Genomic DNA, 124,083 nt, shown 5'->3' on the forward strand with positions numbered 1-124,083 from the left:
ATGATCCTTTGCACCTTTTCTTCTTTAACACCGAACAAGATTTTAGTTATGCTACCGTTCAAAAGTTTGGGGTCACCCATGAAAACTCCCACTTTTATTCATGTGCTAACATAACTGCACAAGGGTTTTCTAATCATCAATGAGCCTTTCAACACCATTAGCTAACACAATGTAGCATTAGAACACAGGAGTGATGGTTGCTGGAAATGGGCCTTTAACATTTTTTTTTCAGGAGACAGACATGCATCGGATTCAGGAATTGGTGTCAACAAAACTGGGTCAACTCATTCCTGATCAGAAGTCATTAGAGCAGAGAGAAAGTGAGCCACTCCCTTCTGTATATTCAAATGTTTTGAAGAGTCTGATATTTTTCATTTGCAAACATCCCTGCGGCAAAAACCAAAGTGATGCGAACACATCTGTTAGTTAATGAAGCAGTTGTCTTACAAGACTAAAGTACATTTTGTAATTTACTGACCACAGCAGAATGACAGTAATGACTCCCTGCTCTGAACTGGAGCCAAACACTTATGGTGTTTGTATCACATGTTGTGCAACAGTAACATCCTTCCAGAGAACATCAGGATCATAAACAGCACAAACACCTCCGGGAGAGTTTCACTTGCATTGTCCCAGACTCCTGCAGTAAACGTTCTGCTGAGGACATATATTAAAGCCGTGTTGCAACACGTTGCTTGAGATTTGAATAAATGAGTAAACATGCATGGTGGCGGTTTATCAGGAGTTGTTATGAAACTACAAAGTAAAGAAGTGACTCAGCTGTCGAGCGCTTAAATATCCTGTGATTAATGTCTGAGAGAGAAAGAGGAAATGTTGGTTTACTGGCAGAGATGTTTCTCTGACACTCACGAGGCGTTTGTTCCTGATCGTGTTTCCACAATTCTTCAAAAAATCTGCAATGATTGATTTTAAAAAGCGACGTACAAAAACGGGCTCAAGCTGAGAAAACGAGGGCAAACGCAGCGATTGAAATCCGATCAAAAGAAGAAGAGATATTGTGCGTTTTTGAGAGGAAACCTTGTGTTGGCGACTGCAGTGACTCAGTGCTCATCAAAGCTATTAAGACTGAGGTGAGGAGGTGGAACACAGACTGAAAGGATGAGGGAGGCGAAAAATCTGCAGACAAAAGATTACAGACACAAAAAAGTACATGTTTCTCTTTTCAAATCGCACTCTGGTTGCAGTACTGCTGTGAGAAAAGCAAAGAAACACAAACAACAGGAACAAAATGCATTTTTACTAGCTGTCACGAGGACCAATGCACCCTGTCTATTACCTGTAGTCTCATTAATCAGTGCCAACATCGAGCTTCATGAGGACAGATATCTTCAGGGGTCTGCATCTCAATGAGCTCAATTTGATTGGAGACAACATTTTAAATCACAGCTCCAAGTTAAACTAATCATGATTGTTTTCTTTTTAATTGAATTAGTCAAAACAGGTTCTTGCTTCCATAATGGAGACAAAGAAGAAAATGATAAAACAATGAACACAGTTAAAAGACGTTGTGCAGAAGAAATGCAGAGATGGAAAATTAAACCTTATGTGTGATAAAAGTGAACCACATGGGGAAAAAAGAGAGGATCTAAATAAATACACAGCAAATAATAATTGGAAAAACTGACATGAGAGAGGAAAGTGTTGATGAAGACTATTGCAGCTCTGCTAATGAGTAAAGTCACGCCTTGGATATGGGATTAGTGTGGTGCTGAAGAGTGTGTGTGTGTGTGTGTGTGTGTGTGTGTGTGCGTGTGTGTGTGTGTGTGTGTGTGTGTGTGTGTGTGTGTGTGTGTGTGATACAGATCAGTCAAACCTTCTCCAGCTGCTACACCAAACATGACCGGTCAGCCATTACAGCTCAGTCGTGTTGTTTTTACAATCACTGTTATGATTGTCAAAGATCCGCCTGAGAGATTTAAAAATGCTTGTTTTACATTTAGTCGAATAAAAATATATAATGTTGGATTGTATATATGACATGGTGAAAGGTTCCAGGAGGTTATGGTTTGCAGTTTTTCTTGACTGTTGATTTTAGTTTATTATTACTCCACCAAGGAATTCAGCGGAGTTATGTGACGATCGGCGTTGGTTTGTCTGTCTGTCTGTCTCTGTTAGCAACATTATTCAAAAACGAACAAACGAATTTGGATGAAATTTTCAGGGAAGGTCAGAAATGACACAAGGACTTTCTCTCCTCTCCTTCAGAGGTGTAAATTAGACTTTGACGGATGGTCTGGTCTCCCACTATCCCTAGTAGGTCGTGCTAGCTTCGTTAAAATAGTAGTTTTACCAAAGTTTCTCTATCTGTTTTCACATATCCCCATCCTTCTTAAAAAGAATTTTTTTAGATCGCTCGGTCAACTCATTGGTTCCTTCCAATGGGGTAATAAAAATCCACGCATCTAAAGATCAGTGTTAGAGCTCCCTAAGGCTCTTGGTGGCTTAGCACTGCCCAATTTCTTACACTATTACTGGTCCTGTAATATTCATAAACCTTTGTACTGGATTACCAACACATCAGATGAAGAGCGCCCTGCATGGGTGGATGTAGAACTGGCATGAAAACATACTGGAAAAAAATGATATCCTGGAAGCCCTCTCTGTCATACTGTATCATATGTCATGTTGATGTCAGTGAAATTGCTTCCAATAAAGACAGTCAATAAAAAAAATAAAGAAATGACACAAGGAGCAACTGGTTAGATTTTGGCAGTGATGTGGCTTATAGTCTGGATCCCTGGATTTTTTAAAGATTTCTGTATCATAGCGAGATAGCAGCATGGCGTCACTGTAACTATGACAACAAGTGAACACTACACTGCGACCTATTGTCTTGTTTTATTGTATGTTTCACTGTTATGTTTTCTTTGTGTGCTTTTTGCAATGTGCTTCTATTGTGACTTATTGTCCTATACATCAGTGTCATGTCTTTTTTCTTTTTACCTAGGGGCTGCGGATGTAAATTAGCGTTGTTGCTGTATAAATAGGCATTCATTAATCTGCACTGTCCCGACCAAATAAAGAAATGAATAAAACAAATAAACATCAGCTGCCTGCTGATGATCACATACTGGTGATCCTACTACAAATCGACCGCTGCAGACTTATCAGGGTTTATCCATCGGAAATGATACAACGACTGAGCAGCCTTGGCGGAGTACTGTGCCATTAAATCACATTAAATTGGATTGCTACTGCGATTAAGAGGCAGTGTTCTGAAGTGATGGGCTACGCCTTGAAAAAACTGGAGGTCTATCTAGATGAACAGGTTCTACTCCTAATCAGTGGTAGAGGAGCAAAATCAGCACAAGTAGAAGCATATTCCCACTTAGTGTAAAGGTTCAAATTTCCCGAGGGAGAAATTTGTCTGATACAAAGGCAAAACCCAAGCTGCACTGCAACACATAAAACACAACACATTCTACTAAAAACACACAAAATACGTGACATACGTTACAAATAATGAAAAGAAAAAACTAAAATGCTCACATACCCCCATACATAGGTACATACATCTCCACAATATTTGCCCAATATTTGGCTCCCTTCTCTTGGTAGCTGCACCTAACTGCTCATTAATGAGTTTGATTGAAAGCGGGATAAAAGAGTGTTTAAAACGGTTGAGTCTGCACAGCAGGACTCTGTATCTTCTGCCTGAATTCAACTGTTCATACTCTGGAAACAGGACATGTGATGAGTCAGACAGAATACTGTTTGCCTGCCTGATGGTTGCCTGTATAAACAAGTCTTGTGGCCTGAGTGGTGCAGGGGGATATCAACAAGCATTAATTTAGAGTCTGTTCAGGAAAAACTCTAAGTTAATGACCTAGTAGTGGTACAATAAGGAATTAACAAGTGTTTTATGGGTAATAAGAGCTAAAATGCTACTTATATATGGGTAACTGAATATAAAATGTTGCCTCTTCTTCTTATTTAAAGCTACTACTCCAGCCATGTGTTTGAGCTGTTGTGTTTATTCTCCTGGAGGCTGGTGTAGTGTGTCATGTGCTTCTGAAGATGAAACCCCTAATTAATAATACAATAATACAGGTTCAATTATTTAAATGTTAGATGATATGTTATTGAAATGGTACTATTCAGCGGCGTTGCTGTTGGTCTAAAACAGGGGTGTCACACTCATTCATCCCAATTTGATCTCAAGTGGACCAGAACAGTAAAATCATAAAATAACAACCTAAAAATAACCACAACTCCAATTTTTTTCCTTTGTTTCAGTGAAAAATGTACATTCTGAAAATATTCACATCTAAGGAATTATCTTTTTACAGAACACTACGAACAAAATTAAATTTCTTAAGAAAAATAAGTGCAATTTTAATAATGTTATGCCTCATTTTATCATTTACACATTACAACCTACAGATCACAATGTGTCCACAAAGGCACAAAACATTTAGTCACAGGTATCTCAACAATATAGTATCTAGTATCTAGAAATCATTTTGAATTTACATTCATTTCCACATCTGTGTAGTAATCGTGATGCTACAATACGAAAACAAAAGTAGGAACTATTAAGGAAAAGGTTCAGTTATCCTCCTGCCTTGTAAATGTAGAAAATGTATATATAAAAATGCATAAAAGTTGTGGCAACACATCAACAACAGGGTTCCACTAAACCAGAGTCTGTTGTACTGAAGCTGCTGCCTCACATTATATTGTAAAAGGTTCAAATAAATTCAATATTTTCACAGTAAAGATTCATTTTTAAACTTTGCAAAGTCGTCCCCCGGACCGGATTGGACCCTCTGGTGGGCCGGTTTTGGCCCGCAGGCCTTATGTTTGACAACCCTGGTCTAAAGGCTACAATGTCTGACCTGAAACCTTGAAAAAAGATGACATGCCAGGTTGTGTCACTCAATAATCATCAATAACACAACAGGTTGCATCAATGCAGTAAAGTCATTCCAGCTGTTACAATAAGATGCTTTAAATACCAGATAAATCACAAAGATAATCAAAATAACTTCACCTGCGATTACAAGTCCATCTGTCCCTCCATCAGTTTCCATTCACCCTCAGAATCCTGTTTCTCTTCAGCATCTCCTCCCTGCACACCAGCAGCCTGAACAAAGCATCTCTCAGCCTCCACTGCACTGTTTGCTCATTACTACCAGCTCTGGGTTCATCTCCCCCTCCTCTCTTTTCCAATTCACATTCTTCACACATTTATTTTTCTATTTCAGCTCCCTGTGTCACCCTCAGCTGTTAGAGTTCACACCATCTTCCATTTCATTTTCCAACCATTAAACCGTGCTGCTTTAAAAGCAGAATCTGCCTGTTTGAGTAAGGGGACATGAAATTAGCCGAGACACACTTTTTTTTTCTCCAAACCAAAAGCACACACGCACCAGCAAACCCACCTGCATAGGGGTTCCTCCTTTGCTTCCGGGGCCAAATCCTGATCGCTTTAACAGGCATGATGTTATCTGAGGGCTACACCGCTGCAAACATGGCCCAAAGTTTGGCACCTATGAAGCACTATTTCACTCCCTGCATCAATTCAAGGACTTCACACGCCGACACTCCCACACATGTATCACCGTCGGCAACCTCTGTGCCGCCTCACTGCACGCGTGAAGAGCCCACACGCACGCCGGCCAATCAAAAACCTGTCATGAAGAAAAAGGGGGAGTGGCGCATTCAAGGGAACCCCAAAATGGTGACCCACGAACCCCGAGGTTGCTACGGTGACGCGGTCGCTATCTGCCGGAGGGCTGCTGTTGCCGGGGCGATGCATTTCGGCCCGTACACTCTTGTAACGGGTCCTCGGGCCCCTTTGAGTTATCAAGTTGGGGGTCATCGGCGCAGACGCAGGCAAGCACACACTTCAGAAACAGGCTCTTTGTGGGGTTAAGCTGCTGAGCAATCGAGCCTGAAGGAAGGTTTCATTTGATGGTTTGGTGAAGGAGGGTCCTGGCTCTTGTTTCAACACTGGAAGTGGAAGAGCAAGCAGACAAATGAAACTTTGCATTACAACTAGAGAGAGACCGATTATCACCCAGGTCGACTATAGAGGCCGATATTTGGTATGTTTATTGACATATATACCGATCAGCTACAACATTATGACCATTGGCAGGTGAAGTGAATAACATTGATCATATTGGTACTATATGGTGTTCTGCTGGAAAACCTTAGATTTTGGCATCCGTGTTGATGAGACTTAGACAATGAGACGTCCCAGAACAAACACACTTCCTCATGCAAATGGAAATCCCAAATGTCACTGCAGGAAAACACATCTCACCACATCATAAAAACATCAATGTTGAGGAACATGACTATTGCCCAAGATGTTCATTTGACCTCCAAACTTCCTAGACCTCATTCTGATCAAACATCAACAGGATGCAGTGGAACAACTTTGATTCCCAGATGCCCCACTGCACAACCCAGAGCACCCAAAGATCCACTGCCAACGTCCTGGTTCCAGACCCCATAGGACACCCTGAGAGGTCCTCTGGTCCAGACCCAATGGTTCAGAGCATTTTTGACCACATATACTACTGCTCAAAAGTTTTTGGTCACTTAGAAATGTCCTTATTCTTGAAATAAAAACATTTTTTCAATGAAAATGGCATTAAATGAATCATAAATCCAGTCTAGACATTGTTAATGTGGTAAATGACTATTCTAGCTGGAAACAGCTGATGTTTTGCCTGATTGGTTTGCATTATTATTGATAGATGAAATGCGCTACTTCAGGTCTGATGCAGCCACACCTCTTCATCTGTGGTCTCAGAAATCATTCTCAAGCAGAGACTGCAAAAACTGACGAAACACAAGAAGATAGCTACTCTCACATTGGCAAAGGCTATGCTAACAGCTAGCAGCCAAGTTATTCAATTCAAATAATAAGGGAGAAGAACCCAACAATCCAAACAAATGAACAACAGGAGACAAACTGATCAATTTAAGTCGATTCCACATTAACAGAGAAGACAGTTTAGTCTTTCCTATTTCTATTTTACATATTCTGTTACAGTCACCCTTATGAAGAAGCCTAGTTATGAATGACAGGTTCTCTGCTGTCACATGCTGCTAAAACTTCAAATTTAATGTATATCGGCTCCAGATATCGATGATCAGCATTTCTTGATTACCAATAATCTGCATCAGTATCGGCCCTGGAAAACCCTTATCAGTCGATCCCTAATTGCCTCTAAGACTGATGAGTTTTGTGCCGACTCGCTCTGTCTCAGCCCATAAACTCCACCTAAACACCTTAAACGCAGCTTTCTTCACTATTTCACCCTTCCCTTCTCTACTCACTGACCTTCCTTCCCATGAAGCAAAAGTCCGGCTTCATCAGACAGAAGAACTAACATGTGGTTGACTCTTGCAGCTACATCTGTCTATCTCTTCCGTATCATTTTAGGTCGTTATCCCTATAAAAGCAACCCCGTCCTGTGTTTAAAGGCAATTATGTGTGTGAACAAATTTCAGCAGCGGTGTTTACATTGTTTGCCTTAATCATAACCTGCGAGGCATGCGGAAACATTTCGGCTAACCCTTTCCGCAGACAAATTCATCACTGCTGCTCTACTTTTCCAATCCGGCAGGAAACAACGGTGAGAGACGTGTCACATCCTGCGGCTGGACGAAGGAACAATCGCACAGAACTGGTCTGACGGAGGCGGTTGGATGAGGCAGCTGTCCGATTAAGAGTCTTTTTTGGGGTTTTTTTTCCTCTGAGGTCTGAGTGTGCTGTCAAGGGTCTGAGGTGAAGGGAGGACGGCGACGGGGGCAGGAAATGGAACAGGATGGAGCTGACAGCACCATCTCCCACAGGATGCTGGGAAATGTATGGCTGACAAAGAGGTCGGTTCGCGGTAAATGGTCTGAAGCGTGGACAGGGACAGGAGGTTGACTTAAATACTAGGAACAGATAGAAGTAAGAGCTGAAGGGAAGTGAGGTGAACTTGGTGGCATTAACCCTTTGAACCCCAAAACACACTGGTGGGATTGAGAGGCGAGTTACACTACCATTCAAAAGTTTGGAATCACTTAAAAAGGGCCTCATTTTTGAAAGAAAAGCAGTTTTTTTCAATGAATAAGATTAACTTGGTCATAAATACAGTCTAGACATTTTTAATGGGATAAATGACTATTCTAGCTTCAAAACTCTTGTGCAATTATGTTAGCACATGAATAAAAGTGGGAGCTTTCATGGAAAACATGAAACTTTCTGGGTGACCCACAACTTTTGAACAGTAGTGTAGGTCAACTTTAACTCATTTAGAGCAACATTAACTAATGCAGAGCAACTTTAATTCAAGTACACTGCTGTTCAAAAGTTTGGGGTCACTTAGAAACGTCCTTATTTTTCAAAGAAAAGCAGTTTTTTCAATGAAGATAACATTAAATGAATCATAAATCCAGTGTAGACATTATTAATGTGGTAAATGACTATTGTAGCTGGAAACAGCTGATGTTTAATGGAATATCTCCATAGAGGTACAGAGGAACATTTCCAGCAACCATCACTCCTGTGTTCTAATGCTACATTGTGTTAGCTAATGGTGTTGAAAGGCTCATTGATGATTAGAAAACCCTTGTGCAGTTATGTTAGCACATGGATAAAAGTGTGAGTTTTCATGGAAAACATGGAATTATCTGGGTGACACCAAACTTTTGATATTTAAAAAAAACAAACACCAAAATTATTCTATTAATAAGAGCAACCAGCTATAAAAACAGATAGATTTTTAACTTTCTGATGGTGCATCAACTACTTATCCATGACATGAGGTTCAGTTGTAAAACTTTACCAAAGTAAACCTAAGCTTAAAATCATGATTTCATCTGAATCACTCTATTCTGCATGCCTCATTTAAAAATTCCCCAAAAATAAAGCATTTGTGCTAACAAGATTCTGTAAAAAAACAAAAAATTCTCAACTATTCAGGGAAACCGTGAAGCTGTTAGTGGTTCGGCTGCGACCAACAGCCACATGATAAAAATTCAGGGATTTTTTTGACTGAACTGGATTGAACTGCAGGTTATGTTCACAGAGAGCAGGTAGAAGAAAAGTGAAAAATGTAAATAGTAAAATATCTATTGTATGCAGAGTTATCATACTATTTTCCAATATCTGTAACACATGAGACATTTGGAAAAATGTTGAACATATTGATTCCAGGTTTTTTCATTTTTTGTAAAATAAACAATCAAAGAAACTCAACTTTTTTCATTTTCTTATGATTTATGATGTTAAAACTTTGTTTTACAGCCCAAAAAAACATTTTTTGAGTTTTCTCTATATCTAGCCATGATTGCGTTGTTTCCAGAGAGCTGCAGGACTTTATATTCCAGTGAAAAAAGTCAGCAAAAAATAAAAACTACCAGAAACTGATTGGCTGTGCAAGGCTTAAAAAGAAGAGAATGCATGTACAGTAACTAACAAGAAACACACTTTATCTGCAGACTCACACCAACAATCTCTTGTTCTTTCTCTTTAAATGTATCACTGTCGTCCTGTTCACACAAATCATCACCACTTTTTTCTGTCTTGCAGGGCTTACATGTAAACAGTCTAGTACGTGCGAAACGCTAGAGCTGTTGCCACAACTGCGAGCGTTCACAAAAAACACCAACACATGCACGCAATCCCACAAAGAAACATTTTCATTCTTCATGCATTCCTTCTTCTCTTTTTCTCGTTACTTCCCACGTGTCTTCACTTCCCCATACCTAAAAAATCCCAAGTTGGAAGAAGAAATACATACATGCCAGAAGAAAAACGTGACAATGAACACTTAGCAGGAAAAGACCCACCAGCAAAATCAAAAAAGAATAAACAACACAAAAGCCTCAAGACCTCCAGATATGCTGAACAGACCGAGTAAAGCTGAGGATGTTTTCAGACGTACAGAGGGTCTGAGCTGCTGGTGGATTGAAAATGCTGCCACATGGGCTGCTTTGCATCTTAACTGTCTTCACAACAGACCTTCTTCAGCGTAGGATGCCAGATTCACACTCCACACAGCTAATCTACAAGCAGTTACTTATGACGAATCGGCTGCAGGTTGCATCTTCACAATGTCGACACCAGAGGCAAACAAGATGCCGCAAAATAATTAAATGGGCAGCAATAATAATGACTCTGTTTATTAATGTCGACCGCGATTTACAGCTCGTCGCTATCTTTTATCATTATCAGGGTCCACTTAGATAAGAATTTAAATCAAAGAAGAGACGGGACCTTCAGAAACAGCAACCAGTTTCACCAGAGTGACACCAGATACAGTCATACACCTGAAGGAAAAGAGGCACAGAAACTAAAAGTGATCTTCTTCTTAATGTACACTGCTGTTAAGAAGTTTGGGGTCACTTAGAAATGTCCTTATTTTTCAAAGAAAAGCAGTTTTTTTCAATGAAGATTTAATTAATATAGAGCAACTTTAACTAATATAGAGCAACTTTAACTCATTTAGAGAAACTTTAACTAATAGGGAGCAATTTTAATATGGACCAACTTTAATTTAAAATATCAATTTTAGCTACTATATCGCAACTTTAACCAATGTAGAGCAATTTTAACTCATTCAAACTTTTGAACAGTAGTGTCTACACCAGAAAATATGATGGCAACTCGTTTTTTTGGTCCTTTTTTTACACTTAACTTCCAACTCAGTCAGTCCAGTATTTAGCACATCTCCCCTCTTCATCCTCCCCCTCCTCCTCTTCTAAAAAAAAAGTGTATTTTGGACCGATCTGAATGCCGTTCAAGCTGACAAGTCAGACAAGGCGACACACAACAAAGAGGAAAAACAGAGGCTAATTCCTTCTGGCACACCGGCACAGTTGCACACTTTAAATCACACACAGGCAGCGTTGGCCAGCCTTCAGCCTTCTCAGCATGCTGACCATTCAGCAACAGTCCGAGCTCAGTGGCTCAACAGACAGGAGGGAGCCACGACAGGCAGCGAGCGGAAATGAGAGGATATAAGGTGGAGGAGGATAAAATGTAAGAGTACAAGTGTGAGAGACTTGCTGATAAAAGACGAGAAATGAGCCAAAGTGAAGGATTTGAGGCTCTGAATGGGGTGGAGCTCAACGTTCTGTGCACTCATGACAAATGAATGACACTAGTGGTGTTTTTCACTGCAATATTAAACATGGAAACACCACAATATGTAGTATGTAGTGGATTACATGAAGCCTCGACACAGAGAATTGTAGTTATCGAATTACTCGAGTAACTCGAGGAATCATTTAAGCCCTTGTATATTGGTTACAAATTTTGGCCATTACCAATAATCAATATCAACATCGAGCCTGAAAGAACCATTTTGGTTGATCCCTAAAAAAAAACAACTACAGCACTACCATTCAAAAAGTTTGGGGACACCCAGACAATTCCATGTTTCCCATGAAAACTCCCACTTTTATCCATGTGCTAACATAACTGCACAAGGGTTTTCTAATCATCAATGAGCCTTTCAACACCATTAGCTAACACAATGTAGCATTAGAACACAGGAGTGATGGTTGCTGGAAATGTTCCTCTGTACCTCTATGGAGATATTCCATTAAAAATCAGCTGTTTCCAGCTACAATAGTCATTTACCACATTAACAATGTCTACACTGGATTTATCATTCATTTAATGTTATCTTCATTGAAAAAAAATGCTTTTATTTCACGAATAAGGACATTTCTAAGTGACCCTAAACTTTTGAACAATAGTGTAAATATAGGTTAAAAATCAGCACAGTGTAATTGGTATTAAAAGTAACCTATTTAATGCAGAATATGACATTTCAGATGAGTTCATGGATGAAAAAGAGGATAAGAAAAGATGCAGATGAGTAACAGTGCAGAGGTCAGAGAGAGAAAGGGCATCATGAAGGGAGCGTTTATGGTAAACAGAAGCTAATAACATCCTAATTGGTCAGGGATGAGTGTGCTGGAGAGAGCCAGGCTCTTCAGGAAAACAGCTGTCTTTGTGGCTTCTTAAGGCTGGAGGCGGCAGGTCTGAGGAGCCCCTTAACCCGCTGTAAACACACACGCACACACACACACACACACACACACACACACACACACACACACACACACACACACACACACACACACACACACACACACACACACACACACACACACACACACACACACACACACACCCGTCTCTTCACCATATGGAACCCAACCCAGCAGCTTTCATGTGGTTGTGGACTTGGTATGGGAGGGGAGCAGGGAGGTGACAGCAGCAGCTCTCCTCCTCCACTCCTCCTCCTCCAGTCCTCCTCCTCCAGTCCTCCTCCTCCACTCCTTCTCCTCCACTCCTCCTCCTCCACTCCTCCTCCTCCACTCCTCCTCCTCGTCTCATCCCTTTGTTTCAGCTCAGGACTTGCACAAGTCGGGGTTCACATTTTTCTTTCAGGGGTTTGAAGCAACAGAGCGGTTTGCGGTTTTGGACTCGACCCCGATAGTTTCCCGTTTTTGCTGCCAGAGTTTGGGCGGAGCGCTCTGGGTGTAGTTGACTAAGTTTTGCCACATGTGCGGTTAAGCAATTAAAGGTCGCACCCCGATACTTTGTGAAAGGCTTTTCTGCCCTCTTCACTCAAAACACTGATGTAATGCATGTGGACTGGCATTGTCTAGTTCTGGAACTAATCATGTAGCTTACAACTACTTCTTAAATACGTCCATAAAGGGAAAAACGGCCTGAAAAAAGCAGCTTTTGCATTAAATAAAATGATTTTTGTTTTACACTGACAGACTGACCTACTGCGTGTTGAATTAAGCTGAACTACACTGTAAAATATCCTGTCTTTTTTTAAACTTTAAAAAAAAAAAACTTTTCAAAAATTCAGGCCAAAATAATCAATAATGTCCACATCAAAAATCTGCATTTTTATAAATGCTTATTGGAACCCTTACAGCATTTCACTGTAAAACTACACTATTTTTTACTGTATTTAAATCAGTGGGAAAAAAAAGTTGTGTTTGTTTTATTTCACAGATATTTCCCATTTACTTGTTGATTGAAAAATGATACATTTTGAATTTTTTTACCAGTTGTTTGCTAGTTATTACCTGTTTTGTGAAACGGGTAATAACTAGCAAAATAACTAAAAAGTTCTTAACCCTAAAAACAGACCAAAATTGTCTATAATGTCCACATTAAAAGGAGTATTTTTCTAAAAATAATTTGCTCTTTCACGATAGATCATCAAATTACACTTTTTTATTTTATTTTATTTTTTTACTGTTCTTAAATTTAAAATAAGTTATTTTACAGGTGTTTGTTATTTAAAAGAAACATTACGTATATTAAATATATATATATATATATTAAATGTAATTTATGTTATTTTATAGATTTTCCCTATTAGTAACTGGTAAAATCACAGTAAAAAAAAATCTGAATTTCCATGCTGATTGTATTAAAACAACATTTAAAAACAGGCCAAAACTGTATGTAATGTTCATATCAAATATCTGTTTTTTTTGTTTTTTTTGTTTTTTTTTTACAAATAGGAGTTCTTCTTTATTTTAATCCCCTAAAAATATAAATATTCTACAGATATTATATTATATACAGAATGTTTCAATAGATTTTTCTGGAGCCTTTGCTGCCAGATTTGTAGACTCTTTTTTACAGAATCTTTTTTACAATGTTTTGTACACTGTACTCTTTTCTGCAGTGTAAAAAGTCCAATTTCACATGTGGCGCTGCCCATTTCAGCCTCTGTCCCTTCTCTTTTAATCCCTTCTCCCCATCACTCGCTCTCACACAGAAGCCCATTGTATGAGCTCACATCTACCAGCAACTCATGAAACATCGCAGCACCATAAGTCACATGTTCACCCACATCCACTCACATACCTCTCTGCTCGCAGGGTTTTCCTTGTGGGTCACTGGGACGCACTGAATTAAATCACGTCACGTTTCCATAAACCAACACAGAATGTGGATTTTAGTGTAACTGTAGCGGATGCAGTGTCGGGTTTCCAAAGCTTGAATACACGACCGTTCAAAATTTGGGGTCTCCCAGACAATTTCATGATCTCCATGAAAACTCACACTTTTATTCATGTGCTAACATAACTGTACAAGGGTTTTCTAATCATCAATGAGCCTTTCAACACCATTAGCTAACACAATGTAGCATTAGAACACAGGAGTGATGGTTGCTGGAAATGTTCCTCTGTACCTCTATGGAGATATTCCATTAAAAATCAGCTGTTTCCAGCTAGAATAGTCATTTACTACATTAATAATGTCTAGTCTGGATTTATGATTCATTCAATGTTATCTTCAATGAAAAAAATGCTTTTCTTTCAAAAATAAGGACTTTTCTAAGTGACCCCAAACTTTTGAACAGTTGTGTACATGAATTAAAGTTGCTCTATATTAGCTAAAGTTGATATTATTATGTAAAATTGCTCTAAATGAGTAAAAGATGCTTAATATTAGTTAAGGTTGCTCATAAATGAGTTAAAATTGCTCTATATTCATTAAAAAGTTGCTCCATATTAGTTAAAGTTGCTCTAAATGAGTACAAGGTAACCTACACTACTGTTCAAAAGTTTGGGGTCACCCAGATAATTTCATGTTTTCCATGAAAACTCACACTTTTATTTATGTGCTAATATAACTGCACAAGGGTTTTCTAATCATCAATTAGCCACATTTAAATCCTCATTTACCACATAAACAATGTCTAGACTGTATTTCTGATTAATTTAATGTTATCTTCATTGAAAAAAATTACTTTCTTTCAAGAATAAGGACATGTCTAAGTGACCTCAAACTGTTGAACAGGAGTGTATGTTTGTAGCATGTTTGCGTAGGCACACCCTCGATTACAGTATATATACAAACATGGTTGTGTTTAGGGAGTATCATCAAGACTAAACAGGTCTCGATGATGTGTTTTGTAATTTCTACCTTATTTATACAAGAAGCATTTGAGGAGAAACTGAAAAATAAAGACAGTAGGAGTTAGAAGACGAGATGTCATAACAGACAAAACGACAAAATGGGATATAAAACGGCTGGCTGCAGAACAAAGCAGACTTATTCATAAATGATTGATAAAAGAGAAAGATTGATGGATTTCTCTTTTCCCTCGCTCAGCCCTGGGGGATCTGACATTTCCATCCAGACCACTCATCACAGCCTCTGTCTTCCCACAACAAAGACCCTCAGTGCCATCTCCAGACTTCCAGGGGGAAGCTCAGGGGCTCGGAGGACCGGTTCCCCCCAAGGCCGAGAGTCCTGACCGGGCTTATTAACCCGCCTCACAACCCCGACTTCATTCAGGACCTTTGAGTCTCCAAGTTTTTCCAAACAGTCCCAGGAGGTTGGGGGTGGGGTGGAGGTGGGGCCCTGACAGTCGGAGGCGCAGCTGATCGGGGGAATTCAGCTCAGTTCTTAGAGACAGTAGGGGAACGCCGTTGGGGTTGAGGGTGCTTAACTGAAAAGAGAAGGGGTGGGGGCTCTTTCTTTTATGTGGTGCAGCCTTGTTAGTGCCGCTGTGGGCCTCACGAACGCCAACGGATCAAACGAAGGAGGGATTTTGTGTGAGTGTGTGTCCCGTTTGTCCAAAAAAACCTATAAAGTTAAGGATCCTAGGTGGCAGATGGTGTTTTAAAAAGTGAAAGGGATTGGATAGAGATGAGTTGAGGAGGTTAGAAGCAGAATCTGAATTGAGTTTTATGTAATTTCTGTAATATTTTATAGTCTAGATTTAAGTGGCAAAGTGGTCTGACCCACAGCCCAAATACAGCGTTACAATGGAATGTTAGACTATTCTTGAAAACACAAAACTTTAAACTCATTTTTCTAAAAACTACAGAAAGTGGGTCAGACCACTCTGCTTCCACACTCTTATTGTCCAAGATGCTTCAAAAAGTTATCCAAAATTATACATATTTTGTACAAAATGACTTGAAAATGATGCAGAATTACAGAAAAATTTCCACAAATGATCTGAAATGGCAAACATTTGTTTAGAATGACATGAAAATATTCTAAAATGACTGGAAAATTATCCAAAATTAGTCAGAAATCAGTCAGAATTCCTCTCAGATGATTAAAAATGATCCAGAATGACTGAAAATTTGCAGAATGACACTAAATTTGTCCAAAATGCTTTAAAAATCATCCAAAATGACACAGAAAGGGGGTTAGACTTATTGTTCTTAGGAAGAGCTAAGTGAAGGATGCAGCACAATGTTGTTTTGGACGCACAGAAGAAGGTTCTGTCATTAAAATGGCTCATTTGGCAAAAAATTCTCTGCCAACCAACAAAATCCACCTTTGTTTATTTGAATCCAACAAAAAAAAAAGCTACAACCTGCCTGGAACCATAGCTCCGATCAAGTGAAGCAGAACAAACGAGGAGTCGGACTAAGATTACACCCCAAACACCACAACTCAATACAATGGAAAAATACTCTGCAATATGAAACACACGTATCCAGAAAACAGGCAAAATCGCTTTGAGGTAGGAACCAGATCCTTCACAGTCAGCAGTGAATCCAACACGAGTGAAACTGCCCTCCAATGACATCAGCACAGGTGACAGGTGCACAAGAATAGTTACCTGATACCTTAATATCACAACGCTGTTTCATGTCCTACAGCTGGAACCTCAGATCCATTCAGTGTAACATCCCTAACCTTAGATATCTCTGCTGGAAAATAAGCCTAAAACCCTAAATGCATTGTGGAATATGTTGCTCCAGTTTCATTTTCTTACATGTTATACAAGGTTGGATGATCAATGCATATGATATGCATTTTGGAATAATCATATAGTTGCCCCAACTAAATAGATTAAATAGATAATTAAGTGAAGTTCAAACTTTCCTAAACTGTACCTGAAATGAGCAAGATCAATTACAATGGTGCTCACTGCATGCAGCAAAATACTGAAAGAGCTGATGTTGTAAATTCTTCTTATCAGAGAAATTGTATGAGTCATTTTACAATTGGAGGACATTCGAGCTTCAAAATTTTTGAAAAATAACCTTCTCTTTTACAATTTTTTGCTACATATTAATAATAGGTAATAAACTATCAAAGGCTTGATTGGCTCAGCTTGCACATCAATGGTAGCATTTTTATTCTTTTATTCCTTTTATTTTAGGAACTACCACTACTGGGCCTGGGTGATGAAACAATGTGCTGTTATTGACACCTCAAAATACAAGAGTTTCATTTAAATTTATAAATGTAAAGTGCCATGGAAGCGCATGAGGAAAATGCCAAGTTTAACTGCATTAACATACACTAATTGGTACTTTCTCGTTCAGGCAAAAGCTCCAGGAGACGGCAGACTAGCGCTCCTTGGAAGCCCTGAAGTGAAACCAACGTGAAGAGCGATGGAGGGCAAAGAGGTGTTTTTATCAAAGTACAGGCTGTTAATGAGTCAGAGAGGAGCATGCTGTGGGCTTGTTTATATAACCGCACCTTGTGTTTTCATTATGTGCTTTATGGTGGTTTGCATCTCATGTATTTAAGTGAAACCATGAAACATTCTGTCAAGCTATTTTTTTAGTGCTATTGTACATACATATTGCTGTTGTTTTATGGCTCAGCTCTAATTCATATACTGATCAGCCACAACATTAAAACCACTGACAGGTGAAGTGAATAACATTGATCATATTGGTAGTATGTGGGGTTCTGCTGCAAAAAACTTTGGATTTTGCTGTGTTGATGAGACTTAGGCACCCAAATAAACATAGTCCCAGAACAAACACACACCTTCATGTAAATGGCAATCCTAAATGTCACTGGCCTACCCCCCGCAGGAAAATACACCCCAACATATCGCAAAAACATCAATCACAAACATCCTGACGAACATGAGAATCGCCCAAGACGTTGATTTGACCTCCAAACTTCCTAGACTCCATTCTGATCAATCATCAACAGAATGCAGTGGAACAAGTTTGATTTCCAGAGGCTCCACTGCACAACCCAGAGAACCCAAAGATCCACTGCCAGCGTCCTGGTCCAGACCCCATAGGACACCCTGAGAGGTCCTCTGGTCCAGACCCAACAATTGATAGCATGTTTGACCACATAAGGGGGACCAACACAATACTAGGGAGGTGGTCATAGAGTTACGCCTGATCGGTGTATATTCCTTTCACACAAATCAAAAATTTCCCTGAAGAGGCTTCACAATCTGTACAGCTTCTAAATTATTCGCTGGAATCATACATGTCATTATTGTGGTAACTCCCATTTCATCAAACCAACCTCCAAAGAGTCTGGACAGACCTAGATGTAAGCTTTGACTCCAATCATGAGGCAGCAATTCTAGTTCTTCTTTATTTTTGTTGCATAATCTTTTGCTATTACGTGATTTGACATACACGTCAAACATTGCCACGGACTCTTGGCAAACAAGAAAGTTACTGAGATTAGGTGTCACACCCACAAACAGATCTGGGCAACTGTTGAACCAACTATCGGTACAATAAAGTAACAGGGATTAAACTTCCCACTAATTGCTGAGAAAATACCAGCGTGTGTGAGCAGCATGTACACTTTGGAAGCTTTGTTGTACCTGCATCACTGGGCATCTGGCAACTTTTGTAAAGAAGAAAATAACCTGGGGCTGAGGGAACACACCTAATCAAACAGCTATAATGGCAACTCAGTCTCTCTCCGCACACAGGAGAAGGTCAAAGCCACAGCTGAGTCAATACGCCGACACATCAGATGGCAGTGGCCTTAAAAGCACACAGGCGGGCTCAAGACCAAAAGGTTGGACCGTTCAAATCGAAACCCTTTACTTCAACATTTGCAGTAATACCTCTGAGCAAGGCACTTTTTACAACAAGAGGAGTAAAAGTAGTGTTGGGAATGTATTTAGCCAGCAAAAAAAGCAGGTTTATATTTATAATCTGATCCCGTATGAATCTGCTGACCAGCACAAACCTCAATGTGTGACACAGAAACACTCCAAGCCAACAATAGCAGCAGCTAAATGCCAATGTGGTCATAATACGAGAGCACAACTCACTCACAGGAACTTTGATTAAGATGACTAGTTTTATATTACATAACAAGCTCAAATGTCACGTTTAAGACTCTCTAAAGAGACATGTCATTACCGATATCCACAATTAAACATCTCCACACCCAACTTACTTATAAACCAACGGGTGAGACGCAGGTACAGACACACACAAACAGGCTGCTTCCTGTCATATATTGTCTTATTCCAGCTTCTCCTGCAGCCTCCATCGCTGGGCAACAACAGGAACAGGCGTGCAGACTCCAGCAGGGCTTAAGGAGATTAACCATTCTGTAGCCGTATGAAATAATATTCCTCATAATCCCCATCACCGACTCCCAAAATCCCTTCTCACTGTGTGGCATGGGAGAGCCTCTGTGATCGTGCTCTCTTGTTCTTTTGAATGCACACACACATGTACAAACCATAAAAACGCACACATCTGGACAAAACAGCTGGATCGTTAAAAGAAGACTCCCACATACAGATGTGTGGGATTACATTGTTTTGCGTGTATAACATTTGCACTCGTCGGTGGTTGGCATGCACGAAAAAAGGCCGTCACAAATACAGTGCCATGAAAAAGTATTTGCCCCCTTCTCATATTCTTTTTTTAATATTTCCCCAATTTAAATGTTTAAGACCATCAAACTCATATAAACATTAGACAAAGTTAACCAAAGTATACACAAAATGTAAGTTTTTAAATGGTGATTTAATGTTTGAAGGGAAAAAAAGCTATCCAAACCTACCTGGCCCTGTGTGAAAAAGTAATTGCCCCCTTGTTAAATCATGAATTACCTGTGGCTAATCATATTTTTTGGAAAGCGAGTTCAATTTCCCTGACTGCACCGAAACCTGATTACCTCCAGACCTGCTCAATCAAGAAATCACTTAAATAGAACCTATCTGACCAAAGTGAGTCGGTCAAAAGATTTCAAAAAGTTGCAACAAAATGCCACGATCCGAAGAAATTCAGAAACAGATGAGAAATAAAGCACAAGGGGTCCTCGGTTTACGACGTCCTCGACCTACAGCGTTTCATCATTACGTGGAACTAGTTGGCGAACGGAGCAGACAAATACGTCGTCACATGGTGCTATAAAATGGCTTTGTTTACATTCGCTGGTTGTACGGCACCTTGGATTGTGCTACATCCGCTAACTTTTTGCCCTTCATTATGGCTCCCAAGTGTAAGTCAGATTCTTCCGATGGAGTTCGACTTATGACGAAAATAAGTTAAAAAAGTAAATTCTCATGCGTTCTCTTGCAACGTGTTATTAATATGACAGTGTTGCGACATGTTCAGCTGGAGAGTCAGACACACTGTCTCTCTGTTTCCTCAGCCTTTTGTACAAAACAGCTGTTCTGATTTGGGAAAGTTCAGCCCTTTGCAAGTGTAAAGCTCTGTGGCTTTTGGAAGACTGAATACGTGCACATGATGCATCCAATTAGATCTGTGATCAGCTGTTGTCGGGCAGGCAGCCAGAATTACTGGTTTTTAGCTACCGCATTAATCAGCATTAATGTTAATTAAGCTAATCTAATTAATTTCCACAAGCTGTAGCTGCAACTAAAATGAGATGAGCAGCAGGAGACGTGAAACGCTGCTTCATCCTGATTGTTTCACATCAGCAGTATCGTACAAGTTTTACCCAAAGGAATGAGGAAGAATGTTATTCAGAACTACGAGGCTAGCAAGCTCAATACAGGCAAGTTCCCCTACATTTAGCTAAACTACAATGACATGGCTCACAGGGAGATGTCATGAAGTATTGTGTTTTTTTTTTGCTTACAAACTTTTGCAGAGAACAGCCTGGAGAGAACATTAACCAAAAAAATAAATAAAAAATCTATCAGCACCATCATTGAAAGAAGACCTTGTTAACATGACCTGCATTGTGAAAATAAATAAAATCTCCCTTTAAAAAAAGTGTGAAAATCTGGAGAAAAAAGGAATATAAAAAATGTTGGAATACTATAATGTTTAAAAATTGTAAAAATAAATGAATAAAACTGAAAATAATGGCAAATATCCGTAAAATAAAGATTTTTTTTAGCAGATCAATACATGAAGTGTCATTTTATGGCACATATTGTAAAATTAAAAAAAAAAAAAAAAACTAAAATAAAAATAAATAAAAAATGAAAATATAATGAACTGCCTGATGTTTTTACAGTCATCATATAAATTAACACCTTTTGAATGTAATTTTCTTAGTTATTCTCTGTAAATTAATACAACAGGGAAAAACTGTAAAATAACAGTAAATAGTTTGTGAAATGACAGGTCAAACGGTTTAAAAAATAATTTTTATAGGGTATGTGTTGTCAACTTTGACCTTTGTTTGTAAAAAATAACAAGGAGGGATTCAGTAGGGTCTGAATTTAACAAATCAGGACAATGTATAACCATTTATTTATACAGAATGCAAAATCTGAATGTACAGGTTATACAATATTCCCTACTTTGCTCCAGTTCACTACAACCACAGACTGCTACTGTGTATGTTTACCAATACTTTCCTTTTTTATGAGACTGTAATAAATAGTGTAATTATGATCCCACAGTGCTGCTTCTAGACTATTAACTTGCTGTTTATGCATGTTTATCTGAGTTATTGGTCTGTTCGAGTGTCATCAGATGCACATGCTGCAACCTGTCCCTGAAATTCATCTTTTCCCCTCGAGCAACTTTCACATTTAACAGACCCCATCACAGCCATAAATGCACTGCTGTTACCTTTGCAGCAGTGTGTGTGTGTGTGTGTGTGTGTGTGTGTGTGTGTGTGTGTGTGTGTGTGTGTGTGTGTGTGTGTGTGTGTGTGTGTGTGTGTGTGTGTGTGTGTGTGTGTGTGTGTGTGTGTGTGCATGTACACTACCAGTCAAAAGTTTGGACACACCTTCTCATTTAATGGTTTTTTTCTTTATTTTCATGACTATTTGTAGATTCTCACTGAAGGCATCAAAACTATGAATGAACACGTATGGAATTATGTAGTAAACAACAAAGTGTGAAATATCTCTAAATATGTTTTATATTTTAGATTCTTCAAAGTAGCCACCTTTTGCTTTGATTACTGCTTTGCTCACTCTTGGCATTCTCTGGATGAGCTTCATGAAGTAGAACCTGAAATGGTTTCCACTTCACAGGTGTTCCAACTAATGGTCCCATCCCCATTAAGAAGGCAAGAAATTCCACAAATTATCCTTGACAAGGAACACCTGTGAAGTGGAAACCATTTCAGGTTCTACCTCATGAAGCTCATTCAGAGAATGCCAAGAGTGTGCAAAGCAGTAATCAAAGCAAAAAATGGCTATTTTGAAGAATCTAAAATATAAAACATATTTAGAGATATTTCACACTTTGCTGTTTACTACATAATTCCATGTGTGTTCATTCATAGTTTTGATGCCTTCAGTGAGAATCTACAATGTAAATAGTCATGAAAATAAAGAAAAAACATTAAATGAGAAGGTACGATGCAGAAGAGTTGGAAGATTTCTGTGCTGCTTTCTGCACTCGTCCACAAAGACGAGCAGAGAATGAAGGGTAGAGATGGAGGTGGAGGTTAGACACATGGGAAACAGGTTAATAAAAGCTAAGAAGGAGGAGGAGGACACAGAAGCAGAATATGTTGTTGCTGTGAGAGTGCACACCTGCTTCTCACAACTCCTCAGGGTTCATGTGGGCTGAACAACGTGGCAGAGATCTCTGGATAAACGTGTGCAGACAACACAACGCTGGAAGAGGCCAAGGGCTGCAGCAGTGTATCACAGGAGACACTGATGGATGGATGGATGGATGGATGGATGGATGGATGGATGGATGGATGGATGGATGGAAGCTTCGAGAGGCACAAGTGAGTTAAAGTGAGCATATGCACACACAAATACACACAAAAAACACGCACAATGAGGTCTCTGTGGACGAGACGGACGGCTGAAGCTCCTACAGAGGAAGATTCAGTAGTCGACGGGGGATTCCTGCGAGGAGTACGTCATATTTCATCATGACAGACACTTTCTAAGAAACAACACATGCTCACACCATGCAGTGTTCTGGAGAGTCAGAATAAGACGGATGATGAGCCAGAAATCAGCTTCAGGCGACAGAAGGACAGACAAAAGGTTTACATTGTGGCCTGTTTGTTTTGAGTAATTAACAGAGAAATTAGCATAGTCAGTAAATTGACTCAAACTTGCTTAGAAAAAAAGACATTTTTTTTCAATGAGGATAACATTAAATGAATGATAAATGCAGTCTAGACATTGTTAATGTGGTAAATGACTATTGTAGCTGGTAACAGCTGATTTTTAATGGAATATCTCCATAGAGGTACAGAGGAACATTTCCAGCAACCATCACTCCTGTGTTCTAATGCTACATTGTGTTAGCTAATGGTGTTGAAAGGCTCATTGATGATTAGAAAACCCTTGTGCAGTTATGTTAGCACATGGATAAAAGTGGGAGTTTTCATGGAAAACATGGAATTGTCTGGATGACCCCAAAATTTTGAACGGTTGTGTAGGTCAACTTTAACTCATTTAGAGCAACTTCAGCTAAAATTGAGGAACTTTAACTACTAAAGAGCAACTCTAGCTCATTTAGAGCAACTTTAACTAATATAGAATAACTTTAATAAATATAGAGCAGCTTTAACTAATGTAGAGCAGCTTTAATATCAAGTAACTTTAATAACATCGACTTTAACTAACAGAGCAGCTTTAACTAATATAGAGCAGCTTTAACTTATAATATCAACTTTAGCTAAACGAAGGCAACTTTAACTCATTTTTGAGCAACTTTAACATAAAGTAACTTTAATACAGAGCAACTTTAATTCATGTACACTACCGTTCAAAAGTTTAGGGTCACTTAGAAATGTCCTTATTTTTGAAAGAAAAGCAGGTTTTTTCAATGAAGAGAACATTAAATTAATGAATGAAATTGTCTGGGTGACCCAAACCTTTGAACAGTAGTGTACATGCTAATATAATTATTATACTGTTTGTGTGCTAACTTAAAAAATGTCTCCTGAACTAAACTGAATCGAGAGAGGAGGAGGAAACACTCGACTGAAGCAACACAGACAACACAGGCTGAGAGGACAATCAGTCTTTTATATTAAATCACATTTGTCTTCGTGACTCAACGCAGTAGTCAGAAAGTCAGACAGAAGAGAGATGAACAGGTCTGATAAATCTGTGCGTTGTTGAAACCGAGCCAGTAAAAGCTGTCGGGAAGAACTGGGATATTTACGTTGTACCTCACGAAAGGTAAAAACCAGACAAAGTCGGGATTTTCAGGACAGATCAATCAGACTGCAGCTTTAATAACATTCTACAGTCGTATTTTACACACAAAAAATAGAAATATGTCAATGATTTACACCAGAAAGTTGGAGCAGATGTGTACTGGTATCCACAAGGTCACCCTGCACATTTATGTTTCATTGTTTTATTCATTTATTGAAAATTCTCTCAGCCGAAGGCCAAAGGTATCACAGATGTGCAGTAAGTAGTAAAATGCAGTCTCCAGGTCCAGATGTGCAAAAAGTTTAATATGATTCAGAATTGTCAAAACCAAATGTTTGGCTTTCCAGGATGAAGTAATCAATCTTACTTTAATTCTGGTTTTTAAAAGCAACATTGGACTGGATCTCCCTGATGAAGATACAAACTCTTCAATAATACAAAATCCAAATCAAGAGTGTTCTCAGCTGACTATCACAAAGTGGGCTAACAACTACAACACCTATAGAAAGTACTCAAGCTAAAAAATAGAGTGATCATACAAGAAAGAGACTAGTGAGGGAGGCCACCAAGACACCTATGACTCCTCTGAAGGAGGAGAAGTCTGGGTCCTTCCAAAGATGCCGCCTCTGAATCGGCCACAGCTGACCATGAAGCATGGTGGTGAATACTAGCTTCTATATGTGATAACTCCTTTAGAGAAATCATAGGTGTCTTGGTGGCCTCCCTCACTAGTCATTGTCTCGCATGGTCACTCGCTCTAGGCAGATTAGCACATGTACCATATTTCTTCCATTTCTAATTGATGGATTTACCTGTAGAACAGCCAGCTTGGTCACTTTAACTGTTTTGATTTGCACAGACAGAAAACAGCACAAATTAAATAATGTGAAGCGTCTCCTTTGACTTTCGGTTGCTTTTAAACAGTCAAACCCCTCGTGTCAATCATAACAAATACATTTCAACAGACAAACATGTATTATTCATAAATACATTTTGGATGTTTTAAAACACTTTATTAAATCATAAAAAAGGCCAAATGCAGAATAGTCAACAAAATAAAGAAGATTCAAGAAAACAAACTGCTTTTAGGAGTAATTAATATATAACCATGAAAGACAGTTAAAATTAAACATATAGTTTTGTTTGACTGACAGCTGTTTGAGGGATTATTTTATGGGTGAAAAATCTATTTTTATTTTAATTTTACTGGACTGAATGGCTCAGGAGCAGCCTGATGTCGACTTTATCTGTTTTATCAGTGTAGCGACTAAACAAACCAAGTGTGTGTGCATATAAAAAAAATGCATTTATTCACTACAAGACACATCTGTTCTATTATTTGACAATATTTTAAGTTTTATCACATTTTTCTCCTGCAGTGATCAGGACAATCCAGACTTTTCTGCATCACAGGTAACTCAATCCCACTAAAAAGTTTTAAACGTGCTGAACACTGATCCAGATCAAAACAAAGTCCAAAATATGTCATGTGATCCAGTGTCACAATTCAATTTTTTTTCCCTCTTTCAGACAACACATATTGATTTGATGTGTTCAGATAGTTGAAACCTGATCAGATTACATGTGACCAGCTGGGCCTGTTGAGACTGTTTTCACATATTTACTACTCTACATAACCTAAAGCATTAATTCCAGTTCACCAGACCAGTTTCCCCATTTTTGGAATAATCATTATATTCTTCTGCTAAAAACAAACTATTTGGAAACAATCACAACTCCAAAAACAGCTTTTTATTCAGAAATAAACACTAAAGTGGTTCTGACCCGTGCTCATGTTTATAACTGACAGACAAACATACAACAACCAAAGCTGCATATTGTAGCTGCTAATGGAAGTCATACAGTAGGGGGTGGGGTGTGTATATATAATAACCTGGGTCAACATGACGACAATGGACCCTTTGACCGTTGCCAGGAATCGAGGACAACAGATTGTGTTGCTTTTCTTCGACACAAAGACGGGAAATAAATCTTTTCATGTCCAACTGCCTGGAGAAACTGCATTTATATCTATCATTAAAAAACAGGTCTGCACAGTGGCTTGGTGGTTAGCAGTTTCACCCTGCAGCTAGAAGAAGTCTTCCTGGGATCTTTCTGCATGGAGTTCTCATGTTCTCCCTGTGCATGTGTGGGTTTTATCCAGATACTCCAGCTTCCTCCCACAGTCCAAAAACATGCTGAGGCTAATTGGTAACTCTAAATTGTCCATAGGTGTGAATGTGAATGTGATTCTTCGTCTCCATATGTGGTCATGTGATAGACTGGTGACCTGTCCAGGGTGTCTCCTGCCTTCACTCTAAAGGTATGTGTCCACTGGATCCAGTATTTTATGATACACACAATATGCTTTACTGACTCAAATCTGGGACTTTTCCATCACAGAACCAGGGGAAACCTATCCACCTAATCCAAACTAAATGAAACTACTTTTTTCATGTTGCTGCACATTCATTTGACTATCTGGTGTTGGACTGCAAGAAGCAAGGAGATCTACTGTCACAACGCACACATAAACATCACAAACATTCTGTCTGCTAGTCGAAGAGAAAACCTTAATCGCCGTCTTCCTACTAAGATTGTTTATTCAGCTGAGAAAATTCAAGTTTGCCTAATGTCACCAGCGTTTATGGGACTAAAGTTCTGCCTGAACAGAGGCAGGCAGCAGCTGCTTCTAAGGAATTATCTGCCAACCCAAATATAGCAGACGCTCCACCCCAACTTCCCCTGACTAGTTTTAAAATGCAAATCTTCAGCTTCATTTGTTGCATTCGATCTGTGTGCAGATTCAAGCGAAGGCCTGGCTTGCTGTTGGGTTATTTTCTGGATTTTTTAAGCGTTACTCGCCGCCCATTGGCCCGTTTCATTTCTGTCGATCGGTGACGACGTCTCTGAGTGCACGGCTGTGTGTGTTCATTAAGTGGCACGAGTGACAGATGTGGTAGAAAATCCTTGTTTATTTTCCCTGAGGCGATCACAGAGTCAGTGTGTGTTTCCAGGCCTTAAGTGCAGTTCAGTGTCGATGCAGGATAACAACAGCCTTTATGTTGCTGTTAGATGAGGCTCCACCTGCTGCACTGTGTCATTATGGACTGTATGGACGTCTGTCTGTCTGTCTGCCAGCCGGTCTATCTCTCCATCTACACGCATCACTGATAGACTATAATCTTACACCGGATACGCTGCATCCTTTGCTCGGCTACCATTAAAAGTGGTTGCTGTGAAGTTTTACGTGGTTCTTGTTGTTATTCTGCCGCCTTATTAAAAATGCTGCACAAAAGGTTCACTGCTGGACAGTTACACAAGCAAGATCAGCATCACAAAACAGCATCGGATGCAATGTTCTATATTAAACTATAGTAGCTGCAAACGTTGTTTTTTCTCATCCACACAAACAGGAGCATTTAACCATCATTTGACTTATTTACTGCACAAAATGAACTGATGGTGTTCAGCTGCTTCAGTCAACAGGTTGTTTTAATGGAGAACAATGAGGAACATAAACATTTATGACGGTAAAAAGCTGCGACTGGAAATGATGTAAGACAGGAATGCTGGTAGAAAACTGTTAAACGTGTGTTAATGTATTTATTTTACCGATCAATGCAGCTGATTATTGATAACAGACAGCTGCACAATAACACTATCAAACTTCATGTATTCAACCATGATATTGTATTGAAGTGCATGTAGGTCTGACACTGTCTCATAATGAAGGAAATCACTCTAATTTGTGGCCAAATCAAAATGAAACTAATGTTACTGATTGAATATTCTCTGTAATAAATACTAATAAACTGATCAGTTTTCTTATTTGTGTTCTATCAGCTGCAGTAGCAGCAGTTTAAACAGACCAAACATAAAAACATGTTTATGTGATTTCTGCATCACCAACTAAATGCATGTAAGGTTCACATGACTTTGAGTTTTAGTAGAATACTCCTGTACTATACTATATATGTACAATACCCCTGTACTATACTATATATGTATAATACCCCTGTACTATATATGTATAATACCCCTGTACTATATATGTACAATACCTCTGTACTATACTATATATGTACAATACCCCTGTACTATACTATATATGTACAATACCCCTGTACTATACTATATATATGTACAATACCCCTGTACTATACTATATATGTACAATACCCCTGTACCATACTACATATATGTATAATACCCCTGTACTATACTATATATGTACAATACCCCTGTACCATACTACATATATGTATAATACCCCTGTACTATACTATATATGTACAATACCCCTGTACTATACTATATATGTACAATACCCCTGTACTATACTATATATATGTACAATACCCCTGTACTATACTATATATGTACTATACACCGCAGATGTCCGCCCGTGTTCCACCAGGACGGTCATTTCTGGTGCGCAGTGATGCTCAGCTCACTTCCTCTTTTGATGCTGTAACGTACATGCCAAGCGCTAATCTGATTACTCGATTAAGCGCCAGAATAATCAATAGAACACTCGCTTACTATAGTAATCGACAGCTGCAGCCCTACTCTGTTACATGTGCTGCATGAAGCGCTGAGAGTGTTGTAAAGAGAACAGTTGGAGCCACTTTGCTCGACAAACCGTAAGATTACACCAATTCTAAATTATCCTAAGCGTCTTTGTCTCAGTTATGTTCTACAATAAAAACAGATCTTATATTGGCACATATTGGGCAACATCCATGCCATCAGTCAGGCTATAGTAGTTCCGATATACTGATTTAGTGAACATGCAAGGAAAAGAAATGTTAAAGGATAATCCTAGACCTGCAACAGAGAGACCTCTATGAAAGTTAAACCTGACAAGTACTACAATCAAACCCATTTAAAAGAGACATGTAATTAGAATATACATAGATAGAGTAAGATAAAAAGAAAAAAATCTAAAGAAAGAGACGCATGGAGCGAGACAAAAACTGATTATAAAAGAGACGGAGCTAGAGAAAGATGAAGCAGGGGCCTTGTCTTTGTTGTGGTCAGCAGCACTATGAGGGTTGACATCAAAGTGCAGACGATGGACAGAGATGAGAGAGGAAAGGTCTGCAGACCATATGAAACAACAGGAAGAGAGAAAGGGAGAGAGATATAGGAGAAGGAAAGAAGAGAGAGGAAGAGACTTTACAAGAGAGGAAGGAGGGAGGCAAAGCTGAGGCCATAAAAAAAAGAAAAAGGAGAGTGACTGACAATGGAATCTGCTGAAACATCATGTCACATCTGTGCACATACGCCAGGAAACACTCAGAAACAAGCTGTAAAAATGTTCTGTCACGTTAGAATGGACCATCTAAACACACATTTGTTTAGTTCTAATTAGCCTGGAAGTGAAGGTTCATCTGTCCTCAGGAGTTTTCACCTGAGATCTGCTGTCAGACTCTTCTTTGTCCCCCCAGAGGAAATACACTTGGAGCTGAAGATATTTTCCTTTAAAACAATAGTTGAGTAAAATCTGGGCCACGACCTCAACTTGAACTCTTCAGTTGCACTCCAAATGTATAGTACTGGAATAAAGGCCTCTGGATATTACACAGTACATTCAACGTTTCTACAACATGTCAAAAGGCAGGAAATGTCTAAATAATTTCACATTATCTAAGCTTTTGTTGCATTTAAAAGCTGAAAAAAAGCTGCAAACATGCAAACTGAGCTTATATTGACTATGTATTTCAGCAATTTTGAAACATGTGGTCACTGAATGCATTTTGTCATAAACAGGGATTTCCCATTCAAATCTTTTGCCCCCAACCCAATCTGAGACCTTAAACATTTAGTCTGTGCTAATACCAGACTGCAACAATAAGAGGAGAGGGTCACTTGGACTACGAGTAGTCCTGTGTTGGCAAGGAGCAACGGAGGTTTAGCTAGCAATGGGCACCATGACAGAGGCCACCAAGACACCTATGACTCACAAGGAGTCACAAGAAAGAAACTAGTGATGGAGATCACCAAGACACCTATGACTCCTCTGAAGGAGTTACAAGAAACAGACCATTGAGTGAGGCCACCAAGACCCCTATGACTCCTCTGAAATAGTTACAACAAAGAGACTGGTGAGTGAGGCCATCAAGACACCTATGACTACAACAGAGGTTTTTGTGATGCTTAAGGACAACCAACCAGATGTGGTATTGAGACTAGCTGGGATTGCTATATATATCACAGTTGTCTTTACAATTCACATCGTATGTCCATTAGCCAAAATAAACATAAGAAACATCAGACAAATGTCCATTGTGCTAAATAACATCATCAATTAATAATTTTTTGACTTTAAATGTGGCAGATTATTACAAAAATTATTCAAAATTTGCATCACTAACATCGTGTCCTGGACATCAGGTGGCACCAAAACAATAGTAAATAGTACCGCCTGGATGTAACTGCAGTTCTACGAGTACTTATGGAGCGTTTGTGTTAGCCTGTATGGTGACTGTTATGTTGAAAGTAGCAATGTTAGAGAAGATTCTAATCAGTCAGGCATATGGGTTCTGTAAAGCGTCTCGAGACAATTTGATTGTAATTGGCGCTATATAAATAAAATTGAATTGAATTGAACTGAATTAATCAACCAAGATGACTTGAAGGCAGAGAACTGGCACTTGTTGTCCTCTCTGAGTTTAACCAGTCAGAGGCGAGTCCTGCACTGCAGTTTTGTCAGGGCTACTAAGAAGTACCTACCCGGGAGTAGGTGCCTTTTTCTACACTGAAAACAACCCTGAAACAGCTTCTACATGTGCGGTTCTTGCAGTCGAAATGTTTGGGCCTCCCTAAAATGGCCTGCACATTCCAGCAGTGGAAAATGGCCTCTTGCAAGTTCTAGTAGGGGTTCTTGGATGTCAAACCTGTATTAAGAAGTGTTCCATCAGTTCTCGGGATGTCAAGATACCAGACATTTGGGAGTCAGTACAAACATCACTGAAATTCTATGATTCTCAATAACAATTTTGGCAAAAACTAAGCCAGCAAAATGAATGTATTTCAGTATTTGTTTTAATCTGAAAGAACTTGTTATGGAGTTTTCAAGTAATAGAATAAACAATCCTGACAAGGTTGACTATGACAGCTGCAGTACTTTCAGTAAACGTATGAGGCCAGATGTACAGTACCTTCAAGTATTCCCTATACAATATACTGTATGTGCACATTTATGCACATATGGGAACATCTGGATTTAAAAAAAAAACTAAAAGTGAGATCCAGGAACCCTGGGGATGTCCCAGTCCATCCCTCTCTCTGAGGCAGAGGTCACCACTGGGGGATTAAATCTTGCTCATCTCCCCGCTGGCTGGTTAAACCCTGGATTACCCCACAGCACCCTCAACTGCCAGCTCTCCAACCTATAAGTCCAGTGTGAGGGCTCTGCGACTGTGGGAAAACATGCACATGAGTGTGTGTGGATGGCAGAACTCAACAGAGAGTCTTTACACTGCGTCTGGAAGGAAATGTCAAAGCCATGCACCAGCAATTCAGAGATATTTTTAGTGGACAAGAGGGTGAAGATACAGTTAAAACAAGAGCATATGTGATTTCATTAGCTGCTTTCCAACACTGAAGGAATACTCTATGATATATTAATTATCTACACTACAAGCCAAAGGTTTGGAAGCCAGATCAAGTTTGTACAAAAATAGATCATAGTCTCATTGGTGCAACTAAATTAATATGATTATTATATAAAGAGTTTACTCAGCTGTTTCTTTCTAGACATTTCTGTGGTAGTTGTAGAGAAACAGTTGAGATTTATTGGGATTTTTGTATTCAAACTCTTAAAAGCCAAAGAGATAAAGTGAATAACGCAAATTGTGATTTGTTTTTTACTTTTGCACTGAAGTTGTGACTCTTGCAAGTTTTCTCAACTCTAAAACTAAGCCCTTCTTTTCTTTTGTCAACATTTATTCAGCAATTGTCTGGTAACATCAATGTATAGCTAAAGGTAAATGGAGGAAAATGGTGCAAATCAATGAAAATAAAGTCTGATCATGCAGTAAATACATCCCAAAATCCATAGAATTCATACTGGTTTTTATTATTTTTACCTTTTAAACAAAGACATTGTAAGAGAAACTTGAAGTTGCTTCCAAACTTTTGGCCTGTAGTGTAGGTGTATATATTATATGTGTCTTTCCAGAATTGGAGGACATTTTACATCCCACCCAGCAAATTTATCAAATAATCCATGTAGAAAACACTAAAACATGCAGTTGCTGCATAAATTTACTTGTCCTGAAATCATTTCTAAAAAAAAATTAGGAGAAAAGAATGTTTGAACTGAATGTTATTTTTTCATTGATGTCTCTTGTAATTGTGGGAACATTTCTTTTAATACAATAATACACCTGTTATGTATTTTATCAGGATAAGACAAATTCTTTTGACTTTTTCCTTTACTTTTTTCCATCAGTCAGTTTGTCCTCTTGGTCAGCAGTAACAGCAGCTAAATATCTAGCTTCTACTGCTGAGAAAAAGATCACATTAGCATGGATTAGCAACCCTGTTACTGTGATTAGAGTAGGGTTAGCAAACAACACAGAAAACATGGAATAAAAATGCTACCATTGATGTGTAAGCTGAGACAATCAAGCCTTAGATAGTTTATTACCTATTATTGATGAATATGGAGCAGAAAAATGTAAAAGGGAAGGTTTATTTTTCAAAATTTGGAATTTTGAAGTCCAAATGTCCTCCAATTTTGGAATGACTCATATACATAACTGTTCAAAAGTTTGGAACCACTTAGAAATGTCCTTATTTTTGATAGAAAAGCAGTTTTGTTCAGTGAAGATAACATGAAATTAATCAGAAATCCGGTCTAGACATTGTTAATGTGATAAATGACTATTCTAGCTGGAAACAGCTGATTTTTAATGGAATATCTCCATAGAGGTACAGAGGAACATTTCCAGCAACCATCACTCCTGTGTTCTAATGCTACATTGTGTTAGCTAATGGTGTTGAAAGGCTCATTGATGATTAGAAAACCCTTGTGCAGTTATGTTAGCACGTGAATAAAAGTGGGAGTTTTCATGGAAAACATGAAATTGTCTGGATGACAACAAACTTTTGAATGGTAGTGCAGGTATATGCTTGTGTTTCAGTCAGACAGTAATTAGTTCTAAACAGTGTAACTACAGCCAAAATATTTCAGTGTAAGGAGAACTAGCAATGAAATAAACACTGCAATCTAATGCCGGCATTAAATTAGTGATAAAATACAGTAGTGAATACTGTACAGTGATCTGGTTGAAACTGCTGCTAAAATCAGGGCTTCCACGAAGCCAAGCCTGCACGCACACAACTCTAAGTTTAGCCTTTTTCTTATTAACTTTACTGTCGTACCATCAATGGCAAATCAGTCTGCCACAGATTAAGTTTTATCAAGCAGAGAAAGTGCAGGGCAGCGTTGAGCAAAAGCATCTGGAGCCAAAACGTCACATGATGATCAACAAGCTTCTTACGCTGACAGCCTGCCAAGAGAAATGAGTGTGTGTGTGTAATTACACAAAGACAATCCCACAAGATATGTTTAAGAAGAACACTTAACTCTTTTTGAACCCCCAAAAAGGGTGTGGGTGTGTTTGTTTGTTTTTTGCTTCCATCACATTTTTACTCACTGTGAGCTCATATTCGACCGCAATATAAAGTCCTGCACCTCTGTGGAAACAGCACACCATAGCAAGAAGTAGAGAGAAGTTAAAAATGAATGGTTTAAAAATGGTTTATTTTTGGCTTTTTTCCTTTTTTTTCTTTTTACTGAGGCACGTAGAATAAAGTGATGACATAGTGATTCATAAGCTTACATTTGCTTCATTGTCAAGATGAAAGTAAAAGTCACATATGGTAAGTTCGAGGACCATTGGAGATTGAAAATTTGATGATTCTTCCTTTTTATCCAGCTTTTTGCTCTGATAAATGGTGTAATTTTCAAGTTTTTTTAAGATTACATTCTTTTAAAACCCTCTAGAGGGTTCTGGGGGTTCGGAAGGTTAAGATTAAGGATTATAGTCATCGCTCATGGTCGTTCTTTCACTCCCAGCACTCCTCCGGTCCTGGCCCAGGGATCTGTCTAAATCCTGGGCGGTCGTGAGAGAGGGCGGCTGCATGGATCCACAAGGCAACTCATACACTCAGTCCAAGTCAGATGCAGTTCAGTTGCGATTTCCCCTCGACTTTTCAGAATGCTGCGGGCATTTCTCAGTCATTTTCCCTGCTTTCTTTTTTCTGTCACTTTTTTCTCTCCTTCCTCTTTCTCTCCGTCTCTTTTGTCCCTCATGGGAGCAGGTCGACCTCTAGAACCAGCTCCTCTGGCTGGAACGAGCCCTGTGGGAACTGACTTGTGGATTCTGGCTGCGTAATGACTGCCCTCCATCAATGAATGGAGAGGACCACAGTGGAGTGAATAGTGACTAGGGGGAATTGAGGTAGGATCAACAGGGGTGTATATGTGTGTGTGTGTGTGTGTGTGTGTGTGTGTGTGTGTGTGTGTGTGTGTGTGTGTGTGTGTGTGTGTGTGTGTGTGTGTGTGTGGCAAACAGGAAAGGAAGTTCCAAAACAAAAGTATAAACAGCAATTAGTTTATCTAGGCGTGACTGCGATTTGTTATTCTTCGGGGTTGTGATAGCGACGCAACTCGGATCTCGTTCAAGAAGTCGTGTTATGTGCATAACTGAGAAGCACTCTTTGACACTCAGCCCGAGCCACGGATGTCCATCAAGAGATAAGCCAAGAGTGCATGTTCCCACGCACACACAAAGGTCTTAGAGAAACACTCGAGGATAGCAACACACCCTAAACATGATAGCAGGCTACAGATGAAAGATTATCGAGCAAAGACACATGCCTATAAATATCTGAGGGATAAGGGAAGGAATGCTCCAGCAGTTTACTATGTGTGTGTGGATGAGTGACAAGATGGACTGTAGACATTAGCAGGTCAGCTGGAAACATGTCTTTTCTATTCAGTGTGTGTGTGTTATTGAGCTCCAGCTATTGGACATCCAGATATCTTGACAGGGGAGGCCCTAAGTCTCTCCTGACTCCCATTAACCTTCAACAGTTTGACCTACGTTCAACATTTAAATAGCATATTCCCAATTCAACTGAGGACTACATTTGGCAGAGAGGACTTTAACGTTTACTGTAGTTAAAGGAACACTTTGCATAAAAGTCACTGCTGTGAACGATGTCGAGGTGTTCAGGCACCGTAGTGACCCATGTTCTGGATCCACAGTGCATAATTACTCCACCAAGGAATGCAGTGGAGTTATGTGACGATCGGCGTTTGTCTGTCCGTCTGTCTGTTCGCAGCATTACTCAAAAACAGACTAACAGATTTGGATGAAATTTTCAGGGAAATTCAGAAATGACACAAGGACCAAGTGATTAGATTTTGGCAGTGATGCAGCTTATAGTCTGGATCCACGGATTTGTTAAAGATTTCTGTATCACTGAGAGATAGCGGCACGACATCACTGTAACCATGGCAACAAGTGAACACTACGTCAGCTGCCTGCCGATGATCACATGATTGTGATCCTACTACAAATCAACTGCTGTGGATTTATCGGGACTTATCCATCGGAAATCATACCAGGAACAATTGATTAAATTGTGGGGTGTTTCTGAGTCCCATCAATTCCTGCCACCCGCTACATATTTAGTCAGACAATTCCATTCTTATATTAAAAAATACATTCTATTGCTATTTTCAGTTATGTTTTTTGTTGTTTTTATTCATACTGTCTGAGCGCTTTTTAGTATTATTAACCCTCTGAGCCCCAGTATCCACTGGAAGGTTAGAAACGTGTTGTCTTGAAAAAAAAAACGACATAATTTATCAGAGCCACAAAGTATAAAAGCGGAAACAATCTTTGTATTCTACACTTTTTGACAGTACTTGAACTAAACATGTGTGAAATGGCCATTTTGTTGGGAAAATTATCAAAATTTTTGATCAAAATTGTGCTATTTCATCAAAATCATTTAATTTTACGTCTCTTTTTTCTTCTAAAAAACAAATATTTTGCTGAATCCAGATTCTGTAAAAAACATTACAAATAAAATTGAAAAATTCTGTGCTCCTCACCATTACTAGGAAGCCGTCAACGACTCAGCTGTGACCCACAGTCACATGACAAAAAATCTGGGATTTTTTTGCAGTCTATGTATACACCCTGCAAGTTTACACAAGTATAGAAGTAAATAAAATGTAAATAGCAGAATATTTATATTACGTAGAGTCACCTTTTATTCTAGTTTTGAAAACTTTTCCTGCCTTTTATGATTTATGCTCTTACAAAATTGTTATAATAGTTTAAAAATACATCATGGAGTTGTCTCTATTTCTAGCCATTACAGTTTTTCCATAATGGTATGGCAGTGAAAACATGAAGAAAAACGTGACAGGAGCCATAAACACCCAGAAACTGCTTCAGGTTGAGAGGATTAATGCGTCTAATACATCAGGGTGTGGCAGCAGACATCTAATAGCCAGCCGTAGCTGAGGTGGCCCTCGTTGGCCTCCAGCAGAAACCCAAGCTAGCCAAACGAGACTTTGTTTAAACTCTTGACTTGGAGTGTCAGGTGTTGCCTGCCGAGGCTTCAGAGGGCGACCTCTGAACTTTGTCTTGATGATTTCTGCTTCGGCACAAATGGATTAACGCCAGCATGACACGGTGAAAACACACAGGAAGGACGAGGAAATCCCATTTGCCCATCATGTCCCTGTTCAAACTGCCCCTGATTGCTCTGAGTGTATGGGCAGACACAAACACACTACGCCTTTCTTCCAATGTCGGCCTCCAGCATAAAGGGGCCCCTCTTGTTGCCCCTCACCGGTAACATGATCTGGCTCTGAGCTGAGGTTAGAGAAGGAATCCTGACCCACGGTAGTAAAAGACAACAGGCTGACCAGCCACAGTTACATATTTACATGCAAACTATGGGCCGATAAAATTATGTAATGCATTGCCTTCTCTCTTACATGGACTTAGCTGGTTTTACGTTAGATGGTAGTACTGTAAAGGGAAAAAATGCAATTAAAACCCAGTGTGTGACGTCTGTAAAATACTATAACATACAACACTGTTCAAAAGTATGGGGTCACTTAGAAATGTCCTTATTTTCGAAAGAAAAGCATTTCTTTCAGTGAAGATAACATTAAATGAATGATAAATCCAGTGTAGACATTGTTAATGTGGTAAATGACTATTCTAGCTGGAAACAGCTGATTTTTAATGGAATATCTCCATAGAGGTACAGAGGAACATTTCTAGCAACCATCACTCCTGTGTTCTAATGCTACATTGTGTTAGCTAATGGTGTTGAAAGGCTCATTGATGATTAGAAAACCCTTGTGCAGTTATGTTAGCACATGAATAAAAGTGTGAGTTTTCATGGAAAACATGGAATTGTTTGGGTGACTCTAAACTTTTGAACGGTTGTGTATCTATGGATGCTTAGTTTAATGGAGTCATACGCGCTGCACATTAACTTTCATTCAAATATGTATTCAAAACAAGTGCACCAGCTGTTCCGTGTCACGAATTCAAATCCAGCTCTGGCTTCCTGGAGTAACGCTGGAGGGCACTTCAGCAGGCAGGTGTTCTGAAGTGAGGAAACAGTCAGGCTCACGCGTCGTAATGAATCTTAAGGCAGCGCTTCTGTACGGCCGGCGTTGGCCTTGAGGCCTTGTGGGAGCTGAACATCAACGTAACGCATTCCTGTCTGCTCTCTCACACCTTGTCTTCAGCTGCCAGCTTACTCTCGAATGACTAAGTGGAACAAACCCTTTAAAAGAGATGCCCCAGTCCCACCCTGGACTGCATGAAAACTTCAACAGGTACAGATGAAAGGAGCAGTCGAGTCACGGTGTGGGATTATGGAGGGGCATTGGTCATCATACGTCACCTTATGTCTGGGATTTGTCTGCTCCGGCTTATCATCTCCCTGAGACTGGCTTTAAATCTGTGTGTTCAAGTGTGTGTGTGTGTGTGTGTGTGTGTGTGTGTGTGTGTGTGTGTGTGTGTGTGTGTGTGTGTGTGTGTGTGTGTGTGAGGAATAAAGAGTGTGAGTCATAGTCAGGGTGAACAGCTCAGATGCAGCAAGGACAGTAAAAAGGAAACAAAAGCCACTGAGTCACAACTGAAATCTTCCTCTTTCAGTGGAATCTGGGCTCGTCTTCTGAATCCGACCATGCAGCATTCTGCACAAACAAGAGAGCCCCGCAGGAAATCAATGGGAAACATTATCCCTTAACTACTATGTTTACAGACATTGCCACACAACGAGCTCTGGAATAGGAAGCATCGAAGTAAAAAGGCAGAGACGTATTCACTCAAAGGATCTGCTACCGGTCTGCAGGACAGCAGATAAAACAACAGGCCAACCTCTGAGTTGCCAAAGTAGGAGTCAAAGTCTGAGTTAATATATAACCACCAAGTGTGTGTGCGTCTGCAAGAAGTAGCTTTACGACGGCAGAGTGAATCACAAACACATCACAACTCAGGAAATTGATTTTCCATTTATCTTTGACCCACTTTGTTTACATGCACTGAAAACAGCAGCAAGAAGCATGAAGACCTGAACACAGATGGTCAGTATGTTGAGAGGAAATCCATCATTCCTGACAGGACACAAAGCCCCCCATTAACATCAGTCCAAATCACGACCAACAAGGCCATGTGTTCAGAAGACAGCGGCCAGTCCTGTCTGACAAAACACGACCGTCACCTTGGACCTCAGAAGGCTATTAACTTTCCAGCAATGTATTTCATACTGTGAAGATGCCACCTGACTCCACACCGCCATATATTCAGCTGCGGCAGTGCTCTGCTACATGTGCTGCAAACAGCACTCAGAGTATTGTAAACAATGTCAGATTCACTCTTCTGTATTATGTTCTATCAAAAAAACAATCAAAATTAATTTTTAAATGGATATTTACAAACATAGAAATCACTGTAAAGTCACCCCTTGACTCCGCACCACCATCTATGATACCTGCTCTGCTACATGTGCTGCAGACAGCACTGAGAGTACTGTAAACAATGTCAGTCACTCTTCTGTATTATTTTTTATAATAAATACTGAAACTAAATTTGAAATGGATATATATATATATATATATATATATATATATATATATATATATTACTGAAAAGTCACTGTTTGACTCCACACCAACATCTATGATACTTGCTCTGCTACATGTGCTGCAGACAGCACTGAGAGAGTTGTAAACAATGTCAGAGTCACTCTTCTGAGTTATGTTTTGTCATAAAATGAATATTGGACAATATATATGCCATTAGTTATCCACACCTGCATCATACAGATGTGGTTTAAGTATCAAGTCTGACATGAAAACCTGTTTTTTATCATTTTTATCTCAACTTATTCTGTAATTTTGGTGCAATGACATGCATGTGACATATCTGTGGGTCTCAGTTGGAGATTTGGAGAAAGAGGAGTTCATTGGAGCTTCCTAAAACCAATAATTTAAAAAAAAAAAAAGAAAAGACAAACAAGTGGGCATCTGTGCAGACTTACGGATCTGGACTTTCTTGGGGTCCAACTTGCGGACGTGGTTCTGCAGGACGTGCAGCCTCCCCTGGATCCTGCAGGATCTCCTGAACACCATCCCCGCCTCCATCTCGATGCCCAGGAAGATGTCGCTGGCATGTCGGGAGAGGTCTGAGAGCTGGTGGATAACGCTGGTGAGAGTGTGACAGCTAACCTCATCCAGGGACGAGAACAGGACGGGTTTCTTCGCCCTGCGCCTCCCGGCCGCCTCGGCCGGTTTCCACACATCCCTCGCCGACAACCGACTCACCCGCCGCGGCTCAACGCTCCTCTGGTGAAACGGCATGTTTATTTCCCACCGGCAGATCAGTTCACGGAGGAGAAGGGACAAACTCGCAGTTTTAAAACAATCCGGAGCTCCTTCCTGCGCTGCGCTCCTTCAATCCCGCCATATTTCGGGCTTTCCGACGCATGGGACTTTGTGCTGCTGGAGACGTTGCCTCCCAAAGTCTGTTCAAATTCAGCCAGACAGAGTGCAGGCTGCAGAAAGAAAAAAACACAAGGAAAAGTAGGGAAAAGTGCAAAGAAAAACACGGAAAATACTACAAACCACCTGTAGCGACTGGAGCTGGAGTCAGACTGAGGAGGAGAGTTTACCTGAAGCCTTCAGAGGAGCATCAGGAAAACATGGACCGGATTAAGTAAAAAACTGGACCAGGAGGGATTATTCCTCCTCCAAGGAACATGGAGGAGTTAAGTGACGTTGGTTTGTCTGTCTGTTCGCAACATTACTCAAAAATTGACAAACGGATTTGGATGAAATTGTCAGTTAAAATCAAAAACGATGCAAGGACCAAATGATTAGATTTAGGCAGTGATGGGTAATAAAATGCAAAATATTCTAAAAGTTGACTTTTTCTAAATATTTCTGCTAGTTTTTATGACCTCTAATTCCCTGGATTTTCTCCGCTTGCTGTTTTTGCTGTTTTTACTATTCTCACTGTAAGATAACATAAGAGTGCATTAGTGTCAATATAGTTCAGTTTTAATGTTAATGACTGAAAGCTCCTCATCCTTTTCACAAACAGGGTTTCAAACTATAAATTAAAGCTGCAAGCAGCGTTGGACGGGTCCTCGCATCCTTGCTGGTCGACAAATCCACGCATGTCCACCAGGTGGCGCTGCGACTGAGAGTGCATGTCGGACTATGGATGTGATGAGGGCCGGACTCTGATGACGTGTAAAATTTCAGGCAGATTGGAGCATGTTCAGGCTACTTCTAGAGCTTTTCCTGTCCATTCACCAGGTGGCGCTGCGATCGAGAGTGTATATTGGCCTATGGATGTGATCAGGGTCGGACTCTGATCACATGTCAAATTTCAGGCAGATCGGACCATGTCCACGCTAGTTATAGAGCATTTCCTTCCATCCACCAGGTGGCGCTGCGACCGAGAGTTTATGTCGGCCTATGGATGTGATCAGGACTGGACTCTGATCATACATGTAAAGTTTGAGGCAGATTGGAGCATGTTTAGTGCAGTTACACAGCAGTTGATGTTTCATGGCGAAGCATCAAAATTCACGAGGCCGCCATGGCCACGCCCTCAGACTTAAGGTGAGCATTTTGATAACTTTTGATCACCCATTACGGTGGCCGAGAGGTGCAAACCAAATTTACATAATGCAAAACACTTTTACAACCTCCAAGACAAATTTACAAGTGACAAAACACTTTTACAAGTCCAAAAACACTTTTACAAATCCAAAAACACTTTTACATAATGCAAAACACTTTTACAACCTCCAAGACAAATTTACAAGCGACAAAACACTTTTACAAGTTCGAAAACACTTTTACAAGTCTGAAAACACTTTTACAAATCTAAATGTAACCGGAAAGGGAATGTCCCAACTCCGGGGCTGAAGCGGAAGTGACGACGAGGAGCGGCTAATGCACTCTGTCGGTCTGATCTGCGCCATTTAAACACTCTAAAGACCGACCACACGAAAAACAAAACCGCGTCAATCGGTTTATATGTTCCCCACAAAACGGGCAAAACTTGTAAATTTGTCTTGGAGGTTGTAAAAGTGTTTTGCATTATGTAAATTTGGTCTGCACCTCTCGGCCACCGTAACCCATGCCTGGAGTACATCCTGGCCAAATTTCAGCTCTCTCGGTGTTACCCTGTTTGAGTTTATAGCTTTTGAAAATGTCTACAAATGACCCAAAATTGTCAAAACATATGACATATAATTCAAAATGGCCGACTTCCTGTTGGGTTTTGGGCATGGGTGTCAATTACATTTTTGTGTGTCTTGACGAGTTACATATGCCTACCAATTTTCATGATTCTAGCTAAAACGTACTGGCCATAGTAACTGTTTGAAAATTTCCAGGTGGCGCTATGGAGCCATTTTGCAACAGTCATGTGCAATTCATCTAAAATATCAAATATCTCAGCAGTCCTGATGTGTGTGGCAATTTTGGCGAGCATATGACCATTTTTAACCTGTCAAAAAGTACTTTGTTTATTCTGGCAACGATACGTTGCCACGGCAACAGCGTTTTATGAATCGTCAAAATCTTCACACTGTGGCATCGTCTAGGTGTAACCAGTCACCTGACCAATTTTTTGAATGATATGACAAAGTTTCTGGCAATGGCATGTGCAAATGTAATGACAATTTCTTCCTGTTGCCAATAGGTGGCGCTATGAGTATTTCTAAATTTATGAATGTGGATGTGTTCAGAACCTGACTGGTGTCCATCACATCAAGTTTGGTCCAGATTGGATCATTTCCAGCTGAGATATTAATAATTCAATTTTCATGGCGAGAAATCGAAATTCGCTGCGACGCCACAGACACGCCCCTTGATGACGAGTCGCCATTTTCTCTGGGAATCATCATCAATGTGTTCAGGCTTATGTCACCACATTTGAAGTGATTCTGGTCAACGTGCTAAGAATAGTACATCAAAATGTAAAAAATGTCTATTTCTTGGTACCACAAGGTGGCGCCAGGGCTGGACTGGGATCAAAATATGGCCCTGGCATTTTTGGTCATGGTGGCCCACCATGATTATTTATACAATATGCCAAGCCATACGACATACCAGAGGATATATGTGCACATTGTATTGTTTAAAAAAAAAAAAAAAAAAAAGAAATGCAGCAGCCTACGTGGAAGAGAGTAACCATGTAAAAAAAAAAAAAAGATACACTCTGTCACTTCTCACAGGGACTTTATTTAAAATTTTATTACAAACTGTCAAAATGACCAACTTGAATTTAAAGTGGAGCTTTTCACCAAAATGGAACCTTAAAGTATGAAGAGAGAGATTGAGAGAGAGAAAGATAGAGAGAGAGATGCATAGATCAAGAAAAGAAAAAGAGCTGGAATCAGTTAAGGTATAGTTTTAAAGCTAATGTGACCTCGTCGATCTGTCCCTGCTGTGTCACGTCTCTCCCTCCGTCCTCCTCCTCCTTCTCCTCCTACTCCTTTTCCTCAGACTCCCCCTGAACTTCGGCTTCTTTTTCTATCATGGCAGCAGCAGTCGCTGCCGCAGGTGAAGTAGTGGAAGCAACGGCAAACATGTCACTTATTTAGCAGCATTTTGCTGCATCGACTTGCAGGCTTTTAAGCGTTTATTCGCGCAATTTTTCAGCGCCCCCCTTTCGTTTGGGCCGTTTCTCCATGTTTGCTCCTCTCCACTTCCGGCCAACTCAAAGGGCAAAATTTGATGACTTTGGTCAAGAGGCCGGGGAGGGGCGGGCCGAGGAGGGCTGAGAGATTTCATTGGATTAGTCCAATGTCCTTCAAGAAAATCAACCAATGGGCCGTCGCGATCGACAAAAAGGATGTATATTAATATATGATGGTTAAATTATGACACCCCCTGTGCCGGCCCAAAAATGTGCTTCGGCCCACCGGGCATCGCCCGGTACGCCAGATGGCCAATCAACCCCTGGTTGGGGTTAAAATGTTGTCAGAAAAAGAAGAATCAAGAAAGAAACGACATAACAAAATGCCATTAAATCAAAGGTGAAAAAGTTGAGACATATGGACACACATGTTATGTGCTTTTAAACGTGTATTCATCCAATAGAAAGTCTAGGGTTAGGGTTACAGAGGCAGGTCCTGACAGTAGCAATGTACAAAAACATGGATATTTAATTTTACATATTTTCATAATTTAATATTAAGTCAAACTAACCAAAAAATTCTTAGAATAAAGTTGAGGTTTTCCCGGTGGATGTTGGCCGTGCTATATGATATGATATAGAGCGGCCAACATCCAACGGGAAAACCGGGGATTGATTTCTCTTAATATTCGGCTGCTTAGTATTAACATTAAAAATATTTATGTGTAATATTAAATTAACCCTATTTTTGAATTACAACTGTAAGGACCTTGCTCTGTAACCCTAACCCTACCCCTAGACTTTCTATTCGATTTATACACGTTTTCAAGGACAGAACATGTGTGTTCATGTAGCTTTATGGGTTACGTCTCTGACGTATGTATTAGGTCCCCGACGCTGAGGCCCGGGTTCGATTCCCGCTCGCAACCCCGTGCTGTATGAGTTGCCCTCATTCTTATTTCTATCCCGTTGTCTAGCTGTCTCTCACTACGCCTATACAAACAAAAAGTGAAAGACACTAGTACACTTATTTAAATAGTTCAATGTTTATTTACAAATAAACACCTTAAAGACAATAACACTTTTACTAGGAATTAAACACAATTTACTATGAAAACTTTAAATATACAATTACACATTAAAATCTACTACAAGTTCTTAAAATTACAAACTACAAGAATTTAAACATTTAATATTGAAAATACTATTTTTACTCATCACATCCAATAATAATTTTCACTCAACAATTACACATTAAAAAGACAAAACAGTTGTACATCTAATCTAATATTATAAAATCATGAAGAATGACAAAAGACCAAGACTAAACTTTTAAGATTAATCTAAAAACAGACAAAAAATTTGAAAAAATTGGCGCTATGACTGTGAATGTATATAACCACATGGATATTGTCAGGGCTTAGAGAATTGCTTTCAAAGCATATAGTTACTCTGGATGGCATTACATTGGCCTCCAGTACTACTGTGAGGAACCTCGGTGTTATCTTTGACCAGGACATGTCCTTTAACTCGCACATAAAACAAATCTGTAGGACTTCCTTTTTCCACCTGAGAAATATTGTGAAAATCAGGAACATCCTGTCTCAGAGTGATGCAGAAAAACTAGTCCATGCATTTGTTACTTCTAGGCTTGACTACTGTAATTCCTTGTTATCAGGTTGTCCCAATAGCTCTCTGAAATATCTACAGCTGATCCAAAATGCTGCAGCCAGAGTACTGACGGGAGTTAGCAAGAGAGATCATATTTCTCCTATATTGGTTTCTCTTCATTGGCTTCCTGTTAAATCTAGAATAGAATTCAAAATCCTTCTTCTGACATATAAAGCTCTTAACAACCAATCTCCATCATATCTTAAAGACCTGATAGTACCATATTATCCTAGCAGAACTCTTCGCTCTCAGACTGCAGGCTTACTTGTTGTTCCTAGAATCTCTAAAAGTAGAATGGGAGGCAGAGCCTTCAGTTATCAGGCGCCTCTCCTGTGGAACCAGCTCCCAGTTTGGGTTCGGGAGGTGGACACCCTCTCTATTTTTAAGACCAGGCTTAAAACCTTCCTTTTCGACAAAGCTTATAGTTAGGGCTGACTGGGTGACCCTGACGGGGTGAGCTGGTGTTTTCATTTGCACAACTGACTTCCCCTCTTGACGTCCCTTTAGTTTGCCCCTAGTTATGCTGCTATAGGCCTAGACTGCTGGGGAACCTCTCTTGATGCACTGAGCCCTTCTCTAACTACCTATGTATTTACTACATATACCATTATTGCATTACATTCACTCTGTTTCTTTCTGTGTCCTTTCTCCGAGTGTCCCTGGTCCCAGAGCTGGATGCTGGATGCTTCAGATGTGTGGCTGTGTTTTATGGTCCTTGTGTCCCACCCCCCCACCTCTCTATCTCTACCCCTCTATCTCTACCTTTACCCCTCTATCTCTACCTTTCTACCTCTTCTGTCCCTCTCAACCCGCCCGGCCAGCAGGCAGATGGGTCCCCCCACATTAGAGCCGGGTTCTGCTCGAGGTTTTTTTCCCTGTTAAAAGGGTGTTTTCCTTGCCACTGTCGCCTTTTGGCTTGCTCTGGGGGTCAGGCATATTGGTTCTGTAAAGCGTCTTGAGACAATTTGACTGTAATTGGCGCTATATAAATAAAATTGAATTGAAAATTGAATTGAACTGAGAGCTCTCAGCAGTTTTCTACCCATTTAAGAACAGGACAAACCGAACAAGCTGTTGTATCGATTTGTCCACGATTTCCTCTCATGTGTCCATTTTAAGGAGTTTGCAGTCAACCAAGGCCGACTCAGAATCACTCCCACCGGGAAGATCTGTGAAGGAAGGTCCACCCGGCTGGTCCAGAAGCTCCGGTCCAGCAGAGCAGCGTCAGGATGGAGACGTAACCGGGTGAGTTAACTAGAGAGGCGACACATTCACATAGAAAATCCAACAATTCCTTCTGTTTTTACAGTTTGTGACTCTGGTAAATGGTGTCATTTTTCAAAGCTGGTGGGTTTTGGGCTTCACAGATTGAACCTAAATGCTTTTCTTAAACAAACTGCTGAGCTGCTGCACAGTGAAATGTTTGAGTGGAGCTCAGGATGAAAGCATCAGAGCTGTTTTACATGTTTTTATGTTCAGCTAATATCATTTCCTCTGGACAATGTTTGTGGTGTTAGAAGTGGACGTTTGTAGGGAGTTTTCAGTTGTGATACTTTAATGCATAAATATTTGCAGTGGTGGTTTCACTGCAAGCATCTACTGATGTCACCAGGGAAGTAAATAAAAAAAGAACTTTGCGCTCTTTGCGCTCTTTGCGCTCTTTGCGCTCTTTGCGCTCTTTGCGCTCTTTGCGCTCTTTGCGCTCTTTGCGCTCTTTGCGCTCTTTGCGCTCTTTGCGCTCTTTGCGCTCTTTGCGCTCTTTGCGCTCTTTGCGCTCTTTGCGCTCTTTGCGCTCTTTGCGCTCTTTGCGCTCTTTGCGCTCTTTGCGCTCTTTGCGCTCTTTGCGCTCTTTGCGCTCTTTGCGCTCTTTGCGCTCTTTGCGCTCTTTGCGCTCTTTGCGCTCTTTGCGCTCTTTGCGCTCTTTGCGCTCTTTGCGCTCTTTGCGCTCTTTGCGCTCTTTGCGCTCTTTGCGCTCTTTGCGCTCTTTGCGCTCTTTGCCTTTTCCAGCAACTTCTTGGTTTTGCAGAAACCACCCTTGAACTCCAATCCACTGACACTCCACACCACAGACCACAACCTTTCCACTCCGCTATCATCCTCCGCAAGGTTCCCAGTGGGGATTCGAACCGTGACCCTCCACATGACAGACACACAACCTATGTGTGAGCTATCTTTCACACAAGGTCCTTCATGGACTTTGTTGTAATGATGGTTGAAAGAGGTTGTCATACAGCCAAAGTATGTATATATTGTAAATAAAGCTGCTGTAACAATTTAAATTTCCCCTGGAGTGGGGAGAAATAAAGAACTTTATCTTATCTTTATCTTATCTTATAAAGTGTCAAAAGAGCCCTGGGCTGGATTCGAACCAAAAACCTCCCAGATGAGAGGCAGATAACTTACCACTGCGCTATCCTTCCTACTGGGTGTAACTGTTAGTTTTCGTAAATGATGGTACACAAAACTATTAAGGAGGTGAAGATAATAAAGGTACTGAGGTGGATTTCAACCGGGGACCTTCAACATGCCAGGCAAAAAACTTACCTCTACACCACCTGTCCTACAAGATGCTGCTCTAACTTTGCTTAAATGATGCTAGCAATTAGTACTGGAGCATCCAAAGGACACATAAAAAGTGTGAGTGGGGATTTGAACCATGGACCTTCAACATGTGATGCACAGAACTTACCTCTGCACCACATTTCCTACAAGGTGTTGTTGTAAATTGGCTTAAATGATGGCATCAATCAGTACTGGAGCAATCAAAGGACAAATAAAAGGTGTGAGTGGAGATTTGAATCATGTGAGGTACAGAACTTACATTGTAGGTTTGTTTCTGAGACTGAATACACCCAATCTCATCTGATCTGCAAAGCTAAGCAGGGTTGGGCCTGGTTAGTATTTGGATGGGAGACTACCTGGGAACACCAGCTGCTGTAAGCTTTTTACTTCTCCTCACAACCTGAACAAGACACTGCTGGTCATTCACTAGAGACAGCTATCAACTAAAACCTCTTGGTTTCTTTATTATACACTCTATGAGGTGGATAAGCTGCAGCTCATGCTGATTTATTGCTGCTTCTGGTTGGAGCCAAAGAACAAAGGCGTCACCTGTTGGAGCAGCTGATGTCCTGCAGCCTCTTCACCACAGAAAGCCTCTGACAGCTTCAATTCTTTACACTCTGACTGCAAGACACCAATCACATAGGAACATATACATGTGTGGAACAAAGAGCTGAACTGACACTCAACATGTGTTTGACCATTTATTGATAAAGACATTCAAACATGTCTAGAGATAGAACACCAACGCACGGTGTAAGAAAGGTCAGAACAGACTTCACCTGCTCAGGAAACTGAGGTCCTTCGGGGTGCAGGGAGCAATTCTGAGGACCTTTTATGGTTGTGTGGTGGTATCAGCCATCCTGTATGGACTGGTCTGCTGGAGCAGCAGCATCACGGCTGCAGACAGGAAGAGACTAAAGAAACTGGTTAAGAAAGCAAGCTCTGTCCTGGGCTGGTGTTAGACAGGAGGATGATGACAAAGCTGTTGTCTATCATGGAGGACATCTCCCACCCCCTGCAGGAAACAGGACCATCACCGGCAGCTCCTTCAGGGACAGACTGCTTCACCCACAATGTTTGAAGGAGGTCCTTCCTTCCTGCAGCAGTCAGACTGTTCAATCAAACCTGCTCCCAGTAGTTCAGATCACCCATGAAGTAACTGCAATAAAATGTAAATAAGTCAATATGTGCAATTTCACAAGGTTTTTTTTTTTTTTTTTACAAGCATTTCTATTTCTTCTCTAAGGAGAAAGCATCTATTTATATCTGTGCACTGAGTGCTGCTTTTCTTTTTACTTTTTTTCCTATCTGCTACTGCCACACTGAAAATTTCCCCACTGCAGAATCTACCTATCCATCCATCTATCTATGGTCCATCTACCTCCCTACCTATCTATCCATCCATCCATCCATCCATCCATCCATCTCTCTCACAGGTGTGGGGGTTGATTCACCTGTTCTCAATCACCTTAATCCACGAAGGCCCGGTTCTTCAGTCTTCCGCTCTCTGCCAGACCAGAGACTTTGAAACCAGAACCTTTCTCCTACAATTAGTCTGGTTTCCCCTTTTTGTTTTCACCTTGGTTTAGTTATCCTTTCTGTGTTGGTTTTAGTTTCATTCGTTAAATAAACTCCTTGTAATCTTTGACCTGTGTCTGCAGATGTCCTGTGACACCAATGATCCCATCTGATATTTAGCATGTTTTCAATTATTGGTCCCATTTCTTTAAAAAAAAAAAAAAGCCCCCTGAAATCTGATCAGATAAATGAATGTGAAACTACTTTGGGTCTGCTGCAGCTGCCTCCCTCTGATCTTGTTCCTGCCCACAGCACAATCTGATCAGTGAAACACTGAAGGACAACTTCAGCATGTAAAACATAAATAAGCAAAGGCTGCAACTCGTGATTATTTTAATTTTAACTTAACTTTATGTGCTGTTCAAAAACTTTATTTTTTCTGCAAATGTGTAGTGATTCCAAATCTTGGTTATTGATCTCCTTGATTACAAAAAAAATCTGTATCGACCCGGAAAAAAAACAAACATGTCAGGCACCCTATGATGTTAACTGTTTGCCTGAATGTTTTTGTTTAAAATCCTCAGTAATAACCTTTGACTGGTTGCTCTTAACCCTGTAAAACTCACTGCTGCAAAAATACAACATCAGCTTATTTTTTAATTACTATTTTCTATTATATATATCTGAAATAAACCCTAATCTGGGGTCTGACAGCAGCGTGAGGTCAAAGAAGCTGCCATCAGCTGCTGCACTTCTGTCCGTCCAGCAGATGGAGCCATGGAGCTGCAGTGAAGTGAAGAGCAGCACAAGGCAACCACCACTTCCATCCACTGACGCATTCAATTTGACTGACGCTAATGTTTTATTGACTTCCAACCACTAAACCAATAAAAGCTGCAAGCAGCGTTGGACGGGTCCTCGCATCCGAGCGGCCCGACTGGCCCACGCATATCCACCAGGAGGCGCTGCAACTGAGAGAGTAAAGTTTCAGGCAGATTGGAGCATGTACAGGCTACTTACACAGCACTTCCTGTTTCATGGCGAGAAATCCAAAATGGCCGCCAAGTGGTGCAAAGATGTGATTAGGGCCGGACTCTGATCATACATGTAAAATTTCAGGCAGATTGGAGCATGTACAGGCTGGTTACACAGCACTTCCTGTTTCATGGCGAGAAATCCAAAATGGCCGCCAAGTGGCACAAAGATGTGATTAGGGCTGGACTCTGATCATACATGTAAAATTTCAGACAAATTGGAGCATGTACAGGCTAGTAAGACAGCACTTCCTGTTTAATGGCGAGGAATCCAAAATGGCCACCAAGTGCCACAAAGATGTGATTAGGGCCGGACTCTGATCATACATGTAAAATTTCAGACAAATTGGAGCATGTACAGGCTAGTAAGACAGCACTTCCTGTTTAATGGCGAGGAATCCAAAATGGCCACCAAGTGCCACAAAGATGTGATTAGGGCCGGACTCTGATCATACATGTAAAATTTCAGACAAATTGGAGCATGTACAGGCTAGTTAGACATGACTTCCTGTTTCATGGCGAAAAATTCAAAATGGCCGCCAGGTGGTGCTATGACAGTGAGTCTATATCGACCTATGGATGTGATTAGGGCTGGACTCTGATCACACATGTAAAGTTTGAGGCAGATTGATGCATGTCCAGGCTAGTTAGACAGCACTTCCTGTTTCATGGCGAGACATCCAAAATGGCCGCATTCTGCTGGTCACCATGGCCCACACCGTCAGACTGTTGCAGAGTATTTTGATAACCTTTGATCAACCATGACTGGTGTCCATCCTGACCAAATTTGAGCTCTCTCGTGGTTACGGTGTTTGAGTTAATAGCTTTTTAAAATGTCCAAAAATGACAAAATGTCCAAAATATGAATCATATTTCAAAATGGCCGCATTCCGTGGCTCGCCATTTCCACGCCTTCAGACTTTTGCGGAGCGTTTTGATAACTTTTGATCACCCGTGATTGGAGTACATCCTGGCCAAATTTCAGCTCTCTTGGAGTTACGCTGTTTGAGTTTATAGATTTTAAAAAATGTCCAAAAATGACACAAAATTGTCCAAAACATGACTCATAATTCAAAATGGCCGACTTCCTGTTGCATTATGGGTAATGATGCAAGAGGCTTTTTTGTGTGTCTTGATGAGTTACATATGTGTGCCGAATTTCAGAAGTCTAGGTCGAACGCTGTCCGGGGGCTGAATTTTCGTAATTTTCTAGGGGGCGCTATTGAGCTATTTTGGCACGCACGCGTGCCATTCCCCTAAAATATCAAATTTTTCGCCAGTCCTGATGTGTGTGGCGATTTTCATGCGTTTTCGTGTATGTTTAGGGCGTCAAAAATGCGTTTTCCCCGTCCGTAGAAAAAAGTATAATAATAATAATAATTCCTAGGGTTTCAATAGGTTCCTCGCACCACTTCGTGGTGCTCGGACCCTAATAATAAATAATTCCTTGCATTTCAATAGGGTCTTCGCACCATTCGGTGCTCGGACCCTAATAAATAATTCCTTGCATTCCAATAGGGTCTTCGCACCATTCGGTGCTCGGACCCTAAAAATGTCTTTAAACACTTACTTCTTGTTTTTCTTGTTGAACTTACTGTGTATTGACCAGCAACATTTGCTTTCTTTTTAAATCTTTATAGCATTCTTTAAAAATTCTATAATTGTCCAAAACTCATGTCAGATTTCTTGTATGTGAAAACCAACTTGGCAATTAAACTAATTTGGATTCTGATTAGGGCTCCAATGGACCATTACTTCCTTTTCAGTGATCTGTAACTTGGTTTCTTGATTAAATGGTCACTTGTTTAGTCTATAAAAAGTCAGAAAATGGTGAAAAATGTTCAACCCAAAACTCAAAAAGACAAAGTTTTGTTCTCAACCCAAGTTTAGTTTCAATTTACTGACATAGAAATCTGAAAAAATCTGAAAAAAAAAAAATCACATTTAATCGGCCTGAATCACATAATTTAGGCTTGTTTATCAAATAAATTATCAAAATTGTTGGCAGTTACATCAACAATTGACAATAATCAAATAAAAGACTATATAACTGCTGCAACGCTACCCAATTGACATTTTTAATGGTGTTATCTAGAAACTGTAGCCAGAAACTGTAAAAACTGAAAGAATAGTGGGGAAATTATCCTAATCTAAGCTTAAAATTGTGATATTTCATCAAAAATAATTTATTCTACATGTCTGAAAAACACTCACACTACATCATATATTGGAAAAAACTGACAATTTTAATGGTGTTATCTAGAAACTGTAAAAGTGCTGCCAGAAACTGTAAAAAGTGGAAGAATAATGGGTAAAACTAGTCTAATCTGTGTTTAAAATTGTGCAATTTCATCAAAATCATTCATTCTGCATGTCTAAAAACCACTGCCACCACATGTTTTAATCATTTAAGGTTAATAAATCGTCTTAAAGTGCTGTTCTTTACTCCTCATGCACTTATTCACGACACTGCTTAACCCTCCTGTTGTCTTCATTTACAGGCACCAAAAAATATTGTTTCCTTGTATGAAAAAAATACAAAAATTCAACAAAAAAATTCTCCAAATTTCTGAAAATTTGCAAAATCTTCAGGAAGAAAATTCCAATAATTCCTTAAAAGTTTCCCTCAAAAGTTTTATTATTAAAAAATCCCCCAAATTTGGCAAGACAATTTTTGTAAATATTTTCAAAAAATTTGTAAAAATCTTCCAAAAAAATCCTAAAAATATCTAAAATGATTAAATATATATCAGTAAAACTTCTAATATTTTCTTAAGAACATTCACATAAAAATCAACCAAAATCCAGTGAAATTTGCTGCATTTTTTTTTATTTTTTGTGAATGTTCTTAAGAAACATTTTTAATATTTCTTTTTCCACCAAAAAATGTTCCAAGATTTCCCAAAAATGTTGAAAATGTGGACAGCAGAAGTTACACTGTGAATTTTCTTTTTTTTTTTTTTTTTTCCCACATTTTCAAACCTTAATCCGGGTCAGTTTTGACCTGCAGGACGACACGAGGTTTAAGAAAATAATAAGATCTGAGCCAGGCCACTCCTATAAGAATTTAAAAACAGAAAACTATCATCCACTGTTACGTAAATATGTCTATGACTGAAATATTTTCTAATATTCTGGCAACGAAACAAGCAAAAAGCACTGGAGAGAATCCACCCACTGAGAATGTCCGTCTAAAATAACCTCTGGACAACACATTCTCTGAACACTTGTGTCTGATTTATCTCCTCTGTGTGCACAAAGTGTGTTTGTCCAGCTCCTCCGTCCCACATTCCCACCGCTGCTCTTTAAATTCCAAAGATCAAACTCTCCTCTGATGACACAACATTCACCCAGGTTTAGAATACACAAGCCACAAGCTGCTCTTCACAGTGTGCATGTCCAGCTGGCAAAAAAAAAAAACCCAAACAAATGTGTGTCTGAGGTATTTAATGCGCCCCCTGGTGTCTTTAAGGCAGCACAGCAAGTCTTTCTATTGTCCTTGAGTTTTCTGATTACTCAATGTGTGGCCATAGTTTAGGAATTTATTCATGATTAGAGTTCTAAAAGCGGATACAGCTGAACTCTGGAGCACTGCTGAATAATTGTGACCACAGAAAACAGTGAACTCGAGGTGGATTATCTGGTTAAACATGAGTAACGTCCACATTTGTCCTTCCATCAGCACAGGAAAGCAGCATGAGGATGACACACTCAGCACTAGCTGGCTGCTGGAAAAATCCTGATCGTGTTCTGTTGTTCCAAGGCGTTTTTGGTGCCCTAACAAGGCCTCCTTTGTGTGTTTAAACAGAACTAAATTTCACACTTAGTAGCTGTTCAAAGAAAATGAAATAAGGCCAGATTAACCCCCGGGGTATTCTCTGACTGAGACCAGTCTCAGGCTCATTTCAGAACTGGAGGATATTTGGGCTTCAAAATGTTTGAAAAACAAACCTTCTCTTTTACAGTTTTCTGATTTATATTCATCAATAATAGGTAATAAACTATCAAAGGCTTGATTGTCTCAGCTTACACATCAATGGTAGCATTTTTATTCCATGTTTTCTGTGTTGTTTGCTAACCCTACTCTAATCACAGTAACAGGGTTGCTAATCCATGCTAATGTGATCTTTTTCTCAGCAGTAGAAGCTAGATATTTAGCTGCTGTTACTGCTGACCAAGAGGACAAACTGACTGATGGAAAACAGTCCAAAGAATTAGTCTGATCCTGATAATATGAGGTAGAGTGAGACATTCAATCAAGGCTGACAACGTGATGAAAATATGAAAAATAGAAGAGAGGACATAGCTTTGCTCTACACATTCTTTAAGAAAACTGATGATGTTGACAACAAAAGCGAGACACAAAATGAAAAGAACAAGAGACTCAGCGACAAAAATGAGACACAAAACCACAAAAACGAGACACAAAATGAGAAGAACGAGACACAAAATTAGAAAAACAAGGCACATAATGAGAAAAACAAGACACAAGTGACAAAAATGAGACACAAAATAAAAACGAAACACAAAACAACAAAAATGTCATGAACAGGGTTGTTGTGGGATGAATGTTCCATGCATAATAATTATTATTTAAAATAGTATGTTGATGAAAAAAATGTTCCCACAATTACAAGAGACATCAATGAAAAATATAACACCAAAAAATAGAGATTTAAATTTAATTTTAACTGTTTTATTTGAGATTCAATTTGGTCATCAGGGGGTGGGACAGGAGAAGAACGGCATTTTAGGGGGAACTCTAGACTTATTTGATATTTTAAAAAATATTTTTGAAACATTCTTTTCTCCTAGTTTTTTAGATTTGGTCTCAGGACAAGAAGATTTACACAACAACTGCATGTTTTAGTATTTTGTGCATGGATTATTTGAAATTTGATGGGTGGAACATAAGATCCTCCAATTCTGGAATGACCCTCATCACTTAAAATTCATCACTAGAGATCATTATGGGATACACCACTGCCTGCTATGTAATAATAAAAACTGGCTCACCTGCCTGTGAACGAGGATCAGCTTTGCTTTTATCTATTTATAATCTATATCACAAAAGCTGCCCTCCTGGAATGCTGCTCACCATCATACCTGCTCAGACAAAAGTTCATGGAGGGTTTGGAGGATCTGCCTGATGTTACTGCACCCCACACACCTGACCTTAACAACACACTGAGACAGTTCCCAGGTTAATTACAGCTCTGATTGACTGTGACTGTCATGATTTTTAATTTTAGTCAGTTGTTTTATCATTAATTCCTGCACTAAATCTTGTTTTTATGTGATGATTTTAAACTTATCTGCATGATACAATGAGTTTGATGTGTTCTTCGTGGTCCTACGTAAAATAAAATGAAATGAAAAGACATTAAATGAGACAGAATTGTTGGCTTGCTGGGACGGTTTCATTAACCCTCCTGTTGTCTTCATTTACGGGCACCAAAAAATATTGTTTCCTTGTCTGAAAAAAATCCAAAAATTCTGGAAAAAAATCCGCAAATTTCTGAAAATTTGCAAAACTTCCAGGAAGAAAATTCCAATAATTCCTTAAAAGTTTCCCTTAAAAGTTTTACTAAAAAAATAAATAAATCCCCCAAATTTGGCAAGAAAATTCTTGAAAATATTTTTTAAAATGAGTAAAAATCTTCCAAAAAATCCTACAAACATCTAAAGTGATTACAGATACATCAGTAAAACTTCTAATATTTTCTTAAGAACATTCACATAAAAATTGAGCAAAATGCTGCGAAATTCGCTGGATTTTGCTTGATTTTTTGGTGAATATTCTTAAGAAACATCTTTTTTTCCACCAAAAAATGTTTAAAAATTTACCAAAAATGTTTAAAAGGTGGAGACCAGAAGTTTCACTGTGAAAATGATTCATTTAATGTTATCTTCACTGAAAAAAATTGCTTTTCTTTTAAAAATAAAGCCATTTTGGGCGCCCGGATAGCTCAGCTGGCTGGGTGGGCGAGCCATGAACGTTGGTTATAGTCACTGATGCAGCAGTCATGGGTTCGAATCCAGCTGATGGCAATTTAGTGTGTGTTGTTCTCCCACTCTTCTACCCATGTTTTGTCTCTCTCACTGTCCTATCCAATAAAGGCAAAAATGCCCCCCCAAAAAACAATATTTTAAAAATAAGGACATTTCTCAGTGACCCTAAACTTCTGAGCAGTAGTGTTTATCTAAATCATTGTAGAAAGGGATCATTGTCAAGACGTAAATTTTTAAATCCATATTTTGATACAGAGATGAGTCAGGAAGTTTAATCAACAGCCATAGATGGACCGTATTGAACCAGACCTTGAAAACATCAGAATTAAAGCTTGACCACATGTGAAAATAAACAAACCATACAGCTCTAGAGATGAAGATAAGTTTAATCAAGATTAAATATATGCCCAAAAAGATCTTGCAACTCATAAGAGATCCAAACAAGTCAAAACAATACAAAAAAATGAGCTTTTCTGTCTGTCACGTCAGCGGAGTCGTACACTTTTTGTACCTCCTACAAGCTTTGGACTTTCATTTGGGGTAAAATGTAATATCTCGGTCACCTTACTTTACAGTGCATTGATTCGCAAAAAACCATAGCCTTCTTCCTCATCTAAAAACCCATACATAAACTCATTTATAGAATTATTTACATACAAGGCTTGAACAACTCAACTCAAACCATTGGTGAGCAACAAGAAAACCTAAGAAAAGCAAAAACAAACATCACATATCGAGAGGATATGGGAACTTCCTTGAACGTTACAGCTTGGTTCAGCCATAGGTAGTGACATTTTCTTACACAAAAATCACTGAACGGGTTGGAGGCAGGAGTAGTTAAATAATCTGACGCGCAGCAAAGTCGCCGGAAGATCGCTCAACTTGCGAGATATTCCGAAATCCGTCACAGGTTCGCTTGCACACAGAAATGCACAGTAAGTGTGGTGAAGTGAAACCCGACGTCTTCACCGGACACATTCAGCGACCGTCGTTCAGTTTCAGACGGTTCATACAGCACAGCCAAAACCCAACGACAGAATGAATCGAAATGATGGCAACGGAAAATTAAAGTCGAATATATTTAGATGTCACGACTGAGTTAGTAAGCATCCATGTCACCCGGGACACAATTACACGTCTGTCATCCCAGTTTATTCACAACACTTGAGATGAAAATCTGAGTCTACCAGAGAAAAAGAAATAAAAGGGAACACAGCATTTCGTATGGTGGATGTTGGATTTTTGCACAGGTGTAACAGTGTGTCATGACCTCCAGAACATGGGTAGTTAGTGGGTTTTTATTGTCACACGTGTGCCAGAACTCAGTACAGCAAATCTGAAATACACACAGAATGATAAACACAAAAGCCTCCCCAGTAATTTCAACAATACCTTCCTTTTTTTAAATTTGTGTGTGATTAATGAGATAAAGACAGACGGTTGGACAGGGACTGTGAAGAAGCAAATGCTCGAATGTAAAATAAACCGATGCTGATAAAAAAAAAATCAGGAGAAATGGAAACAAACTTATATAAAGTAACTTGTTTTTAAACTTCTTATTCTGTATCATACTGAGATGCTTAGAAGGCCAGAAAAGCCCATACGTTACCATGACATTATGCACTCCCTCTACTAGCAACCATGCGGCTAAATGATTCTTGCCTGTCCTTCATAAATGACGCCGCTGGAAGGAAACCAGGAACTGTTTCACTCAGAGAGAAACAGGCTAGTTCAGAGAATAACAGACTACTGCTTTACAACAAAAAGGATGCGTGTGCCCTGGTGTTTTTAATGTGTGAAAGAGACTTGGCAAAGACCAGAAGACCTCTATGTAGAAGGCATAGTGTTATGAAGCACAATAGAAATGGATTTCCAACATTGTCTGTGTTCTCTGGGGAGAAACGGCCACCGACAAACAGGAAACGCTGCAGAGTGCTGGACTTGCCGAGTTTCCATTCATGGTTACAAAAAAACACCACTCGGGGCAGAAGCAGCCACAAGGCCACGAGGTTGGACAGTGCTGGGGCCGGTGTGGGGGCAGAGGTGGAGCCTGGGGAGGGAGAGGGGGGCAACAGTGGTAAAATACAACATGGGAGCAGAGTCCTACAGCTCGGTGCATGTGAGCGCAGCGGGGACAGGGGGTGGATATACAACAGGAAACAGACTCCTCCTGGAAGGGCTCGATGATGGGATGTAGCGTGGTATCATCTGGGGTCGCGCTTACAAACAGTACAGACAGATTAGTCCAGTCTCCAGTCCAAGGGCTCCAGATGTGTCTCTTTGTCACCCTCTGGTGGTTTTGTCCACAACAGATCTGGCATCACTTTCTCCTTCAACACGCACACACACTCACACACACAAATACAGGCTGCCGTCACACAACTCTCCGCCCACACACACACAAACACACACATATATGAACATACACACTCCTTGGCTCCCCGTGTGTCTGTATTCAGGCTTATCTGGTGTAGTAGACTCTGTAGTAAACACTCTTGGAGCGCCACAGCGAATAGGAGTTGTCAAACTTGAGCAGATAGACTCCGCGGCCGGGGTACTGGTGGCTGCCGGCATACACCTCTTCGTGACAGTCCCGCCGGTAAACCGGCACAATCTCATCCACCTGGGGCTTCCCGGCCTCCTTCTTTGCCTTCTCCTCTTCGGTGGGAGGGTCACCTGTGGGAACAAGAGCAATGCATCATGTAGGAACATGAGACTCACCTCTGAGTCGTGTCTTTAAATAGTTTCATGATGTTTACACAACACCACAATAAATCTTAATGTCATCAGTTGATGTTTGTCCCTCAGGACTGAGTGCAGTGAAAAAGAGTTTTTGCAATCACAAGAAATTTAGTTAAACTTGAGCAAAATATATTGGACTGGTCCTCGCATCCTGACTGGTCAGCGAATCCAAGCATGTCCACCAGGTGGCGCTGCGACTGAGAGTGTATTTCAGTCTATGGCCTCTTTGATGGCGACCTATCAAAACTGTCCACCAGGTGGCGCTCTCTCTGTGGCTGTATTTCGGTCCATAGAATTCATCAGGGCTGGATTCTGATCATACATGTAAAGTTTGAGGCAGACTGGAGCACGTACAGGCCAGTTACACAGCATTTCCTGTGTCATGGCAAAGTGTCAAAATTCCTCCAGCCACCATTTCCACACCCTCAGACTTCTGTGGAGCATTTTGATCATTTTTAATCACCAATGCCTTGTGTACATCCTGGCCAAATTTCAGCTCTGTTGGGGTTATCCTGTTTGAGTTTATAGCCTTTGAAAATGTGAAAAAATTGCTCCAAAATTGTCCACAATATGTCACTTAATTCAAAATGACTGACTTCCTGTTGTGTTTCAGGTATGGGTGTCAATTACATTTTTGTGCGTCATGACGAGTTATTTAAGCCTACCAAATTTCATAGCTGTAGGTGACACGCCCTGGTCGCTGAACCCGTTTGAAATTGGTGGTGCTATTCAGCAATGTTAGCTCACACCTATACAGGTTCCATAAAACAGAAAATTTTTTGCTGCTCCTTGTGTGTGCAAAGTTTCCTGCATTTTCAAGTATTTCTAGGCCTGTAAAATTGCAGTTCAAAAAACGGGAGAAAAAATAAAAAGAAGAAACTCATGGATTCCAAGAGGGTCCAATGCTCCTTTGATGGTTGGACCTTAAATATGCATTTCATTAATAATTGTTCTGTCAACACTTCTGAATATGCATTCATAAATGAGGCATGATTATAGCTCTGTATATTATGACCTAACAGTGCAGATCTCTTACAGCTTTATAAAGCCTTTGAGGTATCCATGTGTATTAGCGGTCAGATCCTGCACAATAAAAGATACATAATATTTAGAACTAAACATGACAAGACCTTCCTATGATCAACTGAACCAAGCCAATACAACTTATACTGCAGCTTATCTTATCAACACACTGCCTAATGCATTCATCGTTATTCACACATCGCTCTGGTTTCCACTGAAGAGCATAAACAGGACTTTCACTGCTGTGGGCGGGGAGAGTCGGTGGATGTTTAACTACGGCGTGCACACATTCTGAACACAAGATAAGAAAAAATATTCACTGGAAAACCAGCATCCATTAGCCTATAGGCTGAGAGGAGAGAGAAAATGGATAGAGGAGACATTACTGCCGCTAAAAGCAACTGGTTTTGTAGCCACCATGACTTGATGTACACTACTGGCTCTGAACTGTGCGGGTAAATGATGTCCTGTGGTAAACAGTAAATGGCCTGAGCGTGGTTAATGTTAGCAGTGTTAGCACCAGGAGCACTCCTTGCAAGTCCACATGTCTATGAATGGTTACAAAATGCTCCAGTCTATGGAAGTTTATAGTGATACGACTGCATACAATTAGATTTTGGTTTCCTAGAAGAAAATAGTGTGAAGTGGTGTTTCGAGATGTCATCTATCCCACTTTACACCTTGTCGATTTACAACAACTGCTGGGAACGTCTACTAGGGCTGCAGCCTCAGATAGTGGTGGTTAACTGCTGTTGTCTATTCAGGAAATTTTAATAATCTTGTTTAACTTCGGCAATTTCAGCAATGTTTGATCATTTAGTCAACTCATCATGCACATCCTGAGTAATTACTATCCAACCAATACTCGGTTTTTGGAGTTACTGGAGATATTGAGAAAAAATGTCATTATAGACACATAAACCATTATCATTTACATACACTACCGTCCAAAAGTTTGGGGTCACCCAGACAATTTCATGTTCTCCATGAAAACTCACACTTTTATCCATGTGCTAACATAATTACACAAGGGTTTTCTAATCATCAATGAGCCTTTCAACACCATTAGCTAACACAATGTAGCATTAGAACACAGGAGTGATGGTTGCTGGAAATGTTCCTCTGTACCTCTATGGAGATATTCCATTAAAAATCAGCTGTTTCCAGCTACAATAGTCATTTACCACATTAACAATGTCTACACTGGATTTATGATTCATTTAATAATGTTGGCTTCATTTAAAGAAAAAAAAAAAAAAAAAAAGCTTCTCTTTCAAAAATAAGGACATTTCTAAGTGACCCTAAACTTTTGAACGGTAGTGTATATGAATTAAAGTTGCTCTATATTAGCTGAAGTTGTTCTACATTAAAGTTGCTCCATATTAGTTAAAGTTGCTCTAAAGGAGTGGAAGTTGCTCCATATTAGACAAAAAAAATATGATAAAAAATTTTTTTTCGAGGTGACCCCAAACGTTTGACCGGTAGCGTATGTGGTCTATAAAAATCAACAGCTAATAGTTGTTAAGCTCAGATCTTTAGAACAATCATGACCCATCTATACAGTTTATATACACGTTCAATACGTGGAAAAATACACCAACATTGTGGAACATTTCCCAGAGACCCCTCACCTTCGTCATCCTCATCCTCATCACTGGACTCGGACACGTGCACGCTGACCGACGCAGACGCAGCGTCCGTCCACTCGAAGAAGACCCCAAACCCGATGTCATAATAGTCTGTGGCAAACTCCCAGAACAGGTAAGATCCCTCCTCGTGGGTGGGGACCCGCACCGTCACCACCTCGCCACGCCCCACCGTGATCACGCTGTCTGCATCCTGGCGGATCTTCTCCTTGAAGTCCTTGATCTGCGGCCGCGTCCACATGGAAGGAGCCGCTATGACCGGCGGGGAGTCTGCTGTGATCAAGGGACAAGAGATATTTTGCGATCTGTTGTGAAAATCTGCAAATAGAGAGTTTCTTATTAGAGAAGAAATATTACATTTCCTAATAGGTGATTTCTTTCCTGCATATACAGACTGAGTGGAAAACAAGCTCTACTAACAGACCCTCATGTCATTGGTTTATACAAGGTGTTTGTGTCTTGGAGTGGAGACGACATACATGTCTATACGTGATTGTAGGAGACAAATGGAGCTTTATGTTGATTTTTATACATTCTTTCTTGTTGTTAGTATGTGGATGTGAAAGAGTGACAAAATGTGTGTCCATGTGTGCCTATGGGAGAATAAATGGCCCCTGAAACCTGAAAGATGTCGAGAAGATCTGTATGGAGGAGTGGGCCAAAATCCCTGCTGCAGTGAGGGCAAACCTGGTCAAGAAGTACAGGAAATGTCTGCCCTCCGTAAACAAAGGTTTCTGTACTAAATATTAAATTCTATTTTTCTATTGGATCAAATATTTATTTCATGCAATAAAATGCAAATTAATTATTTAAAAATCATGCAATGTGATTTTCTGGATTTTTAGTTTAAATTCTGTCTCTTAAAGTTGAAGTGTACCTACAATAAAAATCACAGAGCTCTCCATTCTTTGGAAGTGTGAAAACCTGCAAAATCAGTGGTGTATCAAATATTTATTGTCTCCACTGTAGGTGTGTTGACCCTGACCTAGAGGAGACCAGAGAGTCTAACGCCACCTGGCTGAGGAAGTTAAAAGTGGAGCCCGAGGGGGAAGGCTTAAGAACCAGCTGCCACAGCATCTGGTTGTAGCTGAGGAAGGCAAACAGTTTTTTACTCTGCCAAGGAACGGTGGAGTTATGTGACGTTGGTTTGTCTGTCTGTCTGTGTGCAACATTATTCAAAAATGGACTAATAGATTTGGATGAAATTTTCAGGAAAGGTCAGAAATGACACAAGGACCAATTGATTAGATTTTGGCAGTGATGCAGCTCATAGTCTGGATCCACAGATTTGTTAAAGATTTCTGTATCATTGTGAGATAGTGGCACAGCGTCACTGTAACCATGGCAACAAGTGAACACTACGTCAGCTGCCTGCTGATGATCACATGATTGTGATCCTATTACAAATCCACTGCTGTGAACTTATCAGGACTTATCCATCAGAAATGATACAAGGAACAATTAATAAAAATGTGGGGGTGTTTCTGAGTCCCATCAATTCCCACTGGCCGCTATATTTTTTCACTTTTATAGACTTGCTTTCATCTGAAGTTTACTTTTAGCTTTATTCAGTTTTAGTGTTGTGTTCTGTTTTATGTCCTGTTTATTTTACATGTTCTCTCTCGTTTTATTTTAATTTTAGCTGCCTGGTTCTTTGGGGTAATGTCATCTCTCTGATTATTTAATTCTCTATTTTTTTGACTTAATTTTAACCCTCAATCTTAGTCTTTAATTTTCAAATTGCCTAGCTCCCTTGTTTGACAATAGCTAATCTAGCTAATTATTCATTTAATTTATTGCAATTTTTGCTATTTATTTTAATTGACTGCTCTGATCTTATATCTTGCTTGAATGTCTGTGTTGCATATTTTAACTGCTAAAGCACTTTGTTAAGGCTGTTCTTAAGGCTGCTATATAAATAAAGTTATTATTATTATCATTATTATTATTACATATTTAGGTCACACAATTCAGTGTCTGTACATAACGTACACATGCATAACATAACCTGTGCTCAGTGCAAGGTCATTTTGTTTGTGGGTACATCTATATTAAATGGACACATTCTATGGTGCCGTGATTTCTGACACGACTTTTTTAAAGATTTCTGCCGTCAGAAATGATACGACTGAGCAGCCTTGGAGTACTGAGCTCTGAGTGCTTTTCTTATTGACCATGTGGCAGCATCAACGAAACCGACCTTCTTAAAGACTCTTTAGTTTAAAACTTTTTAAAATTTTCTTTCAGCTTATCTGTAAATGCAATAAATGGTCATTGGGACAGACTGGAGCCACTTCTACTCCTCATCTTTCACCTGCATGTGTCAAGACTAAATCTAACTCAGCCATCAGTAGTAGTCCAGCAGCAGAATAAAGGGGTTTGCTGAAATTGCTACTACAGTGATCAATAGCGAAGATTTGTTTTTCCAAAACAGCCTCTATTTCCAAAGAGAGCCACAGTGGATTCATTCAGGATATCCAGAACGCTTTGGAAACAAAAGGGGTTGTTCATTTCTAGTACGACTTCTTACACTTCAGTAAGCAGAATGTGGTTAGAGGACACCTAAACCTGCACCATTATCATGTGTCACTTGCTCCAGCCCTCCTCCTCCCTGCCCTCCAGGTCACGTCAACAAGGACACAGCAGATAAGAATCAGGTTTCAAGTTTGGTAAAAGGTTCTGTTTGTTTGACAGAGCATTCTTCCCCTCTGCCCTGTAGCTATTAGCTGCACGACGAGGAGAATCTGTCTAGTCAACTCCTGTAGTTTATGCTTTTCTTCCATATGAAACTAACAAAACTGCAGCCCACCAACCTAATAAAGGCCCGTTCTCTGAGACCTCCTCTGCCGGTTCTGGCTCTGGCTCCCGGTCCATGCTCTCTGAGTAGGAGTCCGACTGGCCTCCATTGACTGTAGGAGCTTCCTCGCCAACAAGCGGTGCAGAAGCACACAGCGGTCCTGCTGCTGAGGCGGGGATGGGCTCGCCGCTGTTGAAGCTGCTAGATTCTAGGGTGCCCTGCACTGCTGAATCCGCCTGCTGCTGCTGCTGCTTCTGTAAGGCCGCCTGGAACGAGAAGGAGATAGTACAAGGTCAACTTCATAAACTAAACAACGGATATAAACCAAGAATGTTGCTTCTACAGGGCTGTGGAGGGAACACAGACTGGTGCATCTAAACCCTTTAAATGGCACTCATGGGAATACTTTGAAATTCTAAATTTCAACCCTAGACCGTTATTGGAGGACATGAGACTGTTTTTTTAACTTTTGTGCCATTTCTCCGAATTTTTCATTTCCATGTTGAGATTCAAGGTCAGTGAAGTTACCATCAATCAAAGTTTATTTCTATAGCTCTTTACAACAGCCCAAAGGGTGACCCAAGTGCTTCACAGTGAAAAACAAGAGAATAACTTCAAACAATTCAGTGACTTAGAACAGGACAAACAATCATGCTCACACCTACGGGCAGTTTTAGAATAACCAATTAACCTCTGCATATTTTTGGACTGTGGAAGGAAACGGAGAACCCAGAGAGAACCCACACATGCACAGGAAGAACATGCAAACTCCATGCAGAAAGATCCTGGGAAGGCCGGGACGTGAACCACTGATCTTCTAGCTGCAAGGTGAAAGTGCTAACCAGCAAGCCACTGTGCAGCCCATAAAATATACAATAAAACAATAAAATACACAGCAATAAAACAGCACTAAAATATACATCCAAAAGACATAAAAGCAGTAAAATGTCACCATGCCACTAGGTATGAAAAGCCATTTTAAACAGGAAGGTTTTGAGTTGTGATTTAAAAGGATCCAGGTCACCACGGTGTAGTGTGCTGTAACAGAGTGATCTTCTCTGATTGGCTGGGTATTTGGCTGATATTTAATGTGTGGGGAAGTTACCAAATATGATCACTTGGACGATAAAGGGCTACACCAGTTGTAGGCATGTAAGGATACACCTTAATCTGTGTCTAGTAGATCATAAAACGACTTTATCACTTTCCCTGCTGATGAAACCCCTTTACATCCTAAACGTGGTCATTATATCTGCAAACTCATCTGCACCTATTTATGTCGTTTGCACATCTAACACATTCTCATTTGCACATTTCTGTATCATTCTTGTATATTGTGTTGATTTTATTTTCTATATTTTTATCTTATTTTACCTTCACTTTTTACCATAGTATTCTGTGTTGTCTTATTGTTAATCCCTTTGTTGAACATTCATGCTGCTGTAACACCTGAATTTTCCTCTGGGGATTAATAAAGTCATCAAAGTCTAAAGACTTCATTTAACAAAGTTTACCTCATTTATACAAGAAGGTCAGCTATTAAATTTCCATCTTGTGACAACATCTTGAACATTGTATTAAAATGCCTTTTGACTCGAGCCGTTTTCTGCATGTCAGTCTTTATTTTTTACCTAATCATGAATACAATTAATGCTGGGATGTGAAATAAGTGATGTAAGGAATGATTCTTGTTTTTTGATTGTCACCACATGAGAGTAACGCTAACAACTGCTCAAAAGGAGGATTATTTTTAGATGCAGCATCTCAAAATGTTGCCAGATATTTTCCTGATAAGTGCATTCTGACCTACTTTTCATTTTCTAACACGACACTTTGCTATTTTTAAGTAACAGTTCATCTTTTAAAACCATCTTGCCAGTCCCTATGCCAAATAGGTCCCTGCTAACATCAACGTCTGGAAGGTCAAGAATAAAATCGATGAGTCAAAGTCCAACATCGTACCTGTTGCTGGGCCAGCTGGACCTGGTAGAGCTGCTGCATGTACTGCTGGTAGTGCTGCTCCTGGAGCTGACGGATGAGGCCCAGCTGCTGCTCCGGGCTGTTGGGGTACTGCTGAGCAGCGTACTGTTGGAACTGCACCGCCGTCTGGGCATTCAACGCTGCCATTATCTGCTGTCTGGTTAAAAGAAACGTAGGGGTAGAATTAGTGACGAAGGAAACACCCAAAAGACAGAGGAGGCTAGGAAAAGTTGGATGATTTTAATGAGGGCTGGGACTTTAATGCGTTAATTATGATTAACTAATTACAAAAAATATCACGTTAAAAAAAAAAAAATAACGCATTGAATCGCACTTTTTTCAGTTTCCTAATTTCTGGCACTCTGGTAACACTGATGCACACTCCAGCCCAGCAGGTGGCGGTAATGAACCTAAAGTCTGTTTGGCAGCTGTGAAGAAGATGCACAGGACGCACTGAGTGAAAGCTGTTTTATGTTTGCTACGTTCGCGAGGTCCATGCGGCTCCGTGCAGACAAATTATGTCATTTTAGTAGCCACGCCCCCTCACAAGTGGAAAATTTCTGCGTCATGCACCTCTAAATTTTTCTACCTACGTTGATGGAGTCATGCGGAAAACGGCCGGAAGAACAGGAGCTTCGAGCAGCAGAAGTTCAGAAATATAGACATTTATACGATTCATCACACAGAGGTCACTGTGATAACTGGGTAATGAACAATTCATGGCTTGTAATTAAAACTAACTGCTGAAATGCTTTTATTTGGCAAAATGCCACATTGTAGGTGGTGTAAACAATGGCAAACTTCTTCTACTCTAGTTTAGTACTAGAGTAGACTAGGTAGGTGTGTGTTTGCGATACACTGCCCCCTGCAGTTTGGGAGCAGACGCCGCACTGAGTATAAAGTCACACATGGTCTCGAGCGGATTTCCAAGCGTCTCGTTCGTGTGCAAAGCATAACCCAGCCTGGAATCAGCGCAGAAACGTCGGACCAACACGGCGGCTCGGTCGCAAATTTTCTCTTTTAATACAAAAACTGTTGAGCAAGTATTTCTGAAAGCATTTGAGATGAGAAATAAGCTGCTGAATCTGTCTAATTCAACGATGGCTGGTTTAGACATTTGATGAAAGTTTGGCAATGCGTCGGATCTCTGCTCCCTGTGCCTCATTTGCATAAATGAAACTACTTTATGCAAATGAATTCTGGGGTGACACACCATACCTTAGCTACGACAGTCCTGGTACCGGCAAATTGTCTACCCAGCCCATAATAGACCACTTTTCAAGACACTGAAAGTGCTTGAGTTTACGAAAAGTCTTAAAATGTTGAATATAATCGCTATAATTGCACTAGTTTGCAGAAATCTGTGAATGTAGCAGACAGATGAAAAATGCAGATAAATATAAATGAAACAGAAACATTTTTGTTGTTAAAGTTCACGTATATGTCTATTCATCAATTCAGTTGTCAACTAAAATGTACTTGATCTGAGAAACTTGTTAAATACTGCTATTTGCAAAAATGTGATTAATTACTTTCAAAGCCAGTAATTTTTTAATGGCATCCCACCACTAATTTTAATACTGAAAGAGTTGCAGTGAGATGTTTACTCTCTGTATCCGTTTTCAACCTAACCCTGATTGACAATTCATGCTGCAGCTTGAAAACTGAAAAATATCAGATCCAGGCGGAGTGTAATAATCATATTGCAGTGGTGCTGATATTGCAGGAACAATCCCACAGAAACACTACTTACTTCTGCTGCTCAATTCGTAGCCTCTCCTCCTCCACCTGCCTCCGTTCCTCCTCCTCTCTCCTCAGCCTCTCCTCCTCCTCCAGCCTCCGTCTCTCCTCCTCCTGCCTCTGTCGCTCCCTCTCCTCTTCCTCCCGCCTCTGACGCTCCTCCTCCTCTTTCCTGAGGAAGAGCAAAGACAGAATTGAAGGATCTAAATCAAGCATCACTTGTAACTGATGTGAATTTATGAATAAACATTCAGGCATCGGGAGAAGCAGACATTGAATCTAACGAGGTCAGTATAACCCATCAACCTAAACTAAACGCTCATTCACAGGTTTTCCTGCTACATATAGAACAAGGTGAGGTCGAGTCTGCATTTAGAAAGTGTACCGGAGGGATCCAGCTCAGGGGAACGAAAGCTGAGCACCTTACCTTTTCCTCTCCTGCTCCTCTCTTTCAATCTTATGTGAAGTGACGTAGGGCGCAAAAAGGTTGCAGCACTTGTTCAGTAGCTTGACGAACTCCACCATGGCCTCCTCCTTCTCCATGTTACCCAGCGATGCCCACTCTTTCCTGCAAACAGAGCAGGACTGAGATGAAACTAGACGACACAGACTGCTGGCCAAATGTACTGACTTCTCTTTCAGTAAAAAAAAAAACAAAAACATCTTTTTCCTATTAAAAACCCACATTAAAGTTCATTCTGGACACAAAACCTGAAAATGAATGCACCTGGAGTTCAAACCAGTGCATTTCCCTCCAAGGTTTCAATGGATTTTAAATTCATTAAGACAAAAAAACATCCATCAAACCATATCTAAATTACTGTGCAGAGGTTTGGGGCAATACATGGATCAATACATAACTGAGGGACTTTTTCCTTGCATACATTTTTATTAAAAGTAAAAAAAAACTAATGTTTTTACGTTCATTATGATCATGTCTTTACAAATTCTATAATTATTCATTATGGAAACAATCACTTAATAAAAAATGACTGGATATCACTAAAATGTCAACTAAATAACCGTCTGAATTTAACAACAATCACCTTCTAATTAGCTAAAAAATAATAAAATGAGCTGATTCAAAAATAGCTTTGATTGTGTCCTTTTTATTAAGTTTAGATAATCATGACAGATATTTCTTTTTTGGCAATATATCAAATTTTCGATGGAAAATAACAAATTGTATCTGTGTCCAAGAAATCGCTTTCAACAAAAACACATCTCAAGGAAGTGTGTTAATTCCAGATCACATGACCTGCTTTACATGATGTCATTTCCTCCTGAAGAAAAGACTGGCCAGACTCCAAGGCTTTCTGAGTTATTTAATATAAAGTAGTGTGTGAGTTAAGTGTGGATTCATCACATGTCAACTGGTTTACTACAATAACTTTACAAATCGTTTTCAATTTCAATTTTACTCAATTGTGTATAGAATATGTAGAAGAATCTTTCTGTAAAAATGCCATGTGGTGTTTGGATATAGGCAGCCATGTTGATTTTAGACCTGAAAACAGCAAAAATGTAAACTATGATACAAAAAGTCCTGCAATTCCATACTGACCCACATAAATGTTCACTTCAGTCACTAACAATACTGCAAAAAAGAGCAATAAGGATAATTCATAAAACTGGTTATAGAGATCACACAAATTCACTCTTCTCAAAACCAAAAATACTAAAATTCACTGACCTGGTTCATTTTCAAACAGCACAAATAACGTACAAAGCAACAACCAACTAACTTCTAGTAACTATGTTTTTTAACAGAGGTTGGGGTTATAATTGGAGGGGGGATTTAAAATTAAAATATGGCAGATTTTGCCAACACTATTTTGTCTTTTAATAATGTGGAGTGAGGTGATGGAACGGATTGGAGGTGGAGCTCAAGCACGACTCAGTTTAAAAAGCAGTGCAAACATATGGTTTTCACGAGGTTCAGGAAGGAGGAGGGGCTTTCACACGGATATATGACTGATTATTTAAAATTCATTAATCCGCCAAGGAACGCAGCGTAATGTGACAATCATGTACGTTTGTGGACAAAATTACTCAAAAACGGACTACATTTTCAGGGAAGGTCAGAAATGACACAAGGACCAAGTGATTAGATTTTGGCAGTGATGCAGCTTATAGTCTGTTTAATTTTAATTTTAGCTGCCTGGTTCTTTGGTGTGATGTCTCTCTGATTCTTTAATTCTCAATTTTTTTTTACATTTTATTTTAATCCTCAATCTTATTCTTTAATTTTCCAATTGCCTAGTTCCCTTGTTTGATTTGCGGGCTAACCTAGCTAAATTATTCATTTAATTTATTGCAATTTTTTCCCATCAATTCCTGCCGCCCGCTACATATATAGGTCACGTGATTTGGTAACGTACACATGCAAAACACGCCTGTGCTCAATGCAAGGTCATGTTGGAAATGATACGACTGAGCAGCCTTGGCGGAGTGCTCTCAGAGTGCTTTTCTTCTAAATAAGTAACTATGGAAGTGGGGTACTGAGTGACTGATGGTGGAGATGGAGAAGGGCTAGGAGGAAAGAAGCTCCTTTTCCGATATGTTGGGTTGTTATTTTTTTGCTTTGTTTTGCTATGTTTGTCTGTTTTGTTTTGAATGTTTAGATTTGTTTTTGTGGCTTTTTCCCCCTCACATGTCCAAAATAAAAACATTCATTCAGTCAACCGTTAAATTGCCTACGTCAACAGTTTAGTGCGTGAAAACAATGTGTGATTGTTTCCAGACACACAGCAAAAATCAGTGGAATGTCTCCGATGACTCAAAGGTCACCTGCACAGACGCACATACACACCTGCGGTCGTTACCCAGGACATCAAAGAAGCCGACCTCCGGCGAAGCGTCGGGATTATACGGGCCGAGCAGCACCTGTTTGTGCAGAGCCACCAGTCGGAGCTTCTCCTCGTAGGTCGGGTGGAAGGCCTTTCCGTCTTTATCTGAGAGCAGCAACGTGGAATCAGTGAGTTTTGCGTTCATTTGCAGTGAAAGGTGTGTGAATACTGCAGCAAAGTAGTAAAGTGTCAGGAGCTAATTTGGTAGCATGTTTGGTCCAAGATTGCAGTTTAGGACAGGGGTGTCAAACATAGGGCCCGTCGGCAAAAACTGGCCCGCTAGAGGGTCTACTCCGGCCCGCAGGGTGACTTTGTAGAGTCCAAACATTACAGAGGTGAAAATGAATCCTTACTGTGAAAATATTTAAAGACACGAAACATTGCATTATAATGGAGTCTGCAGCTTCAGCATGACAGAGTCTGGTTTGGTGGAACCCTATTATTGATGCATTGACACAACTTTTATGCATTTTTTATGTAGAAATTTTACACATTTACAAGGCAGGAGGACAACTAAACCTTTTCCATAATACTTCCTGCTTTAGTTTGTCTGGTGTTGTGTCAGGAATACTATGCAGATGTGGAAACAAATGTAAATTTAAAATCATTTCTAGATCTTGAGAAGTTGTACAATACAGGGTTATTCAAAAAGAATAAACCGATTTCATGACGCAGTATTTTAATAAGGAAAAGCAATAGAAAACTCCAGCCAAATCACGAGTATTCTACTCACAATCAACTTTTATTTGTTGTTTAAGGTCATTGAATGAAATCGAATAACAACAGTGATCAACTCAGTGGATGGTGATATGCTGATACACGTCTGGGAGGAATTCTCTAATCGCATTGATGCTGCCTGTGCTGCAGGTGGTGGCCACACTGAACACTTGTAAGACAGGAAATAAAAGTTGATTGTAAGTAGAATACTTGTGACTTGGCTGGAGTTTTCTATTGCTTTTCATTATTAAAATATTGCGTAATGAAATTGGTTCATTCTTTTTGAATAACCCTGTACTATATTGTTGAGCTACCTGCGACTACATGTTTTGTTCCGTTGTAGACACTTTGTGATCTGTAAGTTGCAATGTGTAAATGATAAATTGCGGCATAATATTGTTCAAATTTCCCTTATTTTTCTGAAAAAATTTCAGGTTGTTCTTAATGTTCTGTAAAAAGACAGTTCATTAAATGTAAATATTTTCAGAATATAAATTTTTGCACTAAAACAAAGGAAAAAAATTGGAGTTTTGTGGTTATTTATAGAAAAAAAATTCCCCAAATTTCAGAAAATTTGCAAAGCCTTCAGGAGGAAAATTCCAATAATTCCTTAAAATTTTCCCTTAAAAGTTTTTTTTTTTTAAATCCCCCAAATTTGTCAAGAAATTCTTGTAAATATTTTCAGAAAATTTTCCAAAAAAATTATAAAAATATCTAAAGTGTTTACATATAAATCAATAAAACTCCTGATGTCTTCTTTAAGAACATTCACAATTTTTTTTGTGAATGTTCTTAAGAAACATTTTTAACGTCTTTTTTTTCCACAAAAAATGTTCAAAGATTTCCCAAAAATGTTGAAAATGTGGACATCAAAAATTTCACTGTGAAAATATTTTTTTCCCCACATTTTCAAACTTTAAAACAGGTCAATTTTGGCCCGCAGGACAACACAAGGGTTAAATCAGTAAGAATCACATGCTGAGATTACTTTCTGCTCGCCGGCACTTTGTTCAAGCTAAGGTGAGGCAACAAACACATGTACGAGTTAAGCAAGTAGACCTAACCCTAACAGACACAATTAACACAAAGCCCAGATTACAAACCTGTTTGTGCAGTTGTCAAAAGGGTTCAGCTCAAATAAAGAGATGTCAAAATAATCTACATTTTTTCAAGATGTTTGCAAAGTAACCACCAACTATAACTGAAAAACAGCATAAATTCCTTTAAGGCCAGGTCCTCTGGAGATGACGAATTAGATATAGGAGTCTGCTGCTGTTTGCTTGAGCTGTTCTGGTTTGATCATCTATTTTTGTTATGTTGAGGCGGAGTAAGAAAACAACTGCAGCTGCTGTTGAAACTATAGATTTGTCCAGGAATTTGAATGAATGAAAATGCAGAAGCCTAATTTAGCCATACAAATAATTTTAATGCAGGTATTTTAACCCTCGTGCCGTCCTGCGGGTTAAACTTGACCGGCAAAGTTTAAAAATGTGGGAAAAAATAGATTTTCACAGTGAAACTTCTGATGTCCACATTTCCAACATTTTTGGGAAATTTTTGAACATTTTTTTGGTGAGAAAAAAGAAATGTTTCTTAAGAACATTCACAAAAAAATCTTTTGATTTTTTATGAATGTTCTTAAAGAAAATATTAGAAGTTTCACTGACACATATGTAATCACTTTAGATATTTTTAGGATTTTTTTTGGAAGATTTTTACTCCTTTTTTGAAAATATTTACAAGAATTTTCTTGCCAAGTTTGGGGGATTTTTTTTTTTTTAAATAAACTTTTAAGTGAAACTTTTAAGGAATTATTGGAATTTTCTTCCTGAAGGTTTTGCAAATTTTCAGAAACTTGGGGATTTTTTTTGCTGAATTTTTGAATTTTTTCAGACAAGGAAATATTTTTTGGTGCCCCTAAATGAAGACAACAGGAGGGTTAAGGCCACATTGGAGAAACATGGGAGTGGTTTGAATATGAGGAGGCACTTAGGTTGTTGGTCACACGAAACTACTAAACGTGGCTACAAGCAAACCTCTGTGACCTGTTTTTTATCCTCAGAAATAATTCCTTCAGCACAGCAGGAATCTGTCATCGTCTGCTTAACCAGAGGAGAGAAAAATCTCTGTGAGCGACTGGCAGCTGGCCCTTAGAGCCGCGGTAGGGGAAGAACAAGGCGTGTTTAAAGCTCCCAAACAAATCATGATGAGCCACCATTCAGTCAGGATGGACAGCTTCCTGCTTTAGCTGATGGAGCTTGAATAGATCACAAGCCCGAGCCCATGTAGTGAGATACCGCTGGCAGACAACACCAACAAACACACCTCAGAGAAATGCTCTCAGGCCACATGCACATGAACTAAGACAAATAAGAAGCGCGGTGCTAGTTTGACCCTTTAAAGAGCGGCTAACGGCTCGGCTAGCCGTGCAGGCGGCTGTTTAGCCGCGAAGCTAACATACTGCTGCGGCTGACAGCATCAGCTCGGCTTGTGACAGCTAGCAACTAACGCTAGCACCCTGCTAACCTCGGGTGGTCTCACATCACAGCGAGCGGTTCGCAAGCTAAACGCGGTCCTCCTGCCTCAAAGTCCGCTCGGACTGTCGGACAGGACGTGAAAATACCTTTGAAAAATTTAAGGGCCATTCCGTACAGCTCCTGCAGAGAAAAGCCCCATTTCCTCTCTATCGCAGATTTGGCAGTCTCTCCATCTTCGCCTTCAGGCGCAGCCGGCGTCTCGGTCTCGGGCTCGGCGGGTGTGGGCTCCGGCTCTTCCACCGGGCTCTGCTCGCCCTCCGGGTCCGGACTGAGGGTGAGGCCATCGATGGAAACTTCGAGCCGGCTGGAAGTAGCGCTGTCGAGGTCGCCGCTCTGAACCTCTGTCGCCATCATGGAGACTGTCAGCTGAAGCGGCCACGTACCTACATCCGCTCACACTCAGCGGAAGATCCGGTTTCTTTATTTTTTATTTTTTTTTATACTATGTAAATAATGACGACGCTCCCACCGATAAATTAAACATTTACAAAAGTGAAGTTTTATGACATGACTTTGAAAACTGCTAAATAACTAGCACACGTATAAATGTAGTTTTATTTTGAGGACAAACCCGACAAACAGGAACATTTACAGGCTCCTATTTGCTGGACTGTGTTTACAACAGTAAACATACCATAATACTATAACCATAAATTTTAGTGAATTTCACTACTAGTATAGTATAGTACAGTATAGTATAGTATAGTATAGTATAGTATAGTATAGTATAGTATAGTATAGTATAGTATAGTATAGTATAGTATAGTATAGTATAGTATAGTATAGTATAGTATAGTATTATAATGTACTATACGATGCTGTATTATACTATAATGTATTATAATGTGCTATGTGCTGTGCTATGCTATGCTACACTATATTATTATGTACTATATTGTACTATACTGCACTATACTATAATGTACTATACTATACTATACTATACTATACTATACTATACTATACTATACTATACTATACTATACTATACTATACTATACTATACTATACTATACTATACTATTATAGACTAGACTATAGTGCACTACACTATACTGTAGTACACTGCAATGTACTATACTACACTATAATCTACTATACTGTACTATAATGTGCTATACTATACTGTGATCTACTATATTGTAGTATAATATATTAATACTATACTATACTACACTACACTACACTATACTATACTACACTATACTATACTATACTATACTATACTATACTATACTATACTATACTATACTATACTATACTATACTATACTATACAATTATAGACTAGACTTTAGTGCACTATACTATACTGTAGTACACTGCAATGTACTATACTAAACTATATTAAACTATACTGTGATACACTATAATGTACTATATTAAACCAGGCTATAGTATACTATACCAACAGACTGAACAAATCCAAAGATTCCTCTTTGTTGAGAATATATTTTTAATTCAGCTCATTCTGGAAACATCATTTAAAGCATCAATAAAACTGTTAATTCCAAGTCTTAGTTTTCATTATGAATTCCAATGTTACAGCACTGCTAACTGTAAAATTAATAGTCTATATAAATAAAATAATAGGAAAACATTTTAGTTTAATAATTGCAGTGACCTGCATGTAGGAGTTAGGTCTACATTCATTTTTATCTAAGCATTCACTGAATATGTGCCTCTTCATGATTTAAAAATTGCTCCACACATACATCAAAGAAGCCAATAAATGTTAAGAGTTTATTACAACAAACCAACAATCAGCAAAGCAATAAATAAATCAGTAGAGACACACATGGGAGAGCACTGATTTTGTTACAGGCCTGCAATCTAAGCTCTTGGAATGGGTGCATTTCTGTGTAATTCTTTGAATAAATATAAATTACAGCCTGAATGTATATAAAAAATAAACAATTCCAAGACTTAAGATCTATAACTTTGTTATGAAACCAAGGCAACCAAGACATTTTACAGTGCAAAATTAAACTTGTTAGGGTTTTCTGGTGGACAAACTCTGAAAAAGACACTAACATAAAGTATCTGAGGTGTTTCTAACCTAACATTTGCTGTTACACTGACACCAGTTTATCTGCAATAAGCTAATATTAATCATTGATGTATTCCTCCTTCCTGCTCGAATATAAATGCACTTTATTGCCGTAACATTCATAATGCTGTGCTTAAAAGACAACAACAACCGGCACACTCAACTACTAATAGTGATCCTATTAATGCACATTTGCACTGAGCACACAGTTCCATTAGGAGAGTATAAACACACTCCAGCTCCTTAAAGTATCCCTCAAATACACAAAGACTGATAAGACAGCTGAGATTTTAGCGTATCTCTGCAGACTGGTGAGGATAATTTACCAGTCTGTCTGCAGGATAAATGTATAGTGGCTCGGTCAACCTGGAGGCCAGAGACTTTAAAGGTGTGAATGTGCTTTTGTTTTAGCGGGCTACAGAGGCACTGGAAATGGCCAACAGTCATCCTGAAGTGTTTGTACTGTTTGAAGTGTAATCTGTTAGCCGTTCAGAAGTTTGGGGTCACTTAGATGTGTCCTTATTTTTGAAAGAAAAGCATTTTTTTTTTCAATTAAGATAACATTAAATTAATCAGAAATACAGTCTAGACCAGGGGTGTCAGACTCATCTTAGTTCAGGGGCCACATTCAGCCCAATTTGATCTCCAGTGACCAGTAAAATCACAGCATAATAACCGACAAATAACCACAACTTCAAATGTTTCCTTTGTTTTAGAGCAAAAAAGTTCATTCTGAAAATGTTCACATTTAATGAAATATCTTTTTACAAAATATTATGAAAAACCAGAAATTTCTTTAAAAAATAAATTCAATGTCAACAATATTTTGAGATAATATCAGTTTATCATTTACACATTACAACTTCCAGATCACAGTGTTTCTACAAAGGAACAAAACATTTAGTCACAGGTATCTGAAACTGAATGATGTCATATTTTACTTTATAATCAAAACGACAAAAGTCTGACAAAAAAAGACAAAAAAACAACCAAAACAAGACAAAATATTACAAAAATGAGACACAAAACGACAAAAAATGAAGCAAATGACACAAAACAAAACAAAAAAGAGACAAAAAAGCTACAGAGCGACAACAAAATTGACAAATGACAAAAACGACACAAAAAATTTAACAAATGACACAAACAGGACAAAAAATGACAAAAGCGAGAAACAAAACAACAAAAAATAGACAACGCAAGCGAGATAAAAACACAAAATGACAAAAACGATACACAAAACAACGAAAAAAGCAAAACATAAAACGACAAAAACAAAAGACAAACGATAACTCAGACAAAACAACAAATAGAAGACACAATATGACAAAAATAAGAAACAAAACGACAAAAACGAGACAAACAACAAAAAACGACGAAAACAGGACAAAATATTACAAAAATGAGACACAAATGACAAAAAAACTATGAGCAATCTAGTATTTTACTTTATGATCAAAACAACTTGTCATGGTCTAGAATTTATTTTATATTTATAGTTTTACAAACTTACAATTTGTAGTTAATGTCTTCTCTGTAATTTTTATACTTTGAGGGCCGGATTGGACCCTCTGGAGGGCCGGTTTTGGCCCGCAGGCCGCATGTTTGACACCTCTGTCCCAGACTACAGTCTTGGACCAATCTGATCTAGACATTGTTAATGTGGTAAATGACTGTTCTAGCTGGAAACAGCTGATTTTTAATGGAATATCTCCATAGAGGTACAGAGGAACATTTCCAGCAACCATCACTCCTGTGTTCTAATGCTACATTGTGTTAGCTAATGGTGTTGAAAGATTAATTGATGATTAGAAAACCCTTGTGCAGTTATGTTAGTACATGGATAAAAGTGTGAGTTTTCATGGAAAACATGAAACTGTCTGCGTGACTCCAAGCTTTTGAACAGTAGTGTATGTATTAATCCAGTTAGCTTTTCTTTTAATCTAACTAAAATGTCTAATTTCTATATGACTAAATAAAAAAGCTAAAGATTCAAGATTTAAGAACTTTGTTGTCATATACACAGCAGAAACACAGTTACCCTGAGTAATGAGATTCTTATTTTGCGAGATCCCTTCACACGACTGAAATAACAAAGAAAATTTTTTAAAAATAGTATGAAATGAGAATAAAACAAGATAAAAAATAGTTAAATATAAATTATATGTACAAATGTTGGTGTCTTGTGCATTACTGTAATATGTAAACAGGCAAGGGATATGTGCAAAATGTTGCTATTTCTAGATATTGCTGGTGAGTCAGTGGTTTAGTAGCCTGATGGTCTGTGGATAGAAACAGTTTTTTAGTCTGGTGGTCATTGCTTTCACACTCATGTAGCGTTTGCCAGACAGCAGAAGTGTGAACAGTGGCAAAATTGCAATATTACTGTGCTTGTTATTCTACGTTTATTTATATTTTCAGTGGTTGTGACCATTCTTGTGTCTCGTGTCCACTTCCTGGTCCAGCTCTCAGAAACTTCAGGAACTTCAACACCTTCACTTGAGCAGAGCAGTCTGGTCTGTGCACACAGGCAATACCCAATTAGAAGCCCTCAGACAAAGCCACCTATGAACTGTGAACGTCTGAACCAACGAGCACGTCTCTCCTGAACAATACTGCAAGTGTCAAAGTGCAGACATCAGTAAGTGCTCAGGTGAAGTGACACAAGGGCTGGCGAGAAAATTCCTCAAGTCAACAAGAACATTACTAAACTCATGGGTTCTCTATGGTCGGTTTATATGATGAAGTCATTTTCCGGAGCATGAAGTCACTAAATGTTGGTGATATTTCCACACATGCAGTCAACACCCAGTGAGAGCTGTAACCCATAAATCCTGTGAGTGTCACAGAGAGTCTGGAAATCATTAGATTTGTCGTACATATCGCAGCGATGAAGTCAAATCACAACCAAAGACTGTTTGATGTGCAAAATACAATACATACAAGCTCATTCCTGCAAACCATGGAGACAAATGAGTGTGTCTGGGTTAGATGTAGGCCAGCTGACCTCTCAGACTTGATCCCTGAATACGACGGAGGTGAGCCATTCAGCAACAAGCGCCCACTTCTGAGCACTTCTGAACTGAGGGTTGTGTATTGAGATGGACTTTGTTGTCACTTAGAGAGGACAGGAAGTGTAAATGATGCAAATCAGAGTGTGGAGAACAAACCGCAGAAGATTTTTTTTTCTTTTTATTTTTTGCAATTGATGACTATTAAATATTTTGGTATTTGATGAATTTCTTCCAGTAGTGGTAACTAACCTAGTGATGAGGAAAGCTAGTATTCTGATGACACAAATGAGATTGTGATGGAAGCATTTTAACCACTGACCAGAATATTCTGACTCATTTCTGACTCATACATGTGCTTTCTGAGTAGTTTTTTAACAGCCAAGTCCACACAGAGTGAAGTGAATCTTAATCAAACACATATTAAGCATGACCATTCTGTCGCACAAGACTTTTTTTGTTTTTTGGCAGTTAATGACTGTTAACTATGTTGATGGTTGATTCATTTTAAAATCAGTTGTTCACATTCTAACAGTAGTGCTTACTGGGCTGGTAGTTGGGAAAACCAGCATTTTGATGACAAAAATGAGATTGTAATGGAAGCCGTTCATTAATTTCAGATGTTTTAACCACTGACCACAATTATTCTGACTCATACATACAGTTTCTGTGTAATTTCAAACAGCTAAGTCCACACAGAGTGCAGTGAACAGACCAAATCTTAATCAAACACATATTTAGCATGACTATTCTACCACAGAAGACTTTTTTTTTGTTTTTTGGCAGTTAATGACTGTTAACTATGTTGATGGTTGATTCATTTTAAAATCAGTTGTTCACATTCTAACAGTAGTGCTTACTGGGCTGGTAGTTGGGAAAACCAGCATTTTGATGGCACAAACGACATTGTGATAGAAGCCATTCACTAATTTCAGACATTTTAACCACTGACCAAAATGATTCTGACTAATTTCTAGCTCATACATGCACTTTCTGTGTGTTTTTTAAGAGCCAAGTCCACACAGTGTGCAGTAAACAGAGCAAATCTTAATCAAGCACATATTTAGCAGGACTATTCTGCCATCAAATCTTCTTGAGACACATTTTCAAGTTACTTGACAGGGAGGTTGATCCAGACATCTTGCAGGATTTATGTGATCCCAGACTGTTGATCTGGAGGTCATAATAAATCTGAATAAAGTGTGCTGCAGGACTATTTTTCCTCATGACTGAATGCTTGAGGTTGCTGCAGAGTAATTATGATCTCATGGAAACCTGCTGTGCACATTTGATAAAGCCTGTATTGATTTCTTCTCATTTTAGAATCAAATTATGGTGAAAAATGCGCAAAATTAGCAGATATTCCTGTCGTCCTACAGAAGTTCACTAAAGCCCTTTGAACCTCTGACCTGTGGGGGAAATTTCCGCTCAGGCAGTTTCCGACCGTCTCTCTTTGAAGGCTACGGGTCCATTATTGCTTCATCCATGCCAAAGTGGGTAAATGTTTTCTCTGCCGATGTGTATTGCGCATGCAGATTCCATTAAAACCCCTTTAAACAGACCTGCGGCCGCTCCAGGTGCGACGGCTTCACACCTCCGGCGGCCTGCAGACGTCTGAAGTGGCTGCACGGCCGCTGCAGTGCCAGTCGGAGCTGATGGTCGGACCATTCACACATCCACGCCGCTGCACCTTTGATCGCCGGAGGATTTAACTCCAGCGAGCCTCAAAATCCAGCCAGTCCGCGGAGACAATACAGGGATCATGTCTGCAGCTCATGGGAATATGCGCGCTGGGGATCTGAATCACTACCAGATGTACCATGACGGGCATCTGCAGATGAACACTTTGGTGAATTCAGGTTTGTGTGATGGCAGCAAACACCGGCATGGTTGGTGTTTCCGTGCGTAATTTACGCACCTGTCCAGAGCAACGTTTCCGCGACTCAAACTAACTTCTCTGTCCTTTTATTTACAGATTATGGAGCCTCAGGTGTGACAGACTTCTTCAACTCAGCAAACTCTGTTCCGAGGGCGGACAAATGCGTGGCAATACTGACCCACAGGAGAAAGAGGACCAACTTTACGCAGCAGCAGATCGAGGTTTTGGAGAAAGTTTATTCAGACACCAAATATCCCGACATCTACCTGCGAGAGAGACTGGAGGCTCTGACTGGACTACCAGAGTCCAGAATCCAGGTACCTTCTGACTGATAGACGCCAAATAAATCTGAGGTATGGAAGTGAAAGAGGCCGAATTTGTTCACCTGTCCTTGTTTTGTTTTTTATTTTAGGTGTGGTTTCAGAACAGAAGGGCAAAGTCTCGTCGCCAGGTTGGCTCATCAGTGTCCATGAAGGCGAGCAACACACCAACAGCTGGACCTTTTGGACAAATCCAGAGCAGGATGGGTCCTGAGAAAGGTTATTACTGGTCTTACACTGTGTCACTTTCACTAAAAAGTTGTAATTTTAAACGCAGAAAACTGATTTCTATCCCTCTAGTTCACTTGATTTTACAATTGCATGGAATAAGTTACACAGAAAACTACAATCTCTTTCTCCAAAGCAGGAAATGAGTGTTTCTTACATTCTATATCCATCCATCCATTATTTATACACTACTTAATCCTCATTAGGGTTGCAGGGGAGCTGGAGTCTATGCCAGATGACTTAGGGTGAACTCAGGAGACACCTTGGACAGGTCATACAAACAATCACACTCACATTCACACCTACGGACAATTTAGAATCACCGATTCATCTGAGCATGGTTTTGGACTGGGCTGCACAGTGGCTGGGAGGTTAGCACCTTTGCCCTGCAGCTAGAAGATCCCAGGTTTGCGTTCTGGCCTTCCTGGGATCTTTCTGCATGGAGTTTCATGCCTGGGTTTTCTCCATGTTCTCCGGCTTCCTCCCCAAGTCCTAAAACATGCTGAGGTTAAATTGTGACTCTAAATTGTCTGTAGGTGTGAATGTGAGTGTAATTGGACCATCACCTTAAGTCAACCTGGATGAGTTCAAATAAAAGAAATGTTAAAATCTTAAACTTATAAAGGAAAACTATATATAACTGTCCAGATACATTCTTAATGTCAAATCAGATAAAACAGCTCTAATGGATCAAAAATATTACATAACAAATACAAAAAATATCACAGGACTGAGCTGGATAATAGACCCAACAAAACTAGCAATCAATATAACAAAGCAGGTCTCGTTAAAAGAATACACTTGAGGATGAACTGCTAGTAATTAAAAATATATCAAAAAAACCAAACACAAAAATGTACAATAACCTTTATTCAGCCTTTCATAGGTTTTCAGTTGAATTAAATCCATCATTTTATGCTATAAATGCTGACTGTCATCAATGGAATATCTAAAAGTAAAACACCTGCAGGTTCACACAATAAGAGACAACATATTTTGGGACAGCAAATAATTTGCTGTTAGAATATTTGAAGTCTTTGCTTTGTTTTATATTGGATCATTCCCACAAACACACCGGCAAAATGTTTTGACTGTTTAAAGTCTGTTTAACGCAAGAAAATGTCAGCCTCCCGCGACCCTAATGAGGATTACAGCTTTTCTCAGTCGCTTTGTTTCATTTCTCAGATCAGAATCGAAATTCTCAAAACTACTCGTTATATTTTCACATCATTGTATCACTTGTGCGCATCCAAAAAGCAGTTTCTCATTTCTTTGAACAAGTTGCAAATTCTTTGCTACATCCAAATGATTCTGTCCAGTTCTCTGCTGTTTCCTACATTATCAGCTGCTTATGTCATGTTGATCTAAATGTATTATAATGGGTCTCTGTGACATGTCAGAATTTTATTTTATTTTTGTCCAACCATCTGATATCCAATCTGTGAAATCTTTCCAATGTCAATCTACAATTGTCATCAGAATTTATCCATAGTTTCCATCAGAACATCCCTCCAGAGAACACTGTTATGATGACAACATGACTAAGCAATTTGACTGTCTTATCCTTAGATAGATAGATAATGGATGGATGTTTTTGGACTGTGGGAGGAAGCCGGAGTACCCACAGAAGACACACACATGCACAGGGAGAACATGTAAACTCCATGCAGAAAGATCCGAGGCCCAGGCTGGGACGCAAACTGAGGACCTTCTAGCTGCAAGGCAACAGTGCTAGGCAACAGTGCTAACCACCAATCCACTGTGCACACCCCGTTTCAGAACTAACTGCTTGTTTTGTCTTTCAGTTTTTGACAGCAGCAGCCACAGTGCTGAGGCACACAGGACAGGAGGTTTTGGACTGGAGGACAGTTTCAGGCCTTCACTGCACCCAAACACAGAGGACCCTCACAGGACGGGTCATCCCATCAAACCCAGCAGCTACAACCACTCCTCCTCCTCCTCCTGCATCTACCAGAAGGACGGAACCGAGCCGGAGCAGATGCAGCGACACAAGCAGAGCGTCGCCGTGCCGAGCTGCGACATCCGTCTTTACCCCAAAGAGAACGAGCAGAACCCGAAGGTGGAAGCCAATGTGACCGGGAGCCAGGGTCCGAAGGTCCTGGTGGAGTACGACAACTTCCCACCAAACAAAACCATCGGACCCGAGATGAAGGTCGTGATTCCTCCCATCCCGGCGCAGAATAACTTCAGCAGGTCGTCGCCGAAGGACACCGGATGCCACATGCAGTATCCACAGGCGAGGGCTGCAGGGGAGAACTTCAACCCCTTCTCTCCCATCCACACCTCCAACACTCAGGACTTCACCGACTCGGAGTCCGACTGGGAAAACGAGGCCATGGCTGGGTTTGGTGGCTTTATGTGAAACATCTGAAATAAAGAATGTATAATAAGACAATGTGTATTTATTGAAAACTATAACCCTCCTGTCGTCCTGCAGGTCCAAATTGACCCGTTTTAAAGTTTGAAAATGTGGGAAAATCCAGCAAATTTTGCTGGATTTCGGTTGAGTTTTTGGTGAATGTTTAAGAAAATTAAAAGTTTTACTGATATATATATATATATATATATATATATATATATATATATATATATATATATATATATATATATATATATATATATATATATATATATATATATATATATAAAAATCACTTGAGGTATTTTTAGGACTTTTTTTGGAAGATTTTTACTAATTTTTTGAAAATATTTAGAAGAATTTTCTTGCCAAATTTGGAGGATTTTTTAAAAAAAAAACTTTTGAGAAATCTGAATTTTCTTCCTGAAGGTTTTGCAAATTTTCAGAAGTTTTTTTGCTGAATTTTGGGATTTTTTTCAGACCAGGAAACAATATTTTTTTGGTGCCCGTAAATGAGGACAACAGGAGGGTTAACTGACTATAAAATAAATAAATAAAGATGCTGAAAAACTGCGTTGCAATATTATGTTTAATATAAAAAGACAGAAACCTTTATATACAATTGCCCTGAGGCACTCTCATATACAACTTTACAAAACTGAAAAAGGAGATTCTCTAGGAAACAACTGTTGAGTTTTCAGGGTTACATCAGGCTTAGTGTGTATCGGAGGGGGTGAGGGGAGGTTGCAGCAACAGCCATGCCAAATGTGGAAACTGTGGAAATGCTAAGATCTTAGGGAGTAAAAGGCATCAAAACCCCAGAGTTCTCCTTTATAAAAATACCAAAATCTCTTCTCAGTGCACACAAAATTACAAAATACATTTCTGAATACGCGGCAGAAATGTCGACAATAGTCCTAATAATCAGAGATATTGTACAATTATCTACAATAAACAATTTTATAAAACATTCTTTAGCTTCCCCTATGCTTACCATCAGTGGAGCAACAACACGTACAGGGGGGAAACGTCCAGAGAGATAGCAAAATATTGTTTCAGAACCATACACACCTACCCAAAAATAAATAAATATGGACTATAAAAACGGTTAGAATCGATGTTTGGCACGTGAAACCAATAAATAATGATTTCAGAATTTTGCAGACGTGGATTGTGGCGAATAGCTGAAGACTCTTTCAGGCTTGTGTTCAGTCGGGTGCGCAAACATTTCCGTACGATAAAACTGGGTGGATAAAACGTCTGACGTCCTCCGTGAAAACTCGATCTGTGCAGAAGTGTGAGCTGTTTCAATGGGGGGCGTCTAAATTCGGACAGCATGGCGGTGATCCACAACATCAACATGAGCCTTTTTTGTTTGTTTGTTTGTAGTCTTATCAGTTCAGGTGAAAGCACCATTTCAAAAGACAACATGAACGTACCACACCTCTGCGTGTGTGCATGCACCTGTGTGTGTGTGTGTGTGTGTGTGTGTGTGTGTGTGTGTGTGTGTGTGTGTGGTCAGGACGATGCAGCTTCTCAGACTGCATTGGTGTTGTTGGCAGCGAATGCATGCAGGTTGCCCAGCTGACTAAGGCCACTCTGGATGTGCGCCACGTGGATCTCAACGTTATTCTGGAAGCAACTGCAAACACAGGAGAGAAAATAATACACTCACAGTAAATCATAAAAAGATACAGATAATCAAACTGATAAAAACCACGAAAAGTAATCTAATTAATTAGAGGTTTGTTATTGATTTTTTGTCAAATAGCAATATTTGACACAATAAGCATACGGGCCATTCCAGAATTGGAGGACATTTTACATCAAATTTCAAATAATTCATGTACAAAATAATAAAACATGCAGTTGTTGTGAAATGCACTTGCCCTGAGACCAAATCTAAAAAAACTAGAAGAAAAGAATGTTTCAAAATATTTTTAAAATACCCAATAAGTCTGGAGTTCCCCCTATAATACCATTTTTCTCTTGTCCCACCCCCTGATGACCTGAATCTCAAATAAAACTGTTAAAATGAAACAAATGAAACTTGAATCTCCTTTCTTTTGGTATTATATTTTCATCAATGTCTCTTGTAATTGTTGGCAAATTTTTTAATCAACATAATATTATAAATAATAAATATTATGTATATGTCCCACAACAACCCTGTTAGCATAACATTTTTAGCTGGTAGAATAAGAAAACTGTGACTCACATGAAATAGAATTAACATCATCAAACAGTTTTCCTAAAGAATGTGTAGAGCAAAGCTATGTCCTCTCTTCTATTTTCATATTTCCATAACATTGTCAGCCTTGATTGAATGTCTCACTCTACCTCATATTATCAGGATCAGACTAATTCTTTTGACTGTTTTCCATCAGTCAGTTTGTCCTCTTGGTCAGCAGTAACAGCAGCTAAATATCTAGCTTCTACTGCTGAGAAAAAGATCACATTAGCATGGATTAGCAACCCTGTTACTGTGATTAGAGTAGGGTTAGCAAACAACACAGAAAACATGGAATAAAAATGCTACCATTGATGTGGAAGCTGAGCCAATCAAGGCTTTGATCGTTTATTACCTATTATTGATGAATATGGAGCAGAAAATTGTAAAAGAAAAGGTTCTTTTTCCAAAAATTTTGAAGCCCAAATGTCCTCCAATTCTGGAATGAGCTAGACTGAATGGGTAAATAGACATATACGTGAACTTAAACAACAAAAATGTTTACGTTTCATTTCTATTTATCTACATTTTTCATCTGTCTGCAACATTGACAGATTACTGCAAACTCAACATGCAGTTATAGTAAATATACTCAACATTTTAAGACTTTCTGTAAACTCAAGCACTTTCAATGTCTTGAAAAGTGGTCTATTGTGGGATGGCTACACCATCAGGCGGTACCAGGACTGTCATACTCTAATGTTAGCTCTGGTGCTAACAACATGTTTTGCATTGAGGTGATAGAAAAAACTCTTTGATGCAAAATTTGCACACAACTACGCTTTTATCCAAGTTACCATCGGGAAGATTTTTAAAAGAAAACTTTGCGTCCAACAAGCTCAATGCAGCCTCGTCTTCCGTCTCTGTTTACCAAACTTTCTTGTGTGTTGGCAAACAGACTTTAGGTTCATTACCGCCACCTACTGGGCTAGAGTGTGCATCAGTGTTACCGGTGTGCCAGAAATTAGGGAACTGAGAAAGGTGTGATTAAATGTGTTATTTTTGTTTGTAATGCATTACTGAAATTAATGCGTTTAAGTCCCAGCCCTAACAGATAATAAAACTGAAACAACAAAGAGCTCACCTGCTTTTAAAAAACTAAACTATTTTAAAAGTCAGTGTCTCTCTCTTGGTTCTGTTGGAGCTTGACAACAGAGGAGCTGATGGAAACTACATTGTTATTTACCTGTTGTTGGAGGGATCGATCGATGCCTTGATGTCATTGAGGGAGTCTGTTAGAGATTTAAACTCAAATGAATTCAAATCTCCTCCATCTGCCAGACACTGAAAAAGCCAGAAAAACAGATAAATAACAAGTAATCAAATCATGAATGCATTACATTTTGATGTGTACATAAACAGCTGCGGAGGAAAGTCAGACACTTATTTACATAGTATTCCTGCCAGCATCTCTAATTTGGTGCTCTGGAGGTGAAAGTGAAAAGATGTCATTTTTTATTTAAATTCACCTACGAAATGTTTTGAATAAACTCCCCAGAGAGCACAACATGCACCATGCTGACAGAAATGTGTGAGAAAACAGCAGCGAAGCGTTGCTACATGGACTACCTTGATCTGTAGGAGCAGGGCAGTGAGGCGGGAGATGAGGTGTGTGAGGCCGGGGTTTGTCACACTCTGCTGTCCGTCCTTCAGAGAGTTACTGAGCTGCACCATCTGCTGGGCTTCTTCTTCACAGCGTCGCCGCAGCTCCGTGGGATGGTCGGCTGGAACCATGCCCTGATCTGGAGCAAGCTGGACAGACGCACATCACTGATTAACACTCTGAAGCCCAAAACCCACCAGCGGGGGTTTGAAAAGCAGGTTTTCATTTAGAGAGAAATTAGACCAATTATCAGCCACAAACTGTAAACAGCAAAACAAAAAGTCAGAATTTCAACTTTATTGTCTGTGAGGTGCAGTTCAGTTCAGAAAGTTAACCAAAGGTGAGTCATAATTGATCAAAATCCCTTTATTAGTCCGCCAAGGAACGTGGCACAGCTTACGTGATGATCGCTGTCTGTCTTTCTGTCTGTCTGTCTGTCTGCCTGCCTGTCTGTCTGTCTGTCTGTCTGTCTGTCTGTCTGTCTGTCTGTCTGTCTGTCTGTCCGTCTGTCTGTCTGTCTGCCTGTCTGCCTGTCTGCCTGTTAGCAATATTACTCAAAAATGGATGAAATTTTCAGTGAAGGTCAGAAATGACACAAGGACCAAGTGTTAAATTTTGGCAGAGATGCGGCTTATAGTCTGGATCCACAGATTTGTTAAAGATTTCTGTATCGTTGCGGGATCACACTTTTCCTGCTTTATAAGCAGTTTTTTTTAAATAGTTGTATGAACTGTATAAACAGGTGAAAAGAAATATTCTGACATACACTGCCATTCAAAAGTTTGACTAAAAGTTATTTTTGAAAGAAAGGCTGTTTTTTTTTTTTTTTTTAAATGAAAATAACATTAAATGAATGATAAATCCAGCCTAGACATTGTTAATGTGGTAAATGACTATTGTAGCTGGAAACAGCTGATTTTTAATGGAATATCTACATAGAGGTACAGAGGAACATTTCCAGCAACCATCACTCCTGTGTTCTAATGCTACATTGTGTTAGCTAATGGTGTTGAAAGGCTCATTGATGATTAGAAAACCCTTGTGCAGTTATGTTAGCACATGAATAAAAGTGGGAGTTTTCATGGAAAACATGAATTTGTCTGGGTGACCCCAAACTTTTGAACGGTAGTGTAGATCACATGATTCAGTATCCGTACATAACGTACACATAAATAACACACACTAGTACTCAGCACAAGCTCATTTTGTTTGTGGGTACATCTATATTAAAAGGTCCACATTCTATGTTGCCGTGATTTCTGATCATCAATAACTAGTAAATAAATAAATGCTGCATTTCTGGCAACACTATACGGAGGAATGAACAGCCATGGCAGAGTACTGCACTCTCTCAGTGCTTTTCTAGCTCTACATGTTTCACTTGAATTTTTGCTCCAAATAAACCATTTGCTCCTACAACGCTGAGCAAAATACAAATAATTTTAAGTTTGTTTTAGGTTCCTAGTGACTCTGCTGTGACAACAGGTCACTTGACAAAAATTTAGGGACTTTTGATTGAACTGGGCTTAACAGTAGAATGTGTTGGAGCAGATAGGAGGCAAGTATGGAAAGAAATAAAACGTAAGCAGTAAAGTATCTATAGTATGTAAAATCCCAGTTTATTAAAGTATTGATAAAACCTGTGGGAAAAATGTTGGACATGATGAATGCAGATTTTTTCAATTTCAGTGCAAAAATTAAACTTTTGTTTTTTACTTTAATGATTGATTAAATTATAACTTTGTTGTACTGAACTTAAGACATTTCTGAGTTCTCTCTACTTCTAGCTGTGGTTATGCTGCTTCCATAGAGGTGCAGGACTTTATATTGTGGTGAAAAATGACACTTACGGTGAGTAAAAATAGAACAGGAGCAAAAAAAATAAAAAAATAAAACAACCAGAAACCACTTCAACTTCAGAGAGTTCACACAATAAGGCTCACTGACCCAAAGGTTTTTTGTCGTCTGGTCAACACTCACAGAAAACATTACAACAGGACATAAAATATCACAAGTATAAAGCACACTCATATACTTGGTTGTATTTACAATCAGGGATAAATATGGACACAATTTAAGTGTATGTGTTGACTTACTTCACAGCAGAACTGCTGAACTTCATGAAGCACCTTGTTCAGATCTTTATTCAGCTGCTCCAGTTCAAGCACGGTGGTGGCGTATCGTTTCTGGAAGTCCAGGTCAATAGGCATAGAGTACGACTTCTGAACACAAAAACACAAACAGAAGTAAGTTAGGCCTGATGTGTGCATTTCATAAGCATTTGATTTGATTAGTTTTATAAATGAAAACTGCACCAGTTTCTCAGCCTCTGTGTTCATCTCTTTCAAGTGTTTAATGTGCTCTTTCTTGATCATGAGGATTTTGGACAGCCTTGTCTAGGAACAAGGAAAACAACAAGACTATGAATCTGTCAGAACAAAATGTTAAGTTTTAGGATGTCACCTTTTAGCGCCTTTTTAACAGGGACACTTACCACTTGGACCAGGAACTTAACAGGAAATCCTCCCAGTGTATCTCCCTCAGTACCGGGCAGTTTGTTCCTCCATGGTGACTGGTTGATAAGAGGGTCATTGTCCTGGAATTGGGGAAAAAAGGACAGTTGAGTCATTTATCTTCATGAGGAACTTAGAGGAGAAGATTTGTTGGTTTTTCTCACGATTCACTCTGTAGTTTTGTGTTCTGTTTTTTGATTAAATTAATTTTATTTATTTTTATTTATTTCAGAGCTGAAGGTCAAACCAATGCACTGTTTTCTTTTTTGGCTTTTCTGACTACATTTATAAAGAGCAGAAAAGATAGACCGAATAGATGAAAATGTGGGAAAGAGCAGAGAAGAAGCAAAAGTCAGGTCAGCTGTTGAACTGAGCTTCTGAGGGGCATTTTAGCTCATGTACACTACCAGTCAAAAGTCTGGACACACCTTCTCATTTAATGGTTTTTCTTTATTTTCATGACTGTTTAGATTGTAGAATCTCACTAAAGGCATCAAAACTATGAATGAACACATATGGAATTATGTAGTAAATGAAAAAGTGTGAAATAATCAAGAGAATGCCAAGAGTGTGCAAAGCAGTAATCAAAGCAAAGGGTGGCTATTTGAAAATATGAAACATGTTTTGACTTATTTCAGGCTTTTTTGTGATGTCATGAAAATAAAGAAAACCCATTAAATGAGAAGATGTGTCCAAACGTTTGACTTGTAGTGTATGTGCTGGGACAGAAAGTGTAGAATCTGACCTCTAAACATGTCAGATTACTTCAAGGTTTGAAAGATTTATGCTATAGAAACACTCTCTTCCACCAGTATCTACACTGTCTAAATATAGTTTTGCATGCTCACATTTATAGTCTACTTTATCTGTATACTGTATAGTGTGTTGGATAAACCATTTCTGCCTGACAAAGCAGCTGTTTGCGTAGATAAACCTAATCTAAGACAAAGCAGATCTAAGGCAACAGCAGAAATCATTAACAGCTGTTTGCACGGTAGGGCAGCAAATACACATCTGTCAGTAGCCGCAAGTTTACAGTACCATGTGGACAGGAGTGGTAGTGGACGGGTAGGGCCCTCTAGGCGGAGTCATGAGGTTCTGCATGAAGCGTGTCGACCGGTGCTTCTGGGCGAAGGCTGAAATAGGCATGGTTTCATTGGGTTCGTTGCTCTGGAAAACATAATTACAATGAGATGCTCAAGAATGTAACCTGAATTTTGATGGTATAGCTTCTGACATTTTCTTATTGTTCAGGGCTCAGAGAGAGAGACAGAGAGAGAGAGAGAGAGAGAGAGAGAGAGAGAGAGAGAGAGAGAGAGAGAGAGAGAGAGAGAGAGAGAGAGAGAGAGAGAGAGAGAGAGAGAGAGAGAGAGAGAGAGAGAGAGAGAGAGAGAGAGAGAGAGAGAGAGAGAGAGAGAGAGAGAGAGAGAGAGAGAGAGAGGGAGAGGGAGAGAGAGAGAGAGAGGGAGAGAGAGAGAGAGGGAGAGAGAGAGAGAGAGAGAGAGAGAGGGAGAGAGAGAGGTTCCTACAGGGATAGTGACAGTGCAGGATAACTGGCTTACCAGGACTTCATAATCAGGCACAGTGTGTGTTCCCAGGCCACTCCGGTCAAAGGTGACGCGATAGGTGGCAGCGCTAGTGTCAACTGCATCAATCTGCCCTGTGAACAGACCATCATGGACGCCCCGGAGTCGAGCTGTCGAAAAAAAACAGACATTTTCTTCATATCGCTGAATAAAATGAATTTCTTTGGACATGGATCCAGTTTTATAAAGCCACTATAACTCTATTTGGAAAAAACAATCTGACTTTGAGTTGTTAAAAGCATTTTAGGTCAATCATACGGACTCCTGATCTGCTAGTCTAGCTACAGTCACTGTTGTACAGTGCTTTCACTTATGTTTACAAACCAACATGTGCAACATTATGAACCCATACATGCAATAATCCTTCTAAGGGTTTATATTTTCATACTTTTACACAAAGTGCTGTTTGTAACATTTACTTATTTGATGACTATAAGCTGCATCACTGCCAAAATCTAATCACTTGGTCCTTGTGTCATTTCTGATGTTCCCTGAAAATTTCATCCAAATCCTTTAGTCCGTTTTTGAGTAATGTTGCTAACAAACAAACCAATGCTAATCATCACATAACTCTGCCTTGGAAGAGTAAAAATGCATAAAATTTGTTTCAGTGCATCAACAATAAAGTTCCACTAAACCAAACTCTGTTGTACTGAAGCTGCTAACTCACATTATATTGCACAAGGTTCAATGTCTTTAAATTTAGTCCGTTTTTGAGTAATGTTTCTAACAGACAAACGGACAAACCAACGCTGATCTTCACATAACTCCGCTGCAGAGTAATAACCACCTGACAAGCTGAAAACGCTGCGTGTTCATTTCAGTCGTCTTACCGGTGACTTTGGTTCCTATGATGAGGGGCAGGGGGATTTCTTCAGGAAGGTCTTTGCAGTTCGACACATCTGAGAGTTTTCTTTGCTGCAGCAGCCGCATTTTCTGCCGCTTCTGTCTCAGCGCCGTTCGCTCCTCAGCAAAGAATGCTGACGAACACCTGGACAGGACAACACAAAATTGTGCTGTAACACCTTTATTCCTGTGCATTAAGGTTCCAAAGAAACACTTACGAAAATCGTATCCAGAAAAAAAAGTAGGAAGAAAATGATGTCTATGGAGGAAGTAAAGATGACAGCGTACCGTCGCGGTTTCCCCATCAGTCTCCTGATTGTTCCCCACTCGACTCTTGTCAGTTTTCTTGTTTTCAGGTTGGGAAAAGACTCTTTGAGACAGAGGCAGAATTCATTGTCGCCCTCAAAAAGAGGTCTGAAAGAAGTAAAAAAGGAAAATATTTTACAAGAGGTACAGATTAACCAAAATTTTAAATTCTGAATAACTGGGAAAACAGAACATGTATTAAGTTTCTGGAAATACAAGTACATCAAATATGGTTAAAATAATCTTAAATCCCTACAATAATAATACACATATCCTAATTTAAGAGTACATACAAACCTAGTACAAACAAGTTTTGTTACTGACTAAATCCTGCTTAGTAAGAAGTTGAACTCAGACCATTTATGTGCAGCCGGCTTTAAGTCTTTCTTTATGTGCACCTATTTAAAATTCTTGTCTTCTGAAACTGAAGGTGAGGCTTTACCTGTCAATATTGGAGTAGAACCATTCGTAGATGCACCATTTGTGAGCTTTGGGAAGTTTGAGGAGGTTTCTTAATCTGAGCCCTATTTTCTGGGATGCCTTCTTATCTGGTGTCACGACAGTGGAAAACTTCTGTAAAGAAAACCATTAAAGAAACAATCAGTCTACATACAGACACAGTACAGTACTCTAGTACTTAAACAAACACCTTAAATACGGTCACTCTAAACAAATTCCCACCCATTTTTTACTATGCAGGGCAGCTGTGGAGGAGTTTCTGTTGCCTAATCATTCACTAATAGGTACAGGCAGTAACTTCTTGTTCCCACAATCAAGCAGAATGATTTAAGTGGCTCAGCATGTGTGGTTGAGCAGGTAATCAGCTAGAAAGCACAACTTTGAAATGTCCTGCTTCGTTTACCTCACTGGCTCCAGTACAGCATAGGAGAGACAGCATTACAGAGTTTTTATTCACTCCATACCGGTGTGCTTTACCTGACAATTTAACAGCCTTATTATTTTCTGGTATATTCTGCCTTTACAGCTCGTATTGTCTCTGCTAATGCAAACAAAACAACTGTTCTTGTTCAATCTACTAGTCACTTCTACTACTTCTAATCGATAAACCAACATGTCAGCATCATAATAAAGGCGTAGTAAAGTGGACAGACAAACAGGATTTTTTAAATATAAGTCAGACTTTACAACGCTGTAACATATCTGAGGAAAGCTGAATTTTCCCTTGAGAGAACTGTGGCAAAATCACAGCACAGACAGACTTAGTGGCAAGTTCATCCTTGAAAATAGCTCAAACAGGTGATATCAGGGACCATTAAAGTTCAAAAAAGTGATGTTATAATGTCTGTCACACGTTACTAGGGCTGCAGCTATCGATTATTTTAGTAATCGAGTATTCTATCGATTGTTCTGGCGATTAATCGGGCTTCCGTGCTTGGCATGTGCGTTCAAAAGCAGAAGTGAGTGCGCTGTGCAACAGAAAAAAACGTCCTGACAAAACACAGGCGAAATCTGTGGGGTATTGTACATATATAGTATAGTATAGTACAGGGTATCCAACTAAAACTCAAAGTCATGGGAACCCCACATGTATTCAGTTGGTGATGCAGAAATCCCATAAATGTGTTTTTATGTTTGGTCTGTTTAAACTGCTGCTACTGCAGCTGATTGAACACGAATAAGAAAACTGGTCAGTTTATTAGTATTTATTACAGAGAATATTCAATCAGTAACTTTAGTTTCACTTTCATTTGGCCAGAAATTAAAGTGATTTCCTTCATTATGAGACAATATCAGACCTACGTGCACTTCAATACAATATCATGGTTGAATATATCAAGTTTGATAGTGTTATTGTGCAGCTGTCTGTTATCAATAATCAGCTGCATTGATCGGTAAAATAAATACATTAACACACGTTTAACCGTTTTCTACCAGCATTCCTGTCCAAAATAATTTCCAGTCGCAGCTTTTTACTGTCATAAATGTTCATGTTCCTCATTGTTCTCTATGTAAACAACCTGTTGACTGAAGCAGCTGAACACCATCGGTTCATTTTGTGCAGAAAACAAGTCGAATGATGGTTAAACGCTCCTGTTTGAACTGTGTGTCCTCAGTCTTTACCTGTGGCGTGGTAGTGACCCTCTGGCTCCTCCGAGGGGATCTGGAAGGGAGACGCTGCTGTGGCGGCTCATCTTCATCCCGAAACAAACGGCTCCTCTTTGAGCTCCGTGTGGGCTGGAAGAACAAATAGAGTTCCTAAGTAGCGGCACTAACTGTTTAATAAGCACTTTTGCATACCACGCATGAGTATCAACAGTAGGCGTTCTGGTATATCAGAGCAGCAAAAGCACCAGTGAATCAAATTTATTAATGATGGCTCAGCTCCATCAATTGTCCCTGAAAGCTGTGAGATGGAACCCACATGTACAAAACAAGGATCCTGGGAGTCATTTTTAATTTTATAGATACACCTGCGCCTTTCCTGCTATGATATACCAAATTAACCACAATGAAAATGTCTATTTATTGGAATCCAAAGCCAAAATCCATGTAGAAATGTGCTATAATCAATACAATTCTGCAGATATACACCAGATTTAGGCGATAAGAACCAAACACGCTCAGTATGTATTCGAACAAACATGTCAAAGCAATGTTTTTAATGAATAGTTGCTACAAGTTCATCACAGAGGCAGTGCAGGATGCCATACTGTCACAAGAAATGTTCAGATGAGATTAAAATATCCACCTCAATGAAGTATTTTGTACACTATATACTGAGGTGTACAACAAATATTATCAGAAAGGGTCTTAAACCACAGCCAACTACCCAATTTCAGCTACCTAATTAATACAAAATCACAAATTTGCACAACACCAGGCACAGACCATGAACGTGTGGAACGCACTGTCCTCCCAAACCAACGTGAAACAACTTAATGAAGTAATAAATTCAACTATTGAGCCGGAAACAACAATTTTAAAGAAAGCACTTGACTGTGCTGATAAGAGTAGCAATGGGCAGTGAGCATAAAATAACATCAATAACTCATCCATATCAAGCAAGAGTTTTTTAATTACAGAGTAATGGATAATGTGATTCAATTATTCCCATCTACAAACAATGTACAAGTTTCTAAATACGCTCCCTTATGCCTGCCAAGGTCTTTGGTTTTGTTCTAATGTGCTACATGTAAATATTTTATGTCAAATCCTTGTAAAGTGTTGAACACTGCCATTTTGGCCATACTGCTCTGGTCAAAGAGAGAATATCTCAAGATGCTTTCTTGCTAAATAGAGGTTGAATGAAAACAAATAAATTCAGACTTTAAAGTGTCTGTTACATAGGCATTACAGTCTGTCATTTGCAGATTATAAATGGAAAATACAGAACAGAAATCTCAGAAATTGCCATAAAAAGTGACAGTTTCTGAGATGTTTTTGTCCTTAATTGCCTAAATGAGGCAATTAAGATCACCTGCTTTCTTCATCCACAGACTCAATTTCTAGTATATATACAATATAATTCAATGCAGTAGATCACTATTACCTTGTGAAGCTGATTTTCTAGATTTTAAATACTGATACTGAATATGTATCTGTTCAGTCCACTGTATGGCTATTTTAACTAACCTCTTAGTTAATGTTTTAAAGCTTAGCAGTCAAAAATGGGTTCAACAGGTGCCCTTATAGTGCTTCCCTTTCACAAGCTTTAAAACTGACCATCATCACATCTCTTACCGTGTCCATTGTGACAGAGGAATGCCGTCCCCTGGTGTTGTGAGCTCTCGGGAAGCTGTTTTTTTCATTCAGAGTGTTGGACAAACTGCCCTCTGTAAGAAGACCAATGTATTGATATGTAATAATAATGTAAGGACACCATATTTGAGACTTCAGTTCTCAAATTACAGAAATGTTTATGAATTTTCTGCTTCGGAGTGGAACCGATAACTTCCTAGCAAGATTTAATATTAAAAAAAATCTATATTTGCTGATGTAGAGATAAAGCTACATGTAAACACTGTGTATCCTCGACTGTCACACAGGTCTGGGCAGTGTGGGTTGTCAGTGTAAGCTTGTCATTATCAAGGGTAATAAAGAACTTTAATCCAATGAAAGATTCAGACTCTAAAAAGTAAAACCACAGCATACGTGATCCGACACACCCACAGAAAAGATCAGGTCATCTTCAGAGACAAAAGATGTCCAGGCATACAAATCTCAGAACAGATTAAAAACAAAAACCACAAACCTTTCAGACTGACGAGTGCCTCTGCTGAAGAGCCTGAGGAGGAGAACAAATTGTGCTTCATCAAAACATAGTACTAATGGCACAAGATAAACATATTAAAGTAAATTTAAAATGTTGAGAAGCATGCCACTATGATAAGGAAGGCTGATAGGCTGTGTTCCCTATATTTGAGTTAAAATGCTACGTTGATTTCATCCATTAAACAATCTCTGAGGCTGTCCTTTAAACCCTGACAGCAGCCAGGTGGGTGAACTGGAGTTGGACGTAGCTAGCGCAGTCCGTTAGGCCTTCACCCCCAGTTTGAGCTGTCAAGCCCGGTCGTAACATCAGCTGGACGGATCACATCAAAGAAACGAGCTAAAGGGGCTAACGTTACACTGCGTTACAACCTGAACATAGTAATTAATTACACTAGCTGCGCTCACGTCGACTATTCCTGGCGTTACCAGCCAAACAACTTGGCTAGTTCCCCCCTCACCGGCTTGTCAAAACGATCCGCAGCGCGTAACCATGCAACGTTAACCGGCGCAAACGAACGTTAAATGTGAGGAAAGTGTCACGGAAACTGAAAAAAACTATGCCCAGAAAAAACGCGTAGCTAGCTAGTAGCTAGCGACGTTGCAGTAGTGCTTTTGCGGTTGTTGCGTACGATGTAAGGTTAGCAGACGTTAGCTCACGGCTAAGCTAACGTTATTTGTTTACCCTGTTGGGCTAAAGTAACTTGTTCAACTCCAACATTAGCTACGGCTAGCCGCTCGTGCTAACAAGCGTTAGCCGACTTGGACAGACCCGGTGTCTCTTTGAACTAAAACGGCTTTGTGAAGTCCACGCAAAACTCATAATATCAGTTACACGGGCAGCGACGTCGATTTACGGCTAATTATTTATTTTCCCAGTGCGGGACTGCTGCTTGTTTACGACGCGAAACTCCTTGAATTTGTGTTGTTACTCACTCTCGTCTAACAGCTGGTCCATCTCCGCCATCTTGAATTAGCCGCGCCGCTTTTTCAAAGACCTTGTCAAAATGCATTCTGGGTCGGGACGCTATCTGGAGGGCGATTTGAGAAATAAAAAACGCCAGAATTTACCCCAAAACATGGATGGAGAATCGCTTTGTTTAATTTACTGTTACAAACAAATAAGTTTAGCTAGTATAAAGCCATATTTTCACTCTTAAATGTTAACGGAAATGCTTGTAAAAACCGCTCCGTATTAAAAAATAGGAACACAAAAACCGTCTATTGTTTCATACGACCCTTGATTTTGACACATATTTAGTTTTCATATTTTCATTCAGAAGCAAATAGTTTTTCCTTGGAGTTACATACAGCATCTATACACACATATTTCTATCTGTATGTGTATTTATAAATAGGGAAATTCTATTGTTTAATAGTTCAATTTGTGCAAATACAAGCAGTAAGATTCATCTTCAAGCCAAAAATGATGTCTTTAACATGTTCAACCCACCATGTAGTACAGTATCTCACCCTGACCTCCCCAACAATGTTAATAAAATAAATAAAAAATTCAGAAAAACCCTGATGTGCAGTACATGAATACAAAAATGACCCACAAACGCACAGGGATGGCATTTTTTTCCAGGATGTTTTATTTTGTTTAAGGTAAGCAAGAAAAAGACTAAAAAAAGTTGAAACACGTAGCATGGCAGTTGTCTTTTACAGAATACTTCGCATCAACACTGACCGCATTGCCTTTTTTTCTTTTTTCAAAGCAAGAAAGACGGCCTCAGACAGAAACAACAAAAACAAATATATATACACGTGTAAAAGCCTATACAGTATCTCCTTATCCAATGGTCTACAAAATGTGCATCTTAGTGGTTATTTCACGGAGCAAAAAAAGAACATAAACGTTGGTCTGCAGATTGATTGCTCACAACTCCAAATTCAGCCTGAATTTGTGGTGCTATGCCTTTTTAACTATGGGTTTATCAAAGAATGACAAAACAAGATCCTTTTCAAATTAACGGTTGCTGTGTGAGACTGAGAGCTATGAACTGTTACAGAAGTTTATCTCCTAACCTGTGCGCACCGTGCTTCAACTACTGTCTTTACGAGCAAGTCAGAAAGTTTTTAAGTACCTAACGCACAACTATGGAAGACTGCCTGCTAATAAACCTGATAATAAAGCAATAAAGTGACAGTTGTAAAGCGTGGTGTGGCATCGCTCTTTTTCCAAACGTGTTCTGTTGCAGAGAATGAAGCCCGGGTGCATTTGGAGGCAACACTGGTCGTTTTTTTTCTTGTCTTTCACTGAAGAGGGTTCGATCGTGGCTGTTTTTCTCACCACAGAGACGTCTGGTAGTTGAACTTGATCTTCAGGAGATACTTCATGTTTATCTGAGCGACATCGTACACAATGTACCTGAAGGAGCAGCGGTTAAAGAAAACAAACTGCACAGATAATTAAATTACTGTCTGTTTTACCAGGAGTGATTTATGCATCTGTTTATCATCAATGAGCCTTTCAACACCATTAGCTAACACAATGTAGCATTAGAACACAGGAGTGATGGTTGCTGGAAATGTTCCTCTGTACCTCTATGGAGATATTCCATTAAAAATGTCCAGCTACAATAGTCATTTACCACATTAACAATGTCTACACTGGATTTACCATTCATTTAATGTTATCTTAATTAAAAAATGCTTTTCTTTCAAAAATAAGGACATTTCTAAGTAACCCCAAACTTTTGAATGGTAGTCTATGTCAGGATATTTCTTTTCACCTATTTATACAATTCATATAACCATTTAAAAGGCTTTATTAACCATTAATGAACATATTACTTAAAATAAAGCAGAAGGTTGCAAAAATTAGACACATGAATGGACCTGACAACCCAAAAATCATCATTAGTGGATGGCAAATGAATTATAAAGCTTAAACAGATGATTTGTTAACTGTTTCTAAATATTCTGCTTACAATAAATTCTTATGAGTGCCATATAACCATTAAAATGTGCTCATAAGGGTTTATTGTAGGTGGGGTGTTGATTAACAGTTAATAAATAATCAAAAACACTTTAAAACTCAGTAAAAACCCCTGAATTTCGACATATTTTGCAAAAGGTAGCAAAAAATGTGACCTCTGAATAGACCTGGCAACCCAAAATCATAATTAATGGGTTTTTTTGGACCATTAATATATTATTGAGAATAAACCCTTATAAGTGTCATATAAAACATTTAATAAAGTGCTTATAAGGGTTTGCTCTTAGTAATGTGTGAATGAACAGTAAATAAAACATTAAATAACACTTACTAGCTCAGTAATAACCTGTTGATTTTTACATTTTGGTAGCCAAGTTGCAACAAAAATTAGATTCGAGAATTTATGAAACGTTGCCAAGCAATAATGAATATTAACACAGATGTAATCTTAAAATCAAAGACATCCAGCCTAAATTCAGTTCACATAATATGTTTGGAGAACTTTGCACAAGAGTGAAAGCAGTTTAAAGCTCTTTCTACGCATTTTACTCTTTGTCAAGTACATTATTTGCAGATTTTTTGAGTGCAGATTGACAGAATTAAATAGACTGAGAGACCATTTAATCATCACATTAATAAACACGCCGATTAATATTAAAGGATACTCGTTGTACAGTAGGCTTGTGTCATCGATGTTGGTGTGGACTCCTTTTCCCAAAGGCACTTGCACTCCATCTAAATTGACCGCAGCGCCTGGATCTGGAGCAGTTCTACCCAAACCTGGGAAGAAAAAAATAAAAAAAAAGGTAGATGAATGAAAGTCTGAAGAAAAGCACAAATTAAACCTAACATATAAATAAATATCACACACCAGAAACAACAGTATGTAAATAAAACCTGGCATACAGTTAACTCAAAACACCCTGCCCTAACAATGACATATACAGTACATATTTATGTTATTTCAATATAGTTTTTAAAATGAGCGTTCATATTATTGCAATTCAGTTTTCTTATTTGTGTTCTATCAGCTGCAGTAGCAGCAGTTTAAACAGACCAAACATAAAAAGAGATTTATGGGATTTCTGCATCACCAACTAAATACATGTGGGGTTCCCATGGCTTTGAGTTTTAGTAGAATACCCTGTACTATACTATATATGTGTACAATACCTTTGTACTATACTATATATGTACAATACCCCTGTACTATACTATATATATGCACTATACTCCTGTACTATACTATATATGTGCAACACGTCTGTACTATACTATATATGTACTATACTATATATGTACAATACTCCTGTACTATACTATATATATGTACTATACTCCTGTACTATACTATATGTGTGCAACACGTCTGTACTATACTATATATGTACTATACTGTATATGTACAATACCCCTGTACTATACTATATATATGTACTATACTCCTGTACTATACTATATATGTGCAGCACGTCTGTACTACACTATACATATAAATTCTCACCTTTAACACTGTGTTTGCCTTTAGGTAATTTGGTAATGTGTGAAGCCTTCTTCAGTTCATGCCTGCATTTAAAAAGAAATTATGCGTTAACACAATTATAATATTCTGAAGGTTGACACTTAAAAACTCTTTGAAAAATTTATATTGTCACTCACATGTTGCCCAGAGCAACCTCAGCCAGCAGTAGGAGGCCTACAGGGTCGGACTGGGAGGTGTGACAGTAGTTTGCACTCTTGGACACCATGTCAGCAAAGTACACACCTTTGCCGAACATGTAACCAGTCTGGGGAAAATGAAGAAAAAAACACCAGCGTAATCCAGCAGTTAGTCATGTGAAAACATAACAAAGTACTGGGTTTATATTAAAGGGAAATTTGAATACTTGTCCCTCCAGTTTGAACTCAACCTGGTCACAAACTGACTCACCACTGGAGCTTCTGGAGGAGCAATACGAAGACCCTGAGACAGAATGCCGGCGTAGTTGGTGGTGCGAGAGCCGTGCCACAACAACTGGCGGTTGTGTAGCTCTTCGAATGGACGGTACCGCTGCTGCTCTCCCTCTCGTACGATTTTGAAGATCTAAAGGACGGAAAGAAGTCGGTAGGGATGGTGAGATGGCTGTTAATGCCAGACAACACAGGAGAAGAAAGTTTGTGATAAAATTAGCTGTCATAAATGAAGAATAATGCAAACTACAATTAAATGAAATGGTTGTCATGGCAAAAATGAATTAATAACTTACTTCTTGCACTTCCAGTGTGTACGTATTGTGTGTAGCAGCGTGGGTGTTCTTGACGTACTGTATAATGACATCAGCCTCATTTGACGTCTTGTCAACAACCTGAAAAATAACAAACACACAACATACTCCTTTTTATATAATGACAAAACTCAAAGCACAATCTTACACACTGCCCATGACTACGACTAAAACATTATTTACAGCATTAGTTTAGGAGTTAATCTCTTGGGTACCCAGATAACTCCACTGGTTGAACAGGCGACCCATAAATAGGGGCTATAGTTCCTGATGCAGCGACCTGGGTTTGATTCCAGCTCACGGCTCTTTGGAGGTTTTACCCCCATCCTTCTCTCTACTTTGCTGACTAACCTGTCAAATAAAGTGAACAAAAGGCCAAAAAATAACTTTGATAAACTCTTTACCTCAATCTTAGTTTTGAGTTTCTCATAGTTGATGTCGATGGGGTCGTGCTCGTTGTCCTGGGCTCCTCCTCTCAGCAGGCTGTATGCCACTTCAATATCCAACAGGTTGTCCAACATCTGAACTTTAGCCTGGATAGTGAAGCGTGTGACGCATTTATGGTCAATATTTAAAAATTCTCCGTTTAGCTTGTCAGTGAGATGTTAACGCAAAGACAAACAGCACAGTGGGACAGAACATTTGTGTCCTTACTTGAATGTAGTCCAGGGTGTTAAGAAGTGGAGGCTTCTTCATGCCAAAGTCATGAGGAATCAACGTGTAGAAGCGATTGGAGAGATCCAGTATCTGCGCCTCAGGCACACAATCTGACACAGCCTGTAACGAAAATATGATGAACATAGACAAAGCGTTGCACAATCAATGCTACATATATCTTGTCCAACCACTAATACAAAAAGACTCAGTATTACGTCAGGAATTCACCCAACAGAGAAATGAACACTGATAAAAACCCTCCTAGAGTTGGTGACTGACCTGCTGTACTTGAGTCAGGAGAGCATAGGCGCTCTGGATTTGCCTCTTACTCAGTTTGCCGAGAGGCATCTTCTGGAGGTCAATCTGAAGACAGAAAAGGGAAAATTACCTTCTTAAATCTAAAAAATGTTGCACACAGTGAGATCATATCAACACTAATTGTTCTTTGGAGAAAAACAAACTGATTGTTATTTTGCTGCTAAAAATATGAAAAAGAAATTGTTCTTTCTTTATAAAAAAAAAAAGAAATTACTGACATCATAATAAAGAGGAGCATTCTTTCTAAGCTGGCTAGTTCAGTTTCCTACATTTGAGTAATTTCTATTTGTGTCTGAGGAAATACGACAGAAACAACAAAGACATTATATTTAAAAACAGACACTACTCGTCTCCCGAAACAATATCTAAACTCAAGAACACCACGATGCAAGGAATACAACAGTCATAGCACAAGGTTTTGCTTATCAAAGCTATGCTGGATGGGAAAATTCCGTTGTGTCACTTACTGGCCTCAGGTCTTATGACAATAAACCAAATGTAACAGAAGTCAGAGGTGAGGAAATTCAGGAAAACTATCACATGCCTGCTCATATCATCATTGTACTCGGTGTGTTTTTATAGAGTTTTAAAATGTTTTATAGTGTACATTGTTGGTGCACTTCGGGAGTGGCTCTTTAAATTTTGTTGTATTTTGTAAAATGACAGTAAAGGCTTTCTATTCTATTCTAAAAACGAAGATCCATTGCATTTGACTCATCTAAAAATCTCTCAAAAAGCACATTAATAATCTGTTTTCGTAGGTATTTGATTATTAAAAATGAATCAACAAAAAATCCTCACATCTCCAAAACACATTAAATGATTTCAGCTGTGCTTTCCAAAGAAGCTGCTTTTTTGTCATTGAAACAAAACTGCTGTCATTAAAAATGCTAAAAGGAAGCATAGAAACTACAACATGCAGATCAGGTCTGTCTGTGTTCTACACTCACCAGCCACTTTATTAGGTACACCTGTTCAAACGCTTGTTAACACAAACAGCTAATCAGCCAATCATATGGCAGCAACTCAGTGCATTTATTCATGTAGACGTGGTCAAGACAACTTGCTGAAGTTCAAACCGAGCATCAGAATGCGGAAGAAAGGAGATTGAAGTGACTTTGAACGTGGCATGTTTGTTGGTGCCAGACGGGCTAGTTTGAGTATCAACGGTTCAGGCTGCTGGTCGTGGTGTAATGGTGTGGGGGAGATTTTCTTGGCACACTTTGGGCCCCTTAGTACCAACTGATCATGGTTTAAACTCCACAGACTACCTGAGTATTGTTGCTAACCATGTCCATCCCTTTATGACCACAGTGGACCATCTTCTGATGCTACTTCCAGCAGGATAATGCTCCATGTCACAAAGCTCAAATCATCTCAAACTGGTTTCTTGAACATGACAATGATTTCACTGCACTCCAACGACCTCCACAGTCACCAGATCTCAATCCAGTAGAACCTTTAGGATGTGGTGGAACGGGAGATTGGCATCATGGATGTGCAGCCGACAAATCTGCAGCAACTGTGATGCTATTATGTCAATATGGAGCAAAATCTCTGAGGAATGTTTCCAACACTTTGTTGAAAGTATGATAACAAGAATTAAGGCAGTTCTGAAGGCAGAAGGGGGTCCAACCTGTTACTAGCAAGGTGGACCTAATAATGTGGCCAATGAGTGTACATTACTATTAGTAGCAAAGTCTTACTTCAAACTCCACCATGGCTTTCTTCATGCTCTCCACATCAAAGATCATCTTGATGAGCTCCTGGACAGGTTTGTCCAGCTTTGACTTGGTGCCAGCGGTGGCCGTCAGCCTCTTCACTGCCTCTTCATCCTGCTCACAAACATTAGCATCACAAAGTCCAAGTCAGGCACTGAAAACATGCTGTGGCACGTGTACTTCTTAAGTTCTGTGCAGGTTTTGTGTACCTGTCCGTAGTCAATCTCTAGTGGGTAGAACTTATTGGGATATTTGATGAAGTTGGAGCAGCCCCAGTCGTTGCCCGTCTTTTCCTTGTAAACACCCAGGAAGTTATCCAGGGCAGAGTTCTTATCGTGGAATTTGTCCAACTTGTTGCCTCCGATGGTGGTGCCCACTCTGCCCCATGACCTGAACACCCAGTACCTACAAGCAGTAGTGCAAGAGATGGTAGTGCAAGAGATGTGCAAGTTAGTATATGGATAGATCATATTTCAGTTAGTGGAGGAGAGTGATAAACAAGTTACAACACCTCATAGAGTGAGATTACCGTTTCTGTACATCATCCTCTAGCAGCTGCAGTTTATAGTAGGAGTTAGTTCCTCTGACAATGTCCACAAGACCCAACGTAGCGCTGTACATCTTCCCATTCTGCTCCAGGACATGGGCACTGTTCTCCAGACCTACAAAAATAATCAAAAGAGGAAACAGTCAGAGGAAACAAAGGACTTGATGTGTTCAGTCCAGGGGACTCATGATTACCTGAGTCTGGATCCACAGCAGCTCCACCTTTGACTGTCAGTTTCATCTTCTTGGATTTGCTACCACCTGTAATGGAAAACATTCAATTGCTTATAGTGTTATACTCAATAATTACATATTCTGATCTATTTATTTTCGATTCAGATTTAACAGAATGGCAATCGAATCCCCTTTCATTTTCTCTTACAGCTGTGTAGCAACATAATGTATCATTTCTCTATTGCTCTACAAGCGCAGTAGCATAATGTAACACAGGTTTTTCTCTACAACTTTTCCATTCCAGTAACAAAATGTAGTGCCATGACTATTTATAACTTTATTGTATAATTCTACACACAATGTATGTCCTACAATTTGAGTAAATTATCCATCATGATATGTTCACATTTGAAAGATGTATATAGTCTATATCATCATTTATTTGTTTTGCCTGTTATTTTATGCTTTTGAAATTCTTGTCTTGTTTTTCTCCCTATTTATTTTAATTATCTCGCTAATCAAAACGTACAAATTTCCCCACTGACTGATCACTAAAGTTAATCTAATATCAAGCTGTGACCTAGTCTTCAAATAAACATTAATAAACATATGCCTTGGCAACATTCGGTACTTTTATAACCGCCTTTACCTTCCTCCTCCTTCACCCTCCCTGTGCTCTTGGCAGCCGGTGCTCCAGACTTGGAGGCGGCGGACGGAGCCTGAGCCTCGACTTTGACCTCTGCACCCCAGGGGGAGATGGCGTGCAGGGAGACCAGCTCCTGGAGAGCTTTGCCTGATGACCTGATGTCGGTGAGGAAATCCTCAGAGACCACACGCACAGCGGCGTCTCTCACTTCCTCCATCTTCTTGCTCATCTTCTCCACCTCCTCTGTGAAACCGTGAGGACAAAGAAACCGTTACAATCTGGAAATGTTACATTCCACAATATACACTACTGGTCAAAAGTTTCAGAACACCACAATTTTTTGTTTTTTTTAAAATTGAAATTCAGGTAGTTTGAGCCGGATGAATAGTTTGAAATGGTACAAAGGTAACCAACTTCTTAGTGGTGCTCTTAAATGTGACTGCACTTATTGTCCCATTTACTAATTCTTGCTTTATTGAATCATTACTCACTCTTGGTGCTGAGGCACAAAGACGCCTTATTGGCTGTGCCGGTGATCTTTCCACCGAGCTCCTCCACAGCAGCCTTCAGATCATCTTTGTTCTTGCTCAGTTTGCCCACAGCCAGTAGTTTCATACCAGTAAGAGGTTTGTCTGCAGCGCAAATACACACACATAAAAGACTTAATTTGTTCCAGTAACAGTTACTTATTGTTTAGCTCTACGTCTTTGTTTCACCATGAAGTATTTTATTTATTGTATATTTAATGTATCATCTGGATCAAATTACAACCACAGCATACAGAGAGGATGTCAAATTCTAACGTCTATGCAGGATATTGACATATTTCTCTTGGTTTCACCTGAAGGTGCTCCCTCTGGCAGCCGTTCGGTCGGAGCACTCGATGCACTCGCCAGAGGTTCGGCTTTGGCCGCTGTCAGAGTTTTGGTGGGAGCCTCCTTGGGATAAAGTCTGTCCTGTCGCTTGAACTTGAATTTTTTCAAAAAAGGGACTTCGTGGAATTCCTGAAATGTAAGATTTTAATGGAAATGTGTTTAAAATCAGAGCCAAATGTCAATTGTAACTCAAAGCAAGCAGCAGGAAATAGTCAAATATGAATGTCCCCACCTAATTTTGCTCATTTTATTTGTGGGTAGTCACACGAGTTGATCAATATGTCATTATAAAAGAGCTAAAGGGAGTCCTGTAATGAGCTGACCCACCTTGGGGATGACCCAGTCTTTGCGTATTGGTGTTGTGGTTTTGAACACACACTTCGTCCAGGCCGAAATGTCGCCTTTACAGTAATAAGCGTCACCCTTAAACACCAGCTGGCCCTGGCACTCCTTACAGGGCTCCAGAGCACCGAAAGCCATACCGTCTGCCAGGCTGTCGACCACCTGTCAGTCAAACAACATTTGTAAGGACACTCTTAATGGCAACAAATTAAAATTGTCATTTAAATATAGTGTTGCACATACACAACAACAAAGACTGAATTCATGAGTAGTAAATAAAAATACTCAACACATATTGTGATGAAGTATTGCATACTTGAACGCTACAAAAGACACGTGTTACTCTTTTACAGTACTTATATGAGCACGATGTTATCTCTGAAAACTTGCTTCTTAAAAAAGATGCAAAGAACATAAAGGAAATCTCTACTTGAATGTAAGAATGACTATTTCTGAATAAGATGGGTCTCAAGATCCACATAAATATTTGACAAGTTGAGGTTTTCTTACATTGGATTCGCCGGAGGGAACTTCCTGTCTATTTGCAATCAGCAGCTCTTTCATATCGTTGGTTGAACAATGTTTCCGCAGTTTGTCCTTGATTCCCCAAATCAGCTGGCTTTGGCTCTGTAGACACAAGTATTTACAACAAACACAAAAACGGAAATGTATTAGGAACATTGTCACTGAACATTATGGATGTTTGCTAAGGCTACCATCTCCAAGTCGACTCATTGATTGGTATGTTGTCATGTGATCGTAATTTTAACGTCGATGATTGAACAGACAACCTGTGAACATTCTGCTTTTTCACAACTTTGAACACGTCAAACCTAATGGACACTGCTGGGTTTCCTTTATTAAACATTTAATGAACATTAACTCCAAACTAGTTGATACCGAGTTAAAGCAGTCATCAGTGCGAGCGGCACTTTGTCAATAAAGTTGGGTGTTATCAAGCTCAACAACCATCCAGGCATATCATCTCATCTAAAACTAGTTGGTTGACTTGCCAGCACTATATTTCCCAATAGTTCTTATGCTGGGATCACTAGCAGGTTTGTTTTCAGAAATTCTATGAATATAAACAGGTACACGGGCAACTCAGTAAAAAATAATTGAATTAAAATGATTTAATATCCTGTAAATAGTTTATTTATTCTAATAAGATAGTGGGTCAAATGTATTCAGTGCATTGTAGCCAGTTTAGTTAATCTAGACACAATGTGAAGATTTTTTTCCTACATGCTACCAATCAGTTTGTTAAATAGTAGGTATGATTTCAGTTTTCAGGATATGTAGTCTTAGCTTGCTGTCCATTCCCCTCCTCAACACTGCCCTTTCACAAAAAGAAATTGAAATGACTGAGTTTTGTTTCTGATTTGTTGACCTTTTCAGTACATAGTATTTTGAAGCTCTAGCTGAGAGTTTTGATGCGTTGTCTCTGCAAAGGGTAGCTAGCTCCATCCTTTATCCAGTGCATAAATACAGAAGTAGAGAGTGTAGCCAAAATATAGGAGGAGACACTAGCATCAAAATCTGACCATGGTCGACCCAACTTCATGAAAAAAATCAAACAAAGAATCGACTTGGGGCTCAATTTTGGAAGAAAAAGGAATCTGTGGCTGATCAGTTCAACTTCAACATTTATATCATTTTAGCCTTCATTTTCAAAGAAAAAAGAAGACTTTCAAGACTTTCTTTGGTTGAATGTTTACTCCAAAATGTAAGAGAAAAAGAGGAATAAAATCACCTTCAGCTGCTCTTCAAGCTTTTTCTTCTCATCTTCTTCCTCTTTCTTCTGTTTCTTTGAGACTCCATCCACTTCGTCTCCTTTACGCTTTCTGTAAACATAAACACAAGTTCAGGAAAAAGTCGCATCCAAACTTTAATTAGTTTTTCCCCCCAGCAATTCAGCAAGGACAAAGAAAGAAGGTGAAAAAAACATCTAAATTAACTTCCTAAATGAGGCGTAAAGGGACACAGGACGACTGTCAGGATGAGGAACAAACAAGTGGGAATCTGACACCTTTATTCATTAAACTGACTCATTAGGGCCCCATCAGTTAATGGACACACACAAACACAAGCTGGTGCATGTCGGCACAATCCCAGGCGGCAGTGACGGTATCGTGCACTCTGTCCTAACAAGAAAAATGTACTGGACGCCCCCCATGAGACCCGAAACACACTTTTCAGTTAATGACCACCGAGGAGCACTCAGTCTTGTCCGATCTGTTTAAGAAAAACAAAACAAAAAGCCTCCTTTGTCAGACAACAACTGACATCACGGAGGAGAGAGGAGGACATATAAAACAGGATCCTTCAGTTTTTCAACAGAAGTATCCGTCTGGTTTTTTATGCCAGGATGGCTGCTGTCAGATTAACACTGATGGAGTCCTCAGATTCTTGACCGACAACATTTTTATCTACAGATTCGTGTAGCTGTAGACTGGTGAGTGATTTCACTGCTATAATGCATTTTATTGCTGCACTCAATAGCTCAGCTTGACATCTAAGGTGAATTTTAATTCTCTTTCTAGGTCCAAGTATGGAGAATCCAGCTGAATTGCTGAATTTCTACTCTTTCCAACAAAGTGGCAGCTCATCCCACCAATCTTTCTCTTTTTCACAACTTTCTCGAGAGTTTTCGACTACTTCTTTCTCCAATTCCTCCTCCTCCTCTTCACCTGCATCGACTGACGTGGTGATTTCCCCGAATGCGGCGTACATGGCGGCTGAGCTTATCATCGCCTTTTTCTCCATTACCGGCAATTTACTGGTCTGCGCCGCCGTGGGCCTCAACCGCAAACTACGCTCCGTCACCAACTACTTCCTGGTGTCGCTGGCAGTGGCAGACATCTGCGTGGGTGTGATCGCCATCCCCTGTGCCATCCTGACCGACGTCGGTTTGCCTCGTCACAACTTCTACCTGTGTCTGCTCATGCTCAGCGTTCTGATAATGTTCACCCAGAGCTCCATCTTCAGCCTGCTGGCGGTGGCTGTGGAGCGCTACGTCGCCATCTTCATGCCCTTCCGATACCAGGTCCTGATGAGGCCCCGCAACGCCGTGCTAGTGATCCTCACCACGTGGCTGCTGGCCTTCCTCATCGGGCTCGTCCCTCTCATGGGATGGCACAAGACGCCGCCTGATTCGGGCCACTGCTTCTTCATCCTGGTGGTGGACATGACCTACATGGTGTATTTCAACTTCTTCGCTTGCGTGCTCACACCCCTAGTGATCATGTTCCTCATCTACGCCCAGATCTTTGTCACGGTCAAGCGGCAGGTGAGGCGGATTGCGTGCGAGCGAAGCGGCAGAGGGGCGGGACAAGCGAGGGCTGCAGCCAGCATGCGGCGAGAGATGAAGACTGCGACGTCTCTCTTCCTGGTTCTTTTCCTCTTCACAATCTGCTGGATCCCGCTTCACGTCATCAACTGCTTTCTGCTGCTGTGTCCTCGCTGCTTTGTGCCGCTGGAACTGCTGCTCACCGCCATCATCCTGTCACACGCAAACTCCGCCGTCAACCCCTTCCTGTACGCGTACACAATGACTGCTTTCAGGGACACGTTTAAGGCAATTTTTTTGTGCTGTAGGACGGTGGGAGACAGAGAGGCTGATGATAGAGACAGAACGGCCGCCTGAAGGGAACAACACACCTGACCACATTGGCGAGACTTGATTCCATCGAAACCAAGGGTGTCAAACTCATCTTAGTTCAGGGGCCACATTCAGCCCAATTTGATCTCAAGAAGAGTGGACCCGTAAAATTAAAGCATAATAACTGATAAATAACAAGAACTCCAAATTTTTCCTTTGTTTTAGTACAAAAAAGTACAATTCTGAAAATGTTCACATTTAATAAACTGTGTTTTTAGAAAACACTATGAACAATCTGAAATTTGAAACCGAGCACATCTTGCAACCTCTTGATCTTTGTCTCACCCTTCAGATTTGACAGCTGGGAGCCTCTTCTTAAGCTCCTCCTTGTCTTCTGCCCGCAGTGCGTTGAATCCCTTCAGCTGAGCGGCGCTGTACTCAGGCCTAAAGACCAGCTCCTCCCTGCGGCTCACGAAGCACGCCGTGTGGTACCAGCGGTCGATCAGACCCAGCTGGGGCTTCTCGGGGTCCACGGTTTTCTTGGATACACGAATCTGATCCTGAGGGGGAAGAACAAAGGACCACAATCATCAAATGATAATATTCTCACTAGCTATTGTTAAATTTGAACAGCAGTTTTTCCTGTGCGACCATAAGAAGAGGCTGCAAACCTTTTCTATTTTCTGCTCGCAGCCTTTGCATGTGCTGCGGTTCGACTTGGCATATTCCACTGCAAAGTCATTCAGCGTCTTCTCTCCTTTGGCTCCACCTTTCTGGTTTCCTTTTCCTACAAGACGGAATATCTGACCGATTATTTGACTCATTATGACAAAGAAGATCAGAGATGTGACCAACTCCAAACCCGATTTATTGTAGCATAGTACAAAAACACAACTGAGAAGCTAAAATGCGGGGATTATTTTGCATTTTTTGTTTGTTTTCAGGCTTTTTTGTTCCAATATTGATTAATATTTTAAAGGATTGTGAAAAGAGACAGGAAATACAGGGAAGAGTCCGCATCATTATGACTATTTGTAATTACACTGTGAGTAGTTAGAATTTGTAATTAACATAATTTTAATTAATCAAAACGACAGGGACGTCTGTAATTCCGTTCGGAGAGGTCAAAATAATCACTGCAGATATCGAAGATGCCATTGTGACTAGCAAAGCATTTCAACCGTGTTAGCGGAAGCAATGGCAGCTGATCTGGTTGGTAAGATCACCAGAAAATGCTGTGAAATAGGAAGAGCTTATCAGCAGGCAGTAGATGGAGAATAAGAGCTTCATTCTTTACAGACTTGTGGTCCAAATCTACTAAAACTTTGCCCTCAGGCTGCTCCAACGTAAACGTAGCAGTGAAACAGTTTAGCTGATATGGTTTCAGTGGTACACTATGTTTAAAAAGCAAACTTGCCATAGCTTCTAACTTAATTACAGATACATCATTTTGACAGGTCAAAACTTTAATTCAAGATTAAAAAAATACGTGGTAACTGGGAAGAAATCTAGTAGTTGGGCAATCCGACAAAATCCTTTTCACTAATCAGAATTTCAGTTCATCTGTCATTCTGATTTGTTAAAACTTAGAGTATCTAAAAAGAACTACACAGGGGGTCCTCGGTTTACGACGTCCTCGACCTACGGCGTTTCGTCATTACGTCGGAACTGGTTACATGGAACTAGTTGGTGAGTGAATGAATATGTCGTCACATGGTGCTATAAGACGGCTTTGTTTACATTCTCCGGTTGTACGCTACTTTGGATTGTGCTACATTCTAACTTTTTACCCTTCATTCTGGCTCCCAAGTATAAGTCAGACTCTTCTGATGGCAATGCTTCAAAGAAAAGGAAAGCCGTCTCCATGGAAGTGAAATTAGATATAATAAAACGCTCAAGTTACAAAAACAGTGCAACATATTCTGTTATCTTCTTGTAAAATGACTCATACATGCATGAAAGTCGTTGGTGTTCATGACTTTTCTGAAGAACTGATCCATATCATGATGCATGTAACGGCTTTGTTTACATTTTCGAGTTCTGGCTTACGGCAAAAAACTTACATCGATCCATAGGAATGGAACTCGGACGGAAGTCGCGGACCCCCTGTACATAGATATTTTGACTTGAAGACAATTAAAAGTATCTTGAACAAGAATTATGTGTTATGACTAGGGAGAAACTGGAGTTATAGCTATTCATAATTCATATTTGCAGCTCAATTGTAATTATCTTCAATGAGAAACCCTATTTATATGAATAGTAAAAGTTAACATCATGTGGCCTAAGAAAAATTATGGTATGGATATCTGAAAAATTCTCTTTGATTATGATTTGTCAGCTAATAAATGTTAAAACCTCTCACTGTAGATGTGCAATAAATGGTCGAACCAGGAACTCACTGATGAGGTCTTTAACAATGTAGTAGGCTCCTTCACCACTTTGCTTTTTAGCATATTAGTTTACAGAATGATTTACGTGATCTGTTTGATAGCCAGTTATAAATATATGTTTTTTATTTCCCAATGGCCTGTCAGATTCTGCTCGAAGTAGAGCTCTAATTAAGCTGCACCAGGGTCACCAGGAGGCTCTTTTCTTTACACCACTATACAGACGTTTGTTCTCTATAATTAAAGTTTGTTTTTCCACTGATGAACCTATAAACCTACACAACTGGGCAGGTAATAATCTTTGTTTCATACTACACAGACATTTACAACAATGGAAGAGTTACTTTATGACTATTGTTGGATGGTGATGTTTGTCTCCACAAAGCAAAGCTTATCCAATCATTAACTAATCCGACACTGTTGAACTGATGGCGCCTCTATTTATGAGTCTAAGATATTACTTGCAAAGTTTGCTTGTAATAACTCAAGCTCGAGATGACATTGAACTAATTAATTTGCTCAACAGCTTCTATAAAGGGACTACAGTAGGGATTTTCCTGTCTCAGAATGGGCCTTTAGGGGAAAAGTATCATAAGCACTGGAGCAACAATTTTCCTGTTACTTCTGACATACACTAACGATCAATTTTAACTAATATAGACCAATTTTAACTTCTTTAGAGCAACTTTAACTAATTTTTGATCAACTTTAATTCATGTACACTACTATTCAAAAGTTTAGTGTCACTTAGAAATGTCCTTATTGTTGAAAGAAAAGCAGTTTTTTAATGAAGCTAACATTAAATGAGTCATAAATACAGTCTTGACATTGTTAATGTGGTAAATAACTATTCTAGCTGGAAACGGCTGATTTTTAATGGAATATCTCCATAGAGGTACAGAGGAACATTTCCAGCAACCATCACTCCTGTGTTCTAATGCTACATTGTGTTAGCTAATGGTGTTGAAAGGCTCATTGATGATTAGAAAACTGTTGTGCAATTATGTTAGCACATGGATAGAAGTGTGAGTTTTCATGGAAAACATGAAATTGTTTGGGTGACCCCAAACTTCTGAACGGTCGTGTATGACAAAAATTACAATTATGCTCGAGTAAAAGAAACTCTAATTCACAATGCAATAAAAAAATACCCTTTTCAACTGTTGACTTTGGTGCAGGTGATTTTCCTCTTTGGAAGCCACCAAAAACTCCTCCATGCAGGTAAAAACCTCATGCACAGCGCCTAACTGAAGTCAAAGCCCTACAGTAGAGTACCGACCTCCTGTAGCTCCACCGCTTTCAATGGCCTTCTTGACCTTTTCCTGGTCGTCCCAGCGGAGGTCAGAATATCCAGCGATGTCGGCGGTGGACTGAGCTGCTGCTCGCTGCCAGAAGCAGGAGAAGTGGTGCCAGTGGGGGACCTTCCCATCGAACATGGGCGACTGAAACAGACAAGGGAGATTCAGTGTTTATAGCCAGTGTGTTCATAGTGAAGCAGTGGTATTAACACTTTATTATCTCATAAATGTAATTATCATGCTATGGGAAAACAATACCTCTGTGTTACGTACAAGCCTGGAAAGTCCATTTTACACTGTTCTGGTCATTACATGAGGTTTAAGGGTCCAACGCATCTCTACTGATGGAGGATTTTGTTTAGGCAGATTTATTTAGCAGAAGTGAAAAAAAATTGCAAAGGCACGTGATATTTAATAAGTTCTGCTCTTTTCTTCCTGACACACGTTTTTTTATGTGCGATTGCACAACAGGACTGAACGCCATGCAAAAAAACAAATACAAAAAAAAAAACATATTTAGATGATTGTCACAGTTACTGCAGTTTCAGTGGGAAGTTTTGCACTTCTATTAGTGAAGAAAAAACAATATTAAAATGATGAAGCAACAAGAGCAGGGGGGTCAAAATCATTGTGGTTCAGGGGCCACATCATCAAGCACGGTGGTGGCAGTATTATGCTCAGTTCCAGATACCCGTGATTAAAAGTTTTGTACCTTTGTGATAAACTGTGATCTGTAAGTTGTAATGTGTAAATGATAAACTGAGGCATAATGTTGTGAAAATTGCACTTATTTTTCTTAAGAAATTTCAGGATGTTTGCATTGTTATGTATAAAAGACAGAAACCCAATGCAATTACAGCATTAAACAGCCAAGTCTGATGCACTCAAACATGTTCACAACAGCTTTTGATGAGCTTAACAGATAATTGAAGGGGTTAGAGGCAGAAAAAAATCCCAACTGAGTTTTATATAACTTCTGTAATATTTTATGATCTAGATTTTAGTGGCAACGTGGTCTAACCCACAACCCAAATATAGCGTTAGAGTGGAATGTTAGACCATTCTTGAAAGCGAAACTTTGAACCAATTTTTCTCAAAAACTACAGAAAGTGGGTTAGACCATTCTGTTTCCAACCATCACTCCTGTGTTCTAATGCTACACTGTGTTAGCTAGTAGTGTTGAAAGGCTAATTGATGGTGATTTTTGATCAACTGCTCTGCCCTATCGCAAGAGAAGAAATTATATTATTACTATAAGAAAAAATGCAAAATACTTGTGTCAAATACAGGTTGTCCATGCATTTTACACACATGGCATCTTTAAATATGACTATGCATTAAAATGTTACAATCAGTGAAGTGATTAAAGCAGGGGTGTCAAACATGCGGCCCGCAGGCCAAAACCAGCCCGCGAGACGACTTTGTAAAAGAAAAGACATTAACTGCATATTGTAAATTTGTAAAACTGTAAATTTAAAATAATTTCTAGAAAATGACAAGTTGTTTTGATCATAAAGAAAAACATTAGATTGTTCATTGTTCTTTTGTTGCTTTGTGTCTCATTTTTGCAATATTTTGTCTTGTTTTTTGTCTCTTTTTTTGTCTGACTTATCGTTTGTTTTACGTTTTTGTTGTTTTGCGTTTTTCGTTGTTTTATGAGTAGTTTTTGTCATTCTGTGTGTTTTTTGGTCTGGCTTGCGTTGTCTGTTTTTTTGTCCTGTTCGTCGCTTTTGTCATTTTTTGTCTCATTTGTGTCGTTTAATTTTTTGTCTCGTTTTGGTCATTTATCCATTTTTTTACTGCTTTGTAACTTTTTTGTCGATTTTTTGGGGCTCTTTTTTGCTTTGTTTCGCATCATTTGTCGTTTTGAGTCTCATTTTTGCAATCTTTTGTCTTGTTTTGGTTGTTTTTTTGTCTGACTTTTGTCATTTTGATCATAAAGTAAAATACTACATCATTCGGTTCCAGATGCCTGTGACTAAATGTTTTGTGTCTTTGTAGATAAAGTGTGATCTGTAATGTGTAAATGATAAACTGAGGCATAGTATTGTTGTGATTAAACTTATATTTCTTAAGACATTTCAGGTTGTTCGTAGTGTTTTGTAAGAAGATAATTCATTAAATGTGAACATTTAGAGAACATACTTTTTGCACTAAAACAAGAGAAGCATTTGGAGTTGTGGCGATTTATAGGTTATTATGCTGTGATTTTACTGGTCACTTGAGATCAAATTGGGCTGAATGTGGCCCCCTGAACTAAGATGAGTTTGACACCCCTGGATTAAAGTGTCCTTCTCACTGACTCAGCGTGTCTCTGGCCTTTAAATGGACACTGAGTGTGGATCTGGAGCTGCTCCACAGACCATGAGTAAGGACCTGCTGCAGCCACATAAGCAGGTTTCTTAAGACTTAATTAATTACCTTCTCAGTGGGGCAGCAGGAGATTTTACAGTCTGGTGCTGTGGGTGCGTGTCTCCTGGGGTTTGTATTATAAATTTAGATGCACATCATCATCGTGAGAAGCTCAGTTTCATGAATAACTCCATGCATGAATGAATGCAACACTAAAGGGGGGCTCAGCGGCTCTTTGTGGACAACGTCAGCCATTTAAATGCAAACAGGGCCCTCATTTAGGATTAAACATTCAGAGGTAATTTTCCAACCCTCCATTCTGCTCGTAAACATCCGCTATGTTTGCACAGTAATTTTTTGACCGAAACAGCGCGGTTTTGTTAAGCTAGCTAGCGGAGCGGCTATGCCTACCTGCACCATGATGGCCATCCTCAGGGAGTCTTTGGCGATGTTTTCTTTGCACTTCTTGCACGAAGCCCGGCCGCTCTTGGCGTACTCGGCCCGGTACAGCTTGTCCTCCTGGGAGTCGGCCATTAGTTCGGTGGTTCTGGGGCGGAACGAGGCGAGCCGACGGGGTTAGCAGAACTTTATTCGGATGACGAGGAGCCACAACAATCAGCGTACGAGCCGAGGAGCACCGCAGCAGCCCGCGTGCCTGGAAGGAGGAGGAGGATGAGGAGGAAGTGGAGGAGGAAGAGAGAGGTCTCACTCTGACATGTTTACTGGAACCGGGCACAAAAAAAAAATTTAAAAAGGATTGCAGGCCTCTTATTAAAGGATCAGATACATGAGTCATTCCAAAATTGGAGGACATTTGGGTTTCAAAATGTTTGAAAAATAAACCTTCCCTTTTACACTTTTCTGCTCCATATTCATCAATAATAGGTAATAAACTATCAAAGGCTTGATTGGCTCAGCTTCCACATCAATGGTAGCATTTTTATTCCATGTTTTCTGTGTTGTTTGCTAACCCTACTCTAATCACAGTAACAGGGTTGCTAATCCATGCTAATGTGATCTTTTTCTCAGTAGTAGAAGCTAGATATTTAGCTGCTGTTACTGCTGACCAAGAGGACAAACTGATTGATGGAAAACAGTCAAAACAATTAGTCTGATCCTGATAATATGAGGTAGAGAGTTAATTCCAGTGTTTCATGTGATTCACTGTTTTCTTCTTCTACCAGCTAAAAAGGTTATGCTAACAGGGTTGTTGTGGGACACACGTTCCATGCATAATAATTATTTAAAATATTGTGTTGATTAAAAAAAATGTTCCCACAATTACAAGAGGCATCAATGACAAAAAATAAAACCAAAAAAAGTAGATTTAAATTTCATTTTAACTGTTTTATTTGAGATTTAATTTGGGCATCTGGGTGGGACAAGAGAAAAATGACATTTTAGGTTGAACTCCAGACTTATTTGGTATTTTTAAAATATTTTCAAACATTCCTTTCTCCTAGTTTTTTAGATTTGGTCTCAGGACAAGAACATTTACACAACAACTGCATGTTTTAGTATTTTGTACATAGATTATTTGAAATTTGATGGGTGGGATGTAAAATGTCCTCCAATTCTGTAATGACGTAATGAAGTACCAACAATGGGCATCAAAACTGGACCCTGGAGCAATGGAAGAAGGTGACCTGGTCTGATGAATCAAGTTTTCTTTTACATCATGTGGATGGCTGGGTGCGACGCTTACCTGGGGAACACATGGAACCAGGATGCACTATGGGAAGAAGGCAAGCCAGCAGAGGCAGTGTGATGCTTCAGGCAACGTTCTGCTGGGAAACCTTGAGTCCTCCATCCACGTGGACGTTACTCTGACACGTACCACCTACCTAAGCATTGTTGCAGACCATATACACCCTTTCATGGGAACGGTATTCTCTGATGGCTGTGGCCTCTTTGTGGAATTCAAAGCAGTCACCAAAGCAGCCACAGAGCATAATACTACCACCACCATGCCTGACAATACCTACTAGTTCTCTTGCCTTCTCTTCACCAAACATATTGCATGTCATTGTGGCCAAATAGCTCAATTTTGGACAACAGAACTTTCCTCCAGAAGGCCCTTTCTTCATCTAGCAGGAAACTGTAGTTGAACCTTAAGGTGCTGTTTCTGATAAACATTGTCTTTACCAAACTACTATACTTTTGAACATGACTGTAGAAATACATATGGCCATGTGGATAATTATGAATGATTACATGAAGAACAGCACTCAGAATAACTTCTGAATACACATATATGATAAATTAATAAAAATATATTCATATCTGGACACATGTATTTGACATTTTCCACCACACCGACTATGATAAATATTAACAGCATTATTAATTATTGAGATTAACTTGACTGTTTTAAACTAACATTATGACTCCACAAAAATATACGTGAAAACCTGAAAAGATTTCAAGCTTCCATATGAACAATCTTTCGTTTAAAATGTTATTTTTATGCACATTGTTTTGTGTTGTATCCCTTTCATTGTTGTTTCAGCATGATAGCAAAGTTATGTCCTTATAAAATTTTGTTTCGACCGAGTGAGCCATATTTCAGAATAGACGATCTGTGAGCCGGCCCGCGCGAGCTGCAGCCAGAACTAATCGACTCCAGAGAAATCGTACGGAAAATCAGTTTCACACAATAGTTCCAACCCACAGTTTAGCCGCGATTCCACAAGCATCTACTCTGCGCGGTACGGTTCGCCACTATTGTATCTGACTCGGCTCGTCTCGGTTTAGTTGCTTTTCCATATAGCCTCGTCGTGGGTGGAGTCGTCATAGCAGCGAGCCGAAAGTCCCTTAACGTCATTTGCGTGCGACACAAACGCAACATAACGGAGACGATGGTTCACCTGCTGCTCGGTCTGTGGCTTTCTGTCAGATTCAAAGTAATAGAAGAGTCGGAGAAAGCTGAGAGCGGCGAGTCGGAACACTGAGGAGACACACAGGAGAGTTTGGGAGGCGATACAGCAGCATCAAGCTGAAGACAAGAGGATATGAACGAGACGACATATGAGGGTTAGCTAATGCTAGTTCGCTAGCTATCGTGTATCAGTCCTGTGAACGACCCTGTAATGGCTGCAGTTTATCGCTATTAGGTATTAAAATATGTATGCTGTGTATGTGTTTCAGATGCTCTCTTATGAGACTTCATGGGATTTACCTGAAGCAGCAGCACATGAGCCTGCAGTGGTACAAGGTGTAGAGGAGGAGGACAGAGATGTACAGGATGCACTGATGCACTACGTGTCATGCAAAAGTTAAGTTATTCTTCTCGTTATACTTGTTTTTCTGTCCCCGGACTGCTGTTGTTTTCTTTAATGCAATTCTGACAATAAACTTTTGTACCTTTTGCAGATGTGTCTGTGCCATTGTTTTATTTGTGAAGGTTAGCAAGATTACATGACAAACACCAAGACATTAAAACAGCTGTTTTAAGAATATTCCAGTTTGATAAATCAGTATTGCTTTGGTGTAATTCAGTCAACAGAGTTATGAACCATAAAGGAGTTTGTCTTAAAACATGTTAAATCCCATTAAACATTAAACATAAGGAAATACAGAATTGTTTGGTTCAGGCTGTTGACTCTTTTCCTACCAGTGTCTTAACAGACAAAATGAGAAGTTATGATGCAATCACATAAGTCACAAAATAGTTTATTAGTCAGCAGCAAAATCAAAACTATTTACAATGTGTAAAGTACAAACTGTGGTGGGCCTCTCCTACAGTGGAGGACTAAAAGTAAAACTATATACAACTAAATCTCAAGTCTCTGGGAGGTGGACTCTGGCTGCCCACTGCCTGCACCAGCTGCCCCAGCACTGCCTGCACCAGCTGCCCCAGTACACCCAGCACTGCCTGCACCAGCTGCCCCAGTACAGTCAGGAATGACTGGTTGAAGGCAGCATTCTGGACCATCTCCTCCACTGCAAGGCCGCTTCATTCTCTCTTGCCTCGCTGAGGAGCAACTGGATGTTCTCATCATGCTGGGTGCCGGTTCCGCTCCTCCTCAGCCTGCATCTCCACAAGTACGCTTGGAAGGTCCAATTTTCTGTTGCACCTTTTCCTCTTGCCTAGACCAAAGACAGAAAAGTGATCAGAATCAGCTTTAGTAAGTACACAACATGCAAGGAATTTGGTTTTGGCTGTTGGTGTCACACTAGGAATATGGAAGAGAATAATAAAAAATAAAGAAACTATAGAAAGAGGAACAGGAAGAAAAATGAAATAGTAGCAAAATTAAATAAAACAATATATACAGAAATGTACAGCTAGACTGGAATAAACACATTAGCAAAATGATAATTGCTATAAACACAGTAGTGCAAAAGCAGAGAATGCTGTTCATGGTGAAAAAAAATGCTGTACATGTCCATTGGAATACTGACTATTGTACAGGTGTGTAGGAATGGCTCAGCTGTTTATTACAGTGATGGCAGTGGGGAAGAAACTGTTTTTGTGTCTGGTGATTTCTGTGTACAGGGATCTGTAGCGACTGCCAGAGGGGAGGGGGGAAACAGTTTATGTCCAGAGTGTGTGGGGTCTCTGATGATGTTTTCTGCAGTCCGTACTACAGGCTGTAGTCTGATTCTGTCCTGCTGTGTGGCTGATCCAGAGGTGCACAGGACAGATCGGATGACTGCAGTGTAGAACTGGATCAGCAGCTCCTGCAGCAGGCCATGTCTCCTCAGCTGTCATAGGAAATATGTCCTCTGATGAGCCTTTTTCAGGATGGAGTGGATGTTCGTCTCCCACTGCAGGTCCTGAGAGATTGTAGTCCCCAGGAGCTAGAAGGACTCCACAGCTATGATGTGACGTGTTTAGCCACCCGTCTATTGATTTTCAATCATGATCATGTCTTTGATAGTTTTACTTTAATAAATTTTTGCCACTCTTTACTTTAACTGAAGCACAAATAGTACCTCCTCCACCACAACTAAAAACAACGTGGTGTGAACTTCATTTCATCTTGTGCACATTTTGGAGTTCCTAAGAACAGCTTTGTTTTCTTATTTCTATGTATATTTTCATTCAGTTTCACAGTTACCTAGTGACTATAAGAAGAATGGCTGCATACTACATTGCACGAGAAAGTAAATTACAGTGACTTGCTTGTTAAGTCAATGGAAAAAAATGCAGCTGCATGTGTTCTGTTTATGTGTCACTGTAGCTACATGTAGCTTTCATCAGGCGTTCCTGAGCTGCCTGCTGCACAGTTTGCATTTACACCTGTCTGAATTCTTGGTCGTTGGTCTCACTGTTCTGATCATGCTTGCAGGCATTTACACCTGTAGCAATAATAACAATGCAAAAATCAACCATGCTCTCTGTTTACCGTGTCTTACCGGTGATAAGACGTTGCTGTTACGTTGATGGTGACAGGGTCGGTGTCCGAGCTGGTACTGGTGCTGAAGCTGGTGCTGGAGAGGAGGCAGGGGAGCTGGGGGCTCCATGACGGAGGTGGAGGAGGCTTCGCACGTGGAAAGGGATTCTTGAACAGAAATAAACATTCACCCTAAGTACACGAAAAATACGACATTGTAACTTGTGAAAAAAATAAACCTGTACGACCACTAGCTTAGTTCGTCATGCTGACTGATGTATTAGCTTCTGAGAGCTAAACGTTAGAAACAGCAGCACGAAATACAAGCGGAGCACGGAGCTAGCGCTGATGGCTAACTAGCTAGCGCTGATGGCTAACTAGATAGCGCTGATGGCTAACTAGCTAGCTTATTGTCTGCTACAGGAGACAACAACGTTACTTTCTAAATATACTTGTTTGCTTAACAGAAGCTTGCCACCAATGGGATAAATGATGTATAAGTTTCTTGAAGTCACAAAACACTCACCATTCTTGAACGTCTCCAATAATGCAGCGGCTGAGTCTCCCTCCTGTTGCTCGTCGGTGCGGTGCCAGTAAATAGCTTCCATTAAACCTCTTCCAACACCTCCTGGTTGACCCACGCCGGCCGCTGTGGTCCTTGGTGGACCAATAGTCATTTTTGAGCTTTTTCAGCTTCTCCCTACACTGCTTCATTGTCCTCTTTATAGACAGTCTACTGTATATGTGAGCGGCCATCCGCTCAGAGACCTCCTGATAAACTTTCTCCGTCCAGCTCCCTCTGTATTCTTTGGTCCACCACCAAAGACAGAAACGTCTCGACCTCTTCATTCACCCACGGTACAGGTCTGGCTGTCATATTAAAATTATGAAGACAGAGAGGTCTGTGAAGAGCAATGCGCACCGTCGCTGTTCAGTTTTTTTTAAATGCTGGTTTTGTTTTCGTGCTGGAGTCGCTCTCGTGTGTCGTCACTCCCTGTCCAATCAGTGGGCTGCACTCCTGTCCAATCAGTGGCCTGCACTATGTAGACGTCACATCTCGGCTCATTTCATCTCGGTTGGAACCT

The 124,083-nt window shown here is 39.6% G+C and overlaps 6 protein-coding genes and 1 long non-coding RNA gene across 9 annotated transcripts in view; 3 read left to right on the forward strand and 4 right to left on the reverse strand.

The window, feature by feature from the left end:
- Positions 1 to 40,432, reverse strand: part of nhsl1b (NHS-like 1b) — a 134,810-nt gene extending 94,378 nt beyond the window's left edge. The window contains exon 1 of the mRNA XM_055016186.1: positions 39,906 to 40,432. Coding sequence (XP_054872161.1) covers positions 39,906 to 40,224 — 319 coding nt within the window. The 5' untranslated portion in view covers positions 40,225 to 40,432. The remainder of the gene's footprint in view (positions 1 to 39,905) is intronic.
- A 16,258-nt stretch (positions 40,433 to 56,690) lies between these two features.
- Positions 56,691 to 74,741, reverse strand: acbd3 (acyl-Coenzyme A binding domain containing 3). Of its 3 annotated transcripts, none has more exons than XM_023293857.3 (8): positions 74,440 to 74,741; positions 71,063 to 71,204; positions 68,678 to 68,818; positions 68,264 to 68,422; positions 66,493 to 66,667; positions 64,547 to 64,796; positions 61,719 to 62,003; positions 56,691 to 58,998 (listed from the first exon to the last, which is right to left on the reverse strand). In XM_023293857.3, the coding sequence occupies exons 1-8, from the start codon at positions 74,705 to 74,707 to the stop codon at positions 58,784 to 58,786; spliced, it is 1,635 nt and encodes a 544-aa protein (XP_023149625.2). In that variant the 5' UTR covers positions 74,708 to 74,741; the 3' UTR covers positions 56,691 to 58,783. The 3 variants fall into 3 exon arrangements, with proteins under 3 accessions (XP_023149625.2, XP_023149623.2, XP_023149624.2); XM_023293855.3 differs by having other exon boundaries at positions 61,719 to 62,051; XM_023293856.3 differs by having other exon boundaries at positions 61,719 to 62,006; positions 74,440 to 74,740.
- A 5,499-nt stretch (positions 74,742 to 80,240) lies between these two features.
- On the forward strand, positions 80,241 to 84,339 carry mixl1 (Mix paired-like homeobox). The gene is made up of 4 exons (XM_023293858.3): positions 80,241 to 81,272; positions 81,389 to 81,609; positions 81,705 to 81,831; positions 83,646 to 84,339. Exons 1-4 carry the CDS (start codon positions 81,176 to 81,178, stop codon positions 84,221 to 84,223), a joined length of 1,023 nt encoding a protein of 340 aa, XP_023149626.1. The 5' UTR covers positions 80,241 to 81,175; the 3' UTR covers positions 84,224 to 84,339.
- Positions 84,340 to 84,791: 452 nt separating this feature from the next.
- Positions 84,792 to 98,557, reverse strand: lin9 (lin-9 DREAM MuvB core complex component). Its single transcript, XM_023293854.3, has 15 exons — positions 98,471 to 98,557; positions 97,518 to 97,550; positions 97,007 to 97,098; positions 95,387 to 95,500; positions 93,747 to 93,877; positions 93,287 to 93,412; positions 92,986 to 93,143; positions 92,129 to 92,262; positions 91,608 to 91,736; positions 90,548 to 90,649; positions 90,369 to 90,449; positions 90,150 to 90,275; positions 88,020 to 88,202; positions 87,637 to 87,734; positions 84,792 to 85,862 (listed from the first exon to the last, which is right to left on the reverse strand). Exons 1-15 carry the CDS (start codon positions 98,499 to 98,501, stop codon positions 85,757 to 85,759), a joined length of 1,644 nt encoding a protein of 547 aa, XP_023149622.1. The 5' UTR covers positions 98,502 to 98,557; the 3' UTR covers positions 84,792 to 85,756.
- A 549-nt stretch (positions 98,558 to 99,106) lies between these two features.
- parp1 (poly (ADP-ribose) polymerase 1) lies at positions 99,107 to 118,324 on the reverse strand. Its single transcript, XM_023293849.3, has 23 exons — positions 118,071 to 118,324; positions 115,289 to 115,451; positions 112,291 to 112,406; positions 111,965 to 112,179; positions 109,772 to 109,862; positions 108,529 to 108,645; positions 108,004 to 108,180; positions 107,643 to 107,805; positions 107,293 to 107,433; positions 106,805 to 107,044; positions 106,177 to 106,242; positions 105,965 to 106,097; positions 105,645 to 105,840; positions 105,421 to 105,549; positions 103,676 to 103,759; positions 103,394 to 103,516; positions 103,144 to 103,272; positions 102,722 to 102,820; positions 102,406 to 102,558; positions 102,135 to 102,262; positions 101,980 to 102,041; positions 101,141 to 101,255; positions 99,107 to 99,905 (listed from the first exon to the last, which is right to left on the reverse strand). Exons 1-23 carry the CDS (start codon positions 118,191 to 118,193, stop codon positions 99,824 to 99,826), a joined length of 3,045 nt encoding a protein of 1,014 aa, XP_023149617.1. The 5' UTR covers positions 118,194 to 118,324; the 3' UTR covers positions 99,107 to 99,823.
- LOC111584653 (adenosine receptor A1-like) lies at positions 110,570 to 112,012 on the forward strand. The gene has a single exon (XM_035940800.2). It carries the CDS (start codon positions 110,570 to 110,572, stop codon positions 111,662 to 111,664), a length of 1,095 nt encoding a protein of 364 aa, XP_035796693.1. The 3' UTR covers positions 111,665 to 112,012.
- A 1,921-nt stretch (positions 118,325 to 120,245) lies between the features above and the next one.
- LOC129350238 (uncharacterized) lies at positions 120,246 to 121,030 on the forward strand. The gene is made up of 2 exons (XR_008603588.1): positions 120,246 to 120,692; positions 120,807 to 121,030. It is a non-coding gene; the product is annotated as an uncharacterized LOC129350238 (long non-coding RNA).
- The last annotated feature ends 3,053 nt before the right edge of the window (positions 121,031 to 124,083 follow it).

This window comes from Amphiprion ocellaris, chromosome 12 (genome assembly GCF_022539595.1).
Source record: "Amphiprion ocellaris isolate individual 3 ecotype Okinawa chromosome 12, ASM2253959v1, whole genome shotgun sequence".
Taxonomy (NCBI): Eukaryota; Metazoa; Chordata; class Actinopteri; family Pomacentridae; genus Amphiprion; species Amphiprion ocellaris.

Excerpts from the sequence above, each read along its gene's own strand:
- acbd3 (XM_023293855.3), bottom strand. The coding sequence starts at position 74,707 with ATGATGGCGACAGAGGTTCAGAGCGGCGACCTCGACAGCGCTACTTCC. Across the intron at positions 68,423-68,677 it reads GAGGAGCAGGAGAGGAAAAG|GAAAGAGGAGGAGGAGCGTC; the intron begins GTAAGGTGCTCA and ends GCTCTTCCTCAG. Across the intron at positions 64,797-66,492 it reads TCCAGCTGGCCCAGCAACAG|GCGGCCTTACAGAAGCAGCA; the intron begins GTACGATGTTGG and ends TTCTCGTTCCAG.
- mixl1 (XM_023293858.3), top strand. The coding sequence starts at position 81,176 with ATGTCTGCAGCTCATGGGAATATGCGCGCTGGGGATCTGAATCACTAC. Across the intron at positions 81,273-81,388 it reads GAACACTTTGGTGAATTCAG|ATTATGGAGCCTCAGGTGTG; the intron begins GTTTGTGTGATG and ends TTTTATTTACAG. Across the intron at positions 81,832-83,645 it reads CAGGATGGGTCCTGAGAAAG|TTTTTGACAGCAGCAGCCAC; the intron begins GTTATTACTGGT and ends TTTGTCTTTCAG.
- lin9 (XM_023293854.3), bottom strand. The coding sequence starts at position 98,501 with ATGGCGGAGATGGACCAGCTGTTAGACGAGA. Across the intron at positions 93,413-93,746 it reads TTCTACTCCAATATTGACAG|ACCTCTTTTTGAGGGCGACA; the intron begins GTAAAGCCTCAC and ends TACTTCTTTCAG. Across the intron at positions 85,863-87,636 it reads ATCGATCCCTCCAACAACAG|TTGCTTCCAGAATAACGTTG; the intron begins GTAAATAACAAT and ends CTGTGTTTGCAG.
- LOC111584653 (XM_035940800.2), top strand. The coding sequence starts at position 110,570 with ATGGAGAATCCAGCTGAATTGCTGAATTTCTACTCTTTCCAACAAAGT.
- parp1 (XM_023293849.3), bottom strand. The coding sequence starts at position 118,193 with ATGGCCGACTCCCAGGAGGACAAGCTGTACCGGGCCGAGTACGCCAAG. Across the intron at positions 115,452-118,070 it reads GGATGGCCATCATGGTGCAG|TCGCCCATGTTCGATGGGAA; the intron begins GTAGGCATAGCC and ends TGTCTGTTTCAG. Across the intron at positions 102,263-102,405 it reads CTCCTCCAGAAGCTCCAGTG|ACTGGTTACATGTTCGGCAA; the intron begins GTGAGTCAGTTT and ends CATTTTCCCCAG.